Raw genomic sequence first — 144,179 nt, 5'->3', positions numbered from 1 at the left:
ATGTACTTGGTAGCCACTCGAGCCACTAACACTGAACAATCATATTTGAAATCTTTCTGCACAGAAGCTGTTGGTGGCAGGTTTTGTAGTGAGAGGTCGTCTGATGCCATCGTCTAATGGTTAGTCCAATGAATGGATTGGTTTGAATGCTGCTTAGTCTGGATCCTGGACTTAATTTTCATGTCAAAGCTATCAACCACAATTCTGTGAATTGCATCAGAAATAAACTGTTTCTTAACCTAAGTAAGTGTGCTGATTGATGCAAACCATGGAGGAAATGCTACCCAATCGTTATTTTCCTCTTAATAAAATACTTGAAATTTTCATTGATAGGTAATACATTATAAGCCAAAATAATTGTCATTGAGATTACACCTCTGATATAATTGTGGAATAAAATTGTACACATTAAATTCTGCTTTGGATAGCTGGGATCATTACCATACATTGTTCTCTACAGTGCTGGCTACGTCCAGGGCTCAAAACCATGAAATATATAAATAATTTGTAGTAAATCTATTAAGATTATTATAGCTTTGATTCATACCTGTACTTTGGCATTGACGAAAATTCACCGGACATTCTTGTGACAGCTTGTCCCATTGTTGCCTCTGTTGTTTCATCGCGCTGGGCCGCAATAAGCACATCCTGAATTACATGTAAGCGTTTGAAAAACACCTCCCGTGAGTAATTTGTGTAACTAGCAATAGTTGTGATTGTCAGGTCCAACAATACCTTTTTTAAGTTTTAATGCAAGTACAAACATTTACTAACAACATAATAATTTTCAAGAAATTATTATCATTATTTTACAATTTGCGAATACCTATACAGGTCCAACAATACTTCCACTTCCATGTCATCCTCAGCATACACAGGCACTTGCTTTGACTTGATTTCTCGTGGGAGCAGTTCACACTTCTTGGACAATTCAAGCTCCGTTTTCCAGATAAGCATAAAGGAATCGTGTTTTTGCCTTTTGTTTCTGCATTGCAATTGTTTCTTTGTGAGACATACAAATGCCCAATCAATTCAATTGCACGAATTCGTGAGTTTAGCACCACTGTAAGGCAAAATCACTGAAACACTGTGAGCAAAAGCTGACATTCTGGAATTTCGAAACTTAGCAGCAGCCGTGGTGCACAGGGCACTAGTTGGTATCTCTCATATCTTTGTCTCGTTTTTGCAAGGCCCTAAAGCTCCTTCCAAAGCACTGTTCCACATGGGACACATTGTTTTTACCTCATGATGGACAAGCGTGTTTAAAAAAGAAGCTAGTTCCAAAGGTGCAGTGTATTTCAGGACAGATGTAGTCGAATGGGAATAGTCTTTAACTTTCCAAAAGATCGTAAATCATACTGCTTCTTTCAAAAATTCCTGGAGGCAGGATGCTTGGAGATGATGTTAACAGCAGCTCTCCAGTTGTCTTGCGCCACGTTCTTAAGTAAACTTTGGTGGTTTGTGCCGTCGATGTCTTTTACTCTGAGCCCAGAAGAAAAGGTCAGATGCAATACATCTTATAAAGACTTGAGCTTTTCAAAGAAGCTTTGATCAATGCCAAGCTCGGCGATTTTTCCTCTTCTCTAGTGATAGTGTGGTCAATAAATGACAAAGGGCGCTTTACTCACCCTTTGAGCTTTTTTACAGTTACTGCATACAAACAGGTCGCTCGACAAAAACAGACAAGTTTCAAGTTCAAGTTTATAAAAGATTTAATCACATACACAGAGAAGATAAGGAATGCTCGCAGTTAGCTACAGCTATTTGAGGCGACTAGTGGTTTTGACGGATAACAAACTTGCATCAATTTCCGCAGCTTCTTCAATGAGGCCTGAGATGCAGACCAACTCTTTCCAAAGACATGTACTCTACCAGAAGGAATCTAAGGGCTACTACAAAGAAAGCAGTTATTTGCGATGCCTTTTTTCGGTGTTTCTTTCATACATGAAGTAATGATTTGGAGTAAGTTTGCATACATGAAAATATTTAGTGGCAGAATATACTCTTGGGAAATTTAATCCCTACCTGTTGACCTGTTCTGATTGGCTTTTTACTAAACAACAACTTAGCGCCAACTTGCTCACAGTTGAAGTGCACCTGCTCTCCAACTGATATTTGCAAAAAATGGGAAAGGAATTCACTGCCTGGACCAGCAGACATTCGTTGGGGAGGAGGGATTGCGTGACTAGCCAAAAGAGCTTCTACGAGGGAGGCTTGCCTTACCTGGCATTTCGGATAATCTTTTAGAACCAGACTGACCAGAAAAGCCTGGGGAACCCTGACTGACAATGCTTACCAGTCTTTAAAGGTAACTTTGAACTAGGCTTACCAGGAAAGGTTGGTAAAACTAGACTTACCAGGCTGTTTTTCTTGACGAGGTTTCTGTTGCCAGAGTACAGTACAAAGTGAGGAATGATTTATTAAGTTTGTTAAGAGCTAAGCACTTGTGGTTCATATCATGTGGAAAAGTGCCTAGGGGTTACACTAGCGGGAGACTTGTTAAAACCCTGTCCAATGGGGCTTGAAACGTAGGTGGGATTTCATTCTACAGTATGAATTCTTTTAAATTCCTCAGAACCTCTAAAGCCTCAATATGACTCCGAAAATGTGGATTTTATGAAAGCTGTGCTCACACCTTCCATGCATTTAACTATAATGTTATCGAGGTAGGGGTGGAGAAATAAATTTGAAGTGCATGTCAACTTACCTTCTGATAAGATCTTAAAATTTTCTTCCATTTGTGCATGTACAAAGATTTCGTTTGTTAAAATTATCACCGCTAGCATCTACCTGCCACTACTAATACTCTCTGCACTCTCTGCATTTTTGTGATTTGGCATTTCTTTGTAGGAGCTCTTCCTTGGTTGTTGAGATTCATGTCTATTAACGTTCAAACAAAGAAAAAACGGCTTAAGGTTAACATTTTATTTTCGAGGTAAAGTTACCTAACATTGAAAGCCCATTATAGTTAGTAAATGCAGAAAATCAATTTAAAAACTACAGCAAAACAAGCACTGAAAACGTTGAATTCCACTAACATGGTGAAATGTCTTCTCAGTGGATCTGTAGTCCTGGAGAGCCCTTCTATACCCTTCGCAAATTTAACTCAAAGTTGTAGCGTACGCTTCTTCCTTTTGAAAACAACACGTTTCTGACTTCCTGCCACACATCACACTGCTTTCTTTTGACCACTGTAGAATGCACTGTACATGAGTAATGAGAAAGTGGCCTGGACAGTAAAAATGAATTTCACGGCAAAGGCAGCCATCTTAACGAGTTTTAAAATTTTAAAAAGCTTGTTTTGAAGATTCATGATGAGCTTAACTCGACTCAGGATGTGGGTCCCTGCTGCTTAGGTAAATTTTTTTAACTAAATATCAGTATGAGTTGTAACAAGAACCACTCTAATAAAGCAGAACAGAAAGACCAAGCGAAAGAAAGGTGTAAATCCAGACACGTATGCTGGCTGATTTTCGTCATCAAGTTTTAAATGATGACAGATTCTTAAAAGACTTAATTGAATTTTTTTTTCGGGCAACAAGTATAAACTTTGTGATAATCGACAAATATCCAGAAGCAGGAACCAACAACAGAAATGACTAATTTTAGAAACTTCAAAAACATTTATCCGAGTACAATTAACAAGGTTAAGCATTACCCCATTATATATGGGGAAAATATGGCATAAAATATCCCATACGCAATTCATCAGTTGACTCCATAAATTTACTTTGTATGCGGCATCAAAATCCGACTTGTCTTTGCCTATTTTTTACTGGCATTTAAAAACAGAACTTTTCTAACTTTTATAATACTTATGTTACTCAATAACTGGAAAAATTGCACAGCATTTCACTTTAAATGAATGCAAAGAATCAGTGTCCCACACTGTTGGCTTTGTTAAGTTCCTTGCATCAAAAAAATTATCTTAAAGTTCATTCTAATTGAAAACAAATTCAGTGAGCTGTTACCTAGATACAGCGTTCTCTGACAAAGCCAGATTCTTCAATAACAAGCATTTCATGCCCAGGTTTAAATCTGCTTTCTGACAGACAAATTCAATCAATTTACCGAACGAATATAGGTTTGTCTATAAATCTTGTGCTCCAATTTTGACAGGGTTTTCTTTGGCTCCGGCAAGTCGATCTTCGTACTTTTACCAAATTCTATGATGACTGCATTGAACTGCATGTCATACCTTCTCTCTAACACCACATTGTTTGCTTTGAGGTCATTGGGTAAGTACCCTTTGAAGTGAATGTGCTGTAGTGCTTTAGCAACATTGTCCAAGACACTCATCCACTCGTCCATGCTCAGTTTTTTGTTTGAAGCAGCCCGCCACACCATTAAAGTGCCACTACGACGAAATTTGATGCATTTCTTTTAAGTATTTTTTAACGCCACATTATTTACTATGTTCAAAAAAGGTGTATTGCTCTAAATTTGACCGATATATGCTCAACCATGCTAAAATAGCTGGCCGAAAAACACGAATAATCTGTCGACCATTACTGTTTTTGTGACGGGTTGAACGCGTAGTCTTCCTTAGCGGACGAACAGACGATGAGAGAAGAAGATTAGCTCACATTCAAGATGGCGGTTCAACAAGAAAGTTTTTTTTGAAAACGAGACTGTGACGTAGGCATGCCACGAGGCTGTGACAGTGTCACGCAATAACAATATTGTAACATCCTCCCCATTTTTTTTTTTTTTAAACAAAATTTTCCTAATAACCTAGAAATGGCGAGTAATAAGTGGTAGGAAAAAAAATAACAACAACAACTTTGTACTATAGTGTTCACAGTCAATTGGCAGCAACATGAAATGCGCTGTCAAAGTCTCAATGTGTCTTGCAAAGAGAACAGTTCAAATCCTGACATAGTCGCTTAGCTTCGCTGGTTCTCTTATGATGCGTCCGGAACGGGTGCGCCTAGGGGAGGTTGTAGCGCCTTTCTCTCCTGTAGGGTGTGTCCTTGGACTGGTCTGCACATGCTCCTGCTCTGGACTGGCCTGCACAGCAGGGGCTTGAGATTGCTGGTGGGCTGACTGGTCACTTCCAACGTTTGTGTCAGGTCTGGGTTGTTCAGAGATGTCCGGCTGGACAGAGGGTTCAGCAGTCTTGACCAGGTGCTGTCTGTTGCGTCTGTAGGTGGTTCCAGCTGACTGAATTTCATAAGATCTCTCGTCAAGCCTTTTGGTCACTTCAGCTTTGTCCCATGATTTCTGACCAAGCACAAATGGTTTCATGCGAACAGTGTCACCTGCCTTCAGTACAGGCAGGTCATGAGCAGAGCCGTTGTAATATTTCGCCTGCCTCATTTGGTTTAGGCGTAGTTGCTCAGATTCATGAGAACTTACTGGATTCTTCGGCTCGAGCAAGGACTGTGTGGTTGGTAATAGGGTTCTGGTTCTTCTCCCCAGAAGTCTTTGGGCTGGGCTGCTGTCTACGCCTTGTGTGGGTACGTTTCTGATGTTAAGCAGGGCCAAGTACTGGTCTTCTCCTGACTTGGTAGTCTTGCATAGCATTCGCTTGGCAACTTTCACCGCTGACTCCACTTTGCCATTGGCTTTGCTGTGATGGGGTGAGGTTGTCGTGTGCTCGATGCCCTAGCTCTTGGTGAACTTCTTGAATTCATTGGAATCAAACTGGGGGCCGTTATCGCTAACCAACTGTTTAGGAATACCATATCTGGGGAGGTGAGCTTTTAGCTTCTTAATGACAGTCGAAGACTTGGAGTCGTACAGGCGGTCTAACTCCCAGAAGTTGGACCTGTAGCAGACTGTGATGAGATAGTCTCTGTTCTTGTAGGTGAACAGATCAGCAGCGATCTTCTCCCATGCTCTCTCGGGAATGTCATGGCTCATAAGTGTCTCCTTACAGTGGGTCTGCTCAAATTCTCTGCATGTTCCACAGGTTTGGATCCACTCCTTCAGCTCTTTGTTCATCCCGGGCCAGAATACATGTTCGCGTGCCCTTCGTAAGCATGACTCAACACCTTGGTGACCGCTGTGTATGTCCTTCTTAATTTCTGATCTCATGCTCTTGGGGATCACCAGTCTTTCTCCACGGAAGACCAAGCCATCGGTGACTGCTAATTCATCACGAATGCTGAAGTAAGGTGTAACGAGGGGAGATAGTGCTAGTTTGTCGTCAGGCCAGCCTTCTTGAATAGTCCGCTTCAGCTGTTGTAGAGCCGGATCATTGCTGGTGTGCTGGCAGATCTCACGAATTCTCTCATCAGACATGACTAGGTACGTGAGGGCGTTGATGGTTTCAAACTCGTCTTGCGCATCTTCACTGGCTTTGGGAACAAATGCCCTGCTAAGGGTGTCTGCTAGGAACATTTCTTTGCCATTGAGGTACTGTACTTTGATGTCGTAGGCTAGGGCCCGTACCAGCATCCCTTGAAGACGCTTGGGAGCTCTGTCAAGTGGTTTTTTTGTGATGGCCTCTAGGGGCTTGTGATCAGAATATACCGTGACAGGTCGTCCAAAGGTGTGTTGGTGCCACTTTTCCAGGGCGAACACAATGGCCAGCATTTCCTTCTTGATGGTAGCATATCTGGTCTCGGTGTCGCTTAGGGCTCTGCTGGCATATGCTAGTGGCTGTCCTTCTTGAAGGAGTGCCGCTCCTAGACCTTGCCCGCTAGCATCGCACTGTATAGATAATTCTTTGGTTGGGTCGAAGTAGGCCAGCACTGGTGCTTGCGTTAGTTGGTGCTTGAGTTCCTCAAAGGCTTTGTCATGAACAGAGTCCCAAGTCCATTCAGTGTCGGGACGAGTGAGGTCGTTGATAGGTCGCATTATTTCAGAGAGTTTGGGAACGAACTTTGATAAATAGTTCACAGTTCCTTTAAGCCTTTCGACACCTGCCTTGTTGGTTGGAGCGTCCATCTTCACGACAGCTTCTATCTTAGATGGGTCAGGTTTAAGGCCGGTGTTGCTGACGACATGGCCCATGAACGGAATTTCGTGCAAACCGAAGCGACACTTCTCTTTGTTCAGGGAGATTCCAATTTCGCAACAGCGTTGGAGGAAGAGGCGAACTCTGTCATCGTGTTCATCATCTGTGCGACCCCAGATGATTACATCGTCGGCTATGCAGCGGACGCCTTCTAGACCTTCCAGGGCTTGATGGAGCCTCTTCTGGAAGATTTCACTGCTTACTTTCAAGCCAAATGGGAGGCGGAGCCAGCGGTAACGCCCAAATGGAGTTGCAAAGGAGGTCAGCAGGCTCGACTCGTAGTCCAGTTCGCAGTGGAGGTAGCCTGACTTGAGGTCACATACTGAAAACTTGCAGGCTGAGGTGAGCTCTGGTAGGACATCTTCTAGGACTGGGAGCTTGTAGTGCTCACGCTTTAGCACCTCATTGAGTGGCCTGGGGTCTATGCAGATGCGAATGCCAGACTTCTTCTCAGCTACGGACATTTGACTGACCCAGTCAGTGGGCTCGTCTACTGGTACGATTATTGCCTCGTTTACGAGTCGCTGAAGTTCAGCTTTAACAACGTCCTTCCTAGCTTCCGGGAGGGTACGAGCACAACGCACGACCGGGATGGCTCCATCCTCAGTGGTCAAGTGTACCTTCTTGCCAGGAAGAGTGCCTGGTGTGTCCTTGAAGGCATCAGGAAACTGCTGAACATAGTAGTGATCAGCTGAGGAGACAGTGTTAACCACCTTGAAGTTGTCATAGTTTACTGTGATGAGACCCATTGCCTGCGCTGCATTGCCACTGAGCAGTGGGGTGAGATCCTTGTCAACCACGGCAAAGTCAACCTTGAACTTTTGCTTTGTAGCAGGGTTTCTGACGTACACTTTGCATTTACCGAGGGCTTTAACAGACGACTTGTTCCACATCTGAAGGTTGACAATCTCAGGGCGAATTTGGAGGTTTCCAAGGTAACGTTTGGGCAGAATGCAAACAGTTGCACCGCAGTCAACCTGAAGCTTCACAGGTTGTTGGTTAATCTCCATTTCGCAGTAGATCAGTTGGTGCTGGGGTTGTACAGAATTAACATCGTGACACAGCTCAGCTGTTATAGCGCTGATAGTTCCAGTGCTACTGTTCGATGAGTCAGAGGCGTAGTCATCCATCGCACCATGAACGCTTCGACGTTTACATTTCCTTGAAGCAGAGAAATGGTTCTTTCCACCACAGGATGTGCACAACTTTCCCCAGGCAGGGCAAGATTCCTTTCTCATAACATGAACTTGAGTGCAGAAATGGCACTTCTTCGTGACTGTGCGTGGGTCTTCTGTTTGGCGAGGTTTGCTCTTAGTGGGGTCCCTGTGCTTCACATGCTTCTTTTGTTTTGGAGTTTCCTTGACTTTGTTGATTTCTTCACTTTTCAAAGCTTTCATGTGAAGGGTTGCGGCTTCCCGAGCGCGGCAGATCTCGATAGCTTTCATGAGGGTTAAATCGTGCGTGGAGAGTAGTTCTTCCCGCGTTTTGTCATCCAAGATTCCAAGTAGCAAACGATCCATTATCAACAGTTCACGCATACAGTCACAAAACCCACAAGTTTTAGCCATGTTTCTGAGTACGGACATATACTCGTCGATCGACTCACCGGATTCCTGATTTCGTTGGTTAAATTGGAAACGCTCAAAGAACTCTTGGGTTTGTCCGAGAAAGTGTTGGTCAAACTTCTTAATAATATCGGCCATTTTGTTTCGGTCTTCACCATCGCCGAACTTCAGACCATTGAAAATCCGCATGGCTTCAATTCCAATACTATGGAGAAGCATCGCACACTTGTAATCTTCAGGTTGGTCGAGGAGGCCAGTGATTATGCAGTAGTTGTCCCATCGTTGTTTCCATATTTTCCAATTATCAGCACAATCGCCGTCAACTTCGAGAGGCTTTGGAGCAGAAACTTGAGGACGGCGAAAACGTGGCGCTTCGTTGGGCTCAGCACCGGGGGCCTCAGCAATGGGCGCCTCAGCACCGGGAGCTTCATTGTTGGGCATGTTTAGACGATTTTTTTAAAGCAGTGACTTACGAGTTGCGAAGGTCAGCGAAGGTCCACGTTCGACAGCAGAGATGCGTGGAGCAAACAGCGAGTTTTTAAAGGTTCGGAGGAGAATTGACGACAGCAGTAGTCACTGACGAAGTTGTTCTTTATCCCACCGCTGCCACCATGTGACGGGTTGAACGCGTAGTCTTCCTTAGCGGACGAACAGACGATGAGAGAAGAAGATTAGCTCACATTCAAGATGGCGGTTCAACAAGTAAGTTTTTATTGAAAACAAGACTATGACGTAGGCATGCCACGAGGCTGTGACAGTGTCACGCAATAACAATATTGTAACAGTTTTCACCAATTCAACCCCACGTTTCTACTGGTCTGCGGTTTAATGCATGACTCAACTTGTGACGTCAGGGACTCGTATGCATCAGAGCGATTAGGTGCAATTCTCGACCACGTTTAGGCATGTCTTCACGGTCTTCACCATCTTTGCGGGAAATATCTTCCTCAAGTTTGTCAGAAAGTGATGCAGAGTATAGTTTTGACGAACAAGTTGCTGAATCATGGGGAGTTGTACCGTACGACGATAGTCTGGAACTGCTAGCTACATCAGAAGAGGCAGCAGCATATGAAGCTAGCATGGCTCAAGAACCTGAATAAGGAGAACAGCCTAGAGCAAGATTCCATCGGGAAGTGGATATCAGTTCATGGTAAGAATTAACAAAACTGTATTTTAGTTCGAACTGAAAAGGTTCTCATATATTTAGAGCTGATTACGCGGGTTATTATTGCTGTAAATGATTCGTTTATTTCCATTCACTGCTGGGTAACTAGGGACATAGAACAATAACTTTTTCAATCACTGGCTCCCTATTTTCCTTGCACTCCAATAGGTTCTCTTTATGGCAGTATCCCTTATTGTTGTTCAATATCCGAACTGAGCATCCAACTCAAAATCTTTCATATTTGTTTCACTTGGTCAGGTGCACGTGTTCCAATTGCTCAGTTGATTTTGCATGTAAACTTTCCTATAAAGGACTCAGTAGGAACACATGGATAAGCTAAAACATCTTCATTGTTCGTTTTCTCAAGTTTTGACATCATCTCTTGCATAAGTTTGAATTGATGCTGAATGTTTTGTACTTGCTGTTTAAGTACATTCGTGTCTGGTGCCTTATCTAGTGTAAAATCTAGATTTTAGGAAAGATGGACTGTCTGGTATACGAGATGCTCCTGATTAAAAAGTACAGACCAAGCCTTAACATCCAATCAGACTCAATAAGTGCAACAGAATCGGAACACCTCTATAGCCCATCTACACTAGTCATAAACTGAGTGATGCACTTGGCGTAAAAGAACAAAAGCCCTCTCTGATTAATCAACACCGTGTGGTGTACAAATTTTCATGTCCTCTGTGCGATACAGAATACATAGGCTTCACAACGCGACACCTTTTTTAGAGAATTGAAGAACACCGTCGCAGTTCTTCATCCATTTGCAGACATCTTCACAAGGTCTTGATACCAGCCCTAGATCTCTTGACTTAGCCAAGAATTTTGCAGTTCTGAGGAAATGCCAAGGACAGATGGACGGTTTGGTATACGAGATGCTCCGGATTAAAAAGTACAGGCCAAGCCTTAACATGCAATCACACTCGATACGTGCTAAATTATTCACTTGACTTTGGTTTTCCTTTGCGTGAGGTCACTTGATGATTCACTGGCTTAGAACAATAGACTATTGTTTACGGTTTAGTTTCAGTTTTTTTACTTATGTAAATTTTCTTCATTTTCAGGACAATGATGACAGGATGTCATCGAAACGTCAAAATCTCTCTGTGTTAGTTTTTCTGATTAATATAAATTAATAAGAAGAGATGTAAAAAAATATAGAAGCAAAAAAAAAATACAGAGAGGAAATAAAAAATATGGCACAGAAATGCAATGGATGTATTATTGTATATTAAGGTTGTTTGAATATTGACTGGAAAGGCACGCCATTAAAGTGTGCTGCCCCGATTTTTGTTTATATAATGACTCCACTACTCCTTAAAGTCAACAAAGAAAAAAGACTCAAAGGGCGCTGAGAGCCAGCTCATTCTTGTAATGGACAATTTTCATTGTGCCTGTCATTGGTGGTCATGTGAACCAAAGGGGAAAGAAAAGAATGACTTTCATAATATTGTAATAAGGTACTGGTATCTTTTAATAAATGAGGATTATGATAGTATGAGTTTACTGTATTCAAGTAACAAAGTACAGGGGTGGGGAGGGGGAAGGTTAATGGACATGCTCTGTGGGAAAAATTGAAATTTTCTGAAAGTCAGAAATTGTATTTTGGGGTAATGGGATACCTTGCGTCATTATTCACATTATAGTACACTTTATACTAATTACGTGGCTGCCCATTCAGAGCCTATTTTTTGGCCCATCTCCCCTGCTTTGAAGGCCAACTTTTTTTTACATGCCGCTCCCCCCCCCCCCCCTTCAATTCCAGGAGCATTCCCATGCTTCATAAAAAAACTGGACAGTGTCTTAGGATTAAAAAGGTGGGGTGGAATGTTGTGTCGTTATTTTATAGAGCCATGATATAATGAACAAATTAATAAATAATATTATCTATGAATTAATTTGGGTAAGCTTTCTTTGATGAAAAAAGGCTTGAGTAGTGGCAATTAATGAGGAAACTGATTGGAAAAAAAGAAAAAGGAAAGGTGGAACAGATTCCTGTTACTCTATTTATTTTAAATACGTTTCATAATTATGAAAAGATAATAATACTAGAAGAAGCATATCGTCTTGATCTTAAAACACTGAAAAGTGGGTTGAAAAAGAAAAAAAACAAGCACACCTCAGAATTTTAAACCAACTTTGTGGTGTTCCATATGCCTTATGACACATTCTTTAATTTGCTGTTCATTGTTTGACATCATTTCTTTATTAGGTATTATCATTATTTTTTTAATGAATACATGAAGCAAAAGTTTGCCAGATTTCGTGGTAATATTATCATGTAACTAAACAAGGATCGATGCATGTGCATGTAATCAGGTCACAATAAATTAAGTTTAGGTGAATATTTTTGACCAGTCAATTAGAGCATGTTTTTTATTAATATGTAATAAAAATCAGTACTTGGGAAATGGAGAGTTTGATGCCTCCGTTCAATTCCTTGAGAATACAAAAATTTTCATAAAGAATTTTACATCTAGAGCAACCTTCAGGTAAAAGTTTCATTTATAGTTGCTGTTCAAGAGAATGTCTCTTGAATTTACAATTACTGTAAATTTGTTGTTGACTTCTTAGTCAGTGATAATTAATATTATTCGCGGAAAATGAAGCAGCCCTTCAGTGGTTTCAAGATTGGCACAAGGAAGTACAAGCTACATGTACCAAAGGAATGATGGCGTCAGAAAGAAACAGCATATCCTTGTCAGAGAAAACCATGTTCGACGTGCAATTGATGGTACTTGGATTTAGGAGCTACTGTAAGGTGTTGTTTACCCTGTATCCTGGCTGTGAAATGAAACCATCACGCACCAGCCAGGACCGACAAGAGCTGTTCTTTAAACGTCAAAGAGCACAAGAGGGTCAAAATGATAACCCTACAGAACTTTCGTACAGTAACAAATGAATAATTATATTAAGTTACTGTGAGTAATTATCACCTTTTTCCTTTTTGTGTAGCTACAAACATCAACGCAATAGGCAACATCTCTCAATAAGGAATGGAAATAGCTCATTCAAACTTAATTGGTAAGTACTCAGTAGCTTTAAAAACAGTCATTTATAAGCTTACGGGATCTAGTCCCCGGCCTGGTACTGAAGGTTCAGGTTTTAGGTTTCAGGTTGTACTTGTGTATATGTAACAGGTCAAATTTATTTTCAGGTTAAATGTATTTCAACCTAGGTAATTTTTTTTAACCTAGGTTAATACTTTCATTCTTTCTTTGATATTCTTTTTAAAATTTAAGTTGCCCGTGTGATTCAGTAAACCATGGATAATACACATATCCCACATCCCATTACTTGAACTTGTCCTCCTTTGTTTGCGGTATCTTTTATGCCAGTTCTCAATCTGGGAAACATGCACCCCATAGTCGTGAGCTCTCTTAAGATTAACAGTCTTATTTGTTTTCTGATCATGATCTTGTCTCAGCAAAGACAGCTGCTCATTTGTTGGCTTGAATTTTTTCTTCTTGGTCTGTTTTCAGACAGCTGCTGGACATGGGCATTTGGAATTGATCCATTTACATCACCACAAGGGCCTGTTTGTTGGCTAGTGTCAGTACTAGTGCAAGAGATCAATGGATTGGAGCTTGGCTCAGTAGAAACAGTTACCATCTCTTCTTGATTCAAAGCCAGAGGTTCCATTGATTGTCCATTGTCATTTGTGTAAGCATCCTGCATGTCTGGGTAGTCATCCACCTCTCTTTTGTTTTGATGGTTCTTTTTGATTTGGGCAAAGCGTTCTGCTTGAACCCTGTCAGGGTGTGAAACAGCGTTTAATTGAAGAATTTTTTCTTGTAGTATCTTGCACAGGAAAGACTTCGTTTTGCGAGATACATACTCAATGTCATAGATACGAAATAGGCAGTGTAATGTGGCTTTATTAAGCTTTAGGAAAGCGGATGGACCTGCAAGAGCCTTTGCTTTCAATATCAGATGTGAACGTGCATAACCATCTGTTTTGTCAGCCATTATGTCCTCAAGGATTTTCCTTTCAACATTTTTCTTGCCTGAATTTGTCTTTCCCTCAATTTTTTTTCCTGTGTGCAAGTTCTTTCTTTTTGTTTAGTTTTCTTTTTAGCATCCTGATATATTCTTTGCTTCTCATGTTCAAGTATCGTCGCAGAAACCTCGTTAACAGGAAATTTTTGTTTTGAGCCACTGCATCTGCTAAGATGAAACGAAAACAGAAAGAATCACTGAAGTGACTCATAATCATAACTGATTGACATTTTAAATTTCAGTAACCAACAAAAATCTTCCCTAATATGCAATATAATTAGGAGTCATAAGGGTAAATTATTAGTATCTTCCTGACAAATAATTAATTAGTATTTGATGATGATTGTTTTAATTTGTAAACAACAGTTTTTTGATATACATTTTATGTAACCATACATACCTGACACTTGGTTGTTTGTCCCTTGATTCACTGAAGGGTTTACATCTGCTTGAGTCGCTGCACCTGTTTGAAGACAAAGAGATAAGTAAACAAATCAGTAACCAATTCTATACATGACAGGCTTGCTTTATTGTACATAATTTTATGTATACCTGACACTTGGTTGTTGGTCCCTTGATTCACTAGCACTGAAGGGTTTACATCTGCTTGAGTCACTGCACTAACGCAATATGGAAGTAGGAAAAATAAAGTTCATTTTACCAAGGTATATTGCCTGTATTTTTTTCCTCTTTCAAGAACACACCATTTAAGGTGGCTGAACACAGTTTGCGCACTTAACAGATTCTGTAAGAGATGCTATTAAGCACGCGTTAGGGTTGTGGTACGCAAATACGTCGGTCAATAAAGTGATCCCTCAATTTCACATGAAATGGATAATAAAGTTAAGTTTTGATCCTAAATAACTAAGTTTCTCGTTTCTGGACTCTTTTTCTTTTCTTTCCGTGCAAAAAAAAAAAAAAAAAAAAAACATTCACCACAACCTTTCACATGCTTTTCATCTTTGCCATGAAACCCAAATAAAACCACGCATGCGCATTTGACCAAAAATTGCGACTGGTTGTTTTCGTGGAAATGAACTGTTTTCTAATAAACCGCTCATAAGAATTCCCTGAAATTAAAAATGAAAATAGTTCCCTAAAAGCGTAACTCGCCTACAAAGAGAAACCTAAATCTAACAAAGGGTATCTTCACAAAACATTAAAATGCAAAATCAATATTTGGAGATCTCTCTGTCAAAGTTACATGAAAATAGTGCAACTGTGTCAGTGTTTTGTGAGTTGTTCTGGATACAAAAAATGGAAAAAAATCTAGAGAGTACATTTTCTAAAGATAAAGGAGACCTACTATTTATGGACAATTAATAGTTCGCTGCGTTGTCATGGAAGCAGCACTTAGCTCAACAAGACGTACGAAAATACATTTTTTCTTAGTTGGTCTTACACCATACCAATTTTTGGCGTCCAGAAATAGATAGTTTCCAAATAACGTCTTTTAACACCTGTACACTAAAAAACTGTATTTGGCCACCTTAATAGTTTGAATCATGGTTGTTTGTCACTTACTTGTACAGCTCAAACAGACAAATTTGTAAGGCCTCTGCAGCAGCTGCAGAAATAAAAGTGGGTTCTTATAGAAGCATCTCCTGCCCTCTTTTCCCTGATACCTATCTCTTCCAGCTTCCCTTTCAACCACTGACACTCATCTTACACAACTCCCTTTGTACCGTCTAAGTACCAGATTTACACATTTTTTTCAATGTATCGGTTCCATCCCCTTCACAGAGGGCAAAGGATATTCGGAGCGTTTTGATTACCCTTGAACTATTGTGAAATTGTTAGTTAAGAATGACACTGTGTTCACGGCTGTCTCGAAAACGAAGACCTTTAAAACAAAGACCCCCAAAATTTCCAAGTATAAGTACAAAAAAAAAATAAAAATAAAAAATACATTATTTCATACCTCAAGTGAAATTTAATTCTTTCCTGTGCTCCTACCATGATTATCTGCCATCTTGAGCTGAGCAACCGCGTTTCTTGGAATACTGACCGGAAGTGTGTTTTCCGCTCCACTGGATGGGAAGCGCGTTTCCGAACCTCTCAGTTGCGCTGCTGGGTTTTATTTAATTACCAACTACAAAGAAACGAGTGTTAAATCCCTCCTTCTGGGAATTACAACCACGGGATCGTGAGAGCAAAAGAAATGAAGCCTAGGCTTTCTATTATGAAAGTCGCTGTAATGATTTTGAGGTTCTTCAATCCCGAGTATATCCATACATTTATCTCTATAGCAAACCAGCCGTGAACTGCTACTAAGCCATGGTTTGCTGGAAAAAATACGGGAAATGTATGGAAAGTTCAAAACACAACTGGACGCTTTCTGGCACAGCTTACATCCCTCCAATTTTTTTCCTAAAATCCTTTTTCTAGTACGAAAAGTTTCCAATTCATGAATATTTCAGAAGCGATGTTTTATGAAAATTATTTGAAGTCGGATTTCCATACAAACACTGTTATTTCAAGCCTGTTTGCCTACTCGTCAAAATGGCGTCGAAAACCGTGATAAGGCCTATTTTATAGGGAGGCTGATGAATTTTGTTAAAAATAGGAATCGACACTCGGGAGTGAAGAACTTCAAAATCATTACAGCAACTTCAATAGTAGAAAGCCTTGGCTTCATTTCTTTTGCTCTCACGATCGCGTGGTTGTAGTTCCGAGAAGGAGAGATTTAACACTCGTTTCTTTTGCTAGGTGGTTTATATTAAATAAAGACCCAGCAGCGCAACTGAGACGTTCGGGAAATGTGCTTCCGGTCCAGTTGAGCGGGAAACACACTTCCGGTCAGTTCCGGTCAGTGTTCCAAGAAACGCGGCTGCTCAGCTCAAGATGGCGGATAACCATGGTAGGACCACCAGAAGGAATTAAATTTCACTTGAGGTATGAAATAAGGTATTTTTTGCTATAATTTTATTTTTGTGTACTTATACTTGGAAATTTTGGGGGTCTTCGTTTTCGAGTTTTTGGGGTCTTAGGGTCTTCGTTTTAGGGGTCTTCGTTTTCGAGACACTCTGTGTTCACTGTCCATGCACTGACATGATATTAACATTACTGGACAGCTTTCTTTCTTTTTGTTTTGTTGCCGTTAAGTTGTCTTTCACATGAAAACATAGTGCAACAACTTCTGTTACAGAAATTTTGTTTCCAGAGGTGACCCACCTAAGTTGAAAAAAAAAAAAAAAAATGGAAATAGGAGGGTCTAAAGCAAAATGCCCTCTGTGGGAGTGTGGAGACTTTGGAACTACTCAGTTTACAAGCCAATTATGGATGCTTGTCTGTACACTGTATGTGCCAAAGTTAAGGTCACTATCACATGTAGCTGAACTCCACCAATAAAATACAGCAATACAAAGACAAATACAGTAAGAACCTAGAATTTTCGAGGTCAGGCTGAACAGGTTCTTATATTTTAGGGTAGTTTTTAACAAATCAGGCTGATTAGGTTCTTAATAGGTTCTTATTTTTCAGAGATTGTCATAGTGTAACCATTGGCAGAAATGTCTACTAATACAAAATGGTTTAGCACTAGTGAAACCTAGTGAAAATCCAAACAAAAAAATGTAAATCAAAGCAAACATATACACAATAACTTTTTGTAAGAATTTTCTCACAATTAAAATCCAGAATTTTGACCATCAAAATTGAAGTGATTGTGTTTGTATAAGAACCTATTTTTCTATGCCAGGCTGAACAGGTTCTTATATTTTGGGGTATTTAAATGCCAAATTTCAGCCTGTAGCTAGGTTCTTATATCACTATGTTCTTATGCACGGGTTTTTACTGTAAGTTATGAGAATTAATCAATTGGTATTAGATTAACATGTTACAAACTAGGAGAAGCCATTAAGCATCTACTGACTGGAAACATAACATTAGGAACAAATCACACTTTTGGGTCTATGTGATAGGATTTGCAGGGACATAAACAAATCGCATGAATTCATCCCTGACTATTTTCATACCACTCTGCAGTCCTCTCTGCAGGGTTTCTAGTTTTTCTCAATGATGACTTCATTTTGATTAAAATCCATGAGATAATTGTACAGGAAATGTGTTCCAAATCCCTGCACACAAGCACTTCTCAGTCTCTTCATGTTCTTTCTGTGATTTTTACTCTCCTGGTAACTAGTTTTTATTGTGTTGGCTTGTAGGCACAGATTAATATTGTGGTAGTCACAAAGTGGTGATTTGTGCGGGTTGGTAGATGACTGAAACCGGTCATCTAGAACATAACGCCTTGATGAGCCAGTGATTGGATGAACCCATCTGCCATTTTCTTCACAGTCATCAGTTTGGCAACTACTGTTAGTTCGAAACTCTGCAGGAACCAAACTTGGCACGCTGATACCCTGTTGGTATTTACAAAATTAGTCTGTTAATAATCCAAAAAGATGATATTAATAATATGGACTGCAAGATAGTGTGTCTTGCTAAATGTCTTCCAAGGGACCGATGTGTTACCCCTGTAAACTGAGGCATCACTAGACTACGAGTAGTCCCCCATTTTTCCTCAGGGATAGTAGGGGGAGCGAAATGCGAGCGCGCGTGAAAATCACCCCACGCGAGAAAAGGCGACACGCGGCGGGGTGAGAGAAAAATGAGGGACTACAGACAAAGCCCTAGCTTTTGAACTAATGCGTTGCTCTCACAACCCAAAACTCTGATTGGCTCTTCCATGGCAATCTGTCAACATCTGTCAAAAACGCGTCAGCCGCTATCAACACTCGACATAATCATAATTTGTGTCAAAATGACAGACAAACTTCAGGCATGTCTCGAAAAAATTCCAAACGTGACATCGCTTAAACCGGAACAGACGCAAGCAGTGGAGGCCCTGTTGGCGGGGAAGGATGTGCTCGCGATACTTCCAACCGGATTTGGAAAAAGTTTGATTTATCAAGTCTTTAGTATGGCGCAAACATCTGCGAACGCGAGCGTCCTGGTTATTTCACCACTCAAGAGCATTGTGGAAGAGCAGGCAAAAGAAATGAACTGCCTTGGTATTCCATCGGTTCACTTGAAACCTGACATTGAGGATTGTTTACACGATATTTCGGACGGACATTTTCGAATGATTTTGGCTTCAGCTGAAGACTGTTTATCCAGGAACTTCACGGAGATCCTGAAAGGAGCAGAACCCCATTCGAAACTAAACATTTCTTTGGTTGTTATCGACAACTCCTCATTAAATAAAAAATGTTGCCAAAACGATAAGCCTCGTGTTGAGAGGGAACCACTTGATATTTTAATTGTCTTTTCTAAAGCACTCCATTTCTTGAGCTGCAATTCAGCTTACGCTCGCGGCGGCATATTTTTTATAAACGTTGACTTGCCAAAAATAACGCATAATGTTTGGCACGTAATGTTTACAAATTTGTGATCGGCGCATTATAGAAACTTTGAAGAAAACTCTGGGGCTTTGAAGAAAGAGCACTTTAACGTTTGAATCAGCGAATTCTGCTAAAGAGAACCGGAGATATCGTTTTTTTTTTCAGTCCTTGCCGTGACACTACAAAGACAAATAACATTTCACAATGGACTGACGCCGGCGCGTGCTGAACCAAAACTTTTCCTTGCGAATGTTCAACTTCCACAACACTTTTTGGGGGCTTGGAAGAGAAGACTTCCCCGCAGAAATCGAAAAAGTCCGATAGCATTTCTTATTTTGGTGCTGCATTTTGCACAGACACGGGAAGAAAGAGAACTTGATTGCTCACATGTAATTCCAAGTTCGCACAACAGGTCAGCCAGGCCAAGCCACTTTTCTCAACGCCTGCTCGTTTAGGGATCTCAGAGAGATTCTCTGTAGAAACTCTTCGTTTAAAATCACCGTGATAAGTGTTGAAGTTACATCCACAAACACGACAAAAGTCACTGCAACTTGGCTTTTTTAAAGGTCTTCCAACTGACTTCTTCAGCGTTTCAGCCATTCATCAGTCCTTCGCGCGAAACAGCTGCGAAGAATTTGTGTCTGGGTTTTCTTTCACTTGCAATAAATATCCCCTGCAGTTTACCGATGACAAGGGCAATGACAGCTCAATGAGAGAAGGAATCCCATTGGATGCGCTTAATTGAGTTAGAACGTGATACGATCTTCACACTCCAAAATCAGTCGGCCGTGAAGGGTCAAAAGCTTGGGCTTTGTCTGTAGTCCCTCATTTTTCTCTCTCCCCGCCGCGTGTCGCCTTTTCTCGCGTGGGGTGATTTTCACGCGTGCTCGCGTTTCACTCGCCCTACTATCCCTGAGGGAAAAAGGGGGACTACTCGTAGTCTAAGGCATCACAGCCTCTTTTTTTAAAATACCTTTACTACAAAGCAGACGTAGCTACTCATGTAGCATAGTGATATATTGTGACAATACAGGATGTAACAAAGAAAAGGTACATTTCCAACTAGTACCTGTGTTGGCACCTTTCCATGTGTTGGTTCTTTAAAACAACCACTGTACTTGCCCCACAACAGTTTTGACACATCTTTGTTCTTGCAATCCACATGGCGGACAAATCCACATGGTGTGTCATAAATGAAAACTGGAGGTGGATTTCTCAGTGACAGGTACAAGTCTGCAGCATCTCACACAGATTCCTGGAGAGTGAGAAATTTTGAAGCCACAGTGACCTGAGGGCAACAGTAAAACAGGCATATAACAATTAATTCATCATTATACTCATTTTGGTATAGTTTTAAAGGGGCAGTGTAACCAATTTTTTGCGTCACTTTGAATAGCCAAAAAACATATTTGAATCGATGGAATCACCAAAATAATGGTTTGGGTTTGTTAACAATAACCCTAATAATGCACAGAAACTATTATTAGTTATCTCCACGTGGTAATGGCTAGGATGGAAATGGATTGCAACTTGAAAGAATTGGCCAATTTTTTCAAGTTCCTTCTGTGTATTGTGGAGAATTCCTCAAAAACTGCTCATACTTTGTTATTCCCCAGATAATTCCCTTCACTTGATATTTCCTTCCCCGTGCTCTAACAGCAATTTCATGTTAGGAAAAAGGTTCTTTGTCAAATATTTTCGCCATTTTGACAAAAGTATAGTAAAACCACCATGACAGTGCACAGGTTTGACTGCACAAGTTAACTGACTGGGGGGACTGGGACTGACCGCGGCAAGACGCGCTTTTTGAGCTCCAGCAATTATGGCGAGCTGAAGCAATTTTATATCCTATTGGCACTGCTCTTTTAAGTTGAGTGACTAGAAAGAGTTTTGGAAACTTTGTTTGCTATTTAATTTTGCTTTTGACAACCAATATGTTGCAGAAAAGCTCCAAAGAAAAAAAGAGAGCACGTGGGTCAAGCTCTACTGATGGCGGTGAAGATGTCGACTCAAAGATTCTTGAAAAATTGTCTGACATTCAAGACAGGATAGAAAGGGGATTCACAAAAATGGATGCCGACTTTGCAGCCTTAAAATCGGAGCTCCAACATGAAATTCGTGTGGTCAAAAAGGAGTTACGTGAAGTATCAACCTCGTTGGAAGCGGCTTGGGTAGAAGTGGAAATGTTGAAAGAAAAGAATACACTCCTTGACGGACAGTTACAGCAAACACTCCAGAAAAATTCTAATTTGAGCGAAGAAGTTAGGGTTCTTAAAGAGCGTGCAATTAGACAAGAGGATTATTCAAGGAGGGAAAACCTCCGCTTTTATAATATTCCCGAGGATCCAGAGGAAATGAATGAAGAGTGCTTTGCTAAAGTAAAGGAACTGATCAGCGAACTTGTTTCCGACGACATCCAGTTTCATGCAATCCATCGGATTGGGAAGTTTAAGCCTACCCTTCGAAATGCCTCCGCAGCATCATCAACCACACATGCAGAAGAGTTGCAATCTGCTCGTCCACGACCTGTAATAGCACGACTTGTTTCCCGTTTGGATGCTGAATGTGTGTGGAAGAAAAGGAGGAATCTATTGAAAACCCGCTTTTCATCGGTGTATATTGATAAAGATCTTTTTGCGGAGTCTGCAAAAGAACGTGGAAAACTTCAGGCAGCATACAGGAAAGCCAAAGAGGCTAACATTGAACGTGTATTTATCAAAGGTAACAAACTTATTGAAAATAGTAGCTCATACTCAGGGGACGCTTTGCCAGAGTACCTGTTTCCGGAAAATAATGGTAAGCCTTAATTTTTTTTTCTCCATAGAACATTTTCTCTCTCTTTTTTCTTCCCTTGGAATACGTATCTATTCTTGAATCCGTTTTATTAGTCATTTTGTAAAATTTATTTCAAACACGACACCATAGATTTGTATCAAAATTTGTTATTCTGCATGCCAATACAATCTTTAATAGGCAAAACAGCCAACTCGCCATAATTTGTTTTTCATTCACACCGATTATATCTCACACAGCAAGTTCCGAGTCCCTAGGGCCGCAATTGAAGGTAATAATCTAGCGACCTTTTATCACCATAATTAGTGTATATTGTAAGTATAGTTCTCGTTCTTTATGTGGCTTTACGATTTATTCACCTTTCCTGTTACTATGTATATTGTTTACTTCAATTTTTATTATTTTGGTCATGTTCATAACATTTTCTCCCATTATGGTCGATTGACACTCCTTCTCCCGCAATATGGGGCTCAATAATATTGACTTCAAATTACTATGTCTTAATGTTCGAGAGATTCGCTCCTTTGAAAAAAGAAAAGGTATGTTTAATTGGCTGCGTAAATCTGGTGCAGATATCTGTTTTCTCCAAGAAACGTACAGTACAAAAGAAGTGGAAATTATATGGAAAAAGCAATGGAAAGGCGACATGTTTTTTTCACACGGGAGTTCTCATAGCAAGGGCGTGCTCATTCTGGTAAGGGATAATCTGGACTTTAATCTAAAATCAGTTAAAGTGGATGAGCTTGGCCGCTATATTCTCTTAGAGGCTACAATACAGGACTCCGCTTTCTTACTACTTAATGTCTACGTACCAATGAGTGAGTCGGTAGATATTTGGTGCATAAGGAACCCTTTGGCAGCACGTTTCACATGGCGTCAAAAAACTCCAGTTATTCAGAGAAGATTAGATTTTTGGTTGGTAAGTGATACTCTTCAAGAGGATGTGGACTGTGTAAATATAATTCCATCAATCAAATCAGATCACTCTGCGATAACTTTGTCTTTTAGCGGTGTAGAGGATGGTATTCGGGGACCAAGTTTTTGGAAATTTAATTAGAGTCTTGTAAATGATCAAGATTATTGTGATCTCCTTGACGAGAATATGAAAGAATGACTCAAAGAATTCAAAGAAGTTGTTGATAAACGTGTCTTGTGGGATTTACTGAAGTATAAAATACGACAACTGACTATCAATTATAGCAAAACAAAAGCCAGAAATAGAAGAGCGAAAGAAAGCAAGTTAGAAAAAAAATTATGTGATTGCTCCGAAAAATGTGACACCGATCCAACCACGCAAAATATAGAATATAGAAGAATTGGAATGTGCAAAGACTGAGTATGACGAATTCTATGATTATGTAATTCAAGGAGCTATCATACGTTCTCGTGCAACTTGTTACGAAAAAGGAGAAAAAAAACAATAAGTATTTTTTGAATTTAGAAAAGTCAAATAAGAAAAGAAGTAGTGTGCGAAAAATCATTTTAAATGATGGAAAATTAACGACAAATCCGAAGACCATACTGACCGAATTGGAGTCATTTTATTCCAGTCTCTACAAAGATAACGGCGGTCATCCATTCGAGTCTTCCTTTTTTAATATAGAGGTTCCTAGTCTATCTGAAGAGTTACGGTCAGTTTGTGAAGGACAAATAACATATAACGAATGCTTCTCAGTCCTACAATCCTTTCAAAAAATCAAAACACGTGGAAACGATGGCTGGACAATTGAGTTTTATTTGGCCTTTTGGCCATTGTTTGGAAAGTACATTGTAGACAGTATAAATTATTCATACGAATTTGGCGAACTTTCAAACTCGCAAAAAGAAGCAATTATATCGCTAATTGAAAAGAAAGGGAAAGACAAAAGAATGATTAAGAACTGGCGACCAATATCTCTAATAAATGTTGATGCAAATAATCTCTAAGGTATTAGCAAAGCGTCTAGAAAAAGTATTGCCTGTTATAATTCATGCTGATCAGAATGCTTTTGTTAAAGGCAGATCTATTTTTGACGCAGTCAGAACAATTAATGATATGGTTGATTATACAAAACGTAATAATTTGTCCGGTTTTTTGGTAGCAATAGACTTTGAGAAAGCCTTTGATACACTAAATTTTAATTTCTTGATTAGAACACTGCACAAGTTTAATTTTGGCCCTTCTTTTATTCACTGGATTCGAGTTCTTTATAACAATGTGTCCAGTTGTGTAATGAATAACGGCTTCACTACTGCACCTTTTATGTTGGGTAGAGGGGTCAGGAAGGGAGACCCTCTCTCTCCATACCTGTTTATAATTGCACTTGAGATTCTGACTGAACGGATAAGAAGTGACAGCAAAATTCAGGGATTTAGAATTGGGGAAGAAATGGTTAAATTGTTTTTATTTGCCGACGATATGACTTGTTTTCTAAGAGACGGAGATTCATATATTACACTATTTCAAGTACTTGAATGCTTTGGAGATTGCTCTGGTTTGAAGGTTAATCACGGAAAAACAGAAATGTAAGCCCTTGGTAACAATACTATCCAAGATATGACTTTTGCAAAGCATAAGGTTTGTGAAGTTATCAAAATCCTTGGAGTAAATACGGTTAGGACTTGAAACAAAGGCATGCTTTGAATTTTACCGAAACATTGAAGGCTATAAAGAAATCAATAAACCTGTGGAAATGGAGAAGCCTGTCTTTATTAGGAAGAATTCAAATTGTCAAAACTTTCGCTATTCCCAAACTTATGTACAGGGCTTCTGTAATAGCACTCCCCAAGGGCTTAGTTAAGGAAGTGAACTCAATTTTGTACGGTTTCATCTGGAACGGGAAGGATAAAGTTAAACGCCAGGCTCTTGTATCAGAACTAAAGAAGGGAGGATTGAAAATGCTAGACATTGAGTCCATGATTAAGGCAAAGCGAGTAGCCTTTATAAAAAAATTTCTAGAGGAGTACCCAAGCCCCTGGAAAACTATTTTGAACAACTTGTTAGCACCAATCGGCGGATGTTTTGTCCTGCATTAAGATTCAGCTTAAGATTCAGTTGCCAGCATATTATAAAGAGTGTCTAGTACACCTCAAGAGGTTTTAAATGAAATAATTTGGAACAACAAATGTATTTGTTTAGACAAAAGATCTACATACAGGAAAGATTTAATTGACCTTGACTTTCTGAGAATAGGCGATTTAATGTCCGTTAATTGCTCCTTTTCACTAGATTTTCTCACACCCCTTACATCCCCAGAGCAAAGATTTTTCCTTATGAGTATTGTAAATTCAATCCCGTCTGAATGGCGTGCCCTTGCTAAAGCTTCCACTAATTTATCATCAAACGCTCCCATTCCGAGCACCCCGACAATCAAGACAGATAACGGAAATTCGACTGCGATTTCTGATGTCTCATCGAGGCAGATATATCAATTTTTCCTTGAGAGAAAACAGATCCCACCCACCGCTAAACAAAAGTTACAAGATAGGTATTCAGATACAATTGTTGATTGGGAAAAGGTTTACTCCTTAGCCTTTAATGCTACATTAGAATCAAAACTGAGGGAATTTCAATACAAAATACTATTTCGGCTAGGCCTAACTAACTCTCCATGTTGTACCTTTTGCCAAGAGGACATAGAGTCCATCGAGCATTTGCTTTTCTCTTGCAAAGTATCTTTTGAATTTTGGCAACACGTTTTGTCCTGGTTAAGGGATAATGGAATTCAAATCAATACACTAAAAGAGACAGATTTAATATTTGGAAAATTTGATGCCACAGATGACTTCACTCTAATCAATCACATGTTGCTAATGGGTAAATTCTATCTTCATTCCAATAGATGTCAAAAAATATCCGAACCTAATCTGCCAGTTTTTATCGCCAGGACTAAACATGTGTACAACATTGAGCTCTATATTGCAAGGGAGAATGATAACCTTTTGCAGCATCTTAAGAAATGGGAGAAATTAATTCATATTTTCCAATAATTAAATGTGACGATATTCAATGGAAGGTTTTTAAACAGTGACAGGATTTGTGTGAATGGATTCCAATACAAAATGTCCTTGTAATTGACTTCGTATTGTTGTTTGTTAATTTTTCTGTTGTAGTTTTATTTTATTTAATTAACTAGTGTTACGTGTTTTTCTTTCCTTTGTAATTGTTAAAACTGTATTCTTGAATATTTAATAATCAATAAAAATTGACAGAAAAAAAAACTAAGTTAACTGACAAAGCTGCCTTGGAACCTTGAATCCACTGCTGCCACAGGCACTAGATGGGACATGGATCCTCGCTGGCAGTTCATGGGCAAAGTAGTTAAGCAGTCACTCAATTTTTGCATCAATGCTTAATCGACCATACACTAAAGAGGTTTGCTGATATTTTCTTACCCCATGCCGGCAGACCAAGTGATAGAACCCTCCAGCATATCCATGCACATGGGTGAAGCCATGACATGGACAGTCTCCAACTTAGAGGGTAGCATACAATTGTTGCAATTCATTATGTAACGCTTGCTGAAAGTAAAAACAAATTAATGTCATTCATATACCCTTTTTAAATCTCTGAAAAAGGGACAAACATACAGTTATTCCATCACAATAAAGAACTGGTATCGTTCTGGCTTAAAGTACGCCCCCCCCCCCCCCCACCTATCTTTATTAATCCCCCCCTCAAATATTTTTGTTAATGAATATGCTTCTACATGTAAATTAATAGCATTAACTTTATAGTCATTGTATATACCTGAGACATGTTAGAAGTTACAAGTATGCTGCACTTTGTACACAGGTCCTTTAATTCACCTGCATTCATTTTGGAAATACTGTCCATGTTAATACCCAGATCACGGATTTGCACATGAAGAAGAGCAGGATCTCCTGTAAACAAATATTAAAAAGGATATTATAAAATAGTCCAGTCCATACCACAGTATTGCTTATGATATCTGCAACCCCTGTCGTGTGAGCTGCAATCATTGATTTTCCCCTTTTTTAATATGTTCTGTTTTATTTAGTTGACTTGCCTTACTTCTACAGTACAATAACATTTAATCTTAGAGTCGTTTTTCTACAAGCACAGAAAGGCTTAATTATCATTATCCCAAGATGTTTGTTATCTGCAGGTCAATATTATACATGCTGTACCTTTTGCCTTTTATCTTCTTTTTGCTGTCACCTAGGTATGCACTTTTCTTTTCCATCTCTGAATTGTAAATCACTGGTCCTGCCAACTTGGGGGCGATGATGGGTGGGACTGAATATGACTTAACTGAAAATGGCGTCAGTGTCCGGGTAAAACTTGTCCGTTCGACCCAGAACGACTTTAACACTTGTAGGAAGTCTTCCAATGTCGTGGGACCAACCTCATTTGCCCCAGTTGTCTCATCAACAATCTTCAAGTCAAATCACAATAAGCAGTGCATGCAGGAACTTCAATCCTAATCTTAATTAATCCTAATTAATCTCATAAAATAGACTAAAGATTACAAGTGAGTTTAGAGTGAGTTTTATGTTATATGCAACCCTACTCTATCATCATCAACATCAATGATGCTGGAGGTGTAAATTATCTGAGCCAAGAATTTTATAAATTGCAAAATTTTCTTCTGTAGTTTACTTATTAATAAAAGTATTTATCACGTCAGAATATCCTTATTTTCTCTACCCTAGTGGAACCCCCATGGGCACGTTGATCTAGCCAGAACACTGAAATTGTTTGTCCAGTAAGAGCCTATATTTGGATGATTGAGCAACTGCAACCACATCTTGGATTAATGGATTTTTCTAATTTTTTAATTTGATTTAACTTAATGTGTCTGCAAGTGCCCATGTTTTGACCTCTCAGTATGGCCATGCACCAACTCAGACTGAGAGCATGCTAACATGATATGCTAATTTATAAAGAAAATGGAAAACTACTTTTACAACGTATTGTAATTTTTATCGGCACATGACAAACTCCCCTCAAAAATGTAGCTCAAGGTGTTTAGTCGTTTATCTCTGAAGAAACCTTGATTATTAAAAACAAACAAGCACAGACATCCTTTCTGCTACAGCAATTCTTTTCATTGCCATCTCCAAAGTAGGTTTCACCAACAACACCACAAATCCCACATATAGTGTCATCAAGGTTTCTCTTGGTTATCATTTCAAAGTACTAGAAACCATTATAGAGAAGTTCAACGACGTACTCCCGCGACACAGATGCCTTCTGAAAAACACCAAATGTTACAGCTAAATTGAGCAAGGAGTTACATTGTATGTAACAAAATTATTTTATTAAGGGAAATTATAGAAACAAATCAACTGAGGGAATCAATAAAAATATGGAAAATTCAAAATAAGCTGCAATAACAAAATTATAGTAACTACGACAAATACATACTAATTACAAATATAAATGGCTGATATTACAGAAAATGTATATTTTATTACGTCATGTCTTGACATACCTTTGTAGCTTTCTGTAAAATATTTGCCAGTTTGCTTTCAATAGCAGTGGTCAGGGGCACACCCCTTTTAAATTGTTCCCTCAAATCAAGGAAAGTGTCTATAGAAACAAGGATTTTGTCACTGATGTTGATCAATCCTGAAATATAATGGAAATATACACAAATAGTTAAACAAGTCAGCCTGTAAATTACAAAAAAAAACATTAAGCCTTAGTCACTTAGTCATGGACTAGATAGCTAAAATACAAAGTGGAAAAGCTCATACAAGATGATGGAGGTCATGTAATTAAACCCAAACGTTTATCACATATTACCCCCCAACAAATTAAGTTTTACTGTTGTGATTGATTTAAAAAATATTAAATAATAATTAGTATTATTTAATTACTAGGAAAGAAAAAAAGAGAAGGAGGACTTATTAACTTCCTTCGCCTGGTGAAAACAGTGGGTTTAAAAGAATAAAGAAAGGGGATGCAAGGTAATTATTTGAGAATTGAGGCTTTATCGGAGTGTTAATGGTAATATTTAAAAAACACATATCAAACAATAATATTTTCAATGAGAAAAATAAGAGTCCTACCAAGGTCATATGGAAAAACTTGGTAAAGGCCTTTACACTTTCAACATTGTTTTACAGGAATCTTAATTGGCTCCAGAGGAACACAATTGGTAAGAAGATAGCCTGACTCTCCTTCCTTTAGTCCAGGGTGTGGACGCGAAGCCCCAAGTGTAGCACCACATAACACACAGAGTTCTTCTGTAGGGCTATAGCTTTTAGGCCAGCAATCTCCCCCAAGCTCCAAGGAGTTAAATTTACTGTCCATCTCTTGAATTCTAATTAAAATGTGACAAGGTATTTCATAAGGAAGTTCATGTTGTTAGTTTATCTTCACAGTAGAGGTGCGCATGTCAGACTCTGTTGATTTGGGGAGAGATGAATTGTTTTGATTAGCAAATGTTGAGCCAGGTTCATGTGGAGCAGGACTTTGTGATGGGTCATAAAAAGAAGTTGCAGAAGGCAATTCCAATAAACTCGGAGTGGATTGAGCCGAGGCATGTGACGATGAATAGTTCTGATGATCAAGAATGTTAACCGAAGGGATGTGATTAGGCAGCATTGGAGCTACACAGTTGCCAGAGGAAGAGAGAGCTGGTTTTGAGGAGGCCAGAAGATGAGGATCAGTGACAGGTACTGCAGACCTTATACCATGAGCAGCTTTTACAGCAAATGATAGACCTTGTTGATAACTCGGAGCTGGTGTACTGAGATTAGGTGCTGTTGGATCTTGGTGGCAAGAGGTGGAAATAGGTGGTGGACAATGGCCTGAAAGAGAATGAACATGAGATCCAGATGGGCCTGATGATGATGATGATGAAGACGACAATGAAGATGATAATAAAATGATGATGTTGAAGATGATGATGATGATGTGCCAGATGACTTGCCCAACACTCACAACAAAAAATGAACATGTAGACATATTTTCTTCTGTTTTGCTCCCTTTGTCTTGCCTACAAAGCCACCACAGTCTTTGGAACTGCAAAGAAAAATGCTGTCTCCTCTCTTGACATGACAGTACCCCATAGTATTTGAAGAAGAAGGTACTCCAAAAACGCAGAAGCTTTTTTCAGAGACTTGAAATACTGACTGAGATTCAATTGATGATTGAAGTTGACGAAGACTGGTCTTTGTGGGTTCGTCACAAGCATAATTATGTATCAGCTGCTCAGTTAGTTGATAGGTCTTAATGGGCCCAACAGCAGCAGTAGTCTTCTGGATGTGTTCACATGTAAATAGTTCTGGCTTAGAACTGTTCACAAAAGCCGAGCGCACACTTCTACATTTTTCAAAACTACACTGTTTGTGGGATGTTTGGTTATCCAAAGTAACAAAACATCTGCTATCCTTGAAATGGGTCTTAACAGAATAGAAACTGCACCCTTCTAGTGAAAATAAGAAAACACAATTTGGTGCATAAAGCTTGGGTTGTTTGGGCTGTGGCTGGTGCTTTCCTCCAAGGTAAAAATTGCAGGTTGTGCATCTTTCTGGTTTGTATCTGTTAAACACAGTGGCTTTGCAACCTGGACAACAGCTCTGCCCTCTTTTACTCTGAAAAAAAAAAAAATACGGAATCAATCAATTGTGTAGTTCTAGCATCCAGAAATTGCCAGATAAATTGAAAATTATTATAAAAATAAGCGTATAAAAATAGGCATTTGCTGATCGATTTAGACTGACAAAACTGGTCACAGTCAAACGTGAAAAAATATGAATGATTCCAGTGGAAATAAGACCTGCCTAAGGGTGATAATTGGGCTTAGCTTGTGAAGGTGATTTTTCCTGGCATACTCAACTTGTAAAGAGGTCTTTATGTTTTTTTCATGCTTTCACTTGCTTAATTAATCCCAGATAATCTCACAAAGATTTTCAAAACCACACACCATTTTGAACACAATAAAGAAAACAAATTTCTTGTGATGACATCCATGTATCTGTCCTCTGATAGATCATGGGAAACGAACAATCGTGACGTGCATAGCATCACATCATTGTATAAACTCTCAAAGACTGGTCACTGCTCTCGCCCAATCAGGGTGCGAGGATAGCTCAGTTCTGAAGAAACTATTATAACAAGAACGCAATTGTGCATGGAGCAAAAGTCACATTGAATTTCTGAAATGTATAAAAAAAGTGTGTGCTTTGCTCGAAGTTTTGCTCAAAGTTGTGTACATCGACATGATCATTGCATGGAATCTGTTTTTAAGCTTAAGCTTCAGTATCTCTCCTTATAGCATTAGCTTAAAATCTCCTATAAGCTTGAAAATTACCATTATGAATTGGTATACAAAAAAAAACCCGCCACGTATCTTTCCCTCAAAATGTATCATATCTATAAACAATGTAAAGGACTGATAGATGAGTTAATCGTTTGTCTCACGATTGAGTCACAAAGATGTGGATCGTGACGTTTCGACCGCTATACTGCTGGTCTTCATCAGGCGATGGTGTCGACTGATTGCGTGACAGTATAAGTAGCACCTTGGTTTGTGTTGATTGGTGCGTTTCGATCCTCTCTTAGGCTGTTGTTCATTGGAGGATTTTGATCCTCGTCATTCAGACTAGAAATTGTTCCCTCGGCCGTCCGCCTTGGTACCGATCGGCTGCTGTGTTGTTTGATCGTGGGCATCCACGCTTCCGGAATTTCAATTCCATTATCCCTATTGATGTTGTCAGGGTGAAGTCTAATGTGAATAGCCTCTTTAACCCTACGGGTGTACCAATGTGGGTCTCGGTCAATAAACTTTACCTCATCCCAGAGGGGATAGTGGCCCGTCGCATTGCTGTGTTCTGAAACGGCGGAGGATTGGGTTCGAGCAAGCCGTATGTCTCTATCGTGTTCCTTAATCCTTTCATGCATAGATCTTCTCGTCTCTCCAATATAGACCTTGCCACACTCACAGGGAATCTTGTAGACTACTCCGTCTTGTTTTGCAGGGTCGACAGTGTCCTTAGGTTGTACTAGGTGTGATCTAAGTGTTGTGTCAGATCTGAAAACTGTCCTTATGCCTTGCTGTTGTAGGCAACGGCGAAGAGCCTCTGATAACCCTTTGACGTATGGTAGCACCGCAGTAGATTTAATTTCAGGCGCAGGTTTTTTTGTGGCTGTTTGTTTCTTGTTTCTTGTTTGTAAAGGACTGTTTAGGTCTCACCATTGACATGTAATTTGCGGGAAACAGCCAACGGACGAACCTCGACAGAACCACCAGGACAAACACGACGTGACACTTCTTCAATGAAACGAATATTCCAACGGTAACTGTACTGACGCGAACGGACGAAACACGAGAAAACAACCAGGGAACGACGTACAACTTCTTCAATAAAAATTCTAACTGCAAACGATCACGTTGACATGTAATTTGCTCAACTAAGAGGAACAGCTACGGACGAACCTCTACAGAATCAGCCGGACGCGACATGACACTTTTCCAATGATCATTAATTGACGCCATGAGACGAACCCGAAAGGGGGATGGGGGAGGCAATCAACAGATGCTTTTGTAGGGAGGTGCGGGCGTTCGAACCCTGACCCTGTTTAAGACACAATTCTCTGATTTCCCTATCCCGTTTAAGACAGAATTCAAAATTTTCAGACCCTATCTAAGACATTTAGCCAAAATACCCTGTTTAAGACTATAATGAAATGAGAATACACTAGTTTCTTATTTTAAAGACTAATGCATTGGCAATCACAACCTACTTGAAATAATTGAAATATGCTTCCTTCTTCAAAAGACCAATAAACAGACATCTAAGCTTATGTTTAATAGTCCAGTAAAGTTAATGAATGACCCACCACAAATTGCAACAAAAGCTATGTAGGTCTCATTCCACTGGTAATACCATTGGGAATAACATACTAAAAGTCACCGAAAATCGGAGCATTGGAACAATGTTAATTTTACGGGAATTTGAATCGCTATTAAAATTCGAAAATCCACCATATTTAATTTATGCAGCGACAATACCGATCGAATGCCGACGTAGAAGTAGACTCTCTTATTCGAAAAAAATGGCAATATGCTAACAAAAATCGATTGGCAACAAATTAAATCAATTTAAGAGTAGTATAGGTGCTGAAGTAATAATGACGTAATAAACTATGATAATTTTAGTATGTTGCGTATTTCGAAAAGTTTAAAAACTCGCCGATAACAACTTCATTCCTGACTAATTTTTTAAGCGTAACCATAATAAAGTTTGAAAATATTTATGTTATTATTTTAATACTAAATATACGATGAATGTAAAAATGTAAAATAAATGGCAGACATGGAAGCGTGTTTGAAGAACACTTCAGTTAACTGTATGCGAACTAGCACACCTTCTAGTAGGCTCCTAGCAATTATAAACTGTTCTTGTAGAAACACAAATTCAATTACCAGACTAATGGACTTTAAAAGTACCTGAAGGGGCAAATAAACTCTTAATAATGTCACTCATCGTCAGAATCACAATTTCTCTCAGGAAGTTCTACATTGCAACACAGCAGACCTTTGCATTGCCCACACGCAGGGGAACAGCACAAACCAAACTTCACACAGCTGCAGCGTCTGGAACTGCAGTCGGTCTTGCAGTAGCAATTGATAGCTTCCAGAAGATAATCTGGTGCAGGTTGCAGGTCAGTTGTAACAGGCGACATCTTGTCATCTTTCAACCTCCACCCCCATTCTGTAGCGCACTTGTGTACTCCACGCCATTGCTGGACTTGGTGGTACACACGTAGACTATGGTACTTGGCTGCGGCTGATGTTGGTGGCAGTGTCCGCGGTTGCACACATGATGTGCTGGATGAAACTTTGCGGTGGAAATGCTGCACCCTAAGGGTATTTATCTTGTCACCAGGTCTGCCGTTGTACAAGCAGACCAGTGCGTTTTCCCCAGCAATGCTGATATCTTCTGGTGTGGCGTGCGGGTCCTGAAACACATTAGCTTGCTCTCGGAAGAAAGCATTCGATCTGAGTTTCTTTAAAGCCTCCGGCTTACCAATACCAAACACTCGAGAGGTGGTATCACATCCCAGCAATGCATGCGCGAATAGAAGATTGTCACAGATCTGATCACCTAGCACTCTTTGCACCTGATTAATGTTCCAGCACCGCGCCGCTCGTTGCGAGTTTGACTTTGGTTCCGGTCTGAAATACAGTTCACATTCTGTGTTCTTTGAATTACAACAAAGAAGTACGAGGAGATCTGTATCATCGCCAACTAAAACTGTGTCGTTCAATGCAGCTGACTCAATTGCTGTTTGTGCCACTAAAACATCTGCATCAGCTTCTGCATGGATGACTACGATGTTGTTCTGTTGTAAGTGACTTGAGAGTAGCGTTATGAACCTCTGCTTGTTGGTCTTGTTGGATAAGAAAACATCCTTCTTCATCGAACATATCATATCCCCAGTGAAACGCACTTCAGCAGCTACACCAGATTTGGCTCGTCTACTGTGAGTGCTGTCTTTTGTAGACGGTCCGTTTTGATAGCCATCAAACACTATGACAGGAGATCTATATTTGTCCGTCACATACTGAACATAGCGGCTACAGATTGCATCAAATTTCTCACCACTAGGCCACAGAATTCTGTGGAGAAGGGCACCTCCATCCAAAACGTACTGGGTAGATGTTGCTGGGCTAGGCATATCTGGTACTTGTTTCCATATGGCATCGGCGAGTGCAGCTTTGTTTGGGGAAAGTAAAACATTTGTCGTTTCAAAAAGTGCAGGTGGGTAGCTACAAAGTTCATGAGTGAAAACTTCGTCCAACAACTCTCCCTTAAGGGTCCCTGCAGAAACGAGACGCTGGAACAGAAGCATAGGATCAATAACCACAGTTTCCGTGCCTGTGTGCACTGCATCTTTCGCTTCAAGGGTCACAGCTTGATCTTTCTTCTTGAAAACATACTCTTGCACTTTCTGGCCAACCAGGCCATCCACGATCTTCTTTCCGACTTGACTGCCCTTGTCAGCGTTAACTGAACAACTTGCTATGACACCAGTATCAATGCTGCGCAGTCTGCTGTCATTTGCATCAAATGGTGTTTTGCATTGTAAGTATTCGAGGACTTTGCAGGTGTCTCTGGTGTCTCTCTCTTGACGAGCTGGGGATATGTCCTTGTGTTGATCACTTGTACAATAGCTGACTGATGTGTATTCCTGAAGAGCTTCGTTCACCTCTGCACACGCTGGAGTAGATAACAGCCACACGTGTCTCTGCTGTTCATCCATTCCTCTTCCCCTTGTCAAACCTCCAGCGCTCTTAATGCTTCTCATTAGGACTTGTTCGATTACCAGATCGGTAGACAGTCCAGCCCAATATCGTTCAGAACGGCGCACAACATGACGACCATTCACAAAATGCCGTTGCACTTCTGGTTGCTGCAATGGGAGTTTGGCAAGCCGCTGCAAGTAAACATAGATAGACTTGGTGTAGGAATTGTGTCCCGCGGCAGCAAGATAGGGTAACATATCACGCAATGTTTGAAGGTGTAACGTCCAATCTCCGATGCGTTCCAACCTGATAAAGTTACGTAAAACGTCAATCATGTCCATGTATTGTAGCCATAGTTGAGCTGTACGGAGATCTTTCATTGAGCCCTTTTCTTCACTCATTGCTAACTCCACGGCGCCTAGCACATCAGCTGAAGCCGCACTCTCTACAGTAATTCCACCGCTTGTCAAAGCATCATAGAGCTTTTGCACATCACCGAGATCAACTTTCGCATCCCCAGTTTCTGTTAGCTTGTTGGCTGCGTCGTCGAACGGCTAGCGAAACCTTCCAGAGGAGATCGATTGGAAATGACTGCGTCCCCTTCTGCTGCATGTCTTTCAGTACTTCGTATTTCAGAGCACCTAAACCATTACATGATTTGGGGTACTTGATCTTGATGTGTCCTACAGCTGCAACGTCCTCCTGAGTAACAGTTATACGTGGTACTGTTCGCCTAGCCTCCGTGCGAGGAGTAACTGTCGCTATCATTCCCATTCCATGAAACGTATTCAGACCATCAATGGTTCTTGTGTTGTGATCCACGTTGTCTGCTACATATTGCAGAAATTGGCCTGAATTTATGTTTGGTAACTCTGTTCCATGAGAGACAGCCGCGCATCGTTCAAATCGCTGCACCTCCTGATATGAACTGCAAAACCCATGCTGGTGTAGAGAGTCTATGAGAAATTTCGAGCCAAAGTGTCGATGCATTTGAACTCCCAATCCTATCTGCAGAGGAGCTATAAGAGCCCTTGGGCGTGTGCACTGCATTATAGCTTGGCCTATTGATGCTATCTTGGTATCAACGTTCTTACCAACTGCAAGTTTCCTTAGCAGCTGTTTTAATGATTCTGGTACGAATGACAATGCTGAATTGGTAGAAGACATTTCAGCAGACGTTGGATATTCCTCGGTTAATTGAACAACCGACTTCACTTCACTTTTAATCAATTTAGCAGCTGTTTCGATGATTCTCATTTTTTCATTAGCAAGGTTGCTGTCCTTGGGCTGATTATAAAAGTCCTGAAGGATACTGCAGGCTGTGTCTCGGAAGGTGACCACGTTACGCATTCCATTGATTTCAGTCATTATAATCCTATTCCCAAAGTGGTTTACAAGTTTCTCTTTCATGTACGTAAATCCGTAGGCATCATAATTTGTATCCGCAAGGAAGTCTTGCATTTTCGAGATAAGATCGTGTATGGTAGTTTGTTCATCATCATTGCTCTCCAACCACTCTGCTACTTTGTCGAAAGCAGCATCCCTTTCAGCCTGAGGTGGTCTACCTGACTTCTTTTGTTTCGGTGCGATTGCTGCTTTTGTCATAAACTGCTGTGGTAGCTCTCTAAAGGTTCTAAAGTTGCTGCTACACAGATGGTGGTAGACGGCACCTTCAGCTGGTAGATCGTTGACGTACTCAATGCGACCCTTCACAATAGTTGACCAGGCATCGTTGCGCTCAATGCAAATCTGAAGCACAGTCTTTTGAAATTCCGTGGTAACAACGGATAATAGCGAATGTGATTTTTCTTTTTTATCGTACTTATCACCATAACCACAGAATAAACAATGTGCCTTGTAATCGAATGGAGCAGATGTTGATCGACGAGCACAGGGATTGGAATCGTCAGGGTCAGTACTTGGCCTGAGTCTCTTAACCGCGCTGGATATGCCAGTCGGAGAACAAAAATTCTTCCTACATTTTATATGCACCACCTGGCCAGGTACAGTAGTAATGTTACAGTTTCTCAAAACATTTGCTTTTGCGATTCCTTCACAGCCCTTTTCTCGTAGTTTGGTAGTCGGCTCTTCGCCACTCAGTGTTCTTCCGCAAAACACGCATTCCTGATCCATTTAATTCTAGCATAAAAGTTTACAATGTATGTTAAAAGTAATTATAACATTATCTAACAACTGTCTAGGATTAACACATCACCACTTAAAATTGGCAAAAATGAAAGGAGAAGCTTGTTAAAATATCTAAAGAATAAGTGATCTATTGGTTAAGAACACGATAAACACATAAATTTAACTAAATACCAGCTAAAATTATTGTTTCGTTAAAGTACTTGTGATTTATTCAGGATCAACAATTGGATACTAATTATCATTGATGTACTGAGACATGTTCGTGTGGAATGTATTTAATGCAAATGAAAAAATGTGAACATAATGTAATTTTCACTCTGGACCGACCAAATACGCGAATTTTAAGATAGCGACCAAAATTGTCTGGTTTTTTCTGAAGTTTTTGGAGGGAAATGTTTTTAAAAAGAAAAAAATACATATTTATAGTACTGTGAGAACTAAACGAAATTGTTTCCTGGAAGACGTTTACTAAATATTTTGTATAATTTGTTCGTAGACGTCTGCACGTGGTCTTTACCAGTTCTATCATGTATAAGTTTATCATGTTAGTAATATTTTTTCACGCAAGTAACTTACCTTGACAAATAATTCCAACACGAGTTTCATAATATCAGGAAATTTATCTGCAATTATATCAAGTAATGGGCCCATTCCAAAACTCTCACCACGTAGCGGACAGCGTGATTGTCTCAGACATGTCCTTGTGCTGCATAACTGATCAGCGGTTTTTCTTTATTTCTTATTGTATTCAAATGCATTAATTAATGACAGTTTGGACTTTCGTACAATCTAAGACATTTCTAAGCCATTTAGTTTAAACTGAAGCTAGCTGCCTACTTTGAACTTTTTCTGTTGACAATCATGATACACTGAAAGGTATTGATCAAAAAAGTTCGCTGGTCGTTTTTCCTTCTAGCAAATAATTCGACAAATGTGACGTCATATTACGTCATAAGCCACGCAAATGAACATCCCTACATTGGCAGTGTTCCACATAATCCGATTGCTAATTTTTGTTCCCATAGCTTCAGCTGTAGGAGCTACAGATCTTCGTACTTTGTTAAACTTTGGCTGCGATATTAAATATGCATAAAATTTCAGATGAAATTATAGTGGTTGAAACATTGTCCAAAATGACATTGTTCCAATGCTTCGATTTACGGTGACTTTTAGTATGTTATTCCCCAATAAATTGGGAATAAAATGAAACATGTTTCGCTTTTGTTGCAATTTGTGGTGGGTTTGGCCATCAAATGTCACAGATTGACTGGACTATAAGCCATTAGGTCATGTAGCGATACCCTGTTTTAGACAGAAAGTGATGAAATAGATACCCCTTTCAAGACAAAACACCCTGGCATACTCTATCACTCACCCTCCGCCGGGACGGACGTCCCCGTTGTCAGCGGCGGGGAAAAGACCTAGCTGGGGCTAGGCAAGAAACAGCCAACCGAGCACCCCCCGACAAGGGTTTTGTCCATTTTCATGATAAGTCACACAACGTCACGCATGACAATAACGGCACCCAGTCACACAACATATTCTGTTAATCAATAAATTTGAATTATAACATTTGTAATTCAGATTTATGATTATTTGTTATCTCCATTACAGGTTAATTATATATATCACCAAAGTTTTATTAGGGTACTTCTTTCAAAATCATCTATGATTCAAGGTCTAACAAGAGGCTAAACACCAATGACTGAACCAAAAAAGCAACACAAAGATATATACAATAAGTTGTAAAATCGGTTGTATCAAAGTATATCAAGCCAGTGGTCTTGGAAATCAAATATTGTATTAAAGGGCATGAAAAAGGTATTGATGATAGGTGAGTTGGGGTTAAATTATGTGTTATTTTTGAAAATTGAAAATTGATGAATTGGGTGGATTTACGCCATGATTATGGGTGAATTGGGGGTTAGAAATGGTACAGTTTTGAAAAATGTTCCAGAACCAACAAGTGTTATACTACTGTTTTTGAATTTCAAGTTCAACCAAAAGCAATTCATTTTAACTCTTTCACTCCCATTATGGAAATGCATTGTTTTCTATCTTTTGGCTCTGTGGATCAAATCATGTGGTGTGACCATTCAATTGAAACCTATTTGACAGTATTTTCACATTATGCTTTTTATTTGAAATCTAGAATTTTGATGTGGGCTACTATTGGGAGTTAAAGCATTGACTCTTGTCTAATTAGCTTGCCTAATGCTGTGAACAATAACATAAGTAATGAATTTGACTAAAAAAAGTGAAATTCAGTCAACCTTTAATTTCCATAAGAAGTGTAGAAAGTCATTATTTCTGGAACACTGACCTATAAATTTGTTGCAAAGCATTTTGAACTGCAAACTGTCATTTGAAGGGGTGTCTGGAAAAAAGCCATAAGTGACTTCTGATAAATTGTTAGGTTCTCTTTCCAAATGGCCTTGTATTCGCTTGTAAAACAACAGGAGAATTTGACCTTACATCCAAAGTCACTTAGGGCCTTATTCCGTGCACCCCTTCATTTGGTCAGTTCATTGGGGAGCATTAGGCATTTGTAACAATCAATAGTTATCATATCAATTTATCAAAGTAGCTGTTAATGACTTGATTGGTAACCTGCAGGCTTCTCTGCAAGCATATTGATTGTTTGATTATTTTTTTTTGGGCTTACCTATTTCGGGGGAGCAGGGCCAAGCAGGGTTGACGCAGTGATGAGAGCACTCGCCTTCCACCAATGTGAGGACGGGATCGATTCCCGGACTCCATGCCATATGTGAGTTAAGTTTGTTGGCTCTCTACTTCGCTCTGAGAGGTTTTTCTCCGGGTACTCGAGATTTCTTCTCTCATCAAAAACGAACAGTTGATTTGATTTCCTTTAAGTCCATTTGATTTACAGTACCCCTAAGCAATTATTAAAGCACTTGTGCTCGGCTAAATAACCTTGAGACTTAAATAAAGTGATTATTATTATTATCATCACCATCATTATCATTAGTATGGCAATTCATTCATCTCTCCATTTTGTGGTAGTACAGTAAACCTAGATACATCAGTACCTATAACCATGACTTTGAAATTTAAATAAATGTTGAAACAATGTTCATTATTTGACATAAATTTCAGAGCGCCAAACTCGCTGTGTGCAGTAAGTTGAACGCTGCGAAAATTTTCCAAAAAAGTTTTGAGATCATTCAAAATCCTAAGTCTGTGCATCCTTGGCAAGCCCAATGAGAGCCTACGCCCACCTAGACTGCACTAGACCGTAGATACTACTTGACATTGATTTCAGAGTGCCAAACTCGCTGTGTACACTAAGTTGAACACTGCAAATTAAAAAAAATTTGGGCTCATTCCAAATCCTAAGTCTGTTAATAAAGTATTATAGCTTGTGTGCCTCTTCATACGAAAGGAAATACTAATAAGGTATTGGTATTATTATCAGTAAGCTTGAAATTATATTTTCAGTATACTTGAGTTGAGACAAACGTTATGAGCTTTCTAGAAGTATACCTTAAATATACAGTTGAACCTCCACTAACGGCCACCTCTCCACAACGGCCACCTCTCTACAACGGCCACTTTTTTTTGTCCCGGCGGACAGTCCATACATTACCTCTTATTTAAACCTCTCTACAACGGCCACCTCTCTACAACGGCAACGGCCACTAAAGTGCGTCCCCAACTGCCAAAATAACCTCTCGACAACGGCCAGTACAGCTCTTTTTTGTAAAAACAAAACCTTTTTTTATAAGTTGATGCAGTAATCGACATTTGTCTTCGGAATATTACGTTTCTGTATCCATTTTAATGATATACGTATTTTGATTGTGTTCCATTTATATGCTGCAGTAAGCATAAATTGTCTACAATAATACAGCGAATGTTGCGAACCTTGCTCGTTTCGTCTTGTTATGCAAAAATGGCTGACATTTTAATATTCTTTTGTCTGTATTCCAATTAGCCTCACTAGCCTCGTTCAAGGCAAAATATTCTTTTGATTTTTGAACTCAAGAACGAGGTTAGTAAAGCTAATTTGAATGCAAACAAAAGAATAATAAAATGTCAGCCATTTTTGCATAGGGTCTCTTATTTACGTTTTATTGTGTATTTTATCTTTATATATTATTTAAGATTAGATTGCCATTATAGGCTACAGTAAGCATGAACTTGGCACAATAAACATGTTGTACTTCCCGAAAAAAAAGGTGTCATATTACACCCCTACCTCCCCATAACGGCCACCTCTCCACAACGGCCACTTTCTTCTGTCCCCAAGGTGGCCGTTGTGGAGAGGTTCAACTGTACTTCTATTTTTTTGAAGTATGAATGCAGTACATTAGTCAAATATACTTCATTATGCTTTTTATGTTCAAGTATAAATAGGTATACTTCAAATATACTTTTTTAATTGGAAGTTCATATTAAGTATAATCGAAGTATACTTAAAGTATACTGATTTTCTGTAAGGGTTATTATAGTTTGTAATCTGGACAGGAAAGCCATTTGTTGATCTTCTGATAATGGCAAAATGACAATATTTTTCAGGAGGATCTAGTTTTATTTCATGTTTCGTGGCCCTTGATATAACAAGTTAAAGAATTTGTGCTAACGTTTTTATATTTTTGTTATAATTTCCCTTTAATTTTGTTTTGTTTTTGCTTTGTTTGGGAAGTCAGTATTATTTCTTAGGCGCTTAATTATTATAATTTAGTGAATGTTTTTCCCCTGTTATGACTAAAGGATTCTTATACGACTCATCCTTTTAAAGGGGAAGTATCATAGGGTTTTTGACCTCTTTAGTTAAAAATTATGAAATAAGACCTTCACTTTGCTACAAAATAATTCTAGAACAACGAGAGGAGAGAAATCAATCAGGAACAACTCGTACTCTGATCTAGGGCATTGTGGAAACAAAAATACGAAAACTTGGAAACAATTAGCCTAACATTTTTCAAGTTTCAGTCCATTCCGACCTACTCTGTCTCTGGCCAGGGGCACTAATGGACAATTTTATTCCACTGTGGTGATAATTTATAACAAAACTAGTCAATTCTTTTTTGTTTCTGTTTTCAGAAAAAACATTTTTGGGTTTTAAAATGACATCAAATTTTCGTGATACTTCCCCTTTAAGTGCTTATTAAGTACGTAAACCAATCAGATGACAAAGTGATAACGTATCACTTCTCCATACATGTATAATTAAGTGTTTGGAATGTGGTCTTGTACAATCAATATGCACACCACAATAGTCTGGTCGCAAGGGATTTGCTTTGCTGTCTTTGTAACACAGGTTGCCTTTTAAATCCTGGTAATAATGTTTTTACACGTTCTTGGTTGCACGTTAAGGTTAAATAAAAAGACAGCAGATTAGTTTTGTAGTAGTGGTCTTTGTCGTATGAACGAAGCAAATTTTGAGAAATACCCATTTGAAATTCCTGATGCGTAAAACCTTTGTGGTTATGATTGAGTTTCGCCGTCTATTTGTTTATGCCTTCGCTGCTTCGTTTTGTTTTGGAAATTCTCCTTAAAAACAGCCACAAACATTATTACCGTGATATGGAAGGGAACATGGGTTACAGAGACGACAAACAAAATCCCAACAGCTGTTGCTGTGCACGTGTGATAATATTATTTGCATACCTAACCTTCAAAACACCTCATTATGCATATATGAGAAAGTTATACGTCATCACTTTGGAATGTGAGAATGAGGTCATCTGATTGGTTCTTTTTGATCACGTGTTCTACATACGGCTTTCTGATTGGTCACCTAGTAAGGTTTCCGTACATCAAGATCAGTCTCAGTAATAAATAGTACCATCAGTGTGCTGCTCAGTAGCCTTTATTTGGATAATCCAACCTTCAGATTTCATCCACAGACTTAGAAGTTTGAATCACCACACGGAGTAAGTTACTGTACCACAGAAAACTTGCTTCTCATTAGCTTTCATTGTGTGGTCACACTAAGGAGTTTTATAATGAACTAGGTTGCAACTAGAAGCAACAGGGCTAAAAATGCTTCCCAGCCATACATGGAGCTATTGCGATGTCATCAAAGCATTGTGCACTGTTTTCATAAAAAATCCTATTTTTCGGGGGAAACCATCAGTGCTGATCGGTGGATATCTTCTCTCTCAAACCTATCTACTGTCAAATTTGCAGCTTTGCCTACTACAAAATAAAGCATTGTAAAATTTTAGCTTGTATAATGATCCTACTTATGTGCAACAATGCGTCTGTGCTTAAAGTATACTGTTATTTTATTACTGGTCTGAAATAAAAAAAAGGATCCATGCAGTAAAGGTAAATTCCTTTTCTTGCGTTACACCCTGAACGAATAGGAGGTAACGCGTTAGTGGATCTTTTTCAGCACAACCCCCGATCATGTTGTATTTAAAGGATTATTAATCTATAACAAGAGGCTGAAAGGGGGGATTTTATGCCAGCAAAAATGTAGAGGCTTGTGGCAGGTTTGCTACACAACATAAGTAGATGTATGGCGGAGCACAGGTAGTATAAACCTCACACTTCTTCGAACTGATGACAAATAGTCTTGAGTCCTGATGACAATTCAATTAAAGAAGTCTTAATGTCAGCAAGAATATCATCCTCTTCATTATATATTTCGCTTATTGAACATTGTGTCGATGCCAGCGGAATTGCGATGTCATTAGCGGGGATCTCATCTTCTTTGTTAATAGCACTTTCTACTATCGAACATTCTGGAGTAGCTAGTGGAATTCCAATGCCATGTTCAGCTCGCGATATCTCCAACAGGATACCCTCTTCCATATCTGACAACTTAAGGCTGGTGGTTCGACCAAATGTTTGTCCAGCAATTTTAGAGAGGAAGTCTTTGATTTTCTTAATGAAGACGTTGTACATGAAAATTCCAAGTTCTGCATCAGCCAAACTGCCATGTTCTTTCTCTTCTCTGATTTCGCCATAAGCATCAACCAAAACAGCCACAAAAATATTGATCAGGATGAATATCATAATCATCAAAAACAAAAACAAATACAGTGGACCCAGAAACGTATGTTTCTGATGTAACTCCTCGTTGTTGATTGATTTCCCAACTGACATGAGTAGCACCAACCGCAAAGACTTGAAAAATGAGGAAAAGTTTGCCAATTGGGCCCCAAAGCAAAGGTATCCAAAATGAGTGAACGCAACGACAGCGACAACAAACAGCAAGGAAAATGACAGAATTGGCTGGGCAGAGCTTTTGAGTGTTCCATACATTTGGCAAATGTGAGGGTTAAATCGAATTAGCCTCAGCAGCTTTAAGGTTATGATGAAAATTGCTGCTGAGAGCAGAAATGTTTCCACATCCAGCAAGTAACTTATTTGGTCAGAGCTAAAGGTGTCGTAAGGATTCTCCTGTATCTTCTTTACGTACAGACTGGTGTACTTTCCTTTGAGAAATGACACCACAACCACTGCCAGAGACACCACGAGGAGTAGCAACTCCAACCAATTCCAAAACTGACGGAAATATCTCTTTTGTCGAAAACACTTGACCATCTCAAGGATGAAAAATACGACAATTACAATGAGAAATAATAGTTGACACACTTCGTAAAAAGATTGGAAGTTTACATTTTGGGATGGATATAATGAAAGTGCCCTTACGTCTACCACGGTCACCGCCTGGCCAGTTGGTAATCTCTCATAGCTGTTTCTAATGTTACAGAACAGAGACGTGGATGGATCAAACAATGTAGACTCTATGAACACCACAGCAGTACGTTTATCCACCCAGTTGTTTTCTTGCAGTTCTCTTACAACTCTTGAGGCTGACTCACTGTTGTAGCCAAGGTCAGCTACATATCCACCTCCATCATATCTTTCGTTGAGCGCGTCATGTGATCGAGTGGCAATCTCTGAGGCAGACTGATACCTCCATGGCCTTAGACAGATGTCTCCAAGTGACTGGATGTGGCTGTAGTTTTTTGACGGAATCCATTTCGGAAGATAATATGGAGTTTTGTCTTCGCTTTCGCTTGAGTATACCTCAAGGCATTCGCGAAAAACGTCATTTACATGTATGTTCATGAAATCCTTTGGGCATTTCTTTGCTATAAAGACAAAAAGAAGACAGCGGATTAGGAGTGCGTAAATTGAATCGCCTCACTGACAACAATATTGCCTTTGGCTTTGTATCGCATCATGGTAGATACCAGAATTCCTTTCCAGGAGAGAAGGACCAAGTCTTTCATGTATAGTGTTTTAAAGAAATATCAATGAATACGCATTGTTAGCAGTCTTTCTTACATTCCACCATGAATATCTGGACTATAAAATTGAAGTATGTGTGCAAACATTCATATTAGGAGGCATCCAAGGAAACATTTTCTAATAGCATGTTATTACAATTACAATAACAATTTACAGCTATTTCAATTAACGTTGTCGGATCAAAGTATAAAGCTATAAGACAAGACCTCAAGATTCTGTGGACTTTTGCATGAATAAGTTCATCAAAATCAGCTATGCCTCGTCTGTCTAGTGAAAATATACGATGGCGAGCCATTTGGATGAAAGAAACGTTTGGATATTTAATTGGATGAGGTGGCAGCCTCTTTGAAGATGTCTTTAATCTTTAAGCTTTGATCCGACAACGTTAATTGAAATAGCTGTATATAGCACTGAAATCCAAAAGTTTAAAGGTGCCTTACAAAAGTACAACAGTAAACAATAAACAGTAAAATGCATTTTGCGTTTTACCATGTAGGTGAAAGGGGTTAGATCCCATAGTTTTCCTGTATTTTAAGCAAGAAATTGCTCAAGTTAAATCTCATTGTACGTGACATGCATCCCAATACCACCAAAAGGACAAAAGCAAGAGTTTTTTTTTACAATTGAAAAGGAGAGGGTAACTATTGCAAGAGTCAGCTAGGTGTTTTCACTTTCAATAAATGTGTTTGAGCTGCCGGTGAATGGTTTCAGGACAAGGACCATCGCAGTTATGTAGGTAACATAACGGTTGCAAAAAGACAATCCGAAAAATGCCATATATTGGAACTGCAGATGAAACATTCAGCTGAAATTTTTTCCAGCTCTGTTTTTGCAATTGCTTAAGTTGTATGCATAGCGGCGTTTGTGTTTCTGCGATTAAAATGTTTCACCTGCAGGTCAAATGTACATGTATGATGTTCCAAATATTTCACTGTCATCTATTCGTTCTCCCCATGTACACTCCTGTGAAATTATGAAATGACCAATACCCAGTTGGCTTGTTAGCTCAGTTGGTGGATCACTACACCTTTATCACAGAGGACAGGGTTTCTAATCCCATTCAAGTCTTTTTCTCAGGCCCTTTTCGCAACTGGTTGAATTGCGCATGTAACTGTCATGCCCTGCGTTGTATTGAAGTCGTAGCCAAAGACACTCCAAATTATTCCAGTGAGCCAATAAGGCAGGCCTTTTTTAAACAAATTTGGGCAATAAACTGATGAAAATGTATCTTGGCTTTTTAAAGCGTTTTTTTTTTTACCAGAAGCATCGATAAAGATAGCTTCATTACATATATCCATGGCAACAGCTAAATAGTTGTGAAGGGGCCAAGGCCATGACATTAGAGGTGTTGTTATAACGACCGTTCTATATGGCACCCTTAATTGGCTATTTAGGTAATCACTCTCCAAAATGTTTAAACAAGGAAGCCGTACATGTCCAATACCTTCGACCTGGTATGACCCGAAAAGGTCTTCTTTTGACACCAGACATGTATTTCATGTTCTCACGCTTTGAGAACGAGCCATAGTTCAAATGGGCAAAATAAGCCCATCTGTACGGGTGGAAAGATGGCTTTAGCCTGATGTTCATCCTGATACTATACACTAATACTATACACGAGTTTTTAGCTTAATTTCCATCCTAATACTATACTCTCGAGTTTTCGGCCTAATTTTTATCCTAATATGATACACCCTGGTTTCATCTTTATGCTATACACTCCGGTCTAATTTTCATTCTTATACTATACACTCTAATTTTTGTACTAATTTTCATCCTAATACTATACACCCTTGTTTCTGGCATAATTTGTATCTAAATACTACACACACTTGTTTTCGACCTAATTATCATCCTAATACTTTACAGTTTGTTTTTGGCCTAATTTTTATCCCAATACTATACACTGTAAGTTTTGGCGTAATTTCCACCCTTACACTATACGCTCTAGTTTTCGGGATTATTTTCGTCCTTATAGTATACAGTCTACATTGTGGCTAATTTTCATCGCAATTCTATACACTCTAGTTTTTGGCCTAATTGTTATCCCAATAGTATAACGACGAAAGTTAGGCCAAAAATTACAGTGTACAGTATTAGTATGAAAATTAGAATGCATAGTATTAGAATGAAAATGAGGTTAAAAACTAGAGTGGATAGTATTAGGAGGTAAATTAGGCCGAAAACTAGAGTGTTTAATATAAACTCTGCAATCCTACAATCTAGTTTTCGGCCTAATTTTCATTCTAGTCTTTTACACTCTACTTTTTCGCCTAATTGTCGTCCTAATAGTATGAACTCTAGTTGTTGGACTAATTTTCCTCCTAATACTGTACACTCTAGTTTTTGGCCTTATTGTCATTCCAAAATATTAAAACTCAATTTTTTGACTCTGCCTTTGACCTAATTTTCATCCTTACTTTACACTCTAGTTTTCCACCTAATTTTATCCAAATAGTATACACTTTATTGTTATGCCTTATTGTCATCCTAATAATATAAATTCTAGTTATCGGACTAATTTTCATTCTAATACTATACACTCTAGTTTTTGGCCTAATCTTCATCCTAATAGTATATATACACTCTAGGTTTAGGTCTAAATTTTCTCCGTAATATCATATTCTCTGCCTTATACTGTACACTCTGGTTTTTGGCCTAGTTTATATCCTAATACTTTATGCTCTAATTTTGGGCTTAATTTTCATCGTAATAGTATGCACTTGTTTTTGGCCTAGTTTTCATCCTAATACAATACACTCTAGTTTTCGACCTAATTCTTATCCTAATATTATACAGTTTGTCCTTTAGGCTAATTTTCATCATTGGCGTAATACTGATACTACCCTAACACTATGCCCTGTAAGTTTTGGCCTAGCTTTCATCCTAATACTATACACTTGGTTTTTTGGCCTAATTTTCGTCCTAACACTTAACACCGGAATTTTTGGCCCATTTTCATCCTTATACTATAAACTCTGGTGTTTGGCCTAGTTTTAATCCTAGTATTATACACTCTAGTTTTCGACCTAATTCTCATCCTAATACTATACAGTTTGTTTTTGGCCTTATTTTCATCCCTATACTTTACAGTGCAAGTTTTGGCGTAATTACCACCCTAATGCTATACATTTTCATCCTTCTACTATACACTCTAATTTCTGGACTAATTTTGCTTTTTGGCCTTATTCTCATCCTAATACTACACAGGTTTTGGTTGGGTCTAAATTTCACCCTAACAGGCCTTATCACGGTTCTCGACGCCATTTTGACGAGTAGGCAAACACGTCTTGAAATAACAGTGTTTGCCGGTGTGGAAATCCGATATCAAATAATTTTGATAAAACATTGCTTCTGAAAAATTTGTGAATTGGAAACTTCAGGCGCTATGCAAAGGATTTTATAGAAAATAACTGAGGAATGTAGCTGTGCTAGAAAGCATCTAGTTGCGTTTTGACGTTTCCATACATTTGTCTGTATAGCCGTGAACTGGTACATGTACTAAAAATAGTTCGCGGGAAAAAATACAGGGAAATGTATGGAAAGTTCAAAACACGACTGGACGCTTTCTGGCACAGCTACATCTCTCCAATTTTTTTTCTTAAAATCCTTTTCCTAGTACCATAATGTTCCAACCATTAATTTTTCAGAAGCGATGTTTTATGAAAATTATTTGACATCGGATTTCCATACAACCACTGTTATTTCGAGATGTGTTTGCCTACTCGTCAAAATGGCGTTGTAAACCGTGATAGGCCTATACTATACACTGTAAGTTTTAGTGTAGTTTTCACCCTAATGCTATACACTTTAGTTTTTGGCGTTATTTTGGTCTTTATAGTATACAGTCTAGTTTGCGGCTAATTTTCATGGTAATACTATACTCTCTTGTTTTTGGCGTAATTGTCAACCCAATATTATTAGGACTAAAAATAGGCCAAAAATCACAGTGTTTAGTATTAGGATGAAATTAGGCCGACAACTAGAGTGTCAGTATTAGGATTAAAATTAGGCGTTAAACCAAAGTGTATAGTATAGTTTGACGAAAATTACACCAAAAACTAGAGTGTATAGTATTAAGGTGACAATTGGTCCGAAAACCAGAGTTTATGTTATTCACTCTAGTTTTTTGCCTCATTGTCATTCTAATACTATACACTCTAACTTTGGGCCTTATTTTCATTCTAATATTATTCACTCTCCCTTTGACCAAATTTTCATCGTTATACTATAAACTCTAGTTTTTGGTCTAATTGTCATCCTAATAATATAAACTCTGGTTTTTGGCCTACATTTTATCCTAATACTATACATTCTAATTTTTGGCCTAATTATTTTTCTTCCTTATACTATACACTCAAGTGTTTGGCCCACTTTTCATCCTTGTACTGTACGCCCTGTTTTTTTGCTTAATTTTCATCCTAATACTATACACTCTGGTTTTTGGCCTAAGATTTATTCACTATGCACTATGTTTTATGTGTAATTTTCATCCAAATACTATAAACTATAGTTCTCTGGCTGACCTTCATCCTAATACTATACAAGCGAGGTATTAGCCTATTTTTGAGCCGAAGACTATCCACTCTAGTTTTTGACCTAATTTTCGTCCAAATACTATAAACTAGTTTTCGGCCCAATCTTCATCCTAATACTAAACTCGCAAGTTTTTGGACTAATCTTTATCCTTATACTATACACTCTAGTTTTTGGCGTAGTTGTCTTCCTAATAATATAAACTCTGGTGTTTGGCCTAGGTTTCATCCTAATACAATACACTCTATTTTTTCGGCCGGATTTCAATCCTAATACTAATCACCTTAGTTTTCGGCCTAAGTTTCATCCTAATGCTATTCAATTTTTATACTACACACTTTGGGTTTTGGTCTAGTTTTCATCCTAATACTGTACAGTGTAGTTTATGGCCTAATATTCATTCTAATACACTTCTGTCACTCGGCGGCCATGTTGAGTCTCAGGAGAATAAAAAGGTTTGTTTTTTCACGGCATGCCTCCCACTAAATTCGCGTCTGGGCGAGGCTTGCCGTGACAAAGGTCCATACTATTTACTCATGTTTTTGGCCTAATTATAATCGTTGTAATATTCACTCTGGCCTAATTTTCATTCTAATACTCTACCCTCTAGTTTTTGGCGGAATTTTCATACAATGCTATGCAAAAATGTTAGATAAATCAGATGCTTCTTAAGCCAATTGACCGAATCAAGTCACTCTGGTTGCCCAGATTTTAGAGCAGAGCCATGAGGTCGGGGTGTCGTATGTTCGTTTTCCGCTTGTGCTTCTCTAAAGGGGAACGTTTGAAGGACTGGGTGCAGAAAGGGAATGTCCGCATTTTTGGGCCAAATTGCTGAGGGAGAATTAAAGTATTTCTGTTCCGAAGTCAGCCTGCCAACGACACAAAAATTGTTAAGTGCATTAGAATTGGATGGCTTGTTTCATTTTTGTTCAAAATGGGTGAATTTTTAAAATTTGGCCTTAAGAAATGTTCACAAGCCCGTTTTGCAGTCGGCCCTTTATTCCAAATATGCTGCCGATTTATTACAGTTAAGAAGTGCTTGTGAATTCTTACCTTTCTTTAATCTTAACTGCCTTAATCGTGGCATCCCCATCAGAAAGTTTTTCTTGTTACTAATAAAGCCTTCTTTCTGTTCAAATGGCTGTCCATTGTACCACGTTACATTAAAGAAACTAGGAAGTAAGACGCCATTAACCCATTTCCAAAGAGAAGCTGTGTTATCCACCTGAATTAAATTATAAAAAAAGTGTTAATATAAATTTTAAATTTCCAGATAGTTTTAATTGTCAAAGCCCATGGGAAAAGAGGTGAGCATGTCCGATTTTCGACTAGAGCGTAGTTCCATTCCTATTCTTCAACGGTGCTTTGAAATGACACAATAATTGAATGTTCTATGAATGTATCCTGTCCTAAACAACAGGCTTTTGTTGGAATGACATTTGATATTATAAGAGCAACAACAGACCATTGTTAAGAAACAATACTTGTACATCTTAACTTAAGAGGATTTCGTGAATCTAGCCCCCCGTTTGTTTAGTGAAGATGGGTTTGTTAACCCACAGTATCTTGCAACCTGAAGCGAATTGGCTTTTTTATTTTTACAGTTATTCTGTAATTATTACATTGTGTTGTATTATTGTAAACAAACAGGCCTGGCGACCACGTAAAACCACCGATTGACAAGGCAAGCTTTTGTCCAGCAACAAAGTAATTGTGTGAATTATGCAACGATGATACCAAATCAGATGACAGACATGATTTGGAAACCTTTCTGAGAGGCAGTACTCGTTCTATAATTAGTTGAGATGAGATCGGTGAGGTATGCTGCTCACATTAGAAAAAGAGAAAAGAAGAGAAAATACCATTTCAATAAAGTTTACGAAAACATGTTAACGGGATAAATAAAACGTAACCCCCAAAAAATCACTGTTCATTTATGACAATTAAAATTACAAAACGATTTAGCTCTAAAGATTTGGCTTTATACCGGTTATACAGCGCTAACTAAGCAGACATCTAGCGACCCTTGCCTGTAGGAGCTAAATTTCAAATTTCATTCAAAGTATTTTTCCTTTCTCTTTTCTCGGATTTTCGTGACCTTCAACCAGTTTTTGTGTTTTGGTGCAAATAATCTATATTTTCGTCTCTTTTTAGATGCTAGTTATGGATCCACATATGCGTTCTATTCGTAAATAGATTGGACTGCATTAATTGGTTTAAATATTTAATGGCTTTGAATTATTTGAATTAAGTTCCGCTTACCTTATCAAAACGGTAAAAGATGCTACTCGTAGAATTGTTGAACTGGTACCGGGCAGGGTGTTGATCTCCATAGCATAAAACCATCAGTATGATCGTGAATACCAGAAATGATAGCACTTCTTTCACTACCTCGTGCATGTTCCATTTTTTGGAACTTTTGCTCTTCTCCTCAACAAGCTCGTCTGCTTGGAGACGTTTTTGTGATAACTTTTTCACTTTTTTGCTTTGGAAAAACGATGGACCTACAACAGGTTCCTGTTCTGGAGGTTTCTTTATGATAAGGGACAGCAATGCCGAAAAAGCGACTACTTGAACTGGCTGCGTGATGAGGATATCCTGGACTAAGGATACCAAACAGGACGTCAGCCACTGATTGGAGATATCTGGTCCCCAATACAAGCTATAAGCCACTACGATGGCGGCCCCGGTCAAGGAAATGAGCATACATAGGCACCAAGCAACGTAAACAAAGAAGGGTGGGAGAAATCCCGGAGTCTTTGACTTTCCGTGTCTTTCTCCAGGATCGTATACTTCTTTATGGGAAGTTTGTTTCGCGTTCCTGAAGAGAAAAACCACGAGCATGTTTGCTGGAATTGCTATCACACTGCTTTGTATTCCAATTTTGATTTGTGTCCAACTCATCACTAAAGGCCCAAATTTGAAGGTATCAGTCGGGGTTTTATCAAATTGGTAGAACATGGTGCTGACTAGCATCGCTGAGAAAAGAAAAGCAAGGCAGCACGATAAGCGTTGACAGCGGGTGAATGGGTTCTGTGGAGGTCTTGTAAATACTGAAAACCAGATATGTCCGTCGGCTAATTTTACTGCTGTTCTGGTATAAAAGAGAGGTTCGAATAAGGTAAGCCTGTCTTCTTTGGCAGCTTTAATTTCAAGCTCAATTGAACCACCTCTCGTGTCCAGGGACAGCCACGTGTTGGCAAAAAAATACCATACTTTTTTTGTTTCCTTTTCAGTTATAACAACGTGTTGGAGAAACCAGGATGGATTGGATCCAGTGTTGTCATGCCAAATGTTGATGTCTGTCAGGTTCCCCAAGGAAGATGCTAAAATTAAAGTAAAATTGTTTACACTAGCTCGGGTAAAGTTTTTCCTTCGCCCCCCAGGATCTGTCAACGGGATTACATCACTGCTTCCCTGATCTCCGTTTATGATTATTCTAACATTTGCAGTTGTTCCACAGCCTTTCCACATTCCTGTCTGTATGCTTAGATTGTAGGTGTAGCCCTCCGTGTTTAAATTGGTCAGGTAAACATTGGCCACAACCTGAAAACAAAGCACATCTAGATTGAGTTCTCGCAATAACGAACAGTACAAGAAAATTTTACATGAATGTTTGGCTAATTTGACGTGGTTGCGTTACACTAAGAGCCCATAGTCACCAGGGGAAGTTTTATTATCTGTTCATTTCAATATTGAAAGTGAACAGTAAAGACGTTATTTCGATGACCACTTTCCTATTCATTGCTGTTCCATTTATGTATAGAGGCATAGGTGGTTGAATACAGTTTTTTCTTGTAACCAAATGCCTCTAAGGTATCTGTACCATATATTTTTTGTATGCTTAACTCTTTTACATGATGCCATCGCTTTTGAAGAGCCATGGTTTTCACCCATTCACACTTAATGGGTCACAGTTATCCGATTTGATGCCAGTCGCCCGACTTTTTGGATGAGGAAAACAAAGGGAAATCGTCACAGTTTTAGGTCTTAATGGTTGCAATTCGATCTCGATTTGATAAAATCTAGTAAATTAGTTGGCTTGCACTTATTTCGCTGCAATTACGCCGTGGCCATCAATGGCTTTTTTTTTTAAGCGTGCGCGCGTTTGGGAAATTATTTAGAGGGTTATATAGTAAATAAACCCTTTCCGGCTTGCTGGTATATAACAACTGATAATGCCCTCGGCTTAAAGATTGGGCTGAAAATTTCACAGTTTCCCTCGAAGCGAACTGTACAGGCTCACAACTGATCCCAGGACCGGAAATAATTCCCAAAATTGACCGGAAATGATCCTCGAATTGGATCGCAAATGATCCCCGATCGCCTCACCGTAAATATAGAATGGAATGGACTCAAATTTGGACATTGGATATAAACTTAATATGAACAGTCGTTATATTTAAATTAACTATCTGCATGCAATGTAGCAGCTCAGTGCAACAGAACAATTTTTCAATCAACGATATACCAGCTGCCTGAAGGGGTTTATCTAGTAAATATTTCAATGTTCAAGGGCAAATAACTACTACTGTGGTATCTCCTTAGAAAGCCGTTGGCCGGTTTGACCCTTCATTCCATACTTACCTTTTTCATGTCCTTCTTGTCAGCCCGGCGAGCAAACACGAGTCCGATGAAGTACATTCCAAATATGATGCACACAGTTATAAGAACGACAAAACTTGCAGGGTCTGGATCTTTAAATCTTTCCCAAACTTTGTTGAAGTCGATAGGATTGGGAGCCACAAAAATACTGCCCCCAAATGCTGTAAGATGCGTACAGAGACATTGAAGTTCTCCTTTCACCATCGTCTGTCCAACCTTAAAAAAAATTGACAAAGTGTTCAGTGTTACTACAACGTGATCCTTGTAGGGAAGGAACGAGGTTTTTTTTCCACCAGTGAAAGATAAAGATTTGCTTAAACTGAAAATAACTAGCACATGAGAATAATGTGTTATTCAGTCAGTGACACAGGCATACTCGGAAAAAGGAAACCCGAGTGCTTCTATCAGGAGTCGAACCTAAGACCTTCCGATTACTAGTTCGGATGCTCTTTCACTGAGCTACAGGAGACTCGTGGGAGCTAAGGCCATTTAACTACGCTCATGGGACAAACATCCTGCATACTGCTAGGATTGGAATGTTAATGTGTGGCATATGCACATGTCATTTTACGGATGCATAGACACGGGTTCATCGAGTCATGGAAGCCACTCGTGCAGTTGAATTTTATTGGGTGAATTTATTAGCTATGTTATAAACAAATTTGGCAATTGCTGACAGCCGCTGCTGAATGACCTTGGATTTATCCATGTGATACATCAATTCTTCTCTTGGCTTCAAGAATTTTGTTAGTTAACATCGTTTTTTATTACAACCTGGATCATTGGATAATACAATTCCATAAGCTGATAAGCTTAGTGGCAATGGGATATTATACACTTTATGTATGGTCCCGAAGGAAACAGTTAGTTTTGTTTTCCCGAGAGTCCTGATCGTCGAGTGAAACATCAGGACTCGAGGGAAAACAAAACTAACTAGTTTCCCGAGGGCCCATACATTAAGTGCTTTGTTATATAGTTAGACTTTCCCTTCAACAATCACAGCAAGACAAACAAACAAACAACTGAAGGGCAACAACTGCGGAATTTTATCCCGGTCGGGATACATTTGTATTTGATCAGGGGCACGTAACCAAGAATCAACGAATCACAATGCTCGTTTTGTTGAGTGAAAGTCTAGGTATATAACAACAGCCATTGTACCATGCCCGAGCAACAGCGTCCATTCAGTCGTCTTCTGGTCTTTCTTGCAAAATGAAACCAGCAAGATCTATCAATAGTTCTTTTTTTATATATAGAACAATGGCCGTTTTTATGCTAGAGACGTTTAAGTCGTCTCGAGACGACTTTAACGTCTTTAGTTAAGTGCGTCGTTTAGACGCACTTAACAGACGACTTTAACGTCTCAGACGTTAAATGCGTCTAGTATAAAAACGAGACGCCCTTACTGGGACGCATTTAGCCCTGACTCGTCCACAGACGACCGGCACGAGTTAGAAATCGAGGCGTAGCGCTTAAACAACGTGGCGGCCAAGAAGAACTTGAAGGAATCTCGGGGCAGAAAGTGGAGTGAAGTTGAGCTTAGGTCTACTTTTATGCGCCCGTTTTTACACCAGACGGCTGTAACGTCTCAGGCGTTAAATGCTCTAGACGACTTTAACATCTCTAGCATAAAAACGGCCAATTATTATATTCAGTCTTCTTGTTGGCACTATGCGCCTCGTTGGATATCTATTATCTCATGTGTAACGCGCGCTCGTGGAATAGTTGTAAATTGGCCACTAGATTTTGGTGGATAAGCTTGTTTATGCTCGATGTTTTCCAGTTTATAGTTGTTAATGTAACGCTAAGGTTGGACCATTTAAATGGACGCTTCTGAGCAGCACTGGTCAACACAAATCAGACACTCTCTACCTCGGAGAGAAGTTTAAATATCTGTACGATGGCATTTCTTCGTATGGTAAACACGTTTATAGGGGAAAACTTTCACAACTTAAGGTTACTCCAAACCTTCGCGGGTGCCTTCCCGAAAAAAATTCGTACGCGCGTTGTTTTTTAGGAAACCACCACAATCTATATATCGATAAAAAGCTTATTAAATGCAGAATTCGATAAAATTATAAGCTATTTTGGTTATTCCTCTGCTAAGGCGAAGGAAGCCGGTAAACAGTAAAATGTCAGAGCGCCATTCCGTCGCATTAATGGGGTATCAAACGTGATCTCTGACGAAATGTAGCTGCACAATGTTAATCTCAAATCATCAATCTCTCAAAGGGTGTGAGCGTTTCCCCGTATTCCTATTGGTTTTCTTTTTAAAATATATCTGTCAAGTTCCAGTAAAAAAGAATTTGCAAACGTGTTGCTTTCCGAGGCCGTCAGGAGGGAAGTATTTGATTTAAAAAAAAAATGCCGACACCCTTTTGTTCCTCGTTGTTCAGTTAACTTTCGGGCCAAATTTCACGAAATTCCGTCAATTGTACATACCCTATTAATTCATTTGAAGAGGAGGCATCTTGCAGAAATCGTATTGCGAGTTTTCGCCTTCTAAAGATTTAGAAGCATGTCACGCCTTCTCGGAGAATTATGTCAACACCGGGCTCACACTGTGAGCCGCCAGCCAATAACATAGTAGAACCCCTGACGTTCAGAGTAAGCAAAATTGTGCTTCGCGGGAAAGTTATAGTTTTTCAGTCATGTTTTTCTCAGGTAGCTTCTGCGAGCACGTTTTCGGTATTACCTAGGGGAAAAAACGTTTAACAAAAAAGAAACGAAAAGAAAAGAAGATAAACCGACAAGCAAGCGCCAATGCAGCATCATAGGGAGGCACTAGGGCCGACATGAAAGCTATCGGGTAAGTTTTGTTTGTGTTCAGTAACATTGCAAGTCTTCGAATTGATGAGCGTATTTTGGTTTATAAACCAAGATGTGCAAGAATTCTAGAACCCCAAAGGCAATCTCCTACACTTAGCCAGGCTCGACGATGTAATAAATGAGGTTTAAAAGCATGGTTTTATTTTTTTCATTTGTTGAATATGTCGAGAGATACCACTTTTCAAACCGTTTTGCCGGGTTACACGTTAATGAGTGACGCATAATTTCATACGCGTTCCACAAGATAAAAACTCGCTTCTATTTTTCAATCAAAAATGAAGTTTTTATGAACCGTCTTTTATAGAATATTGAAACTACAATATATAAGGTTTTTAAATTTAATGAAAGTATATTTACAGTAATAACAACATAAGAGTTGCACAGTTTCAAGGTGAAATCAGTAAAAAGCACAAGTGCGCAGCGTGAATCGTGAACTTGTAAACAAAACCGGAAACGAAAGTTTATGCGAATATTTTTTAATAAAAAGCAAACGCGCATAATAATATCTCATTGCATCTCATAGCACATTTCAATAGCTTTATTTTGGTGCAAGAACGAGAATTTTACGATGATTCAAACCCGAGCTATAGATTTTTGAACATTTTGCATCTTAAGTATCACGTAACACCCATCAACAGAGAGGCCGTTACGCGCACTGGAGATGTAAGAAAAACTAAACGTGTAGCTACTTTCGGTAGTACGTTTTCAAATAGTTTATTAAATAACGTTTTAAAGTATGGTTTTCTTCCGTTCAATAGTTCAAAAGATGTGAATTTTCAAACTTTTGGTTACACGTTAATGACTGACGCATAATTTCCATGCGTGTAAAAAACTCGCTTGAATTTTTCAAATGAGAATGAAGTTCAAATCGACATTCTATTATACAAGATTGACAATAGAATATATAAGGCCTTCAATATCAATTAAACTAGATTTATAGCACTAGAAGGATAGGAGTTTCCCACTTTTCAAGTTGAATCAGTGAACAGAAGAAGTACGCCTGTGTCTTTTCACTTGTAGCATCGCGTTTTTGAGTTCTCTTTCGAGGAGCTCGTTTACAGCTTTCTCAGGAGCCTTCGTATGTGCAGTACACGAAACATTGCTCACTGGTCTAGGAAGATTCAAGATACTTAGCACCTTCTGTGCTGCAAAGTGATAAGAAATTGACTTGCCTATTTCCAAAACCACAGCACTCAAACTCGAGTGTGAACAAAAAATGCTAATGACTTGAAATGAAGCCGTTGCCGCGAAAAGGTCGCTGGGGAGTCCACGCCTTACAGAGATTATGTCACCTTGAAAACTTATTAACTTTTTTTACGAAAATACCTTTTTCTCAATGTTCTCGCGCGTGTTTTAAGATTTTAAATAATTTGTTTTTGAAAATGTAAGTTTAAGTAATTAACTTTAATTTGATCGAAAAATAAACATTCGGCAAAAAGTAGCCCCTCGAAGATTTGGAGTAACCTTAAGAGAGCGGCCTGATCGGCTAAGTATCAGGCGATATCCCCCCGATTTTGCAGGAAAATTGTTTTATTATTCAACACATTGATAAAAGCACAGTTTCATTGCATAAAATCTGGAGACGATCTTTATTTTGCCATTTTTTCTCCCACGCACGAAAGTTAGGTATATCGCGGGATATCTGTTGACTACGGACAACGGATATCAGTGCACCGTGACCATATTTGAGTAGTGTTACAATGTGTTGAATAATAAAGCCAGATTTATGTAGACTTCAATCTTAGCGTTTTTTGGTTTGAGTGGACTACTAAAAATTATCCCCGATTTCCTTAAATTCTTATTTTAGAGGAAACTTACCGTGCATCCATCATTCGTCCAGTCCTGTTTACTGTCAGACCAATATAGGCAATTCTTGATTGTCACTGACATTGTGTAGTTGACGTCAGTTTCATTGTCATATTCTGGTTTTAGTATTGTGGGAGGCGTGGTAGGGGGTTGCTTCACATCGATGCATGAACGTTTTTGACGGCCATGCCAATCTATGCTATCTCTACGACTTCGCTTGTTTCGTTTGTTTGAGTCACTCCTCAGGCGGATGCCAATAAAAATTTGGCCACCCCTCCCTGTGACACTTGCTGGCAATACAAACGTGTAAGAATTGTTAGTGCAGTTGGAGTAACCGTTGCCAGAGTTAGGGTAAGTACACGATAAAAGATGCGGAATTCTTGTTTTAAAAGTGTAGTTGTCCGGCTTTGGTCTTACTTCAGCGCTCACAAAGACATCAAAAACAGCGTTTCTATCTGGTCTTATTTTTACAATCGGGCCACCAAAACTGCTTTCAAGTACAATCTTGTGGTAGCGAATATCGTTGGGACCATTGTAAGGTTTCACAAAAAAGGGATCTTCGTCATTATTCTGAATAGGCTCCTTTAGTCCCTTCTCTGGAATGGACAGCTCAATGGGTTGACTAAGACCCGAGATGTTTAGGCGTGACCCATCTTCCTTCTTCAAATCCAGACTCAAGACGGACGATTTGATAAACGCGGAGTTCTTTGCCCAAACATAAGGGTTTTCTATGAAAGTCACCATCTGCGGAGAAGAAACCGTTAAAATATAATTAGCTTAGTTTTCGACGTCTTCCAGAGATAGTGAGATTGTTCGCTAAAACGTTTGCTTCACGAAGATTCAGAAAGACGGCTATTTTAACCGCGATTTTTTGTTTTACAATAGGCACAATGATAAGAGAAGATTGCCTGGCAAATGGCGTGAGCTAAGCAGAAAGAGATGAAATTCCATGCTTTTTGTTATACTTAGTGTTCGGGTGTCTATGGGTACCGACCATCCTTGGAGACCCGGAATAAGAGCCTGTTTATAAGGAGGTAGAGTAACCCTAATGCTAGGGTTACCCTAGCAAGAGTTTAAAGATAGCCCTGGTTTACAAGCAAAATTTTACAGGTAGGGTAAACTTATCACTCGGGTCAACAATGCTAAACAAAACCCGAAGAGGGCGAAAGCGCGGGCAATTATAGAAAATTGTAAAATTGGCCAGAAACCAGAAACATTTTCGGTTACTGTGAGTGAAAGAAGGTGAAAGTGGCGGTATTGAAAGCCAGGTCGTACTCGTTCCACCATTTTGACCGCTCTTTTCAACTTTTTTAAGGGTCTGAAATCAAGTAAAGAGTTGTCCCGGGTAGCGAGTTATTCCTTGCAGAGCGTTTACAAGGCAGGTAGGGTTACCGTGGCGGTAAGGTAACCTTAGCAAAAGCGACACAGTGCTGTACATAGCCTCCATGCAAGAACAAAGTGATAGGGCCTGCCTTTTGTGCACACTTATAATTATTATTATTATTATTATTATTATTATTATTATTATTATTATTATTATTATTATTATTATTATTATTATGCATGATAAACGTCTGCATGCTACACGCAATCATTCAATACTATGACGGGGCGCGTGAGCGTAACTCGTTCATTAAAGGGAAAACCCTTAATGTTAAGTAATTTATGTACATAAATAGAATATTTTTGGCTGTGGAAGTTACTGCTCTAAGAAAACGTAATAATAAAACTATTCAAAATATCTGATTATTCAAAATATTTCAGAAAAGTCAATTAATCTCTAAAGTCTACTGCCTGACTGACTACGGATACAGCAATGTTCACGTTTCAACTTTACAGTCAATTCACGTGACGCGTGACCAGTATTTCTGAGAATGAAATGAACATTCAAATTTTCTTTGCAATGTTCGACATGTGAATGGAATGTTGAACATTTCTCTAGAAATCTCTCCGAAAAAGAAACTTGGAAAACAATTATTCTTCAAATACTTAATGCTGTAATGTAAAGAAAGTTCATAGCTTCATACTGTCAACTAACTAGAGAAATTCTACGGGAACTCTGTAATCTCGTTGGCGATGTTCAAAACTGACATGTAAATTTCAAAATTTCGTTCAAATTTCAAAAATACCGGTCACGCGTGACGTGGATTGACTGTAAAAGTCTGAGCGATGTCAAGGGAACCAGGCAGCACGGCTTTCTTTATGTTGTGCACAACGTCCTTGCTCTTCCTTCCACCAACTCCATAATTTCCAACTCTCGAGACCATCCCCCTGAGACATCCATACTGATGTTATATTGCCGTACTTCATATACCTGAAACTGCTGTTTCAGTTCCGTAACGCGAATTTCAGGGTCTTCTACTCCGTTGTTTTCGCCCTGTTTGCGATTCATGCGAGCATCCACTCTGTTGGCTCTGACTTCTTGGTGCTCCACATATATGTCCGCCTCGTATACTGGCTTCGGTTTCACTGGCAAGTGCCACCGTAGCACTGTCTCTACCATTATTATTATTATTATTATTATTATTATTATTATTATTATTATTATTATTATTATTATTATTATTATTATTATCCTATGCCTAAGAGGATCGAGAACCCCGACAAGGAGGAACTTAGACGTTAAGGAGAGGGATCTCGAAATAGAGAACGGCCAAGCTGGACTTTCCTAGACTACAAAAGAAACTTTAATATGGGTTGCTTGATAGGTTTCTAAATTTTTCTCATTTAAGTGTATGATTGGAAACACTGTGACTGGGCATTTATTTAGAATATTCTTTTAATGAGGGTATATATATATATATATATATATATATATATAAATATATTTTTATCACATCAATGGAAATTGTTCTTTTATCTTCTGAACCAAACCCATACAAATTAGCTTTTATATATAAGGTGTTGATATTTTACAATTTTATGACAGCAAACTGTAAAATCATTCAGGTTTTAATAGAATCAAACTGTATCTTGTAGTTTTTATTTTTGTAAATATTAAAGTTATCATTATTATTATTAATTATTATTAATAATATTATTATAATTATTAATATTATTATCATTATCATTATCATTATTATTATTATTATTATTATTATTATTATTATTATTATTATTATTATTATTATTATTATTATTGTTATTCAATGTATAGATGTCCGATCCCGTTTAAGCCGGAACTCTATTAATTATATTGTCATTGTCATTAAAAAGTTACCTGGGTATCAACAGATGACAAATTCGTTTCTTGGCTTCCAAGTAAGACTTTGGTAGACGGAAAAGCCACTTTTCCTTCATCGATACTTCCAAGCAATTTCGAACCTCCTAGTTTAGACGGCGTTTGTCGGGCAAGTCGTATTATAATTGTTTCACTTTTATAATTACTTTGTCTCTCGCCAGTCTTGTGAATGGATAGCAGTGCGGTGCCAAGAGTGTCCACCAGTGATAAGGCCGTCTCCGTCAAGTTTTTACCCTGTCATTAAGTAAAATTAAAAAAGTAATATTTTGTGCAGATTGTGGAGACTTAGTTGGTAGCTCGTCAGGTTCTACCTTAAGAGGTGGAAGGCTCGAAACCTTTGCAGTATCTTTTGATAGAGACAGTTTTTCAAAATGACATCCTGAGGGAATAAGTGATAAGCTAGCTTCTTATCTGGAAAGAAATTGCCACTCTTCTTGCTATTGTATACTGCAGAAAATACACATGTGAAAAGCAAAGATCAGTAATCTGTTCAAAAAAGTATTTACCTGTTGATGATATATGTCGTTAGAGGCGTTGAGTATGTTTGATAATCCACGTAAAGTTGTTGTACCGACTTCGTCATGAACAACATCCCTGTAATCCTTAGCTTTTTGCTGAAGGAATGCAATGGTCTTGCCAAGCAAATCTGTAGCGTCCTCCTGAATTAAAATACGTGCACTGTATGATTAACAAGAAAGCGGACCGTAATAGTATGAAAATTATATAGCAAAACTGGTCTAAGGTAAAGCGAAGCATTCTGAATGACTTCCTAACAATCCCAGATAAGAAAAATGTTTTGTTAATCCTGGTGAATAAGTGAGATTTATTATTCTCAATCTCATTAATAATTCATCAAGAGAGAACAAAGAAAATCACTACCGTGATCGTGGTTTGGATATGTGATCCTAATTATCATCAAATTTTGCCAACTTTAGCCTTGAATTTCTCCAAGAATTATTGATAATTTGAGAAGCCATATCAAACACTCGAAAGTGTGTTTCATCAGATATCCAAACACCTCGAAGTCGTTTAAAAAAACTCGGCTGCGCCTCGTTTTTTCAACCTACTTCTCAGTGTTTGGATATCTGATGAAACACTCCTCCTCGTGTTTGATATATTACATCACTAGCCAGTGGCACAGGCATACTCGGAAAAAGGAAAATACGAGTTCTTCCAGCAGGAGTCAGACCTTTGACCTTCCAATTGCTAGTTCGGATGTTGAGCTGCAGGCGAGAGACTAATGAATTTGCGAATGTATAAGAAACACCTCTGCGTCTGGCTTTTCACGAAAGCAAGAACATTTTAATTTTTCTGCTCCTTACCAGAGTGTCTACAGGCATACTGGTCCTCTTGTCTGTTGCCAGCACGACAATTGTAGAAAGCTGAGTAGCTTCACTGATATTTGAAATCTGGGCTTCGGTCATTGAGCTCAAAACGGTATCCTTATCCTGAAATAAAAGCAAATGTATATACATATATCGGTTAGTTGGGATGTTACAAACGTTTAATAGTTAAATTATTTATAAAAAAAAAACTAAGCCATTCGGGCCAAATTTGCTGGAACTCAATGCGATTCTGATTGTTTCTCTTTCATTGTTAGAATATTTCAACAACTGACGTTTTCTGAATTTCTGAATCCGAAGATCACAAGGAAGAATATTGTCCCTATTATGTCTTCTGCCAATTCTGGAAATTCCTACTTCGAGCTTGTGGTCAAGTTATTTTTTATGCCCAGCATCAAGGAAAAGGTTACTTGGTGTAGCTGTAACACTTGAAAGGCACCATGTCATCGATCTTTTCTATGGCTTAAGAGAATAAAGACATACTGCATTCAAGAAATGCCGAAAAGTAATGACAAACCTTTGTTGATAGCTACTCTAGCAGCTTTGGATAACTAATATGGAGTGCTCGTTAAGTATATGTAATCGCATGAGGCCGAGTAGAATTCAGGATTAATTTTAACGCGTATTTTCAAAGTTAAAATGCAAGTAAAAATTAATCCTTTATTCTACGAGGACTCATTGCGATTACGTGTTTATAACGTAGAGGGCAAAATTTTCTTCAACTATCGAGGCACTTCGTAACATAGTCAGCCCCGACCTGGGGTAAAAAACAATCACCCCTAAACAAAACAAACAAACAGTTCACCCGTTTCTTAGCGTGCAAAACAGACAAAACGAGAAAAGGTGATTGTTATATACATAGAAAATGAAAGTTTAATTCCTGAGCAAACTAACGACAATTAAACCAAATATAAGGCATCAATAATTTTGATTCACCTGCACTGTGAAGTTTTCTACCGCTTGAAAATCACAAGATTATAGATCAATAAAAATACTAAACTGTGGGTCCAAAGAAGGAACCTGCAAAGTAATTTCTTCCACTGAATTAGACCTGCTTCTTCCTCCCATCAAAAGGGCACTGTTATTGTTTTGTTATCGTTCTTTAGAAGAAGCCGTGGTGAGGTGAAAGCGCTTGAATGATTTCAGTTCTTCAACCAAACAATCCGATCAAGTTTTTAGCTTTTGACACAAATAATCTCTTGCTGTTTCTTGTAAGATTCAAGAGTTCACCGTTAGGAATTTACTTTGTAGTTGTAGCACTTGATTTCCAGGTATTTTTGGCACAACAATCCGGCTTAAAAAATCCAACTCCAAAGAACTTGGATGAAGTCGTTGTCGTCGCGGCACAAAATGAAGAAACCAACAAAATGTAGAAATGGCCTGTTCAGCCAATCAGGAGCAAGTATTTTCGCCCCTCGACCAATCAGAAGTGAGTAATTTTGCCCTCGGTGAAAGGAAAATTAAGAAAAAATGCTCTCTGTTTTAGACGAATCAGCAATCCGTAATTTTGCCCTCTATGTTATAAAACGAATATATCAGTTGTATTTTTAAAAAGAAAACCCCTGAAATGATTATCAGTTTTTCGCCTTTTTTCTACAAACTACATAGAAAGAACTGCTTCCGCGTCCAATCAACCCATTTCAAGCATTTCAAGAAAGAAAAAAATCTCTTAAAAATATAAAGGAAGATCTTGACGAGAATTGTTGCAATTCGGCCGTAACAACTTTTGCTTTTTTCTGAGTAAATGTCTCGCTCTTTTTGTTTTCTTCAAGACGCAAATTGGATTTATTCTGACAATGCTATGCTGAAACTCAGTACCTACTTAAAAAATCGACGGTAGCTTTTTATGACCATAATATGTCTAATAGACCATAAAATGTTGTCATAAAATATTTAACACTCAGTTGGAACCACGAGCCGCAGGTGAGTGGTTTCACTGCCAAGAAAACTGCTGTCGAATTGTTTCTTTACAATAGCATGATAAAAAGGACGAGTGGAATTGGCTTTATTTGAGAAAGAGCGCACGCTACATCTTACGTCATATTTATTGTATGTGCTGTTATAGACAACAGCTACCAGCCAATCAGCGCGAGGGAATTTTGACAGTTTGACAGGTTCCTTTTACAGTGTGGTTCCGTGTTTAATGGCTTTTATTTCAAAGTCAAACGTAAGAATTTTTTCCCCAGATTCCAAATCACAACTAGCCTTTACAGCTGAATAGAGTTCGAAGATTCTGCTCAAAAGGTGGGGACGTGTCAAGGTACAGGTTAAAAAAGATAAAAACCTTGTCATCGTCAATAGAGCTCAGGGTCGAAATGGCCAGAGTAGCAGCTTTGCGAACGTTTCCTTGTTCGAGAAATTCGTCCATCTCATCCACTTTCTCACTGACGTTAATCTTCTTTGTTGAGGGTTCCACCTGCAATAGGAAAATAAAAGACCTCTAAGTAATGTTTAAAACACGAGCAGCAATGTTTTATCGGGATTTAAAACCAATAAACCGATAAAACACATGGTGTGAGTTTTTTGAACAACTTCAAAGACATTCCTGGAAAAGCGTGTGTCAAGAGAGTTCATAACGATGCTTTTCTTAACGTTGGAAATTAGCATACGAGAAAAACATTAAACACCGCATACTTATAAGGATGAGGTTTTATCGGTTTTAAAACCACTACGCGTGATGTTTTATCGACCATTTGATAGGTCAATGAGTTTATGAATTATTAATATTAATGAGTCTTTGAAGGATACTTAAATGGTGCAGACGAGAAGGCTAAACATTCTAAGTATCGTCATACAGACTAAGAACCAGAGTTATCATCGCTAACCGCTTTATAGAAAGCATCAGTCAACCCTGGTATTTTTTATAAGCCCAAGAGGGAAATATTTTACTTATCCCCGAAAGTCAGGCCAATAACGAGCGGCTTTCTGATGAAAAAATATTTTGCGTCTGGTGAGCAAAATTCCATGTCATTATTCATTTGAAAACACGACATTCTGCACGGCGTTAGATGATTTTACACCTGATAAAAGTAGATGGCAAACTCGGATACTTATTAAAGACTACGTTGTTAGACAGATACTATCAGTTTATGTATGAAATCCCTCATCAACTAAGTTGAGAAAACTAAACAATCGTTTTAGGTACCCCCCCCCCCCCCTCAGCACCCACCTTCCCCGACGCAGCACCACAGTTTTTTTTAGAAACTGAAAGATAACAGTGCTTGGCAAAAACATTACAAAAAAAACCCTTGTAAGACTCGGTCGTTAACAAGACAGAGAACTACGCTGTACTTTATTACACAATCGTACCTTCACGGTTAATTTGTCCATATGACTTGAGTGCCCGTCAGAAATCTCCACCTTTATAGTCACATTGTAATCTTCAGATATCTCTCCTTTAGGAAGCGTGGTCGAGATGTAATGTATACGAGTGTCTTCCACTATTATAACCAATATATTTGATGCAATGTAGCTAGAAAGAAAAAAATGTTAAAGGTGTTTTAAGTACTATGTAAAATATTCAACCACCAAAGCGAGTCTTTGTTAAAAATAACATCATGATAAGTTTTTGCATCATGGGAAACTCCGAGCTCCAGATTGGATTTGAACCCCCCAGGGTCGTGGGTTCAAATCCCATCTGGAGCGCGGATCTTTTCCGAGTTTCCCATGATGCAAAAACTTATCGTGGTGTTATATGTAAAATGTCGGTCAGAAATTGTGTTTTACGGAATAAACATGTACATTTATAGCCAAATGAAAAAAAATTAATCCTTTGTGATTCGTTGAACTCGAAAATAGAGTCAAATGATTATAATGATTTGTTTCCACCAAACATTCAGTTTAAAATCATTGTAACGTTCCTTTTTCTCTCAGTCAACAACAGTTGCTATTTATTGCGCCTTTCAAAAACGTGCGGACTCTGAAGTTCAAAATTAAATCAACCGTAACGTTTTCACTGCCGTCAATCAGTTCAGCAACCTCTGAGAAAAAAAACCCGCTTGGGTAATCGGGAACAAAGGGTCACGTTCACTCGCTGTGATTGGTAGATTTTAAACTCTTTGTCGCTGTAATATAATTTACAGCAGTACAACATGCAAATCATTAGTTGGGATTAAGTCTACGTTTACACGAACAGTTTCAAACAGACACTGTTTCATGACCTCGAAACCGCATCGAAAACGATACGGTGTCGAAGTAGTTAAGGTAATGGCGACTTCGTTCCAGGCACACGCGCTCCGGTTGGAATCTGGGAACGAATGACGATTGCAAATTTCGAGCCAAAATAGTAACCGCTTTCAAATCGATGTTTACAATAAAAAATGAAACTTTCGACAGCGTTTTTAAAACGCGTGTTGATCGTCGCCCTGTAACCAGAAGGCGTAAGCGCATTGAAGCAATGAGGTTACAAATGATTGACCCCGTCCGTATAAACACCACTTTAGTTCAGAGTTCGTATGCTATTGAAAGGCGCAGTAATTGTTTTGGTCGGCTTTTTCGATCTCACTAAATGCTGTTTCGTACCTGCAGCGGTTACCAATAACACGCGACCCTCTGCCTCCGCCTGAGTCGTATAAAGTTAATAAAGTTTTACCTTCTCTTAGCAGTAAAATTTTCAATTTCTTGGTTCTGTTGGCTTTGAATCTTGTAAATAATCTTTTGGCCTAATTTATACTAGAGACGAGTTATCCGTCTGAGACGAATTATCTGTCTTCCATCTATAAATCCGAATTCTTTGCGAAGTACGGAACGAATTTCGTCTTCGGCTGGTTGACAGAGGATAACTCGTCTAACACGGATAATTCGTCTCTAAATTTATGTGTAGACGGAAAACGAAGACGGTTTTTGACTTAGTTTTGATGAGGGAGACTTTCTTGTTCGCAAGGTTTCTTGGGATGCCTGTTGAAAGATGGTGTCGAAATCTAGCTCTATACGAAAGCAGTCGCGAAGTAAAGGAAGAAGTCGACATGGACAGACCAAGACACTAACGTCTTCGTTGAAATTTTATTTGATCCCCAATGTTACAAAAGGTGTTGATTAGTATTCATCCCGTGTGCATTTTCAAAATCACCAGCACTCAAAGAAAAGAAGCGATCGTGGAATCGGAAGCAGTTTCAGTTCAACATGCGTTCAACACTTTGTTGAACTAAATGTCAGGGGCGTTTGAACAGCTCAATCAACATTGTTGAAAACGTAAAAAATGTCGAAAGCTTGTTGAAAACGTGTTAAGTCAAATTAAAATCGGTTAAAACTTTCATTCAACATCCATACAACATTTCCTTTGTTCTCGAAAAATGCTGAGTGGTGTTAAAGCCGTTTGAACACTCCATTCAACATTTGCCCAACATCCTTGCAACGTTTGTTGAACGAATGTCGGTCAAATGTTGAAACCGTTCAAACGGGCCTTTATTCCTCCCTGGTGTAGAATTCTAATAATTTTCTTTGGTAAGGTTTGCCTCCCGAAGAAATCCATAAAATTCTCTATACGCATCCCGTTCTTCGCTCAACTGCATATTTTGCTATACTACCCAGGAATGTTTTCGCGTACAAATCTCGCGGGTGAAACTCCTTAGGAGAGGAAAATTTAAAAAATTAATTTTCACGTTCCTTCGTTTTCCAAAAGGAGGGCATGAATAGGATAACAAAAATACTTTCGACTTTAAGGTGAATTACGACCTTTTAATGATTGGACGAAAATCATTATTCACCCAATACAGAATATCTTTTTGTCACAATTACTCGTCATTATATAGCCGTATTGCCCAATCAAAATAGAATTTAGTCTGTAAGAATTTAAGATATTTCAAGGAGGATTCAAAAACATAACATAGCCACCTGTTCTATAATCAAACATACCTGAACAGATAAGTTAAGTTCACATTTTCTGCGTGCCAACCAGAACAGTCCACTGTAAAATTTGTTTCAAGTACAACTCCCTTTTGTGGTGTGACCTCGCATGTTTTCTTAGGAATCGACAGGGGTGCTATTGTTTTGACGGTTATCTCGTTGCTTGGAAACGTATCTTCCCCCACAGAGATGGAAGCGTTTATCTTGTAGGTTGAGTTCATATCTAGTGAGTACTTGTTTTCACTCAGCTGGCCCTTGAGAACTAGATGTGGATTGTCTAACTGATCGGTGAGTGTTCGATTTTCTAAGTCTGCGACTTCCTTCCAAGGATGTTCGGAATTTTCAGAGTCCTTTTTAAACAGGTACCAATGGTAGTAGGGAGTAAATTTTTTGCAAAGTTCCCCCGTGCAACTGGATTTTATGATCATTCGCTCTCTTGAGATGACTTTACCTCTACAATTATAATCGCAGCTGTAAAAACAGAACATGCATTAAAATAGAGAAGATAAAAAGGAGAGAATAAGTTGGTTTATACATTGTTCATAGGGAAAGCTATTAACTTAACTCCACAGGTCACTGGGATGATGTTGTCTCAGGTCAAAGGGCACCTTAAAATGAACAAAAGGGGGATTTTTTCGATACATTATATGAAAATAGGGGCTGCATTGCCTACCAGATGCTGTCTAAGTTAGATGATATCTCTGGTAGTAAATTGTAAGGGTGGGGGGGACCAGTACTTGTCTGTTTTGTTGCTTGAGTGCATTACTAGTTAACATTGTTCCAACGTTTCTCTGATTTAAATTGTAGGCTGCATGAAGCTTGATGGCTTTGAAGGAATGGATATGGCAAGGCTCTGAGGGTCAGTTATTAAAAGACAGTTTAGACGGCGTTTAACAAAACTACGTTCAAAGACAATTTCTTATCTTTACATTGTATGCTGCTGACAGTAACAAGAGGGCTCGCATATCAGACTAGAAAACTAATTATCTACTTAAAATAAACCACTTATAAACAGATTTGGAGTCCCACTGATTGCCTTAGGCCCCATAAGGTCTTACATGGTAAACATTTTCTGTCAAGCAGAACAGTTATGTCTCGTTGCTAGCTAAATTTGACCAAGCGTGTGGTCAAGATGGATGGAAATTGTCATTTTTTTTTTCTTTTTGCGTTTTTATTTGTCCACATCCATAAAAAACGTATAGAAAGGGACTTAGCCAATATCAAGCCGTTTTCAACTCACGGTTAGTCTATAACCCGTATATATTTTCACCTAGTGATCCCAACTGGCACTCACCTAATTTTAAAGATTACCCTTTGCCTTTGCTGAATAGTTAACCGATGATGGGTGTTTGAACTCCTCAATCCGTTTGAAACAACGAGCTTAAAGACGTAGGTTTGATTAGCCTCCATCTTATCAACATCCACGACCAGTGTATTTTTAATGGCACTAAGTCTTCCAGGTCCATTACCATAGCAACCCCCAGAAGCGCTCGACTGTCCAGTCGGTACATCAACAACCGGAAGCGAATCATTTTGTGCAAACATTTCATAGCTTCTTCTGCAGAACCAAGTAAAAATGAGAGGAAGTGTTTCCGGATCATAGGTTAGGGTACCATTCAGTGTAATATTTCCGTCTCCTTTAGTTGCGAAATGGACACCTGAGATGTTGGCGATAGGAACTTGAAGAAGTTTGATATAACCAAAATCATAACCTATGACCTTTTGCGAGGGAAGTTTTAAAATGTAGCTAACGTAGAAATAGCTGCTAGGGGAATTTCGTCGCCGAATTGATACATTGGGTTGAGTTCTGTTGAGTGGACGAGGAAGGAAATCCCTAAAGACCTTTGACTTTAAGGTAGCCTTAGTGATATGCCATGTTCCTTCTGCTAACGAGCTGCAAGCTGGATATTTCACCTTCGCTTTGAGTTCAATCAAATCCGGAGTGAAAAAAACTTTGGCTCCCTCAAGAGTCTTGCTTAGGTTGAGGTTAACGCTTTCTCGAGCGCACGAGTTGGTTGCTGAGGACAGGAAACAAAACAGCGGGCATGACCAAAGTTTGTACAATATTAACTAATAAGGATATAGGATGAAACACTCTTTCGAGTGTTTGGTATAGCTTTTCAAATCATTCACGATTCTTGGAGAAATTCAAAGAAAAAGTTCACCAAATTTTACGATTGTTAAAGGGCCCTAGTCAGCCACACCTTTGTTTTTGTTTATATGCGAGAGTTTGGCTATCATATTTTATTCGGAACATGTCGAAATGAACAAAATCACTGTGAAACTGCTAAAGATAATGAAACATACTTTCAGGAATACAACTTACAGTTAATCAATAAGATTTTGCTTCACCATGCAATATCAATAATTTCGATGGCATCGAAAATGGCGGAGGCTGACTAGGGTCACTCTAAACTATGACACTCTAAACCCCTTTACATTATGATTTCCTTTGTTTTAAGTTGATGAATTATTTTAAAAGGACTTTGAGAGTATACTGTTCAAACACCCGCTTAACGCTCACATTTCCAGAAGTCTAACTATTGAGTCCGTGGATGATGGAAAACTAAAAGTGTGACTACTCAAATTAAAACTGATGAGAAACACATACGGTAAAATGTCTTTCAAAAACTCATTAATAATTCATAAGTCCATTGACCTATCAAATGTAGTGGTTTCATATCCGATAAAACCTCCTCCTTATTAGTATGCGGTGTTTAATGTCTTTCTCGTATGTTAATCTCCAACGTTCACAAAAGCATCATTCTTGTGAATTCTCTTGACACACGCTTTCCAGGAATGTTTTTGAAGCCGTTCAAAAAACTCGCAGCACGTGTTTCACTGGATCTAAAACCACTCGGCGCGTTTAAAATCCCGATAAAATACTGCTGCGCGTGTTTTAAACATTACTTCCCGACAATTTTATAAGACAAAACCTTGAGTTTAGAAGTGAAAAGAGTATGCAAAAATAGTGTCCTGTCACCTGCATCCACCTCCTCGAGATAGTCTTTATCGAAAAGCGCTTTACTCTTTATGCCTGATTGTAGTGTTGCTAACAGTTGAGACTTCACCACGGCGTCCGTGCAGGAAACTCGTATATCCGCCATGGGGAAGATCTTGTAGGGCTCAGAGGAGCTTTTAGTTTGCGCCCTAGAAAAAAGATACTTGAATGTGATTCAGATCCTCGATGGTTCATTATGCCTATGTTAACCTCGGCCTTGAGTAATATATCAAACGCTACGAAAAGTGTTTCATCCTATTTCCAAACACAGATAGATAGATAGATAGATAGATAGATAGATAGATAGATAGATAGATAGATAGATAGATAGATAGATAGATAGATAGATAGATAGATAGATAGATAGATAGATAGATAGATAGATAGATAGATAGATACTTTATTATAAACACCATTGCAGCCATAAGCTGAATTACGGGATATTTACAAATTCTAATAATAACAAAGAGAAAATAAAAAAATTATCTACATCTTAAGGACATGGCTAAAAATATCATAACAAAGAGGAAAAGAGAAAATATCTACATATTATAGACATGGCTAAAAATAAAACTGTTCTTCAAACGCTCGGTCTTACATAGGGGGAGAGTGAAATCACTTTTGCGCCTCAGTGCATATTTACAACTCTTCCTTTGAGGGAGGAGGCTATGGAGACTGTTGGTGGGGTTACAGACGATCTCGTCAAACAGATCGATTGAAATCTTTTCTCTCCTCTCATGACGTTTCGGTAGGCCAACTGTTTCTAGTGCTACACTATATGACAGGTCAGGATAGATGATTCTGAATGCCCTTCTTTGGATCCGTTCCAAATCTACACCAATGTAGTTTGGTAGAGAACGATGGAATACAGGACTTGCGTATTCCAGGACGGGCCTAATACATGTCACATAGAATTGCACCAGTTCACTTGGTGCCACTCCGGATCTCCTGAGTTGACGTAAAAAGTAGAGACGAGAGGAACATTTTCTAATTAGTTCAGAGCTGTGCATGTTCCACTTTAGGTCGTGGCTAATGGTCACGCCTAGCAATTTGGCACTGGTGACTAATTCAAGGGGTTTGCCATTTAGGACTAGGGGTTCAAAATCGTGGTTGCTATTGGAGAAACCAATTCGAAGTTCTTTGCACTTGGCCTCATTCAATTGGAACCCATCGAGACTCGCTTGTCTCGAAAGGTCATCCACAGCTTCTTGGAGTTTGCTCTCACTACCCTTTGTAACTATTTCGGAACAAGATGTATCATCCACGTACTTCCACATGTCAACTGGTGTGTCCAATTCATTAATCATGACAAGAAATAACCAGGGGCCTAATTTTGTTCCCTGGGGGACACCGGATGGCACAGAGCGCCATTCAGAGTGACAATCCTGAGCAAGTTTAACTCTTTGTTTCCGCTCCATCAAGAAGTCAACGATCCAACCTTTGACTTGATTCGGAATATCATATGTTGTTAGTTTTTGAACAAGAACACTGTGATCGATAAGGTCAAAGGCCTTACGGAAATCAAGAAGGACTACTCTTGCCGTGGCACCATTTCCGTCGGTGTTAACAAGCCAATTATGCGACATACTGACCAAGGCATGTGTAGTAGACGATTTGGGAATAGTTCCAAATTGTCGAGGGTCAATTCTTTGTAACACAGCAGGTTTAACGTATATCTCAACAACGTGATCTTCAGCGAGTTTAGACAGGATGGACGTAAGGGAAATCGGACGGAGGTGCTTGTTAATGTCATTAATAGGCCTTTGTTTTGGGACCGGGACTACGTCAGCCTCTTTCCAAGAAGGCGGAAGGCGGGATTCGTGGAACGAGGAGTTGAGACTGGACCCGCCAGGAGATCAGCGTTTTCTTTTAATAACCATGCCGGGATACCGTCTGGCCCATGTGCCTTGGAGGGGTTGAGTGCAGATAGTTTCATAAAAGTTGAAAACTCCGATATCATATTTACGGCATGACTTTCGTTGTTGGCTTGTGGTGGGTCGAAAGGATTGTGGGTAAGAGGCTCAAAATCCTGCATTGGGGTCAGGAACGCTGAATTGATATAATTTGCCAGGACACCAGGTGAAAAACGTAGGTGTCGCAGTAATTTGCTGGTGTTGTCCCGCGTTTCTGAGGCAGGTGACATGCCACTGAGCTTTTTCACCTCTTTCCACCACACAGATGGCTTACACTCCCTCAAATGGCTAACCTTTGCTTCGTAATACTTTGCCCGGCAGATCTTACGCTCACGATTCACGCAATTTCTGAGCATTCGAAAGGTATCCATATTTCCTTTCGCAAGGGCACATTGGCGTCGTTTGATCAAGTTCTTGAGTTTATCATTCAACCACGGAGGCTCGCTTCGAAGAATAGTTTTGGATCGCGGGGGAGAAATAATGTCAAGGCCCGTCTTAACAATATTTTCAAATAGTGACACTTTCTCCGCGCAGGTCTCCACGGTGTCAAGGAGGCGTGGTACGTCAACATTTTCGAGGTAAATTTGCATTGCGTGTACCCACAAAGTGGGTAGGCGTGATGAGTTTTTTAAACCAACTTCGCGGTGTTTGAAAAGGGATGGAACATTCGTTTGAACGTGATAGAGCTTCTCAAACCATAATAACACTTGGAGAAATTCAAAGCAAAGCTCACCAAATTTTATTATAATAGGCCATTTCTGAGTTGCTGTGAACCTCACCATGAAAGCGAAGGTAAGTGCAAAACTTTTCATATGAAAATTATTTTTGTTTGCATATGAATAAAAACTAATTTTCATAACAAAAACTTTACACTTATTTTTCTTATTCTTTCTTTGATCATAACGTAAAGTCGTGCAAAAGGTAACATTTAAAATGGAAGACTTGAGAAGCAGGAGCATATATTTATGTAAATTTTATCTTTTGCGCGACTTCACGTAATCATAAATATTCACAGAACGTGAATAGCAGTGGAATAGACCGGGACAAACAAAATAAAATATCTTGTTTGGAAAAAGCGAAAAATGACGGAAACTTGACCAAGATTCAGCCTTCTTATCTAACACTGGTATCGGTTCTTGAACCTAAAGCTTGCGTGAATATCGAAAAGAATTCTTACTCTAACCGCTAATTATTTAACAGAAAAATCTGTCGGGGTATTTTAAAGATATCTCGATTTATGCAAAGTAGGAACTTTTTTATTCATTTGCCCTTTATTTTAACTGTTTTCAAACATAAATATCTTAAAATCGGAGACACCCATGAAGCTTAATATACATTTAAAATGTTTTGCTATGAGGAATGATCTTTTAAGAGAAATGACAAAGTGTCAAGTTTTATTTTGCCAGAGATATTGGTGAAAAATCCAGGAATAAACAAAATCACCCCGTAAAAATTCATTCATTATTTACTTGAAACGCTCTTACAGATTTTTTTCTAATTTCGCCTACAAGTTGTCTAGATTTAGTAGTTTAAATCGCTGTAGTTTCGTCATAAAGTGTCTGACTAGATTTCGAGATAATGGACAATGTTTAAAATGAGAGGCTTATGCGCTACCGTTGCTATGGTAACAGTTGTTGCTTGGAAATCGACGAAAAAATTAACTTTGAAATCATGATGTAGTATGAAGGAGATCGAAGTTTATCTTCTATGCGAGATTGCAATTTCAAAACTTCCACCCCACGTCCAAAAAAACTGCCGCGAGCCTCCTTAACGTGCTACAATGAACCCATGAATTTCTCACTGAGCGTTAATCCTACTAAGGAAATGGGGTGTCGCACGACGACGTCAGCGAAGAAAAAACTCCGACCTCGGCGGGAGTCGAGCAAGCTATCTCCGAGTTGGATCGTCCATTGCTCTACTGACCGAGTTACGAGCCAAGAAAGCAAGTCGTGGGTGATTATGGTGGTGATGTGTGGCATAATTTTTTTTGCAAAATCTTGACACTTTTAATCCTTGTTTCTCACAAAATGATCTGACATGCCACTTCCAAATTTTCAGAAAGTGCTTACTTTGCTAATTTATAGAGGCCATTTATTTGTAGTTGGTTTTGCCTTTTATGCTGTTTGCTAATGATGCTCAATATGTAAACAAAGATCGGCCCATAAAAATAGAATAAAATATGGTAACACAAATGTTTTTACCCAAATCGTTGCAATTCCACACTGATCAATCCATCAGATCCATTGAGCATCGTAAAAGCCTGCAAAAAAAAAAAAGAAAAAAAAAAAAGAAGCGATCTGTTAATAAAAGACCAGGAAAGATTTATTGCTCGACGTTTCGGGGTCATCGTGACTCCATTATCAAGAGACTAGTTAAAAAGCATGCAAATAAGGAAAGGTACAAGATAAGCATAAATTAGAATAAACGGCCTAAACAAACACCTTGGCGCGGATGGAATCCGTTTGCACGTTCAGTGTTGGCTTACGCATGCGAATGTACAGCATTTCTTTAACGAGACAATCAAATTTGCCGCTACATTTCGCGATGATGCGAAATTGCTCGATGAAGCGTTCAGGCATTTCACAATTGTTTTGGAGGTTGTAATGTTTGTAAATCGAAGATGACTTTCTAGTGTGCCCTTCTACGCGCAAGTGACCACGTGTATAACCCACATACCCTGCATCAATGTAGCGGTAAGTTTGATTGCTTCTTAAAGAAATGCTGTACATTCGCATGCGTAAACCAACACTGAACGTGCAAACGGATTCCATCCGCGCCAAGGTGTTTGTTTAGGCCGTTTATTCTAATTTATGTTTATCTTGTACCTTTCCTTATTTGCATGCTTTTTAACTAGTCTCTTGATAATGGAGTCACGATGACCCCGAAACGTCGAGCAATAAATCTTTCCTGGTTTTTTATATGCCCTTGCTTCAGCAAATCCCTCCTGATCAAGATCTGTTAATAGTACGGAATTAAAAATGAGAAAAATTTATGAACTTAAACCTTTCCCTACTGGAGAAAACCAAAAACACTGCGCTGTATCAAAGAATTTAGAGCATTTGAATACTTTGTCGGGAAACAATTTGATGCAACACATTGTTGTCAAAGGGAACGTTTTAATATCATTATTTACACCCACATTTTCACCACGCACAGGTTACCAAAAAATGTGAAGAGAAGCGAAAAACTAAAGAGAAAGTGGTGTTAGTTACAAAACATCATGTTGTACTCTCTTGGGATTATGGTGCAGCGAGACCATGTGCTCGGAAAGGACTGTTGCAAAGGTCGATTTACCGGACTTGTTTACTTCTCTAGTTTTCTCGCACGTAATTGATTTCCATGCAGATGTAGAGGAAAATATGTGAGGATTTTTCCTTTTGGTTTTATCGTTTGTCGGATTCTTGTATGTCTTCCCTTCTAAAATATTGTAAGTCTACTTCACAGTCAACCGCTTCTCTTCACATTGATTCACTTGATCGATTCCCGTGTCCTCGATTTCCTATATACCTTGTAAAGAATAGCAGCGTGTTTGGAGTAGTAAAACCTGCAAGTGGTAAGAAATTAAAGCCTTAGAGGAAACAATAGGGCTTATGCACGAAGCCTCCCTTATAACTGTGCTGTTACATATGGAAACTCTGAAAAGAGTATTTCGTTCAGGCACAAAATCTTGCAACATATCACTAAATATCCGCCGTGTTTGCTTAAAAGCTCAACACAGGTGCTTACGCGTTCTATAATTCATTGAAAATGAAATCAAACTGGAAATAAAACTGGCTTGCTGATGATCGCCAGGAGCAGCAAGGGTTAGCCAGGGGATCCAACATAAAAAGACTTGGAAACATGCTTGCTGTGTATAAATGTGTATAAGGAAATTCACTATTGGCTTTATGTTAATTTATCTACCTCGTATACCACATTGGCTTCCAATGTCTTGTACTGCTGAGATGTTGCGTTCAGAAGATCCAAGGTCAGTTTTTCATTTGCAATTATAAGCCACACGTTGAAATGGTACTCTGAAAAAGAAATTACCGAACGAATAAAAAGCACTTATAATAACGCCTTCTTTCCATATGATTTCCGAGATCGCTATATTCACTGCAAAAGTGCTCAAAAATCGTGTAACCACTATGCAAATACAACGCGAAATTAGTTCAGCAAAAAAGTTTTTCTTTTGTTCCTACTTCTAACTTGATAAGTAATTATCAGTCAATTATTGAACCATACTTTGATTATTGTAGTATTGTATGGGATGACATCAGTGACCGCCTCACTGACAAACTTCAAAATTTAACAAAATCGTGCTGCACGAGTAATCACAGGTGCCGATTACCTGATGCCAATAAATAAATTTTTAAGTAAACTCGACTGGTCCAATCTCAAAGAGAGGTGAAACAAACAAAAAGCTCTCATGATGTTTAAAATTAGGAATTGTATGACCCCAGCCTATATAGAAGACACCTTTCCGAGTATATCGGGAGATCGGTACATAATCTTAGGACTTCAAGGTGGAATCTAGCTATACCGGCAGTTAAAACAGACCACTACTGGAACAGCTTTGCTTACACTGGGGCGAAAACTTGGAATGCGTCACCAGACGATATGAAATGCAAAAAATCCTTGGGAGCTTTTAGAAGAAATAAGAATCCCTTGATCTCTCTATCGACTTTTAGTATAAAACTTTATTTGTAAGATTGTTTCTATTTTGCTTATAAATATTTAATATATTCATATGTAATTTACTAATGTAAACTTGTATATATTTTAAAAGCTTATTCGTAATGTTCACAACTTTTGGGAGAACAAAAGTGCAATGTATTAAAATGTTTAATCAAAGCTACCGTCTATCCATCCATCCATCCATCCATCCATCCATCAATCTTACCGTGCGCCCTTTTGTTCATTATATCGCTTGCAATGGAAACGAACCGGAGACACCAAAAATATCTGGTGTTATATTTAATGGGAACGGCCAAGACAAAAGCAGGGACATTTTTATATACGAAGATGAAAGATTTAATATTGATGATAACCAAACCTTTTATCCCTTGTTTTTGCTGAATAGTTAACCGATGATGGATGTGTGAACTCCTGAATCCGTTTGAAACGACGAGCTTAAAGACGTAGGTTTGGTTAGCCTCCATTTTATCTACATCCACAACAAGTGTATTTGTAATGTCACTAAGTCTTCCAGGTCCATAACCATAGCAACCCCCAGAAGCGCTTGACTGCCCAGTCGGTACATCAACAACCGGAAGTGAATCGTTTTGTGCAAACATTTCATAACTTCTTCTGCAGAACCAAGTAAAATTGAGAGGAAGTGTTTCCGGATCATAGGACAGGGTACCATCCAGCGTAATATCTCCGTCTCCTTTAGTTGCAGAGTGGACGCCTGAAATGATGGCGACAGGAACTTGAAGAAGTTTGATATAACCAAAATCATAACTTATGACCTTTTGCGAGGGAAGTTTTAAAATGTAGCTGACGTAGAAATAGCTGCGAAGAGAATTTGGTCGCCGCATGGTCATACAGGATTGAGTTGTATTGAGTGCAGCAGGAAGAAAGTCCTGGAAGAGTTTTGACTCTAAGGTCGCCTGAGTGATATGCCATGTTCCTTGTGCTGACGAGCTGCAAACTGAATGGCTCACTTCCGCTTTGAGTTCAATCAAATCCGGAGTAAAAAACACTTTTGCTTCCTGAAGAGTCTTGCTAAGGTTGAGGTTAACGATTGCTGGAGGACAGGAGTAATTTGCTGAGGACAGGAAACAAAATAATAGGCATGAACAAAGTTTGAACAATATTAATTAGTAATGATAAAAGGGAAATTTTTATCAGAATTATGTTCAACGCTAGTGCAATGCCAGTAGAAGTAATTGATATCAAACAGGAGGGAAAGTGGGTTGAATTCGAAGGGTTTGGAAATCAAATCGGATCAAACCCATCTCAAACCGTTAATATTTCTTTGAGAAATTCAAAGCCAAAATTGACGAGATTTAATGATAATTGAAAACACGTTTCTAAACCTCCTTGACGATAATGATTTCTTTTGTTTTCATGGCATAAATAATTAATGAGTTTTGGAAGAGACCTTTCAGTTTCGTTTTCCAGAAATCGTCGCTCAGTCTTAACTATTGAGTCCGGAGAAGATAGAATACCCAACGTCTGACTGTCCAAATGAAAGCTAAAGAGACTCACATTCACAAGATGCAGTCTCTCTCGAGTTTGGAAGTGGGAGGGTAATTTTAAACATAGTGAAAAAAATATCCCAAAGTGCTGTCCTGTCACCTGTATCCACCTCCTCGAGATAGTCTTTATCGAAAAGCGCTTTACTCTTTATGCCTGACTGTAGTGTTGATAACAGTTGAGACTTCACCACGGCGTTGGTGCAGGTAACTCGTATATCTGCCATGGGTAAGGTCTTGTAGGGCTCAGAGGAGCGTTTAGTTTGCGCCCTAGAAAAGAAAAAAAACTTTACTATTATTTAAATCCTTGGTGGCTCATTAGGTCCTTTCCTAAAACTTGGTTTCAAAAATGCCTTAAAGTAAGTGGGAACGATGATCTTGAGAATTTAGCTATTTTTAATAAATCTAAAAATTCTTCCCACACGCAACAGCTTAAAGTCGGACTGTACGCTGATTTGTTGAGATGTGTTATAACTGGACAGCCTAAACTAAACGAGCACGTCACTTTTGGTAATCAGTGTAAATATTAGCTTGATATGCTGAATATTGAGAGACATCAGCTTTCAAAAACTGCGAAATTTACAAAGAATATGAGGCTGGGTTGGTAAGAATACGTTTGGTAAAATCGAGACACTTATTACACTTGTTTCTCAAAAAATTATTTAACATGCCGCGCTCAAATTTTCAGAAAATGCTTGGTTTGGCAAGCTCGTTCAAATTATGGAGACCATTTGTTTGTAGTTGTTTTTCATTTTGGCTAATGTTTGCTAATGAGGCTAAACATGTAGACAACGATCGGCCTATAAAAATAAAATAAAATGTGATAATATAAATGTTTGTACCCAAATCGTTGCAATTTCACACTGATAAATCCAGAAGATCCATTGAGCATCGTAACAACCTGTAAAAAAAAATCAATTAATAGCATGCAATTGAAAACAAGAAAAATTTATGAACTTAAACCTTTCCCGATTGGGGACTTGTACAGTTCATCGGGAAACAATTTGATATAGTAATACGTTGTCTAAGGGAAGGTTTTAATATCATTATATATACCCACATTTTCATCACACTCAGGCTGCAAAAAGATATGAAAAGAAGCGAAAAACTAGAGAGAAATTGGTGAGAAAGCCTTAAGGGAAACAACAGGGCTTATAGAACAATGCTTCCTTAAACCTGCGCTGTTATATAAATGGAACAGAAAGGTATGGAAACTCTGAGAAAGTTGATAGAATAAGTTGCAAATGGATAAATGACATATAGCCTCGTATGCAAGCTAGTTTTACTTCAGTACCGAGAGTACGAAAATGTTTTATTGTTTAAACACAAAATATTTCAACATGTCACAAAATGCCCGCGGTGTTTGTTTACCCTTACAAACTCAATACAAGTGCTCACGCGTTCTACAATTCATTCAAAATGAAACCAAACTGGAAACAACACTGGCTCGCTGACGATCGCCAAGAGTAGCGAGGGCTAACCAGGGGATCCACCTTAAAGCATTGCAAACATGCTTGCTTTCTTCATTGGTGTAAATTACTCTTCAGTGGTTTACAAATGTTTATAAGCTGATTCACTATTGTATTTTAATTTATCTACCTCATATATCACATTGGCTTCCAATGTCTTGTACTGCTGCGATGTTGAGTTCAGAAGATCCAAGGTCAGTTTTTCATTTGCAATTATAAGCCACACGTTGAAATGGTACTCTGAAAAAAAAAATTACCGAACGAATAAAAGGCACTTGCAAAACGCTTGCTTTCCATGTGATTTCCAAGATCGCCCTATATTCACTGAAAAAAGGGCTAAAACATCGTGTAAGCACTATGCAAATACAACAAGAAATTATTTTGGCTATCGCAGTAATGGCAGTCGCTATATAGGGTCATACTAGGGCGTTTTTCCTATTGGCGAGACCGCGGCGACCCTGAGATCACATGCAGCTGTCGCAGTGATTTTTATCTTACCAACGGGCTTTTTAGCACTACCAGGATTAGGGTTACTCCTAGCAACGTTCGCGGCTCTTAAGTGGAGGCAACCAGACAATAGCCATTTTCTAGATCACTGCCAATTACACAAAATACCTTCGGGACACTTTCAAAGTCCTTTACTGTGTTTGTGAACCTAGTGTTGCAGTTACATTTATAACGAGACAAACGGCTCAACGGAAACGGGCACTTCTATCGTTAAATTTGTTCTCGTGATGTGAGGATATTGTGTCAAACCTCCGTTGATGTCTTTACGATTCTTTAAATTGGGTAAATGATTTGTTTTTATAAATATCATTTTTTCGGTCGAGTTAGCAGTGGACTACCAAGTAGTATAATGTAATCTAAAATGTTTATGACACTGACTTGTAAAACGTTCAAAAACCAAAACGTTTATAAAAACTTAACAAGACAAATAAGCAAACGCTTGTCTAACGGTTCACAGTTTGCGCGTGCTACAATCACGACGCGTAAGGAACGATCTCTTGCGGTAATCACGCTGCTTGTCGACAATGGTGGCTTGGTCAAAATCTATACTATGGCCAAACTGATTCGCGTATTGCACTATCTTTGAGTTGTTATCGCCAACACGGACGGCTCTTCTGTGTTCTTTGATCCTTGTTGCCAAGGTTCACCACTCAGCAAAACATTTGCACAAATGTGCACAGCTCTTACGCTTCTAGATAAGCTTGAAGTTTAAAAACTTACACTGAATGCTTGTCTCAGTGAGGTTGTACCTCGTACACTTGGACTTGCTTGAAGTGTTTTAAAACGTCTGCGAGCAATTCAGTTAAGCATAAAAAAAGCCGTCCTTGATCCCTTCCTTCGCTCGGCACCACACAGCAAAACATTTGCTCAAATGTGCACAACTATCACGCTTCTCGATCAGCTGGAACTTCAAAAGCGCTTGCATGCTTGTCTCAGAAAGGTTGTAACTTGTACATTTAAACGTTTCTTGAATTTGAGATGTCAGACTGTGTCCGAACTTCTTCGCTTTCGATTTTTCACTCAACTCCGTTTGCAAACAGCTGCGCGTGTCATGTGGTCATCAGACGTTTCACTCGCTTTGGTCGGAATTGGCCTCAACATCCGGTCGTTTTAATTTAAAAGAAATTTTTACTTAAAATAAAATTCAGTAAACTTCAACAGCAATATCCGCGGAAAATTTAATAAAACAGTTATTCCATTCGCGCTTGTTGGATATGAGATAAGTTATAGCCAACTCGGCGCTTCGCGCCTCGTTGGCTATTTACCATCTCATATCCAACGCACGCTCATGGAATAGTTGTTGAATATATATGAAGCTTCTGTCTGCTACGGATGACCAGAGTAATTACTTTTGTTTTGAACCTCTGGTCGAAAACTCTTTAAACACGAATTTTATTAATTTAATTAAATCTAACGCTACTTTTATCGCCCAACTAATATTCTAATGATCAGATGCGCCCGGCAACAAAGGTAAAAATTATTGAATAAATATCCTGAAAAAATGATAAAATATCTGAAATTTGAAGTCTTTCAAAAACACTTGAATTTGGTTAAACAATCCCCACCCCAAGCGAAAATAAACAATGATAATGAGTCACGCAGTAGACTTGCACCTTTCAAACGTTAAAGTTTCTCTAGACCTTGATAACCAGCAGCTGCATAGTTTTAAGGGATGTGACCGGGATGTGATCACTGTTCTGATGTTCGTTCTTTTGTTTTTTTCAACCATCCACTTCAGACGATTTAAATGGTGCAGGCCCCCCCGAGTCTCCATCTCGTTTGGCAAACTGTGTCGTGTAATATTAACCTCTCACTAGCTGAGGGCGAGGGCCGTACTGGGGAATATTGGCCTGATGTCGTGACAGTACGGACCGAGCGCACCGAGGTCCGTACAAAAACGACCGAGGGCCAATATTCCCCAGTACGGCTCGACCAAGGTAGGTTAGTAAGTATTCTATTATATGGCATCATTTCTTTGGCCGAACGGACACTTCCGGTTGTTTCATTCAAGTCAACTTCCGGCGTGATGTCAGCAATGTAAGGGATTTTTCCCGCTTTTGATGACGCGAGCATAACAGAAACCAAAAGAACGATTTATAACACGACTTCTAAAACACTTGTGTGGTTTATTTTATGCTCAAAAGATCAAGCATCTGATGACTTAAAAAAGGGAAAAAATCAAAAAAACAGGAAATCAGCGGAGTTTGAAAATGTAAAGTTTACAGAGTAAGAAAAACTGACTTCTTGTGAGAAGAAAGGTCGACAGTCAATCATCGTCGTCACTTTCAATGTACTAACTATGCTTTCAATAACAAGTCGACGCTTTTTTTTGCGGTCTGTACAAATTTCACATTTGCATAGTTGATCTGGAAGGTGCAGCCTCTGTTGGAGCCAATGTTAGCTCCTGCAAAGACCGGAGCGGCAGAAGATAGTAGTGGATCCACGCTAAACTTCATCATGGAATCTACGGCTGTGCTGGTTAATGCGTTTTCACTGGAAGAACACGAGGCCATTTGAAGGTCTTGAACACTTGAAACAGTCGATTGTTTACTACCGGAACGGGCCCTGCAGAGTGTTCACGACATTCTTTTTTTGATGAGTGGAGCTTGCCGACTTGTAGGACTGGAGACTTTCCGTGTTTTTGTGGCCACTGAGCTGAGCAACAAAGTTCTCGGGATTATCAGCATCGTGCAGCCTGGAGATACACGTTTTACGCACTGAGTGGTTGGTAATTTGTTTTCCCTCTCTTTGAAGACCAGCTTTTTGGGCTGCTGTGGACAAGAATTTCCCGATTTCATTCTTTCCGAGAGGCGACTTCATGTACCAAAAATTATCTTGCGAGCTTCTATTATGCCGTATTGCTAAATAAAATGGGGACTCTGGTTTGGTCATTTCTACTAGCCTGTGGCTTGTGAACGTTATGGAGAACTTCACTGGACATCGTTTTGTCTTGGTAGCGTAAAACTTGGGTTGAAAAGCCCTTCGGTGACCTTGTTCTTGACCATGACGGGTCTTTGCGCCTCGTTCGGCAAGCCTAAAAAGCATTTCTCCACCATCTTTATCTTCTTGGAGCTGAACATCTCCCCAGCGCAGCTTTCGGCTTTCGTCTCTCGCCCGAGCCACCAAACTGTTCGCTACAGCGAAACTGAATTGGAATCACCAAGTCCTCCTATCTCGAAGAGAGTATCTTCTTCATAGTCTTCGAGCGCCCAGGAAGCTTGCGGTTTGTTACCTTTACCGTGATCATGAACAAGCGACTTGCGTTTCGCAGAGAGAATTTTCCTCGACTTTTCAAAGTCCTTGTTCTTCAATATGCTAACTAAAGAACCTTTCTCACTTTAATATCTTTGGATACTTCGTTAAAAACCAGACATGGTATCTGGTTCGTATTCTTCTCCGTTTTTCTTACGGATATTCATGAAAAACTTGCAAAGGAGGTGGCCAAGTTCGGACGCAGGTAAGCTTTCGACATTTCCAATCATGCTAATCGTTTTCATGTAGCGGGAAAGAGTGTTCATGTCAGTCGTAGTCTTCTTTGTAGTGTTGGCACTTTTCTGGTTGCTAATAAAACCTTCTATTTCTTCCTTGCTCTCCCTTATGCGGTTTGCCTCGATGATCGTCTCATCGAAGTCTTCGTCTGGATAATAAAACTCACTTGGCGAGTGTTCGAATTCTTCGTTGTCTTCCATGTTGTCAGTAAGACTCACTCTTAGGAACATTTACTTTTTAAAATTATATTTTGCTTTTACCAAAGATTTTAACGCATTTGTTTTTTACTTTTTGTGTTTCGTGCGGTTTTGAATTTCCCGGGAGCGGAAAAAAAAAAGTAAACAAACGGACCGTTTCTATGGCAATGGTCCGGACTGTAAAATCCCGACCAAAAATTAGCCAATCAGAGCGAACCATTTGACCTAAGAATTGCTTGCCATATAATAAGTGTGTTTAAACGCTTCTCCTTTGACGCATTTTTTAATATAACGTGTCTCACAATTATCTGGTTCAAAGACCATTACTCCTATGAAGTGCCAATCAGTGAAAGAAAAACGTATCAGATGATTGATTGAGCTTTGTTCCATTGTGACTTCTTCGTGCACATTTTTTTTAAATCTAAATAACGCAAATCTGACACGCCATGTCTTCATTACACTTGTTCGATGATAATGAACGTAAAACAACTTACACGGTGCTCGTTATTATTGACATACACTCAAATTTGAATGTTAATGTTTGAAAACTCCAAAGCTACCTAACGGAAACTTTTCACGATCACCCCGATATTGCGGCAACTTTTATTTGTTGACGAAAATGAAGATCAATGTTTACATACTTACTTGAACAGATGACAGATGCATCTTTATCGTGACTGCAGTCACTAAGACCCCATCCATCGTGATAGCACATCGCTATAGAACTTTCATGACCCAGACAGTAGACATTTTCCAACCATATCCGCCCACTTCCTTGACCGAAGTGCGCTTTAATTGGAGCATCGGACGCATTAGAATAGTCAAGCGAACGACACACGACTTGCGCTTCGTTGATACTCCAGTTCACATCACAAACTGATCCCCAAGCTCCATTATAATATATCTCTACTCTCCCTTCTCCACTCCAGTTTCCTCCAACTAGGCGGACCGGTGCTGCGGAAAGATCGTTCGCGTTAAATTTAATGCTTATCCTCCAAGTCAATGTCTTAATGAATGTTTCGTAGATGGAATGAATCATGGAATGAAGTTATAAAAAGTAATTTAAGTAGTATTAAGCCTCATCTACACCAAAAAAATATGTTTAATTAAACCAGGTTTAACAAAATGAAAATTGGTAGCAGAAAGCTCAACCATTGGCTTTGACGTAGAATTCAAGTAAACTTTAACTTAAGCTTTCATTTGTGCTAAATTTGTAATCAACAAAAATCCGGAAGCAGCTTTGATGAAGGAAACAATTTTAAACTGTGTCTAACTAAACAGCTTTTAAACATGTTTAATCGTTGGTGTGAATGGGGCATTACACGGGGCGGAGAAGAGTCAAATTTGATGAAAATCCCCACTCAATTCACTCCAAAATTGCACAGTAAATTAAGTTTGTTGATAAAAGAACGTGATCGATTAATACAAATATCATTATGACCAACATTATCATTATGATTGGTATTATTTTAACGAGTATAGGTAGGTACCATACCTTTGGAAATAAACAGACACTAATATAACAAAGAAAACATGACCTGTGAATTTCCTACAAAAGATAGGAAATTCTTTTTTCCGAGTATGTCTGTGTCAGCTTCTAGAATAATACATCATTCTCATTCATTCACCAGGCTGGAAATATACTACCAATTCGGCAAAAAGATTTCTTTTTTCCGAGTATGTCTGTGTCACTTTCTAGAATAATACATCATTCTCATTCATTCACTAGGCTGGGAAAATACCATCACATTTCTTTCGTATACCACACGTTCGACATTCAAATCCTATAGCAGTGTGCAGGATGCTTGTCCCATGAACCGTAGCTCCCACGAGTCTCATGTAGCTCAGTAGTAGAGCATCTGAACTAGTAATCGAAAGGTCTTATGTTCGACTCCTGATAGGAGCACTCCGATTTCTTTTTTCCGAGTATGCCTGTGTCACTTTCTAGAATAAGACATCATTCTCAAATGATAGGTTGTTACAATTCGGACTTTTAAATGGCCCTTGATGGTGCTTCTTTCTACTACGGAAAACCAGAGTAATTACTTTTGTTTTGATTTTAAGGAAACCTCTAGTCGAAAACTCTTTAAACGCAAATTTAATTAATTTAATTCAATCTAATGCTACTTTTATTGCACAGCTAATGAACTAATGATCAGTTGCACACGGCAACAAAAGTAAAGTTACTGAATAAATATCCTTGAAAAACACAAGAAAATAAATGGATTTTGAAGTCTTTCAAAAACACTTGGATTTGATAAAGCAATGAGTCCGCCAGTAGACTTGAACCCTTCAAACGTTTTAGTCTCACTATACCCTGATAAGCTGCAGCTGCATAGTTTTAAGGGTTGTGATCACTGTTCTGTTGTTCGTTCTCTTGTTCTTTCAACCACCTATGTCACATGATTTAAATGGCGCGGGTCCCCACGGGTGTCCATCTCTTTTGGCAAACTGTGTCGTGTAATAAGTATGTTTAAACGATTCTCCCTTGGCACATTTTTTAATGTGACTTATCTCAAAATTATCTGGTTCAAAAACCATTAGTCCTATGGAGGGCCAATCAGTGAAAGAAAAACGTAAGAGGTGATTGATTGAGGATTAATCCATTGTAACTACTTCGTGCACATTTTTGAACGTAAATCTGACGCGCCATGTTTTCATTACAATTGTTCCATGACAATGAACCTAAAGTAAGGTACACGGTGCTCGTAGTTATTGACATACACCCAAATTTGCATGTTAATGTTTGAAAACTCCAAAGCTAGCTAAAAGAAAATTTTCACGTTCAACCCGATATTGCAGCAACTTTTATTTGTTGACAAAAATGAAGATCAATGTTTACATACCTATTGAACAGATGACAGATGCATCATTATCGTGACTGCAGTCATGATTACCCCATCCACTGTTCGAGCACATCGCTATAGAACTTTCATGACCCGAACAGTTGACATTGTCCAACCATATCTGCTCACTTCCTCGACCGAAGTGCGCTTTAATCGGAGCATCGGACGCATTAGAAAAGCCAAGCGAACGACAAACGACTTGCGCGTCGTTGATATCCCAGCCATCATCACAAACTGATCCCCAAATGCCATTGTGATATATCTCTACTCTCCCTTCACCACTCCAGCTTCCTCCAACGAGTCGGACCGGTCCTGAGGAAAGATTGTTCGCGTTTAATGAATGTTCCGTAGATATTTAATCATGGAATAAAGTTATAAAAAGTAATAAAAATAAAATTACACAGGGCAAAGGAGGGTCAATTTGTTGTTAATTCCGATTCAATACACTGCGAAATTGCACGGCAAATTGAGTTTGTTGATAAAAGAACGCGATCTGACAAGCCATATCTTCACCACAATTTTTAGATGATAATGAACTGAAAGTAAGGTAAACGCTGCTCGTTGTTATTGACATACACCCAAATTTGCATGTCCATGTCTGAAAACTCCAAAGCTAGGTAACGGAACATTTTCACGATCAACACGATATTGCAACAACTTGAATTTGATGACGAAAAAGAAGATTAGTGTTTACATGCTTACTTGGACAGATGACAGATACATCTTCATAGTGACGGCAGTCATGATTACCCCATCTATTGTTCAAGCATTTCGCTATAGAACTTTCATGACCCGAACAGTTGACATTTGCCAACCATATCTGCCCACTCCCTTGACCGAAGCGCACTGTAATTGGATTATATAACGGATTAGGATAGCCGAGCGAACGACACACGACTTGCGCGTCGTTGATATCCCAGCCATCATCACAAACTGTCCCCCAAGTGCCATTGTAATATATCTCTACTCTCCCTTCTCCACTCCAGCTTCCTCCAACTAGTCGGACCGGTGCTGAGGAAAGATCGTTCGCGTTTAATGAATGTTCCGTAAATATTTAATCATGGAATAAAGTTATAAAAAGTAATAAAAATGAAATTACATAGGGCAAAGCAGGGTCAATTTGTTGTTAATTCCGATTCAATACACTGCGAAATTGCACGGCAAATTGAGTTTGTTGATAAAAGAACGCGATCGATTAATTCAAATGTCATTATGATGAAAAACATTATCATTATGGTTATTATCATTTTTATGAGTACAGGCAAGTACCTTACGTTTTGAAATAAACAGACATTAATATTAAAAAGAAAACTCGGATGAATACAGAAACTTTGGAGCTTTTTAACGAAATTATTTTTCTAAACATTATTACAAGTGTATTAGCTGAATCGTACAGAACGGGTTTATATTCTCCTTTACGTCATTAATCATCTCGAAATAAACTGTAGCAATCAAATACACAAGAGAAAATGCCTTAACAAGGTGCATTTTTAGGCAAGAAATTGTGTTCCTAATGAGTGCCTTAAAACAAAACCCTAGCAAGTTCCTTTCATTCATCATATCCTGAGATAACCTGCTTAGCCCGTCTAGTAACGTCAGTTTCATTGCAAATAGCAAGAAAAAGCATTGAATGTCGTTGATAGGCAAACCTTTTATCCTTTGCTGAATAGTTAACCGATGATGGATGTTTAAACTCCTCAATCCGTTTGAAACGACGAGCCTAAAGACGTAGGTTTGATTAGCCTCCATCTTATCTACATCCACAACAAGTGTATTTTTAATGGCACTAAGTCTTCCAGGTCCATAACCATAGCAACCCCCAGAAGAGCTTGACTGTCCAATCGGTACATCAACAACCGTAAGCGATTCGTTTTGTGCAAACATTTCATAGCTTCGTCTGCAGAACCAAGTAAAATTGAGAGGAAGTGTTTCCGGATCATAGGACAGGGTACCATTCAGCGTAATATCTCCGTCTCCTTTAGTTGCAAAGTGGACACCTGAAATGACAGCGACGGGAACTTGAAGAAGTTTGATATAACCAAAGTCATACCCTATGACCTTTTGCGAGGGAAGTTTTAAAACGTAACTAACGTAGAAATAGCTGCGAAGAGAATTTGGTCGCCGCATGGTCATACAGGGTTGAGTTGTATTGAGTGCAGCAGGAAGAAAGTCCCCGAAGACCTTTGACTTTGAGGTCGCCTGAGTGATATGCCATGTTCCTTCTGCTGACGAGCTGCAAACTGAATGGTTGACTTCCGCTTTGAGTTCAATCAAATCTGGAGTAAAAAATACTTTTGCTTCCTGAAGAGTCTTGCTAAGATTGAGATTAACGATTGCTGGAGGGCAGGTGTCATTTTCTGAGGACAGGAAACAAAATGATAGAAATAAACGAAGTTTGAACAGTATTAATGAGAAATGATAAAAGGGAATTTTTTATCAGAGCTGTGTTCTACACGAGTGAAATGCCAATAGAAGTAATAAATCAAACAGGAAGAAAAGTGGGTTGAATTGGAAGGGTTTGGAAATCGGATTAAACCCTCTCAAACGGCTAACATTTCTTTGGGAAATTCAAAGCCAAAGTTGACCAGATTTTATGTTAATGAAAACACGTTTCCAAACCTCCTCGACGGTAAAGACTTCTTTCCTTTTCATTACATAAATAATTAATGAGTTTGGGGATACACCTTTCAGTTCTGTTTTTGAGAATCAAATCGAGTCTCAGTCTTAACTATTGAGACACATTAACACGATGCAGTTTATCTCCCGAGTTTGGAAGTGGCAGGGTAATTTTAAACATAGTGAAAAGAATATGCCAAAGTGCTATCTTGTCACCTGTATCCACCTCCTCGAGATAGTCTTTATCGAAAAGCGCTTTACTCTTTATGCCTGACTGTAGTGTTGACAACAGTTGAGACTTCACCGCGGTGTCGGTACAGGAAACTCGTATATCCGCCATGGTTAAGGTCTTGTAGGGTTCAGAGGAGCTTTTAGTTTGCGCCCTAGAAAAAAAAGACTATGATTCAAATCCTTGGTGGCTCATAAGGGCCTTTGCTAAATCTCGGTTTGAGAAATGCCTTAAAGAGGGTGGGAACGGTGATCTTGAGAATTGAGCTATTTTTAATTTATCTTTAAATTCCTCCCACACACCGAAGGTCGAACCGTACGCTAATAGCCCCATTTCGATATATTAAAATTCAGTCTCAAACAATAGGGAGTTTAAGAAACGATGACGGCAACGGTAACGAGAACGTCATTTGAAAATATAACTTCTCGTTTTTGTAACTCTTTCGCAATCATTTAAATTTGTTTAACTTGGAAAATGCTGGCGAACTGTCCAGGAACTAAATTAGTATGAACGACGTCAAAGTAAGGAAAAATAAAGAAGATTTTGCGTGATACGCTCCCGTTCTCGAGAAAACCTAAAATTTGGTCATTTCACGTTGTTGTTTTGCAGAGGACGGTAAAGAAATGTACCAAAATGTAAAATGCACGTGCAGAGCGATTGTTTTTGCTCATTAAGCTCATTGTTTTGTGGCGTTGTCATTGCCGTTGCCGTCCACGTTTCTTAAACTCCCTAATAACATCTTTGAGGCTCCGGGGAATAAATTGTAGAGTTTATATGGATTTATTCCCCGGAGCCTCGCAGTCATGTTTGTTGTTTCAGGCTGAATTTTGATGTATCGAAAGCTGCCTATTTGTTGAGATATGACATAACTGGACACCCTAAACAAAACGAGCACGTCACTTTTGGTAATCATTGTAAATTATTTTGGTAAAATCTTGACACTTATGACTTATCATGCCGCGCTCAAATTTTCAGAAAATGCTTAGTTTGGCCAGCTCTTTCACTTTATGGAGACCATTTATTTGTAGCTGTTTTTAGTTTATGCTAATTTTTGCTAATTAGGCTAAACATATAAACAAAGATCGGCCTATAAAAACAAAATAAAATAAAATGTGATACATAAATGTTTGTACCCAAATCGTTGCAATTTCACATTGATAAATCCAGAAGATCGGTTGAACATCGTAAAGACCTGTAAGAAAATGGTCAATTGATAGCATGCTATTAATTGTTAAAAGCAAGAAGAGTTTTATGAACTTAAACCTTTCCCGATTAGAGACTTGTATAGTTCATCGGGAAACAATTTGATTTAGCACTACGTTGTCCAAGCGAAGGTTTTAATATCATTATTTGTACCCACATTTTTACCACACCCAGGCTGCAAAAAGATATGAAGAGAAGCGAAAAACTAAAGAGAAAGTGGTGAGAAAGCCTTAAGAAAACAATAGGGCTTATAGTATAATGCTTCCTTAAACCTGTGCTGTCGCATAAATGGAAAAGAAAGGTATGGAAACTCTGAGAAAGCTGATAGAATTAGTTGCAAATGGATAAATGATATATAGCCTCGTATGCAAGCTAGTTTTACTTCAGTACCGAGAGTACGAAAATGTTTTATTGTTTATACACAATCTTTCAGCATGTCACAAAATGCCCGCGGTGTTTGTTTACCCTTCAAAACTCAATACAAGTGCTCACGCGTTCTACAATTCATTCAAAATGAAACCAAACTGGAAATAACACTGGCTCGCTGAAGATCACCAAGAGTAGCGAGGGCTAACCAGGCGATCCACCTTAAAGCATAGCAAACAAGCTTGCTTTCTTCATTGGTGTAAATTACTCTTCAGTGGTTTACAAATGTTTATAAGCTGATTCACTATTGTATTTTAATATACCTACCTCATATATCACATTGGCTTCCAATGTCTTGTACTTCTGCGATGTTGAGTTTAGAAGATCCAAGGTCAGTTTTTCATTTGCAATTATAAGCCACACGTTGAAATGGTACTCTGAAAAAAAAAATTACCGAACGAATAAAAGCCACTTGCAAAATGCCTTCTCTCCATATGATTCCCAAGATCGTGCTATATACACTGAAAAAAGGGCTAAAACATCGTGTAAGCACTATGCAAATATAACACGAAATTATTTTGGCTATCGCAGTAAGGGCAGTCGCCATATAAGGTCATACAAGGGCGTTTTTCCTATTGGCGAGTCCGTGGCGATCCTGAAATCACATGCAGCTATCGCAGTGATTTTTATCTTACCAACGGGCTTTTTAGCACTACCAGGATTAGGTTTACTCCGAGCAACGTTCGCGGCTCTTAAGTGGAGGCAACCAGACAATAGCCATTTCTTTTACTGTGTTTGTGACCCTAGTGTTGCAGTCACATTTATAACGAGACAAACGGCTCAACGGAAACGGGTACTTCTATCGTTAAATTTGTTCTCGTGATGTGAAGATATTGTGTCAAACCTCCGTTGATGTCTTTCCGATTCTTTAAAATGGTTAAATAATTTTTTTTATAAATACCATTTTTTCGGTCGAGTTAGCAGCGGACTACCAAGTAGTATAATGTAATCTGAAATGGGTATGACACTGCCTTGTAAAACGTTAAAAAACCAAACGTTTATAAAAACTTAACAAGACATTTCGGCCAAAAATCTTCGCCCTTCGTCGGTTTAAAAAATGACAAATAAGCAAACGCTTATCTAACGGTTCACAGTTTGCGCGTGCTACAATCACGACGCGTAAGGAACGATCACCGCGCGAGAGAACAAATTAGTGTGAGCTATAAATTCCCGGAACATCAATATGCTCATTGACCGCATTTCGGTCTCGCAGAGAATGCCAGGCCTCAAGGAAAAGTCTCTTGCGTTAATCACGCGCCTTGTCGACAATGGTGGCTCGGTCAAAATCTATACTATGGCCAAACTGATTCGCTTGTTGCGCTGTCTTTGAGTCGTTATCGCCAACACGGACTGCTCTTCTGTGTTCTTTGATCCTTGTTGCCAAGACTCTGTCGCTCGGCACCACTCAGTAAAACATTTGCACAAATGTGCACAGCTCTTACGCTTCTCGATAAGCTTGAAGTTTAAAAACTTGCACTGAATGCTTGTCTCAGTGAGGTTGTGCTTCGTACACTTGGACTTGCCTGAAGTGTTTTAAACGTCTGCGAGCAATTCGTTTCAGCATAAAAAAGCCGTCCTTGATCCCTTCCTTCGCTCGGCACCACACAGCAAAACATTTGCTCAAATGTGCACAACTATTACGCTTCTCGATCAGCTGGAACTTCAAAAGCACTTGAATGCTTGTCTCAGAAATGTTGTAACTTGTACATTTAAACGTTTCTTGAATTTCAGGTGTCAGACTGTGTCCAATCTTCTTCGCTTTCGACTGTTTTCACTCAACTCCGTTTGCAAAGAGCTGCGCGTGTCATGTGGTCATCAGACGTTTCACCCGCTTTGGTCGGAATTGGCCTCAACATCCGCGGTCGTTTTAATTTGAAAGAAATTTTTATTAAAAAAAAAATTCAGTAAACTTCAACAGCAATATCCAAACGCGGAAAATTTAATAAAACAATTATTCCATTCGCCCTTGTTGGATATGAGATGATATGAGAGTTATAGCCAACTCATATCCAACGCGCGCTCATGAAATAGTTGTTAAATATAAATGAAGGTGCTTCTGTCTGCTACGGATGACCAGAGTAATTACTTTTGTTTTGAACCTCTGGTCGAAAACTCTTAAAACACGAATTTAATTAACTTAATTAAATCTGACGCTACTTTTATTGCCCAACTAATATTCTCATGATCAGATGCGCCCGGCAACAAAGGTAAAAATTATTGAATGAATATCCTGAAAAAATAATAAAATATCTGAAATTTGAAGTCTTTCAAAAAACACTTAAACTTGGTTAAACAATCCCTACCCCAAACGAAAATAAACAATGATAATGAGTTACCCAGTAGACTTGTACCTTTCAAACGTTTAAGTTTCTCTAGACCCTGATAACCAGCAGCTGCATAGTTTTAAGGGATGTGATCACTGTTCTGTTGCTCGTTCTTTTGTTCTTTCAACCATCCATTTCAGACGATTTAAATGGTGCAGCCCCCCGAGTCTCCATCTCGTTTGGCAAACTGAGTCGTGTAATATTAACCTCTTACTAACTGAGCGCGAGGGCCGTACTGGGGAATATGGGCCTGAGGTCGTGACAGTACGGACCGAGCGCACCGAGGTCCGTACAAAAACGACCGAGGGCCAATATTCCCCAGTACGGCTAGACCAAGGTAGGTTAGTAAGTAGTTTATTATATGGCATCATTTCTTTGGCCGAACGGACACTTCCGGTTGTTTCATTCAAGTCAACTTCCGGCGAGATGTCTGCGATGTGAGGGATTTTTCACGCTTTTGATGACGCGAGCATCACAGAAACGAAAAGAACGATTTATAACACGAGTTCTAAAACACTTGAGTGGTTTATTTTATGCTAAAAAGATCAAGCATCTGATGACTTAAAAAAGGAAAAAAAAATCACAAAACAGGAAATCAGCGGAGTTTGAAAATGTAAAGTTTACAGAGTAAGAAAAGCTGACTTTTTGTGAGAAGAAAGGTCGACAGTCAATCATCGTCGTCACTTTCAATCTACCAACTATGCTTTCAATAACAAGTCTACGCTTTTTTTCGGTCTGTACAAATTTCACATTTGCATGGTTGATCTGGAAGGTGCAGCCTCTGTTGGAGCCAATGTTAGCTCTTGCAAAGACCGGAGCGGCAGAGGATAGTAGTGGATCCACACTAGACTTCATCATGAAATCTGCGGGGTGCTGGTTAATGCGTTTTCACTGGAAGAACACGAGGCCATTTGAAGGTCTTGAACACTCGAAACAGTTGATTCTTCACTACCGGAACGGGCCCTGCAGAGTGTTAACGACATTCTTTTTTGATGAGTGGAGCTTGCCGACTTGTAGGACTGGAGACTTTCCGTGTTTTTGTGGCCACTGAGCTGAGCAACAAAGTTCTCGGGATTATCAGCATCGAGCAGCCTGGAGATACACGTTTTACGCACTGAGTGGTTGGTAATTTGTTTCCCCTCTTTTTGAAGACAAGCTTTTTGGGCTGCTGTGGACAAGAATTTCCCGATTTCATTCTTTCCGAGAGGCGACTTCATGTACCAAAAATTATCTTGCGAGCTTCTATTATGCCGCACTGCTAAATAAAATGGGGACTCAGGTTTGTTCATTTCTATTGGTCTGTGGGTCTTGAGTGTTATGGAGAACTTTATTGGACATCGTTTTGTCTTGGTAGCGCAATCCTTGGGTTGAAAAGCCCTTCGGTAACCTTGTTCTTGACCATGACAGGTTTCGTGCCTCGTTCTGCAAGCCAAACAAGCATTTCTCCACCATCTTTATCTTCTTGGAGCTGAACATCTCCTCAGCGCAGCCTTCGGCTTTTGTCTCTCGCCCGAAAACAGAAGGGAAGAGACAAGAGCCACCAAACTGTTCGCTGCAGCGAAACTGGATCGGAATTACCAAATTCTCCTGTCTCAAAGAGAGTATCTTCTTCATAGTCTTCGAGTGCCGTGGCAGCTTGCGGTTTGTTACCTTTACCGTGATCATGAACAAGCGACTTGCGTTTCGCAGAGAGAACCTTCCTCGACTTTTCAAAGTCCTTGTCCTTCAATATGCTAACTGAAGAACCTTTCTCACTTTAATATCTTTGGATTCTTCGTTGAAAACCAGATATGGTATCTGCTTCGTATTGTTCTGTGTTTTTCTTACGGATATTCATGAAAAACTTGCAAAGGAGGTGGTCAAGTTCGGACGCAGGTAAGCTTTCGACATTTCCAATCATGCTAATCGTTTTCTTGTAGCGGGAAAGAGTGTTCATGTCAGTCGTAGTCTTCTTTGTAGTGTTGGCACTTTTCTGGTTGCTAATAAAACCTTCTATTTCTTCCTTGCTCTCCCTTATACGGTTTGCCTCTATGCTCGTCTCATCGAAGTCTTCGTCTGGATAATAAAACTCACTTGGCGAGTGTTCGAATTCTTCGTTGTCTTCCATGTTGTCAGTGAGACTCAATCTTAGGAACATTTACTTTTTAAAATTATATTTTGCTTTTACCAAAGATTTTAACGCATTTGTTTTTTAATTTTTGTGTTTCATGCGGTTTTGAATCTCCTGGGAGCGAAAAAAAATATAATAAACAAACGGACCGTTTCTATGGCAATGGTCCGGACTGTAAAATCCCGACCAAAAATTAGCCAAAGAGAACTAATCATTTGACCTAAGATATAATGAGTGTGTTTAAACGCTTCTCCTTGACACATTTTTTAATATAACGTGTCTCACAATTATCTGGTTCAAAGACCATTACTCCTATGAAGTGCCAATCAGTGAAAGAAAAACGTATCAGATGATTGATTGAGGTTTGTTCCATTGTGACTTCTTTGCGCACATTTTTTTTTTTTGATATAAATAACGCAAATCTGACACGCCATGTCTTCATTTCAATTGTTCGATGATAATGAACGTAAAAGAAGGTACACGGTGCTCGTTGTTATTGACATACAACCAAATTTGAATGTTTATGTTTGAATACTCCAAAGCTACCTATCAGAAACTTTTCACGATCACCCCGATATTGCGCCAACTTTTATTTGTTGACGAAAATGAAGATCAATGTTTACATACTTACTTGAACAGATGACAGATGCATCTTCATCGTGACCGCAGTTATTAATACCCCATCCACGGTGAGAGCACATCGCTATAGAACTTTCATGACCCAGACAGTTGACATCGTCTAACCATATCCGCCCACTTCCTTGACCGAAGCGCGCTTCTTTTGGAGCATCGGACGCATTAGAATAGTCAAGCGAACGACACACGACTTGCGCGTCGTTGATATCCCAGTCATCATCACAAACTGTTCCCCAAGCGCCATTGTAATATATCTCTACTCTCCCTTCGCCACTCCAGTTTCCCCCAACTAGTCGGACCGGTGCTGAGGAAAGATTATTCGCGTTAAATTTAATGCTTATCTTGCAAGTCAATGTCTTAATGAAGTTCTGTTGATATTTTATCATAAAATGAAGTTATAAAAAGTAATATAAGCAATATTACACATGGCGCAGAAGAGTCAAAATTGATGTAAATTCCGACTCAATTCACTGCGAAACTTCACGGTTAATTGACTTTGTTGATAAAAGAACGTGATCAATTAATACAAACATCATTAGAACCAGCATTATCATTATGATTATTTTTTTTTTCGAGTACAGGCAGGTACCATACCTTTGGAAATAAACAGACATTTATATAAGAAAGAAAAAGCCAATGATAAATAAAATAATAAGAAGTCTGATAAATAAAGAAACTTTGGAGGTTTTTGTTACAATTACTTTTTCTGATATATATCTGGATTTATGAAAACATTGCCCTCAGAAATTGGGCACATTTTGAGACTCTCTAGGCCGAAGGGATATGCTAGTCATTGACAAGATTTCAATCAGGGTTCATCACAAGAAAGCAAGGTCAAAGAATAGCATGTGAGGGAAAAGGTGGCTTTTCTTTGGAATGAGATATGGCCCCGATATCTGCATGAAATGCGGAAACAAGACCTGTGAATTTCCTACAAATGATAGGCTGTTAGAACTCGGAATTTTAAATGGCCCTTGAAGGTGTTTCTCTCTGCTACGGATGACCAGTGTAATTAGTTTTGTTTTGATTTTAAGAAAACCTCTGGTCGAAAATTATTGAAACACAAATTTAATTAGTTTAATTCAATCTAACGCTACTTTTATTGCACGGCTAATAATGTAATGATCAGTTACACCTGGCAAGAAAAGTAAAATTGCTGAATAAACATCCTTTAAAAAAATAAGTAAATAAATGGATTTCGAAGTCTTTCAGAAAACACTTGGATTTGGTTAAGCGATCCCCACCCAAAAGGAAAATAAACAATGATAATGAGTCGCCCAGTAGACTTGCACCTTTCAAAAGTTTTAGTTTCTCTAGACCCTAATAACTTGCAGCTACATAGTTTTAAGGGTTGTGATCACTGTTCTGTTGATTGGTCTTTTGTTCCTTCAACCACCCATGTCAGACGATTTAAATGGTGCAGGCCCCCCCGAGTGTCCATCTCTTTTGGCAAACTGTGTTGTGTAACTGAATATGTATGTTTAAACGCTTCTCCCTTGACACATTTTTTTAATATGACTTGACTCACAGTTATCTGGTTCAAAAACCGTTACTCCTATGTAGGACCAATCAGTAAAAGAAAAACGTATCAGGTGATTAATTGAGGTTTGTTCCATTGTGACTACTTCGTGCACATTTTTTTTATTTAAAAACGCAAATCTGTCACGCCATGTCTTCATTACAATTGTTGGATGAGAATGAACTTATTGACACATACTCAAATTTAAATGTTAATGTTTGAAAAGTCCAAAGCTAGCTAAAGGAAATTTTTTACTGTCAACCCGATATTGCAGCAATTTTGATTTGTTGACGAAAATGAAAATCAATGTTTACATACTTATTGAACAGATGACAGATGCATCTTTATCGTGACCGCAGCTATGATTATCCCATCCACTGTGCAAGCACATCGCTATAGAACTTTCATGACCCAAACAGTTGATACCGCCTAACCATATCTGCCCATTTCCTTCACCAAAGTGCGCATCTTTTAGAGCATCAGACGCATTAGAATAGCCAAGCGAACGACACACGACTTGCGCGTCGTTGATATCCCAGTCATCATCACAAACTGATCCCCAAATGCCATTGTAATATATCTCTACTCTCCCTTCTCCACTCCAGCTTCCTCCAACTAGTCGGACCGGCCCTGAGGAAAAATCGTTCGCGTTAAATTTAATGCTTATCCTGCAAGTCAATGTCTAAATGAATGTTCCGTAGATATTTCATCATGGAATGAAGTTATAAGGAAAAGAACTGTAAAATTTGATTCGAATCCCGACTCAATTCACTGCCAAATTTCAAGGTAAATTTAGTTTTTTAATAAAAGAACGTGATCGATTCATACAAATATCATTATGACCAACATTATCATTATTATTATCATTTTCACGAGTACAGGCAGGCACCTTGCATTTGGAAATAAACAGGAATTAATACAAAAAAGAAAAATCCAATGACTAGTAGAAATAATGAGAAGGCGGATGAATATAGAAACTTTGGAGATTTTTAACAAATTATTTTTTCTTATATATACCTGGTTTTATGAAAACATTACCCCAAGAAATTGGACACATTTTGAAGCTTTCTAACCTGGACAAATATGCTAGTCATTAACAAGACTATAACTAGGGTTCACCACAGAAAATCAAGGTCAAAGAATAGGATGTTTGGGAAAACGTGGCTTTTGTTTGGAATAAACAAGAAACATGACCTGTGAATTTCCTACAAATGATAGGTTGTTACAACTCGGACTTTTAAATGGCCCTTGAAGGTGCTTCTGTCTACCACGGATCACCAGAGTAATTACTTTTGTTTTGATTTTAAGAAAACGTCTCGTCAAAAACTCTTTAAACACAAATTTAATTAATTTAATTCAATCTAACGCTACTTTTATTGCACAACTAATATTCTAATAATCAGTTGCGCCCGGCAAAAAAAGTAAAATTACTGAATATACTTAAAAAAATGAGAAAATAACTGGATTTTGAAGTCTTTCAAAAAAAAAAAAAAGCACTTGGATTTGGTCACACAATCCCCACCGCAAACGATAATAAAAAATGATAATGAGTCGCCCACTAGACTTGCACATTTCAAACGTTTTAGTCTCACTAGACCTTAATAACCTGGAGCTGCATAGTTTTAAGGGTTGTGATCACTCTTCTGTTGTTCGCTCTCTAGTTCTTTCAACCAACCATGTCAGACGATTTAAATGGTACAGGTCCCCCCCGAGTGTCCATCTGTTTTGGCAAACTGTGTCGTGTAATATGTATGTTTAAACATTTGTCCCTTAGCACATTTTTTAGTATGACTTGCCCCACAATTATCTGGTTCAAAGACCATTACTCCTGTAAAGGGCCAATCAGTGAAAGAAAAACATATCAGATGATTGATTGAGGTTTGATCCATTGTGACTTTACTTCGTGCACAGTTTTTTAATCTAAATAACACAAATCTGACACGCCATGTCTTCACCACAATTTTTCGATGATAATGAACTCAAAGTAAGGTAAACGGTGCTCGTTGTTATTGGCATACACCCAAATTTGGATGTTAATGTCTGAAAACTTCAAAGCTAGGTAACAGAAAATTTTCACGATCAACACGATATTGCAGCAACTTGAATTTTTCGACGAGAAAGAAGATCAATGTTTACATACTTACTTGAACAGATGACAGATGCATCTTTAGCGTGACTGCAGTCATGATTACCCCATCCATTGTTCGAGCACATCGCTATAGAACTTTCATGACCCAAACAGTTGACATTGTCTAACCACATCCGCCCACTTCCTTGACCGAAGCGCGCTTCTTTTGGAGCATCGGACGCATTAGAATACCCAAGCGAACGACACACGATTTGCGCGTCGTTGATATCCCAGTCATCATCACAAACTGTTCCCCAAATGCCATTGTAATATATCTCTACTCTCCCTTCTCCACTCCAGCTTCCTCCAACTAGTCGGACCGGTGCTGAGGAAAAATCGTTCACGTTAAATTTAACGCTTATCCTGCAAGTCAATGTCTTAATGAATGTTCCGTAGAGATTTCATCATGGAATAAAGTTATAAAAAGGAATATTAACAATATTACACAGGGTTACAGGACGGTCAAATTTGATGAGAATCCCGACTCAATTGACTGCGAAATTGCCCTCAAATCGAGATTGCTGATAAAAGAACGTGATCGATTAATACAAATATCATTATGACCAACATTATCAGTATGATTATTATCATTTTTACGATTACAGGCAGGCACCTTGCGTTTGGAAATAAACAGGAATTAATATAAAAAAGAAACATCCAATGACTGGTAGAAATAATGAGAAGTCGGATGAATATAGAAACTTTGGAGGTTTTTTAAAAAATTATTTTTTTCTTAAATATACCTGGATTTATGAAAATATTACCCCAAGAAATTGGGCACATTTGAAAGCTTTCTAGGCTAAAGGAATATGCTAGTCATTAACAAGACTATAATTAGCGTTCACCACAGGAAATCAAGGTCAAACAATAGCATATGAGGGAAAAGGTGGCTTTTTTTTGGAATTAGACACGGCACTTACATTTGCGTGAAATAGGGAAACGTGACCTTTAAAATTTTCTACAAATGATAGGCTGTCAGAACTCGGACTTTTAAATGGCCCTTGAAGGTGCTTCTCTCTGCTACGGATGACCAGTGTAATTACTTTTGTTTTGATTTTAAGAAAACCTCTGGTCGAAAATTATTGAAACACAAATTTAATTAGTTTAATTCAATCTAGCGCTACTTTTATTGCACGGCTAATAATCTAATAATCAGTTAAACCTGGCAAGAAAAGTAAAATTACTGAATAAACACCCTTAAAAAAATAAGTAAATAAATGGATTTCGAAGTCTTTCAGAAAACACTTGGATTTGGTTAAGCGATCCCCACCCAAAAGGAAAATAAACAATGATAATGAGTCGCCCAGTAGACTTGCACCTTTCAAAAGTTTTAGTTTCTCTAGACCCTAATAACTTGCAGCTACATAGTTTTAAGGGTTGTGATCACTGTTCTGTTGATTGGTCTTTTGTTCTTTCAACCACCCATGTCAGACGATTTAAATGGTGCAGGTCCCCCCGAGAGTCCATCTCTTTTGGCAGACTGTGTCGTGTAATATGTATGTTTAAACGCTTCTCCCTTGACACATTTTTTAATATGACTTGACTCACAATTATCTGGTTCAAAAACCGTTACTCCTATGTAGGACCAATCAGTAAAAGAAAAACGTATCAGGTTATTACTTGAGGTTTGTTCCATTGTGACTACTTTGTGCACATTTTTTTTTATTTAAAAGCGCAAATCTGTCACGCCATGTCTTCATTACAATTGTTGGATGATAATGAACTTAAAGTAAGGTACACGATGCTCGTTGTTATTGACACATACCCAAATTTAAATGTTAATGTTTGAAAAGTCCAAAGCTAGCTAAAGGAAATTTTTTACTGTCAACCCGATATTGCAGCAACTTTGATTTGTTGACGAAAATGAAAATCAATGTTTACATACTTATTGAACAGATGACAGATGCATCTTTATCGTGACCGCAGCTATGATTATCCCATCCACTGTGCAAGCACATCGCTATAGAACTTTCATGACCCGAGCAGTTGACATCGCCCAACCATATCTGCCCATTTCCTTCACCAAAGTGCGCATCTTTTAGAGCATCGGACGCATTAGAATAGCCAAGCGAGCGACACACGACTTGCGCGTCGTTGATATCCCAGTCATCATCACAAACTGATCCCCAAATGCCATTGTAATATATCTCTACTCTCCCTTCTCCACTCCAGTTTCCTCCAACTAGTCGGACCGGTCCTGAGGAAAAATCGTTCGCGTTAAATTTAATGCTTATCCTGCAAGTCAATGTCTAAATGAATGTTCCGTAGATATTTCATCATGGAATGAAGTTATAGGGAAAAGAAAGTGTAAAATTTGATTAGAATCCCGACTCAATTCACTGCCAAATTTCAAGGTAAATTTAGTTTGTTAATAAAAGAACGTGATCGATTAATACAAATATCATTATGACCAACATTATCATTATTATTATTATCATTTTCACGAGTACAGGCAGGTACCTTGCATTTGGAAATAAACAGGAATTAATACAAAAAAGAAAAATCCAATGACTAGTAGAAATAATGAGAAGGCGGATGAATATAGAAACTTTGGAGATTTTTAACAAAATTATTTTTTCTTATATATACCTGGTTTTATGAAAACATTACCCCAAGAAATGGGGCACATTTTGAAACTTTCTAGGCTGAAGGAATATGCTAGTCATTAACAAGACTATAACTAGGGTTCACCACAGAAAATCAAGGTCAAAGAATAGGATGTTAGGGAAAAAGTGGCTTTTGTTTGAAATAAGACATAAAACTGCCATCTGCATGAAATGCAGAAACATGACTTGTGAATTTCCTAAAAATGATAGGTTGTTACAACTCGGAATTTTAAACGGCCCTTGAAGGTGCTTCTGTCTACTACGGATCACCACAGTAATTACTTTTGTTTTGATTTTAAGAAAACGTCTGGGCAAAAACTCTTAAAACACAAATTTAATTAATTTAATTCAATCTAACGCTACTTTTATTGCACAACTAATATTCTAATGATCAGTTGCTCCCGGCAACAAAAGTAAAATTACTGAATAATATACTTAAAAAAATGAGAAAATAACTGGATTTTGAAGTCTTTCAAAAAAAAAAAAAAAAAGGTACTTGGATTTGGTCACACAATCCCCACCCCAAACGAAAACAAACAACGATAATGTGTCCCCCAGTAGACTTGCACCTTTCAAACGTTTTAGTCACACTAGACCCTGATAACCTGCAGCTACATAGTTTTAAGGGTTGTGATCACTGTTCTGTTGTTCGTTCTGTTGTTCTTTCAACCACCCATGTCAGACGATTTAAATGGTGCAGGTCCCCCCGAGTGTCCATCTCTTTTGGCAGACTGTGTCGTGTAATATGTATGTTTAAACATTTGTCCCTTAGCACATTTTTTAGTATGAACTTGTCTCACAATAGGCCTTATCACGGTTTTCGACGCCATTTTGACGAGTAGGCAAACAGGCTCGAAATAACAGTGTTTGTATGGAAATCAGATGTTAAATAATTTTCATAAAACATCTTTTCTGACAAATTCATGAATTGGAAACTTTTGGCACTAGGAGAAGGATTTTAAGAAAAAATTTGGAGGGATGTAGCTGTGCCAGAAAGCGTCCAGTCGTGTTTTGAACTTTCCATACATTTCCCTGTATTTTTTTCCCGCGAGCTATTTTTAGAGCAGTTCACGGCTGGTTCGCTAACGGACAAATGTATGGAAAGTTCACAACATGACTGGACGCTTTCTGGCACAGCTATATCCCCCCAACTTTGTTCTTAAAATCCTTTTCCTATTGCCAAAAGGTTCCAATTCATGAATTTTTCAGAAGCGATGTTTTATGAAAATTATTTGACATCGGATTTCCATCAGTACAAACACTGTTATTTCGAGCCTGTTTGCCTACTTGTCAAAATGGCGTCGAAAATCGTGATAAGGCCTATTATCTGGTTCAAAGACCATTACTCCTATGAAGGGCCAATCTGTGAAAGAAAAACGTATCAGATGATTGGTTGAGGTTTGATCCATTGTGACTTTACTTCGTGCACAGTTTTTTAATCTAAATAACGCAAATCCGACACGCCATGTCTTCACCACAATTTTTCGATGATAATGAACTCAAAGTAAGGTAAACGGTGCTAGTTGTTATTGCCATGCACTCAAATTTGCATTTTAATGTCTGAAAACTCCAAAGCTAGGTAACGGAATATTTTCACGATCAACACGATATTGCAGCAACTTGAATTTGTTGACGAAAATGAAGATCAATGTTTACATACTTGAACAGATGACCGATGCATCTTCACCGTGATTGCAGTCATGATTACCCCATCCATTGTTCAAGCACATCGCTATAGAACTTTCATGACCCGAACAGTTGACATTGTCCAACCATATCTTCCCACTTCCTTGACCGAAGCGCGCTTTAATTAGAGCACCTAACGCATTAGGATAGCCAAGCGAACGACACACGACTTGCGCGTCGTTGATATCCCAGTCATCATCACAAACTGTTCCCCAAGCGCCATTGTAATATATCTCTACTCTCCCTTCTCCACTCCAGCTTCCTCCAACTAGTCGGACCGGTGCTGAGGAAAGATCGTTCACGTTAAATTTAACGCTTATCCTACAAGTCAATGTCTTAATGAATGTTCCGTAGATATTTCATCATGGAATAAAGTTAAAAAAAGGAATATTAACAATATTACACAGGGTCACAGAAGAGTCAAATTTGATGAAAATCCCGACTCAATTGACTGCGAAATTGCCCTCAAATTGAGTTTGTTGATAAAAGAACGTGAACCTTCAAAATTTTCTACAAATGATAGGCTGTCAGAACTCGGACTTTTAAATGGCTCTTGAAGGTGCTTCTGTCTGCTACGGATGACCAGAGTAATTACTTTTGTTTTGATTTAAAGAAAACGTCTGGTCGAAAACTCTTTAAACAGATACTTAATTTAATTAAATCTAACGCTTCTTTTATTGCACAAGTAATATTCCAATGATCAGTTGTGCCCTGCAACAAAAGTAAAATCGCTGAATAATATCTTCAAAAATGAGAAAATAACTGGATTTTTAAGTCTTTCAAAAAAAAAAAAAAAAAAACACACTTGGATTTGATTAAACAATACCCACTTCAAACGAAAATAAACAATGATAATAAGTCATTCAGTAGACTTTTACCTTTCAAAAGGTTTAATCTCACTACTAGACCCTGGTAACCTGCAGATTCATAGTTTTAAGGCTTGTGGTCGCTGTTCTGTTGTTCGTTCTCTTGCTTTTCAACTACCGATGTCAGACGATTTAAATGGTGCAGGTCCCCCCGAGTGTCCATCTCTTTTGGCAGACTGTGTCGTGTAATATGTATGTTTGAACATTTGTCCCTTGGCACATTTTTTGGTATTTATGACTTGTCTCACAATTATCTGGTTCAAAGACTATTACTCCTATGAAGGGCCAATCAGTAAAAGAAAAACCTTGAGATGATTGATTGGGGTTTGATTCATTGTTACCTTACTTCGTCCGCCCTTTTTTTTTTAATTTATGAGCGCCAATCTGACATGCTATGTCTTCATTACAATTGTTCGATGATAATGAACTCAAGGTAAGATACACGGCGCTCGTTGTTATTAACATACACCCAAATTTGCATGTTAATGTTTGAAAACTCCAAAGCTAGCTAACGGAAATTTTTCGCGATAAACACGTTATTACAGCAACTTGAATTGACTGCCGAAAATGAAGATCAATGTTTACATACTTATTGAACAGATCACCGATGCATCTTTGCCGTGACTGCAGTTATGATTTTCCCATCCACTGTGCAAGCACATCGCTATAGAACTCTCATGACCCAGACAGTTGACATCATCCAACCATATCTGCCCACTTCCTTGACCGAAGTGCGCAGAAATTGGAGCATGGGACGCATTAAAATAGCCAAGAGAACGACACACGACTTGCGCGTCGTTGATATCCCAGTCATCATCACAAACTGATCCCCAAGTGCCATTGTGATATATCTCTACTCTCCCTTCTCCACTCCAGCTTCCTCCAACTAGTCGGACCGGTCCTGAGGAAAGATCATTCGCGTTAAAGTTAATGCTTATCCTGCAAGACAATGTCTTAATAAATGTTTCGTAGATATTTCATCATGGAATAAAGTTATAAAAAGTAGTGTAAACAACATTACACATAGCGTAGAATAGTCAAATTTGATGTGAATCCCGACAGAATTTACTGCGAATTTGCACGGCAAATTGAGATTGCTGATAAAAGAAGGTGATTGATTAATACAAATATCATTATGACCAACATTATCATTATGATTAGTATCATTTTTACGAGTACAGGCAGGTAGTATACGTTTGGAAATTAACAGAAATTATGTCAAAAAAGGAAAATCTTATGAGTAGGAGAAGTAATGAGAAATTGGATGAATATAGAATGATTTGAGCTTATTAAGAGAATGATTTTTCTAACGTATACCTGGATTTATGAAAACATTGTCCCCAAAAATTGGGCGCATTTTGAGACTTTCTTGGCTAAGGGAATATGCTAGTCATTAAATAAACTTCAATAAGGGTTCATCACAAGAAAGCGAGGTCAAAGAATAGCATGTGAGAAAGAAAAGTGGCTTTTCTTTGAAATTAGACATGACACTGACATCTACATGAAATGTGGAGACATGACCTGTGAATTTCCTGCAAATGATAGGTTGTTAGAACTTGGACTTTTAAATTGCCGTTGAAGGCGCTTCCGTCTGCTACGGATGACCAGTGTAATTACTTTTGTTTTTGATTTCCTCTAGTCGAAAACTCTTTAAACACAAGTTTAATTAATGTAAATTAATCTAACGCTATTTTTATTGTGCCACTAATATTCTAGTCATTTGTTGCGCCCAGCAACAAAAGTAAAATTTCTGAATAAATATCATTAAAAAAATGAGAAAATAACTGGATTTTGAAGTCTTTCAAAAAGCACTTCGATTTGGTGAGGCCATCGCCAACCCAAACGAAAATATGCAATGATAATGAGTCACCCAGTGGACTTGCACCTCTCAAAAGTTTTAGTCTCACAAGACCCTGTTAACATGCAGATGCATAGTTTTAAGGGTTGTGACCACTGTTCTGCTGCCCATTCTCTTGTTCTTTCGACCACCCATGTCAGACGATTTAAATGGTGCAGGTCCCTCATAGTCTCCATCTCTTTGAGCAAACTGTGTCGTGTAATACGCATATTTAAAAGCCTCTCCCGTGACACATGTTTTAATGTGACTAGTGGTCTCACAAATATTTGGATCAAAGACCATTACTCCTATGAACGGTCAATATAGTGAAAGGAAAACGTAACAGATGATTAATTGAGGTTTGATCCATTGTAACTTTACATTGTACACATTTTGTATCTAAGAAAGCAAATCTGACACGCCATGTCTTCATTACAATTGTTCCATGACAATGAACTGAAACTAAGGTACACGATGCTTGTTATTGACATACACCCAAATTTGCATGTTAATAATAGAAAACTCCAAAGCTAGCTAACGGAAAATTTTCACGATCAACACGATATTACAGTAACTTGAATTAGTTGGCAAGAATGAAGATCAATGTTTACATACTTATTGAACAGATAACCGATGCATCTTCATCGTGATCGCAGTCATTAATACCCCAACCACGGTGAGAGCACATCGCTATAGAACTTTCATGACCCAGACAGTTGACATCGTCTAACCATATCTGTCCGCTTCCTTGACCGTAGTGCGCAGAAACTGGAGCATCGGACGCATTAAAATAGCCAAGCGAACGACATACGACTTGTGCGTCGGTTATATTCCATTTATCATCACAAACTGTTCCCCAAGTGCCATTATGATATATCTCTACTCTCCCTTCTCCACTCCAGCTTCCTCCAACTAGTCGGACCGGTCCTGAGGAAAAATCGTTCGCGTTAAATTTAATGCTTTTCCTGCAAGACATTTTTTTTTGTTAATGTTCCGTAGATATTTCATTATGGAATAAAGTTATAAAAAGTAATATAATTAACATTACACATAGCGCAGAAGAGTCAAATTTGATGTGAATCCCGACTGAATTCACTGCTAAATTGCCAGCAAATTGAGTTTGTTGATAAGAAAAAGTGATCGATTTATACAAATATCATTACGATTAACATTATCATTATGATTATTATCATTTTTACGCGTACAGGCAGGTATCTTACGTTTTTGAAATAAACAGATATTAATATAAAAAAAGAAAAATCAAATGATTGGTGAAAATAATGAGAAGTCGGATGAATATAGAAACTTCGGACCTTGTTAACAGAGTCATTTTTCTAATATATACCTGGATTTATTAAAACATTGCCTTCGAAATTGGGCACATTTTAAGACTTTCTAGGCTGAAGGAATATGCTATTATCTGGTTCAAAGACCATTGCTCCTAGGAATGGCCAATCAGTGAAAGGAAAACCTTGAGATGATTGATTGAGGTTTGATCCATTGTGACTTGACTTCCCTGCACAATTTTTTTAATCTAAATAACGCATATCTGACACGCCATGTCTTCACCATAATTTTTCGATGATAATGAACTCAAAGTAAGGTAAACGCTGCTCGTTGTTATTGACATACACCCAAATTTGGATGTCCATGTCTGAAAACTCCAAAGCTAGGTAACGGAAAATTTTCACGATCAACACGGTATTGCAGCAACGGTATTGAACTTGTTGACAAAAAAAGAAGATCAGTGTTTACATACTTACTCGAACAGATGACAGATGCATCTTCATCGTGACTACAGTCATGATTACCCCATCCATTGCTAAAGCACTTCGCTATAGAACTTTCATGACCCGAACAGTTGACATTGTCCAACCATATCTTCCTGCTCCCTTGACCGAAGCGCGCTTTAATTAGAGCATCTAACGCATTAGGATAGCCAAGCGAACGGCACACGACTTGCGCGTCGTTTATATCCCAGTCATCACCACAAACTGTTCCCCAAGCGCCATTGTAATGTATCTCTACTCTCCCTTCTCCACTCCAGCTTCCTCCAACGAGTCGGACCGGTCCTGAGGAAAGATCGTTCGCGTCAAATTTAATGCTTATCCTGCAAGTCAATGTCTAGATGAATGTTCCGTAGATATTTCATCATCGAACGAAGTTAAAAAAAAGTAATATAAGCAATATTACACATGGCGCAGAAGAGTCAAATCTGATGAAAATCCCCACTCAATTCACTGCAAATTGAGTTTGTTGATAAAAGAACGTGATCGATTTATACCAATAACATTATGACCAACATTACCATTATGATACATTATCGCTTTTACGCGTACAGGCAGGTACCTACGTTTTGAAATAAACAGATATTATACATAAAAAAGAAAAATAAAATGATTGGTGGAAATAATGAGAAGTGGGATGAATATAGAAACTTCGGACCTTTTTAACAGAATCACTTTTCTAATATATACCTGGATTTATTAAAACATTGCCTTCGAAATTGGGCACATTTTAAGACTTTCTAGGCTGAAAGAATATGCTAGTCATTAAAAAGACTACAGTAAGGGTTATCACAAGGAAGCGAGGTCAAAGAATAGCATGTGGGGGACAAATGTGGCATTTCTTTGGAATTAGACCAGAGATGAGACTGACATCTGCAAGAAATGCGGAAACGTGACCTATGAATTTTCTAAAAAAGATGTGTTGTTCGAACTCGCACTTCTGAGGGTTCTTCTGTCTGCTACGGATGACCAGAGTACTTAATTTTTTTGGGATTTGAAGAAAACGTCTGGTCAAAAACTCTTTAAACACAAATTTAATTAATTAAATTCAATGTAACGCTACTTTTATTGCACAGCTAATATTATTATGGTCAGTTGGGCCTGGCAACAAAAGTAAAATTACTGAATAGTATCCTTAAAAAATGAGAAAATACCTGGATTTTGAAGTCTTAAAAAGACAAAAACAAAAACAAAAACAAAAAACAATTGGATTTGATTAAACAATCCCCACCCCAAACGAATATATAAAACAATGATAATGAGTCACCCAATAGACTTGGACCTTTGAAAAGTTTTAGTTTCTCTAGACCCTGTTCTGTTGTTCGTTCTCTTGTTCTTTCGACCACCCATGTCAGACGATTTAAATGGTGCAGGTCCCCCCGAGTTTCCATCTCGTTTGGCAAACTATGTCGTGTGATAGGCATATTTAAAAGCTTCTCCCTTGGCACATTTTTTAATGTGACTTGTCTCACAATTATCTGGTTCAAAGTCCATTGCTTCTAGGAGGGGCCAATCAGTGAAAGAAAAACCTTGAGATGAGTGATTGAGGTTTGATTCATTGTTACTTTACTACGTGCACCTTTTTTAAAAGCGCAAATCTGACGCGGCATGTCTTCATTACAATTGTTCGATGATAATGAACTCAAGGTAAGATACACGGCGCTCGTTGTTATTAACATACACCCAAATTTTCATGTTCATATTTGAAAACTCCGGGTTCGGACAAAGCGTGGGGTAGGCCATGGCCTACCGGTGGTTAATTTCATAAAAAAAGTCCCAAACAAATATGTTTGGTCCCGAATACCGTCAAATTCTTATTTTGATCCCATTCAGACACATAATTTAAAAATATTTTTTTGATGCCAAATGCTGTGTCCCTTCTCCGTACTGTGTATTGGGTGTGTTTACTTTACCGAACAGAAACGAGATGCAAGCAGGTTCACAATGTCAACCATTTTATTTGCCTCTCTTAAACAATACCGTGAAGTACAGTCGATCTCTCGTTGTATTTTTTATCTTTATTGTCCAAATAGATTTATCAGCTTAAATCATTTTAAATAATTTGAACACACTAAAAAAAAAATCACGCGTCTCCTCTGCTTTTCTAATTACGGCGTTTACATGCACAGAATAAAATATGAACTAGCCAGTTCAGGCCCCGAGATGACGGAGAGAGCTAAATGCTCAATTTCGCTTTTTAAATATTTCTCACTCCATTTTTTCCCGCTACCCACCATGTGAGAGTCTAGAATAAGCAAAATATGAACATGCCATGTGATTTGAAGAGAAAGATATCAAAAGGCTTTTGATTTAGAGCTTCTTTTAAAGGCTCCTTAAAAGGAACAGGACCCGGGGATTAACGCAGAACCTCTTACCACTCTCTATTTCAGCTGCCAAATAAGTCGCCCATCATAGCTAGTGGGTTTCGTATCCTCCTCCAGGAAATATCTCCCACGGCTGTCAGTAATAATAACAATTTAAATTATCTCATCTGTGTAATATTTTCAGCAAAGTTAAACCTTTAAGACCCAGCTCCGAATATTTATGCTCGCATCTTTACAACGAATAGGACCTGGGTACGAATAACAATCCAAAAAATATCATTCGACATGTTTTTGGATAAATTGGGATCGTCAGATGCAATTCTTTAACAGTATGATGCGGAAATATCGAGAAATTTCAATATGGATGACTTTTCGTCGATGTGAAGCCTATTTTTGCTGGAATACCGTCCAAACGACAAGGTTATTATTGATCCGTGATTGTTATGACCTGTGCTGTAGCAAGGAAGACTGGGCTGTTTGTACGTAGTTCCGATGCACTTTACCCACAAACCACTGAAATCCGTACATATTGGGGTGCTGAATGTGAACAACATTATAATATTTTGGAGTCTGAAGAGAGCACCATTATGATTTTCCGCCAGTAGCCGGGCAAAAGAGCTCTGGCATCCTGCGTGAACACTTAATTTAGAAAACCAAGAAGCTATATACACACAACGCTTAACCAGCCCCACAGGAAATGATGTTGGACCTTCATGGACCCTCAGCATCGGGAGAGGAGGGTCCATCGGTGGGGACAATCAAAAGGCAATGTTTCCATTGCAGCCGTTTGGACTGTCTCGAAACAGTCGGAAACGTTACTTGGCAAAAATGAAGTCAGAAATCCACGATAGCCATGTTTCGGGTGTTATTGTAATATATTAACCCAGAATACGTTTCAACACTCTGTACTGCGCAATCTCTGGACTGGAATATTTCGTCGAGACAGGTCGAAAACAAATTGAGAATATATGTATGAGCAAAATGGCATTTCGGGCCAAACTGTCACTTGATAGGAAGGTGCTGTGTATCACATTATTTGATGACTGTGTATTTTTCGTGCAATCGCTAGATAATTAAGGCCCGGCTAAACGATCCAACATTATGCTGGATTGTTTTTGACACTCAAAACGTTGGGCGGCTAAACGATCAAACAATTTTGTGTCAAACATCAAACAAATTGAGCCTATAGAACGCTTTGTGTGTATTACCGCTAAAATTAGGACGTGAGGTGCAGACATTTCACTTGTGATTGGTTCCTTTAACCAGCTCGCATGTTCTGTTGGAGAGAGATGGCTAAATAATCAAACGTTCGTTTGTGAAACCAAAATGTTGCATGAAAATGTTTCATCTAGATCAAACGTGGGAAGCCATTTAAGAGAGAATGTCCGTGAAGACCGCGTGATATCAGTAAAATGTGGCACATGCTTCAAAAATTCAAAATCTTCATATTTCGCTCAGAGATACCCTATGATAAGCCAACAAACGTGATATATTTTTTTTGTTCAAAGCTGGTTGTATTTTCAAGAAAATTCTCAAAAACTGTAACGGGCGCCGACCGTCATAAAATGGCGGAAATTAGTGCGTCGAGTAACAACACAAGAAATTCGCTCGTGCAAAGTGCAAAAGGAAGCACGGGTTTTTTAAATTGGTATATTTGTGCAAGAGACACTGGCAAATAATTCAAGTCTAAAACCAGGATTGTTTACTTAACTGGAAATGCACGGCACGAGTTTGAAAATCACCAATATTTCATTGTTTAAAAATCTCATTTTGGAGCAGTTTTTCAATAAACATTTTTCCCATGCGGTATAACTCAGAAGCGCTTGAGATTATGGTTGTGATTAGTGGAAATGGTCTTCTTTTCAAGGATATAAAAATTAGTCTGGGGCTTTTAACTTCTGCACGGAAAAAACACGCTCTATGTCGAGAAAAATCACGAACTCCACTTGTCAACAAACACAAATAATCGAATTAGTCTCTGTTATCGAAGCCAGTATTCCAAGCAAATCTTAGTGCGTAGCACCGTATTTGATTTGAAAGTTAACATTACAAGTTTACCTTGCAAAACTTGTGTCTGTAGATTGCTTTTCATCGCCACTCTCCCTTCAAAATTGTTATATTCCCTTCGACCATGTTTACCAAAGCACAAGTAATCAACAACCATACGTATGACTCCTGCATGAAACATTACAGTTCCTGACAGATTCAACCATATTTGAGTCTCCACGCAGCTATAGCAAATAAAGTAACTCAATTTGACGATTAAGAACAATGAGCCAATTATCTATAGTCGCAAAAGAAGAAATTTTGCAGCCCGAAGACGACACAAGAGGAATCGTCTGTACTGAATGAGACGATCATGTTTGTCACGCAATGAGACCGAGCGCGCAGGACACCCAGCAAAACTAACAACCAGATTATATCTTTTTTCCGTGGCAGTTTGTCTGCGTCTACAGACTTCAAGCTTAAAATCTCCTAGCTGACATGGTACTAAATCTGTTACCAGCTTTTTATCTTTTAGGATGGGATTTTTTGGTACAATTTTTTTACAAGCAGATGCTTTGTACATCTTGCACGTGCAGCGGACAGAATAGTGTCCCCTGGTGTCAAACGGGGCACACCATCTCCAGCTTAATAGCCCGGCCTTGCCTGACTTTATCGACGAGACTAAAACAACAAAAGAGAACCGCCGATTTGAAGGCTGTGACTATTACTTCTTTACGATAGCAAAGTTCGCGCGTTTTGTAAGCTTCGCTCAAATAAATCAATCATTTATTAATATTATCTTTTATATTATTCAGATGTACACTACCCGCGTTTAGCGAAAGCTATTCATGGCGGGTAGTGTAACACGGGCCGGTGATGTAAGTGGTGTTAAGAAAGAAAGAAAATAGAAAAAGAAACCCTTTTCTGAGTTTTTCGGTTGCTACTCAAAACTTTTTCCCCTTGGCCACTGTCTATTATTCGGCTTTATCCTGCAATATATCTATCACCTGAAGGTTAGCCTAACACTGGTATAAATCCCACCAATGCTTTTAGCACTCAGCTTGTAAGGCCAATAAAGAACATACTTAAAGCAAAAAGCAGATAAGAACCCGGAAAACGAATCTTATTTCTGGCAGATGCAGCCTAGACAAAGTGACTGAATCTTTTTCATATAAGGGTGTTTGCGATGAACTAACTTGTCAGTGACATGCTAAAAGACAAACAAATGTCAGAGGCTTTAGAAGGACAACATTTTCAATGCCCTTTGTAACATGAGCTAGGCTCGAGCTACACAGTTCCACATGGCCGATGAATCCGGATTAATAGCAATTTACAGTCACGGCATATTCCTACCCAAAGCAACGATAACTGTGCTCCTGAACATAAAATAACGAAAGGTTTCTAAATAATTATGATGAATATAATATTAAGCGCCACAGGGTTCGAACCACGGCCGCACCCATACTCAGGGTCAGAAATTTTCAGAGAAGAAGGTTAGACCCTCAAATGGTTCGGATGGACACGTTGAAATCTTTATGGCGGCCCTGTCTCCAATTTGGAGATGTAAAATAACCACTGTAATGAGCCCTGGAAATGACCATTCTCATTACCAGCGATTAGTCTGAAGGACTTCTGAGGGAATATAATGAGACTACAAAATTGAATAACTGTCAGAGTTCAGTTTATTTGAGAGAACTTAACGGAGTTCTTCACAGATTAGTAGCTACGGCTATAGATAGTATCCATAATAATAATAATAATAATAATAATGATGATGATGATGATGATGATGACGACGATAACAAAAAGCATAAGCATTGCGTTTATAGTTGGGAGTCCAGGAAAATACGCATGTTGGTTTCATTCACGGAAAAAAGTTAAGTTCGTGATAAACATTTTAATTAAATTATCGCACACCAAAAACAGGCTGATTATTAAATCGGCGAGCTTCTTGTTGCAAGTATATGTTAATTTTTTTTTCGACTTACGGCTTTTCGCTCAGTTTGAAAATAAGACACAACTTTTATATTTCATATTGACCTTCCCCTATCATGAATTAGCAAAACTACGTTGCCTTACGGGAAAATTTGTACCTGTTGGCTCCGGTACGTGTTAGATAGTCTTCGAAAGCGCCTTGTTAATACCGCGGTCAGCCTTGCGTGATTTCCCTTAAATTTGGCGTAGCTCGATAAGGTATCGTTGGGAACCTCTCCACCACCCAATGCCCAAAGAGGAGGGATGAACTGGACCGATGGTCATGCCCGAAATGTCACAAGGTGTAGTGAAAATTGAAGCCCGTGCCAAAATGAAGTTGATCTCCGACTCAACATCACTTACGCCGACAGACTGTGTGTGTGCTGACATGCTTTTTCCACCTGAAAGCAACGGGAGGACAGGCCCGTAGCAAGGCTAAAACAACTGAGGGGGCTTGGCAAAATGGTGAAACAAAACTACTCTTCCTTCCCCCCCCCCCCCTTCCACTGTTACTCAAAAACAGACTGATTTGGGAGTTTAAGATGTAACGAGAACATCAAAAAACCCCGGTAGATTTAGTAAGTAAAACAATAACTTTACACCTGGATCACACTCTTAGGTTTTTGTGTTTACAGCTTTTACGACTTCAGATTGGTTGACTTCAATCCATTTTGATTCTTATTTCCGATTCACATTGGCATGCGGGGGGGGGGGGGGGGGGGGGTTAACGTTCTTGGTATAAAGCGATGTGTTTCGGTACGATGTGACCAACACAAAAAATGAGCCCAGTTGGAAAGTTACATCCACATAAAGAATTGAGTTATGGCCATCAATATCGTTGCAGCAGAAGTTAGCAATGTCATCCAACTGCTCATCTGTGAATAAGATCACCTTTGAAGATTCGTCATCCAAAGAGTAGGCTCCAATAAATTTCTCCCCTTCTTGAGACTCCTCTTTCATTTTTTCTGTGATCTGGAAAATAGGATCTTTCTCTACCTTCCGCGGCTTACACTCGCTCTTCAGGTACTTCATTTGCCTCTAATTTTGCGGTAGCTGACCCACAGACTTACAGTGCTGAAGTCCACCCACTTCGTCTTCTATTTGCTGAACGACTCTTTTCAATCCGGCCCTGTTTTGTCCACAGTGGTCTTCATCTTTGACACAGTGCTCTTGTATGTCCTCAGATACGGGATCGCACAGCCCGACTTTGCACTTCCATGAGGATTCAGATGTATTCTGTGGTCTGGAGCTCCTTCGAAGTAATAACGCACAAACACCAATTTGTGGTGACTCCCTTCAGGACGAACCACGTTAACGATGGTCTTTCGTAGTGACGCATCGCTCTTGTTAACAAATGTTCTGCGAAAGACGCTATGCCCCCCTTCCGCGTAGTCAGCCTGTTTTGTTATCTTCGCAACAAAGTCGTTCTTTCCAGTGGTTTTTAACTGATACTTCTTCACGGCTGTTTTACTTTGATTCCAGGAGCCGAGATCATCTGAAAGTATGTCTTCTGGCTCCTGCAGTTTGTCGAGATCCACCAGGAAGCAAACATTGTTTTCTACACGGACTGGATTGGTTGAAGCGATTAACTTGGGGTGATACTTCTCTGCATTCAATATAAATGGTAGAACGCTGTTGTTACTGAAGTCACCTTGGATCTTCACAGGTATTACGGGCAGGACTCTATTTTCTTTGTAATAATCAGGAGTCGTGCCCTCCGGTTCTGCAACAAAACTTGCCTCAGAAAAGTCCAAGTGATGAGCAAACCTGTAGAATAAGTCAACCAACCTAATTTTAAACATTTTCTAATGCGAATTATACACCTACCATTTGGGGAATTTCACTCCATTTTCATAGAGAGAGTCTGGAACTAGTTCAAAATTGGCGCATGGCCTGGAACTGGTAGAAAATTGTCAAATGGAACACAAATTTCCGTTCGGATATTCCGGTTGGGAATCTTGGACTACCTCTGGAGACGTTCCGTTTATTTCGGAAATTTTCCGATGGGGCAAACCAAAATCGCCTTATCATTTACATTCCAACCAAAATTTCCGGATTTTTTAGGTAAATGGTAAACACTCTGTATATATACCGAGTAAACCTTTAAAGCCGCGGCGTTTTGTCGACAGAGAATTTCAATTCTCAGGCTTCACGGTTCTTGAAAATGGAGTTCTCGCCGTCATGCAGTTGAAAGATTATCAGTGATGTGATCTGTTTAAACTACTTGGATCTCGTATTTTAATAATCAGTCTCATTTACGGTTAGTTTCTGCAAAATTGATTAGACATTTCACTTGGTCGAAAAGCTGGGGTTATTTTAGCGCAACTCTCGGATTAATTCTTGGTTTTGCAAATGACGTCAAAAAAAAAAACTGAAATTCCCAACTAAACACAATTTTGGGTTTTTATCTTCATCACATAAAAGACAACATAGATTTCAATCGGCTTGCTTGTTTTCAGCAGGATAGCATTCTTTGTTTTGAAAATAGAGCAGTTTGAATTTTAGATTTTTGCGCAGCGCGTGACAGAAGGATTGCTGCTCTAAACAAGTCACGTCCATGAAAAAATGGATTTGCCTCGTGTATCAGCTAACATATAATAGAAGCGTCTATGTCAGTGCGTGAAAGATCAGCAGAGAGCAGAATGGCTTTGAAATGGCCAAGGTAAACTCCAGATGTTCTTGCTGGTTTCCGGCTGCCATGTTGGTGGTATTACAGTGCTCCACCAACATGGCGTCCCGTACTAAACTCTGTAATTTTCCGTGGTACATTCTCTCGAATAACTCGATTATGAGATATCGCACAGCCCTGTGGCTTTCACACATTGTTTATGTAGGACTCTTCTACAACATATCAATTTGTTGTGAACATATGAATTTGTGTGCGATGTGTGAGGTGAAAACCACCAATAGTGTTTCAGTGGAATATGAAATGCTATCCGAACAAAAGAAGATTTTTGTCACGTGCGCAGCAACAAAGTTATTTCAGCATTTACATTGAAAAATTCCTGCCCTTGAATCGAGTGGAACTAACCTTAAAAATTATCACCGGGAACTCGTTGTAATTTACAATTTAGAGTGTAACCTTCGGATTATTTTTCTGTTTGAAGCTAGCGTGTTGAATGAAATTTAATACATACCATAGCGGACTGTCTTCGCGCCAAAACAATGCGGTGAGGGTAAAAGGAGGAATGAGTTTGCGGAATGGAATGTGGAATGACTTGCGGAATGGCATAATTATGCAAAATACGAGTTGCGGAATGACATAATTATGCGAGATACGATTTATGCATAATGACTCACAGAAATACATTAAACTGAAAAAGCGCGCCTTTTTTTGGGCGCCAATTTGCAAATACAGTCTTTTTGTAACCATTTGAACCGAAGAATGCATCACAAAAACCCAAACAATGGTATCTTCGAATTCAAACTTTTTTCCTTCGATTCTCACCGCATAGCCGTTGATGCAACATAGCAGCTCGTGGACTTTTATCGTTCGCGAGTGAACACAAGATTTGTAATACATTTGCATTTAAGAGGCTTGTTTATTTACGTAATTCCACACGAGTCGTCCGCCATTACGGGAGATGTATACAACTCAATCGAAGGCTGGTTAAACTTGACATGTTTCAAGCTTTCACAGCGCCTCGCAGGAAAAAGACGTGAGTAAAGAGCCGCCTCTGTTTATTTGTGAAACGATTTATGTCACTTGTCGAGGATTTATCTGGTTATGACGAATGTGTTGTGGTTCGGTCATGCTCATTTCCGTTGTTTTACGTTTTACGTTAATCAATTTATCATACACAGCCAAACACACACACGCAAAAAATAAATAAATAAATGAAAACGAAAATAAAAATTTAACCGCAATCTATACCGCAGAACTCTTTCCCCGTATTTTGACGTGTAGATTTCGGTTTTTTATTTTCGAAGGAAGGATCTTGATGTAACAAATTTTCAACTCCAACATTTTATAAGAAACTATATCTAAGCAATTCAATTATTTATCCATCCACAACTGTCACACTAACCCACTTCCAAAAACGACGATCGCGAGCATTTACATCAAGATCCTTCCTTTGGCTGTGTATGATAAATTGATTAATGTGTGAAAGCTTGAAACATGTCAAGTTTAACCAGCCTTCGATTGAGTTGTATACATCTCCCGTAATGGCGGACGTCTCGTGGAATGGAAACCAGGTTACGTAAATAAACAAACCTCTTTAATGCAAATGTATTACAAATCTTGTGTTCACTCGCTAGCGATAAAAGTTCACGAGCTGCTATGTTGCATCAACGGCTATGCGATGAGAATCGAAGGAAAAATGTTTGAATTCGAAGATACCATCGTTTGGGTTTTTGTGATGCATTTTTCGGTTGAATGGTTACAAAAAGGCTGTATTTGCAAATTGGCGCCCAAAAAAAGGCGCACTTTTTCAGTTTAATGTATTTCTGTGAGTCATTATGCATAAATCGTATCTCGCATAATTATGTCATTCCGCAATTCTTATTTTGCATAATTATGCCATTCCGCACGTCATTCCACATTCCATTCCGCAAACTCATTCCGTCTTTTACCCTCACCGAAAACAATGAAGCGAAGCGAAAATCCGAAAACATTTGCCGCATACATAAGCTTATTAACATGTAACTTTTGCAGAAACAAATTCTATAAAATAGGTACAGTTTGTCACGTTATGCCTTGTACAGTACATGATACAGAAAATTAAATCAGGTAAGCATACGTATCCATGTATATCACGAATTGACAGATTTTTAATTGAGAGGAACTCACAGCGTTTTCCCATAGATGCCGCGGTCCTTCTTTGAAGGAGATTCTAAATCTTCCATCAATAATGAAATCTCTTCAACACTAAGATAAAGAGAGACATAAAATGTTAACAGGTACCAATGTGTTCACTGAAATGCGCCGCAAGACGACAGCTAGCAATTCGAAATTCTGAGCAAACCTCCGGACCGCCCGTTTGGTTTCCAATCTATTTTTGCAGCACTACACGTGTGGATTTTACAAATCGCAAGCGATCATTATTAAGCTGTTTAGACAACGAGATGTCTGGCTAAACTGACACCAGAAGATTAAAAGTGGCCAAGTCGAAAATCAAACATTACGTATTTTATGTGCTGGTACAAACAGTTCAGAAAGCTAGGCCTGAGGAGCAATATTATAATGGCGACGGACTTGAGGTTAGATGCTTTACGCATTTATATTTAAGGTGTTTTTTATGCAGACCGAAAAAAAATGAAAATGAATAGCAAAACATTCCACGTACCTTTTGTCTGAATCCTCCTCCCAATCCATGTTACTGATGTTATTAAACGACGACAAAACGTATGGCACCAACGAGGGACTATGATAACACAGCTGGCCTCACGGCGAAGTGTAGCGAAGTTGGCCAGCGGAATGCTTGCAAAGAAACGTTTGCGCGGGAACTCAGCTATAACGGAACCCCCATCCCCTACTCCTACTAATAAGTAACGAAAAACTATATAATCGCCCCCTGGGGATCAAAATAAGAATTTGACGGTATTCGGGGCCAAACATATTTGTTTGGGATTTTTTTTTATGAAATTAACCACCGGTAGGCCATGGCCTACCCCATGTTTTGTCCGAACCCGAAAAATTCCAAAGCTAGCTAACGGAAAATTTTCACGATCAACACGATAGTGCAGCAACTTGAATTAGTTGACGAAAATGAAGATCAATGTTTACATACTTGAACAGATGACAGATGCATCTTCATTGTGACCGCAGTCATTAATACCCCATCCACTGTGCAAGCACATCGCTATAGAACTTTCATGACCCGAACAGTTGACATCGTCTAACCATATCTGCCCACTTCCTCGACCGAAGTGTGCATACTTTGGGGCATCGGACGCATTAGAATAGCCAAGAGAACGACACACGACTTGCGCGTCGTTGATATCCCACTTATCATCACAAACTGATCCCCAAGTGCCATTGTGATATATCTCTACTCTCCCTTCTCCACTCCAGCTTCCTCCAACTAGTCGGACCGGTGCTGAGGAAAGATCGTTTGCGTCAAATGAATGTTCCGTAGATATTTCATCATGGAATAAAGTTATAAAAAAGTAATATGAATAACATAACACAGGGCACAGAAGGGTCCATTTGTTGTGAATTCCGATTCAATACACTGCGAAATTGCACGGCAAATTGAGTTTGTTGAAAAAAGAACGCGATCGATTAATTCAAATGTCATTATGATCAACATTACCATTATGGTTATTATCATTTGTAGGAGTACAGGCATGTACCTTACGTTTTGAAATAAACAGACAATATAAAAAAAGAAAACTCTGATGAATACAGAATTTTTGGAGCTTTTTAACAAATTATTTTTCTAAAAATTAATACAAATGTATTAGCTGAATTGTAGAGAATGGGTTGATATTCTCCTTTACGTCATTAATCATCTCGAAATAAATTACAGAAATCAAATACACAAGAGAAAATGCCTTAACAAGGTGCATTTTTAGACAAAAAATCGTGTTCTTAATGAGTGCCTTAAAACCAAACCCTAGCAAGTTCCTTTCATTCATCATATCCTGATAAACAAAACAACAACAAAAAGAGCACTTGAAATAAATACTTTTCTTCGTATGATTTCTAAGATCGCTACAGTCATTGAAAGAAGTATACAAAGACGGCGTAAGTCCTATGCAAATACAACATGCAATAAGTTTAGCCCGGGGATCGTTGTGATTGCACTCGCCGTATTAGTGCATTTTTCCTATCCAAGAGATCGTAGCGATTTTGAGACACCAAGAAGAATGTCATACAGTGAAGCTTATCCTCCCCAGCAATCAAATAAAAACGGGTCATTTTGTTCCACACTATTTGGTCAGAAACAGGAGAGAAAAAACAAACGCAATTAACATAGATACAGGTTTATATTTTAAAAATATATATACATTGGATTCAGTGTGCAGCAGCCAAAGTAGCTGAGCGGTCGAGTTGGCCGCTGCTTAGTGCTTATAAAGAAAGGATATTTCAGAGAATCGTTTAATTTAAACTAATAACATTGTAAGTAGAAAGTGGTAAAAGCTAGAGGCAAAATACAACAAAGTATACCCTGCACAGATTAGAAATCATTTCGCTTACATATGAGTGGTCAAAGATTGCTGGGATTTTAAAAGCTCGAACCAGATTGTTGGAATTTTGAAAGCTCGAACCAGATAACAGGGTATGGAGTTTGACTTCAAGAGGTTAGAGTTCAAATAGATACAGATTCTTGACATGGTATTTGCTATTAAAAGAAATATTTCTCATTCTCATTATGTAGTCTAACCTTTTGGTCTTTCGCAGATGTAGCTTAAGTTAAATGCGCAGATGAAATCATTCCAAGCATAATCCGTTTTCAGTTCCACACAGTCTTCGTTGCCCTTGTCGTCGTTAGGTTCACCTTTAATCCAATTATTGTACAAAGAACGATTATATGGTGTGCCATCGCTCCAAACAAACACATTTTCGCTAAGACGGTCATTCAATCCGATCCAGTACTTAACGCTTTCATTTGAAATGCTTTTAATGAAGTCCATTTCGGCATTGTCGGCCACACTTAGAAGGTCTCCTCCATGTTGGAGGCACAGTTTCCTCGCATCTTCCCAGTTGAGATCTCGATGACCCAAATGAGAGCTGCCCCCGATCCTGTAACAGGAGTTCTTATAGCCATACCAGCAAACTGGACAACCTAAAACTTCAGACACAAATGTGTATTACCTTTCTCGAAACACACATGATGTAGTATTTCTAAGTTAGGGGTTGGACCTAAGAACTTAGTGCGTATTACGTCTTAAATTGATTGCAATTGACGAGCCTGGCTCTTCGTTATTTTTTGTTTAATCAGAATGAAAAAGGGTTTTATTAAATTATAGTTTATTTACTGCAAGCTCAAACCTATAAATATTACAAAGTATTTATGAGCTACTGTCATTGTTGCACTGTAATGGACTTAAATAGGAAACATGATTCCGGTACAAAAGGGGCCTGAATAGCGTAGACAACTGACAAACAACGTGCATCTTTTTCTACGACTCTTAATGTTAACATTGTCTTAGTTTTCGGAATAAACCCTATAAACCGAATTAGAAACTGATGTCTTATATTGCTGTGGTGATGTCATAAAATTTGAGGCAAATTTTTGAGAGGATGCTCGAGTCAACAACGTGCCACGACTGAACGCCGTCTAAATTTGCATTTCACACCCACGAAGGTGTGGGAGGAAGATAGGAGTTGCCCAATTGTAGCGAAACGTCTTGTTTAATTAATTGTGTTTTTTTTGTAGTTTTATTAGATCATTTGTTGAATATCTTGTCAAGTATTTTATAGTAGCTTTTTTTTTAACTATTTATCCAATGTTTTTGAAAGGATTCAGACGAGAGCTTTGCTTGTAGTTTTACTAGCCTTGTCTAATGAGACTGCCTTAAAAAGGCCGGTCTTCCAACACGTACTTAATGACATTGTTTGTAACGTAGACCATGCTCACTTATTGACGCCAAGAACTAATTCTATCACTGTAAGGCTGAGAAGCAACATTAGGTACCTACAATCAAAGACAAAAGGGCTTGGGACAAATCTTACAAAGTATGCTATAAACTGCCAATTTAGGGTGACCTAACTAAAGAAGCCATGTTATCTGTTCACAACGCATTTAACATCCCCACACCCTCCCCCCATACAATGTTGAAGTCATACGAGGCATTTTTCTTACACGGACTCAACATTGTTCGGGGGTGGGGGTCGGTGATCAGATATTTTACGTCCTCGCGGACCGTGTTTCTGTAATTTGTCCCAACCTTTTGTTTGGAACCGAACGTTTTAAGAATTATTTCATTATGCTTTGTGTAGATATCTTTTCTATGTAAACTGCTCATTCTTAATTTAATGGTCCTGGCTGAATATCTTACTGGAACAACCTTTTGCAGGAGTCATGGTTTAGCGAACACTGATACACTATCTTCATCACAGACGATTTTATGGCAATGCAATCACTTTTATATAAGAAATTCGATTTACCTGGGCAGCAATCATTATTGCATTCTTCTGATTCAAAGGCAGGTCCCAGTTCCGCGCAATCTTTTCCTGAATAGCTCGGAGAGGGATTGGTGCAAGAACGGGAGCGAACGCGAGACCCACCTCCACAGGTTTGGGAACATTGAAGCCAAGAACTCCATTCTGAATAACCGCCATCTACAATTCCTGTGCAAGATAAAGCAAATCCACAAGACGGAATCGAAACCACATATTTCTGTCTTGAGAGAAAGAACTACGGAAGTAAAGTAAAGTAAAGTAAAGTAAAGTAAAGTAAAGTCAAGTCAAGTCAAGTCAAGTCAAGTCAAGTCAAGTCAAGTCAAGTCAAGTCAAGTCAAGTCAAGTCAAGTCAAGTCAAGTCAAGTCAAGTCAAGTCAAGTCAAGTCAAGTCAAGTCAAGTCAAGTCAAGTCAAGTCAAGTCAAGTGAAGTGAAGTGAAGTGAAGTGAAGTGAAGTGAAGTGAAGTGAAGTGAAGTGAAGTGAAGTGAAGTGAAGTGAAGTGAAGTGAAGTGAAGTGAAGTGAAGTGAAGTGAAGTGAAGTGAAGTGAAGTGAAGTGAAGTGAAGTACAGTAAAATAGAGTAGAGTAGAGTAGAGTAGAGTAAAGTAAAAGTAAAGTAAATTTTTGTATACACAGTTAGATTATTTTAAAGCTAGAAGCTTGTGGGGCCGTGAAATCAAACAAATATGTTAAAAGCACAGAAACTCGTTAAAAATCCTAACGGGTAGGGAGGATTACCAGTTGGCTATTTACAAAGCCTGGCCGAGGATTTGAACAGGTGACTACCCCGAAAAAAATCCAAGCTGTTTGCTGAAAGGGAACTTGAACCTGGAACTTGAACCTGGGACGTCCAGATTACTACTCCGCGCCTCTAACCACTCGACCACGCCGCCTCCCAGTATATAGGGCACCCAACGAGAGTTGTCTAATGTGTTCTCAGATCGTTTTGTGGCCTTTTAAAGACATATTTGTGTAAGATTGGTATGTTGGGATGCTTAAGCTGAAAATTTCAGTTGCAGAAAGTCTTAGGAAACAAAATGTCATTCAACGAATCTACTTGCTCTTGATGATTTTATGAAACTGCTACCTGACCTCATATTTCGCATTTTTAACAGTGTATTTACCCCTTTGAGAACGAAAGGAATCTGTCTTCAACTGAAACGAAATTTTGAGCTTTCATTTTGCCGAATAAAACTGTAGGTATTCTTTACAATTAAACCCAAAGATCTGAGGCGATGAAGGCCTTACGAAGAGATATTCAGCAAAATAAACCGTAAGGAGCCCCTAAGAAATATAAACGACCGGAATGGCTGTCGCACAACCTATACTCCAGAAGGAAATTTATCCATAAGATTAAATGAAATCACCAAATAATCTGAAACGCAGAATTTAAATTTGAATCAGAATTTGCTGAATTTGTTTAATCTACGTTTTTGCTGCATTGTGGGTAGTTATAAGAGCCGCGATGTAACTACAAATTAAGCACTATTGCGCAATTTTCAGTTACTTTTCAGTCTATTGAAAACAAACTAATGACGATCAGCTTCTTTTGTCAATGTATTTCAATTAATTCAATAATTTATTTAGGCCTATAGCAAGGGCTACTCCAGGCTGGTCATTGTCTTCGAAAGCAGTCTACAAACAGCGATCAGTACTCGCTTTTACATAATTTTTTTTTACAAAATGACATTTAAATCGATGCAAAACTGCACTGAAGTTTTGAATTACACTTGCTTTAAGTTTTTTTTTGGATAACAGCATTGGAAAATAAATTTAAACTTAACCAATGAGTTGATCAAAATTTAGAATTTTTTTTAAAAAAAAATGAACATTGTTCTGTGAACTACTAAGGTTTTGTATCACCGCAGTCATTTTCTACTAGTTTTAAATTTCTTTTTTGCTTAGTTTCAACTCAGTGGTTCCCGAACTTTGTAGATGAAAAGAAGAAACCCAAGATGGCCTGCATCTGGATATGAAGACGTTATTCTGCCTGCGCGGACATTCTAAAAATACAAGCGGACGCGAGCGGGTTAGGTGCCATTTTATGGAAAATATGTATCTGGAAATTGCTTCTTTTGGCATGTCAATGTTTATGGATTTCAAAGTTACCTCAGCAACCCCATTTTGACAAATAGGTTTCTCAGAAGTTTGAATTTCCCCTTTCAAAAGTTTTTGAATCTTAGAACACCGTAGTGCTTTTCTATTCGCTCTAATGACCTTTTACTTTGTCGACGGTTATAAAATATCAAGAAATCCAAGACAACAAATCCAAGATTCCTCCGTTTGCAAATTAATACGTAATGTCACCTCAAGCTTATGTTTAAACAGAAAATTCTGGTATAAAAGGGGTCCGGATTGGCCTTTCTCACTATCAGTTGTCAATCAACCATCAAATTTTAAACAACTGACAAACACGTGTCTTCTTCTACGACCCTTACTAACAAAATTGGCTTAGTTTTCGGAATAAAACCTGATATATATATAATATTGCATGTGGTGATATGAAATTTCGAGGCATATTTTTTTCAGAGGACGGGACGTTATTGCTTTTTCGGCAATAGTGCATATTTGTACCTGTGCACCCATAAAGCTCCACCCTCATTGAAATGTGATCATGCCAAGCTGCTGGTCGAAATCGGATGTAACGCGCATTGATTGGTGGGTTAAGATCATGGAAAACGACAGTTTCCCGGTCTGAATTTCCAGCAAACTCCTGAAAATAAAAGTAATTAAGAGATTACCAGACTACATATTCTAACATACCAAGTCTAGTGTTTGTCATGAACCAGACATTTAGTTTATTCAACAGTTTTGTTATTTTTCCAGTGTTGAACATGTTTCAATTTGAACTATTTTTTATTTGACCTAGAAACAGTAAAAACGTTTGATCTTATAAACTGAATTTATGGCAACCTTCTGTTGCCTTTGTCAAGTTTGAAACATTTTGCATCATGTACGGTTCATATTTGTCGCCTGTCCCCAGAGCATGCTGATTTAGGTAAATAAACCTGTTGGAAATATATATGTTCGTTAAAAGAGTTGTGGTCTTGGAATAAGGGCACAGAACATTGACGAAAATTTAGTTTTTAAAATCAAACATTTTTACTGTTTTTAGATCAGATTCAAAAAAGTTTTAATTGAAACATCTTTTTTAATGTTTCCTAAATTCAATATATATAGCTTTAAACTCCTCATGTAATAGTTGAAACAAATATATTTTTCATATATTTACATTTATTTATTAATCCTTCACGGGCATATTACGATCTCACAATATGACCAGCTCCCAGTTGGCTTGATAGCTCACTTGGTAGAGCACTGCATCGCAATCGCAGAGGTCATGGGTTCGAATCCCTTTCAAGCCTGAATTTTCTCAAGCTTTCTTTCGCAACTGCTTAAGTTGCGTAGCAACTGCGAGGATCTTTCTTCAATTTGAAAAGGCACATTGAATTCGCAGTATAATATTGACGTTATGATACTAAAATTCGTTATGATAATACTTTACATTTCTTGCACAGTTTGATTTATGTTATAACCTGCTGGTAAATGTGATACTGGTATTAGGGCGCTTTACATTTGTCACAATCGGCCGGCCAGATAGGTCAGTTTGTATCAATTTGAAGGATAAGTTTTATCCTGGTTCTTTGAATTCCTTCTAAATAGCACGCACCATTTTCGGAGTCCTTATCTTTCAATATTTCCCAGTATCATCCCTTCAAAATGACGCATTTGATTTACAAATTGGCCGGTGTGGCCGGCCAGTTCTGGCAAATGGAATATATTCTTAGTTTCAGCCATTTTTTTTTCGGTCGACTTTTAGTAATATAAGTCCCAATGTACCAAAAAGAGCTCACCTTGTCCGTGGTTTGTCCTTGTTCCTTATAGTACTTGAAGTTCGCAGTATCGTTACTGTACTGTAGCTTGTACCTAGTTACCCACTGTTGGTGAGGTCCCCAGGGCCACAGGCCATCATAATTTCTTCCTTGCGTTGCTACTCGTGTTACTTTGGTCTGCTGATTCCCAAGATCAATCTGCAGCCATTGTTTGTCATCGTTTGTACCAGCTGCCCAAGACCCCGCCTTGACAGATGTTTCTTGAAAGTTCAGTCTTCCCTGGCTGGCAGCGTGATCGGCCGACAACCGGTTATATTCTGAGGAGGCGCTGATTTGTGAGTCGGGAATCGCACCGCTTTCCATACCAAGAGCTTTCATAACCTCTGAAACCGCAAAAAAGCACTAGGATTTACTGATCACCGGTTCATAGCAAGAAAATCTGATCGGTTTTATCAAAAAGTAAAGTTGTTTGCTATAATCATCATTTGCCATTGTTCTGCTCGATTCAGTTTAATGGTTTATAACTCCTTCTTACTTGTTTAAAAGGTGAAACATGCTATGAAATAAATTCACACTACTCTGGTAATATATTTTTGCACGGACTTGGTAATTGTTATTCCATGACTTTTGGTCGGGTGGGGGGGGGGGGGGGTACTTCCGTTTATATGCTATATAGGTATTGCGGCTTCCTAGCCTTTAACACATTTAATCTTGTAAATAGTTTAGTACGACTATTGTAATAGTAGGAATATCATGTATCATCTTTAATGTATTTATGTTGTATTTTTTGGTTAATGGCAAAATAAATGAATTGAAATTAAGGTTGGGAGAACCGTAACAGCACATCTCCATCAAAAATTTCGAGGATTACAATCCCCCTTCCCGATCGTTTTGCAGTATTGGTCATTGGTTTTGGTCCATAAATTTGCAGAAAGCATACACGTGTGAACAAGATAACTTACAGTTTTTACTTAAAGACGGTGTCTACTATTGTTACTGCGCATAACTTCCGCGCATCTCGAGATACTCGGGTTTCCTATGGGTAGTGCTCACTAATACAGGGATATTCTTGCGTGGTTTAAAACTATGTAGAGAAAGCAAAACTTAGGAAGTGCTCTTGGTATCCCAAAAGAAAACTGGGGGGTAACCATGCATTTTTCAGAGATAATTAAGCTTCAATTTAGGAAAAACTGTCATACATTAACCAATATTTCGGCGCTTTTCAGGAATATTGTTGCTTAATTATCTCTGAAATATGCGCGGTTACCCCCAATTTTCTTTTTGGATTCCAACAGCCCTTCTGTATTAGTAGGCACCGTCCTTAAAAAAAACCAAACTGTTGATTCACAATTCAAAGTTTACCTCGATTCTTCACGGCAAGTATCTGTTGTGCACTTAGCGCAACATCATAAACCATCATTTTAGCGATCGCTCCTTTGAAGTACCTGCTGTCACCAATCTTCACCCCCATTCTAACTGCTGAATCATTTGTCGCGATCCGAATTCCCGTCTCTATATTTTTCGTCTTGTTGAACACTCCGTCAACGTATATGGAGTTGACTCCAGTGGAGCTGTCGTACGTTGCAGCAACATGGACCCACTTTCCTACTTCAAGAGGCTGATCGGTCCGGAGATAATCCAAACGGGCATATGAGCCAGATTTAGTAATTCGATGAAAAAACTTGCCATTGCCTTCTATCCAGATATGAACTCCAAAATGATAGCCACCTTTTTTGTAGTTAAATAGCGGTCCGTCTTGGCCTCCAGGTTTAACCCAGCACATCAGGGTGATCGATTTCTTAACATCCAGGGTGTCGTTGCTGTTAGGAAACTCGATGTAACTATTGTTATTTCCAGAGAATTCATAGGCTCCTTGTGCGGCGCCGTGGGGCCCTGTTGTTAACACTACATTGCTCGCACGCCCCTTAAGCCATGGCAACCTCCGTACGTCGTTGGTTGTGAAATTGCCATTGAGAGGGTAAAAGGCGACTGGTTCTGGCACAGCTAATGAAAATGGTTCAAACATAAGTAGCGTATAGTGAATCATGGAAATACGTACAGTTGAAAGAAAGAACGTCTCTTACAAACTAATCTCTCAAAAAAAGGAAACGCGGCGCGTTTTCATTCATTGAAGCCATGTGAAATTACTCCAAAAAATATGGTCTCGTTTTGCAGTTATTTTTAAACAAGGAAAGGAAAAAACAGAGCCGACCCTCTATATAAATACTCAGTAAATCAGTCGACCTCGTCGCTTGATGAAGACTAGCAATACTGACAGTCGAAACGTCGCGATCTACAACTTAAGAGACTACATCGTGAGACAAACAATTATTTTATTTATTATTGTATTTTACCAAGGCGACCAATGATCGCTTTCACGATATTTATTTTCTCTACGTTTCTACATAATAGACCTTATCACGGTTTTCGACGCCATTTTGACGAGTAAACAAACGCGTGTTGAAATAACAGTGTTTGTATGGAAATCCGATGTCAAATAATTTTCATAAAACATCGCTTCTAAAAAATTCGTGTTTTGAACTTTCCATACATTTCCCTGTATTTTTCCTGCGAACTATTTTTAGTAGCAGTTCACGGCTGGTTCGCTATGCAGACAAATGTATGGAAAGTTCAAAACACGACTGGACGCTTTCTGGCACATTCCTCCAGTTTTTTTTTCTTAAAATCCTTTTCCTAGTGTCAAAAGTTTTAAATTCATGAATTTTTCAGAAGCGATGTTTTATGAAAATTATTTGACACCGGAAAACGGCGTCGAAAACCGTGATAAGGCCTATTATTAAAACACTGTAAATTCTAATATTTTCATCATTGTGTACACCATTTTAAGAGAATATAACAAAATAGAAAGTCCCTTATTTCAATTTATTATTTTGGGTTTCAGGTTGAGTTTTTGACCGATAAAAATGCACTTGTTTGTTTGTACTATTGTTTTAATATTTTGAATATTATTTTCAAATGCTTTCAGTCAAATTCTCGTCGCTAAGAAATGCTTCTCTTCTTTTGGAAGTCTGACAATTGTAATTTGGGAGCGAAAAACAGTCGCAAAACAATCGAAAGTAAAGCGATATTTCCGTCCTACGAACTATTTTAAAACGTTTTCTCCGAGTGGGTCAAGCCCACTTTACTTTTAACGTATCTGAAGGGCTCAGTTAAACTAGAAATGTTTTGATCTTTTACGCGATTTAACGCACTGGCGACATTTTCTTGTCGTTCATGCTTATGTCATTATGTTTCTGGTGCGTCATTATGTAATGTTGTTCAAACTTGTGACACAAAACATCGAATTAAAATTTTATTTGCATTTGCGTGACTTCGCCCTTAAGTCGTTATGACGCTTGTGTGAACCAGGCTTTAAAAACGGCGTTGTTTCAACCTTTACACCATTCCTCAAAAAGTGTCACAAAAACTAGTCGTGTTCATGTGTGTTGGCTGTTGTGTTTGATCAGGCTGGATCAGAGCACACATTTGTTATGAGATCAACACATCACCTGGAGATAAAGAGGCCGTCAATTCAATGCTAAAACTTGACGTGATCGTTGGCTGATTAATGCAGGGTTCTTATAATAATGATCAACAACAATTTCTTTCGAATTGTTTTCCGTGACGCAATCATAGAAATTTACCCGGAGTAAAATCGATTGCACGTACAAAATTAGATGTGTTAACTTGCCAAAAACACCCAACTAACATTTTAATATACATAATAATTGATAACTTCGGTTTCAAAGACTGTCATGCACCTCTTGATCGTTGGCTGATTTATGTGGTGTTCTACTGATCAAGAACAATTTTTTTTCATTGTTTTCGTTGACGCAATTATAGAAATTTTACCCGAGGTAAAATCGGTTGCACGTATAAAACTAGATGTCTTAACCAGTTGCCAAAAACACCCAACTAATTTTTTATTTAATTTTACTGTCATACACATCCAACCATTAGCCAAGACGCCGCCAGCTGGCAAACTTATCCATGTTTTTAATTTTTCAACTATGTTGCTTATATTTTTTTGGACCGGTCACTCTTTTTAAGAATCCATCTCCTTATTAACGAACAAAGTTTCACAGTCCCGTTTGAATCCGTTCTTGGCCGAGCAATTGTTATCCTGGCCGCTTACAAGAAGTTTGACAGCAAAGTAATATTAAAAAGGTGACGCGCATTTAAAAAATGATAATTTGTAAAAGAGCTTCTTAAAATGCATTTTGGTTTCAATTAACTCGACATCAAATACACAAACATAAGCCTTAATGTTAACAAGGATTCTCAGCACTGAACATTTGGGGAAGGCAACAATGCATGCAATTTCTGGTTTATCTCTACAAACCAATAAGAATTTAAAAACAACGCATTGAAATATATTTTTATTAAGAAGAAATATTATAATAGGGAAGGCCTTTTAAATGGCAGCAAAACACGGCACGTAATATACACACTTCGGCTAGTTTAAAAGCGGTTTAAAAGTCTTTGCTCTGAAATTAAGCATTTGTCAAGAACAATGAGCCCGGCAGACAAAAAAAGAAAAGAAAAGAAAATAGTTCAGCGAAGTATCCACACCAAACTAGGAACGAGTACCGTTCGAATGACAACAAACATTTCAATAATTTTGTGTAACTGGGGCTATATGGTCGTAAATTACAGTACTGGCCCTCGTTGTTCAAAGAGCGGATAACGCTATCCAGTGGATAAAATTTACTCCAATCAGTACGTTTTATCCGCTGGATAAAGGTATCCGCTCTTTGAACAACTGTGCTCACCTGTACATGTTGCCTCTCCTTTTGAAATTCGACAAAACAAGATAATCGACAAACACAGCACAATCCAAGAATTGGCCATCATAAAATAGAGAAGGGTATAAACTGTACTTCAGAGACCTTGAGTTCTCCAACTGCTGTTGGAGAACTTTAGCCAGGGTGAACTCTCACGCGCAGAAAATCGTGCCCAATGAAAGCACAAACGGCGATACGCATCTAAGTACCTTAATTATGCAATAGACATGCGTCTTTTCCGCAAATTTAGGTCGGTCTAATATAATGAAATTAACAAAATAGCTAATTATTCTGAATGATTGGCTTGCGGTTTTTTCAAAGCTGATCATGGAAGTCATCAGCGTCAAATGTAGATAATTTCATTAGCCTTTATGGCCAAAATTATCCTGAATGATTTGTTTGTAGCGTTATTTTAATGCCTAAGGCATTTGCTCAACAAGTCGCCCCCATGTTGACTGTTCGGGTTATGTTATTCGTGTCGTCATTTGCATAAAATCGACATCTGGTGATAAAGTTGTCAATTCGCAGTGAAACTCCGACATTTTTCTTGTTTGATCTACGGAAAGCGATGCTCACGAGATCGATAAAAAAAATTTTCGATGGTTTAACGTCACGTATTCCTTGAATTTACAAAGGTATTAAAATTTATACCATGCCCGAGGAATAGTGGACATTGAATCGTCTTCTTGTCGTTCTTGCGAGCAAAATCAGCAAGATTTAGCGCACAAAATGGCACATATGGGATAACCAACGTCCAACACGTCCTCTTGAAAGAATTTTAATTACCTGGCAGAAGTTTTAATGTGCATCATAATGAATAACTTCGGTTTCTGCATTCTTTTGCCCTGGAGAAAACAAATTTTTGTCGAGGCAACTTACTACGGGAAATGCTATCATCTGAAGCAAATAAAACAGCAAAAACAACCGAAGCGATTAATATGTAACTTCTCCTTACATTACCAATACAATATCAACCAGAAATGTGATGAAAGTAAAGAAAATTATCAACCAGGCGATACTGTTTGATGTAACGTCAAATTCTGTGAACCAACTTTTAATGAAATGTATGGCAGTAGGTCAGGAGAATTAACATTCAGATCATGGGAGTGAAAGGGTTAACTGAAAATAATTCGGCAACCCGCCCGTGTCAAGACGATGTCAAAGTTCGAAGTAAGATTCTGAGTATTTTTTTGAATTCACGATTTTTGCTAAGTTCAGTTCAGTTTTAACCGCCGTTAGCATTGCATTGTAATTTTAAAACTATTTCATTTCCTTCCATGCAGAAACAGTTGTCATAACCAAGAACCTTAGCCAGTGTATTAGTATAGGATACGTATATATTAAAATTCTTGATCTTGGCTTCATACAAGCCAACCCGAGGTAACTTTTACCTTGGATTACTTTCGGGTGAATCCCAAGGTAAATCGTTTTTCTCTGGGCCTGAAATTGTGTAGCGTGATTACGGCTAATGACATATCTTCATTAGCCTTGGTTACAAACGACTAATTTATTTTATTTTTCGTATCAGTTGCCTATTGAAGGAGTTTCGTGCTTCTCACGAAAGCTTGTGCTGAATCCATGCTTTTGAACGGCCACTCCTCAGTGCAAACAACTATCTCCCTTTGGCATCTACCTTTTCAAAACTCCCAAGAAAACTGAAATTCCATGGAGGCCAAACCATGTGCAGACATTGCCATGGTCACTTACAAGAAATTTAGCGGTATTAGCACTGTAAAAGATGACACAAGTCGAGAAACGTTTTTGCAAAAATTATACCCTCAAAATGCATTTTCGTGTAAACAACCTATAGCGCCAAAAACACATGTGGAAAACCAATGTCCAATATTACGATACTCAATACCGAAAACACGCATGGCTGAGGTATCTTTCGAAAACAATAAGTATTTGTAAATAAACAATTAAAAAAACGGATTCAAATATATTTTTATTACGGAGAAATTATACAAAGGAAGGACTTTTAAGCAGTAACAGAACACAGCGCGTATCTCAGGTCGTTTCAAAGCAGTACAATTGTTTGTGCCTTTTAATTAATCTCATTGCTAAGAACCTTGGACCTGGCACCCGGGGATTAGCATGGGAAGTAAACAGTCTCCAAACCCTACTCTTTAGTACACGTACTGCTTACCTGTGCATGCTGCCTCTCCTCTTGAAATATAACAAACCAAGATATACGACAAATACGCAACAGTCCAAGAAATGTCCATCATGAAAGGGAAAATTCGATAACTACGTTTTCGTGATCACGAGTTCACGGTGAGCTGTAAAACCTGCTGCTGCTAGAAGGCTTTGCGGTAAGATCTGATAACCGCCTCTGCACGCAAAATCGACTCCGTCGAAAGAGTAACGAAACCTACCTAAGTAACTTAAATTTGGCATTAGTATGTGTCTTTGTTTATCAACTTAGGTCGGTGGAAGAATTATTGACATTTGTGTCACGTGATTTTCTTCACCGCGTGCTTTTCTAAAAATTTAGGGTTTCCAATTTTGTGTAATTCAGATGTGGAAAGATTAAACGAGTACTATGGTTGTTAAAGGAGTCTTCGATTTGGTCTTGTTTCGATACGTTTTATGAAAATCAGTCTCAAACAATGAAATTGTCGCCAGAAACAAACAAACAAAAAAAACTTGTTAAAGCTTAAATTATTCTTAGTAATTGGTTATCGGGTATTACAAAGTTGGCAGATACTCGTCAGAGATAAATCAATTCCAAAAATAAAGCTTTTGTATGCTAAAATTAACCACAACAACTGGTGTTTTATTCAGAGTTATACATGTAGTTGCCGTGCAATATCTATCCTCGCCATTTGTATTCTAGTCACAAGCTAGCTGGTTGTCTGAATCCAACCTAAGAAACTGAGTTATTCAACGATCACTGTTTGACGCTCTGTAGGTGATGTGACCTGCAACGTGTTGCAGTTATCGAGGTGTTAAGTTCACAAGGAAAACCAAAAATTTGAAATAAACTCACGCGATATTCCTAGAATGGCAGAGGCGCCTTTTTCACGGAAAACAAAAGTGACAAACTCAAGTTGGCATTTGTGAACTTCTCAACAACAGGTTGACAAAGTGTTGGCGACAAATAGAATTTGCCTCTATTCTCACCAACTTTACTCGGTTGGCAAACACATACTTGACATGTCAAAGGCTGTCAAACGCGAGCTGTTCAGTTTTAACCAATCAAATGTCGCGCTCACATCACTTTATTTTACATAATTTGTGACGAACTGTGTAAGATGGCAGCTGAAGGCGAGAAAGCAGTTGCGTTCAAGTTCATCCATGAAATCCAAAACTTTTTCGCCCAACTTTTCCATTATACGTTTTGCCGATCCCCTCTGATATACAGTAACAGGCAGAAAGCTGGAATTCTTCTTGCATGCTATTGCGACACGATACTTTCAACAACAACAACAACAATACTTTATTCTACCCCATTATAATTACAATAGAAAATATAAATATATACATAGAATAGATGAAAGGGGTGCTGGCTGCCCGAAATAACCTAGAAGTTAAAAATGCCAGGCAGCCAGCTGTAAGAAAAGATATTTAAATGTTAAGGTCAGGGACACAAGAACAAACACATAAATACACACAAAAATAAAGTTAAACAGAGTTAAGTAAAGTACCAGTATATTAAAATGACCATAATTCTTGCGTTGCTATTTTTGCTATTTTTGCTATTCTTGACTTTGTTAGGTTTGTGAAGCTTTGACGTGTTTAGAGTTTTCCAAATCGAGTTTATCAACTTGTGTTTGCCTTGTAAAGGCGCCTGAAAGGACCCTAGTCAGCCTCCTCCATTTTCGATGCCATCGAAATTATTGATATTGTATGGTGAAGCGCAATCTTATTGCTTAAGTGTAAGTTGTGTTCCTGAAAGTATGTTTCATTATCTTTAGTAGTTTCACAGTGATTTCGTTCATTTCGACATGCTCCGAGTAAAATATAATAGCCAAACTCTCGCATATAAACAAAAACAAAGGTGTGGCTGACTAGGGCCCTTTAAGAAGCAAATTCTGCTACGAGCCTACGTTTTTAATACAAAGGGTTTGGATCTCGTCGCTGTCAGAGCCATGTAAATTGCCGACGCCGCGATTTAAAACATGACTGTTCTCACTCGGCCAAAAAATGACAAAAAACTTGCGCTCAGGCTACAAAATAACCAGAAAAAAATTTCTCGCCCACTTTTTGTTCGTCATACTTGGACCTGTGCCGTGGGGAATCATTCTAGTAGGTTTTATTTGGGTTTTTGTCGTTCAGGTCTCCAAATTTGGACCCAATTTCAAAAGGCTTTTGCATTCAAAATGGAAACTCGTTCAGTTGTAAGGCAATTTTCTACATACGTCGTTCTATAAAATTCATTGCTAAATTACAGAAGTCCATTTTAGAAAAGTTATTGTTTTGTTTTGTTCGACAGGGTATATCCAAAATACTTGAGTTAATTGTGCTTCTCTCTATATGAAAAAAATAAATGCCAGCTGATACCTTTGAAGTTTCCTTGCGTTTGCAGTGTTAAGCCCCGTTCTAGAAAACACCACGATACCCCGCCGTTTTAGATCAGGAGTCGCAAAATCACCTTCGCGTGGCAGACCCAGCTTTAGACCCGTATCGATTTTGTGAGGGAGTAGCCCCCCCCCCCCCCCCGCCCCCGGGTTTGTGCCATGGTCCCTTGGATGGTAAGTGATCACAGTGCTCTCGTGTATCAGTGATGTTCCCACAAATGTGCCGCTAATTTCACCTGCAACGGACTGTAGCAAGTGAAATTATGTTACGCGGAGATGTTAGCCTTTCTGGCTACCCTATAATTCGTGTTGAAATTAAGGTCATGTATGTATGAGCAACTCATGGAGGATAACGAGCGAAATTTAGTCCCTAGCTCTGGCTTGCGAACACAACCGCCTCTCATAACTGCTAGCTAGGGGCGGCCGTGAACAAGCGCTAAAAAAATGACTAAGAAAATAGAAATTTCCAGGCAAAATAATTCAAGTGTGAAAAAGTTATTTGGAAAGCACTATCATACGCGGACGTTTTGACGATCACGAAACAAATTTAAGATACATCACTAAACAACGACAATCCACGCTAAGATTTTCAGATCGTGATTGTGCCACCCTCAGAGAACAAGGGGCAGATGATTGGGTCAGCAGAAGGCAAAACGGGTAAGTTTACAAGAACGAACGAGCAAGCCCCTAGGATGCTACTCTTCACCGACCTGTTCCAAAACCCACTGAAATCCTTGTCTGTGATTGGCCACAAAATCAGAGTCCAGCTTTCGTCACTTCTCATTGATGGCTTGCGTGTGACGTCATTGCGGCCATGTTGGTGGACAGAAACAATAGGATTCTTCTCCTCTGGGCGTTAACTGTCATTTTAATTAATTTCAATTTCTTTTGTTTTGTCCACCACTGAACATGGCGGCAATGCAAACCAGCTACACGAGAGTGTTGACCAGCAAACTATGTTGATCGCCTGTTTGCCTTTTCTTGTCCGGCTCGTACTGGAGACTTCTCTTGCGCGGTATACCAAGCGGGTGGGCGACCGGCTGCAAACAGCCCCGGACATATATACATTACATCCTACTAAAATAAAAAAAAAATCTACTATTCTTTCGGCGCTTGTTTTATGTCAATTTGCTTGGGCGGGGAATCCGGTATTTTTTCGATCAAATATTAACTATCCGAGCGCAATTAATACCGTTTCCATTGTTGAAGTGTATGTGGCTCCGCTTTTGTTGACAAAAGGAGAAAACTGAAAGAAACATAACTGGTGAGTGTGCTGAAATATTTGCGGATGTTTATTTTACTTGCACCTGTGCTATTGTTATTCATTGCCAATAAATGTACTAATGCAAACATTTATACATTGGTGAGACAGGAAGGAGACAAGGTGACCGATTTCGTGAACATCTTAGAGACGTTGAAAGTAATGACAAGGATAGATCCAAGCCAGTCGCTCGACTGGCAATCTGTGGCATTTAAAAAAAATTTAATCTTCAAAATCAACACTGTTATTCCCACAAAATCAACGAACGATTTGCATTGGACTAACTTATTCTTGAGAATGATGTATTATTCAGTAAGTGACACAGCCACACTTGGAAAAAATCCGAGTGCTCCTATCAGGAGTCAAACCTAAGACCTTCCGATTACTAGTTGGGATGCTCTACCACTGAGCTACAGGAGACTCGTGGGAGCTAAGGCCATTAAACTAGGTTCATGGGACAAATATCCTGCATACTGCTAGGATTGGAATGTCACGTGTGGCATATACGTAATGGAATAAATGCGATGCAATATTTTAAGCCTGGTAAATAAATGAGAATGATGTATTATTCAGTAAGTGACACAGGCATACTAAACTTGCTCTTGTTTTTCACGTTACCAGGCTCTTACCAATAGCGTAGCGCCACTGCTCACTTTATAAACACAAACAACCCACAATTCCTTGATTCTCTCTGACGAAGGGCTGACGCTCGAAACGTCAGCATTCGAATCTCTTTACGATGGCCAATTTACCTTTAGGTATCAACTCTGTTAATAAACCAAGCATTCGTTTCTACTCCCCACCGACGCAGCATCGCAGTTTCTTCGGAAACTAACCTCCTTATCCAAAAAAAAAGTACATTAGGTTTTCGATAGAATCATACCTTGATCTAAGGTTAAAGGGTCGGTCGGTTATTAAAAGACAGTTTAGATGGTGTTTAACAAAACCACGTTCTAAGTCATTTTCAATTTTGCCAACAGTCATATCTAATCATTGTCTGTTGCTGACAGTAACAAGAAGGCTTCCATCCCAGACTAGCAAAATATTTATCTACTTAGAATAGACCACTTATAAACAGATTAGGAGGCCCACTGACTGTCTTAAGCCGCGGCCTAAGTTAGACTCCGTTTAAATAACTGGCCCAAAAACTTCAATAATGTATCGAGTCTTGCTTTTCTTTTGAACTGCGTTACCTTTTTCTACTGCCTTTAATGCCTACTGTCATCCACTCCATTGTTCGAGTCGTCTCGACAAGGTTCAACTGAGAAGAGTTTGAATACTTTAATGTTTCGTCCGTTCTTCCCTCTTTCGTTCCGTTCACAAGGAAGCGAAGTGTAAAATGCAAATTTTAGGCAGCAAAAGGTGTTGAACATCCCTTGGCGTCACGTGTAAATCCCGTCGGGGCTATGCGAATGACATATTTGCAATTCAACGAGTACGTGGAATGTTATTCGCGAGGGAAAACCTCTCCAATTTAAAAATGAGCCGGTTATTGAAAGGCCTTGACGATATGTGATATATTCTTCTCGTGCGAGTTCTCACATATTTCCTCGCTTCAGAACAATAACCACAATAATTACTCAATTGCGACGTACACCAAACTCTTTGCTAGGCTGGGGGTATATAGCTGTACAGGTATGTGTGGCACCAAACGGGTATGGTTTTTGACTCGTTTTGGTCTGAAAACGGGTATAGATTGTAATGATTTTGGTCATGATGTCTGAAATTGGGTATGTATTTTAGAGGATAGGTCTGAACAAATGAGGATAAAGTAAAGTAAAGTAGAGTAGAGTAGAGTAGAGTAGAGTAAAATAGAGTAGAGTAGAGTAGAGTAGAGTAGAGTAGAGTAGAGTAGAGTAGAGTAGAGTAGAATAGCGTAGAGTAGAGTAGAGTAGAGTAGAGTAGAGTAGAGTAGAGTAGAGTAAAGTAGAGTAGAATAGAGTAGAGTAGAGTAGAGTAGAGTAGAGTAGAGTAGAGTAGAATAGAGTAGAGTAGAGTAGAGTAGAGTAGAATAGAGTAGAGTAGAGTAGAGTAGAGTAGAGTAGAGTAGAATAGAGTAGAGTAGAGTAGAGCAGAGCAGAGCAGAGCAGAGCAGAGCAGAGCAGAGCAGAGCAAAACAAAGTAAGGTAATGTAAAGTAAGGTAAGGTAAGGTAAGGTAAGGTAAGGTAAGGTAAGGTAAGGTAGGGTAAGGTAAGGTAAGGTAAAGTAAGGTTAGGTAAAGTAAGGTAAGGTAAGGTAAGGTAAGGTAAGGTAAGGTAAGGTAAGGTAAGGTAAGGTAAAGTAAGGTAAGGTAAGGTAAGGTAAGGTAAGGTAAGGTAAGGTAAGGTAAGGTAAAGTAAGGTAAGGTAAGGTAAGGTAAGGTAAGGTAAGGTAAGGTAAAGTAAGGTAAGGTAAGGTAAGGTAAGGTAAGGTAAGGTAAGGTAACGTAAGGTAAGGTAAGGTAAGGTAAGGTAAGGTAAGGTAAGGTAAGGTAAGGTAAGGTAAAGTAAGGTAAAGTAAGGTAAATTAAGGTAAGGTAAGGTAAGGTAAGGTAAGGTAAAGTAAGGTAAGGTAAGGTAAGGTAAGGTAAGGTAAGGTAAGGTAAGGTAAGGTAAGGTAAAGTAACGTAAAGTAAGGTAAGGTAAAGTAAGGTAAGGTAAGGTAAGGTAAAGTAAGGTAAAGTAAGGTAAGGTAAGGTAAGGTAAGGTAAGGTAAGGAAGGTAAGGTAAAGTAAGGTAAGGTAAGGTAAGGTAAGGTAAGGTAGGGTAAGGTAAGGTAAAGTAAGGTAAAGTAAGGTAAGGTAAGGTAAGGTAAGGTAAGGTACGGTAAGGTAAGGTAAGGTAAGGTAAAGTAAGGTAAGGTAAGGTAAGGGAAAGTAAGGTAAGGTAAGGTAAGGTAAGGTAAGGTAAGGTAAGGTAAGGTAAGGTAAGGTAAAGTAAGGTAAAGTAAGGTAAAGTAAGGTAAGGTAAGGAAAGGTAAGGTAAGGTAAGGTAAAGTAAGGTAAGGTAAGGTAAGGTAAGGTAAGGTAAGGTAAGGTAAGGTAAGGTAAGGTAAGGTAAGGTAAGGTAAAGTAAGGTAAAGTACGGTAAGGTAAGGTAAGGTAAGGTAAGGTAAGGTAAGGTAAGGTAAGGTAAGGCAAGGCAAGGCAAGGTAAGGTAAGGTAAGGTAAGGTAAGGTAAAGTAAGGTAAGGTAAGGTAAGGTAAGGTAAGGTAAGGTAAGGTAAGGTAAGGTAAGGTAAGGTA

The 144,179-nt window shown here is 38.7% G+C and overlaps 1 protein-coding gene, 2 long non-coding RNA genes and 1 other non-coding gene across 15 annotated transcripts; 2 read left to right on the top strand and 2 right to left on the bottom strand.

The window, feature by feature from the left end:
* The first annotated feature begins 11,771 nt into the window (after positions 1-11,771).
* On the top strand, positions 11,772-13,665 carry LOC146453882 (uncharacterized). The gene is made up of 3 exons (XR_014859376.1): positions 11,772-12,591; positions 12,656-12,724; positions 13,183-13,665. It is a non-coding gene; the product is annotated as an uncharacterized LOC146453882 (long non-coding RNA).
* A 138-nt stretch (positions 13,666-13,803) lies between these two features.
* Positions 13,804-14,320, bottom strand: LOC146453881 (uncharacterized). The gene is made up of 2 exons (XR_014859377.1): positions 14,252-14,320; positions 13,804-14,099 (listed from the first exon to the last, which is right to left on the bottom strand). It is a non-coding gene; the product is annotated as an uncharacterized LOC146453881 (long non-coding RNA).
* Positions 14,321-43,010: 28,690 nt separating this feature from the next.
* LOC146453879 (uncharacterized) lies at positions 43,011-137,530 on the bottom strand. 12 transcript variants are annotated; one of them, XM_085096063.1, is made up of 41 exons: positions 137,322-137,530; positions 131,754-132,395; positions 130,413-130,774; positions 129,133-129,271; positions 126,546-126,728; positions 124,819-125,226; positions 123,220-123,528; positions 111,180-111,488; positions 110,032-110,343; positions 108,169-108,480; positions 106,688-106,996; positions 104,307-104,618; positions 102,438-102,746; positions 100,612-100,923; positions 98,770-99,078; positions 93,972-94,081; positions 93,209-93,267; positions 92,063-92,229; positions 90,880-91,587; positions 89,933-90,241; positions 89,231-89,542; positions 87,030-87,338; positions 82,322-82,431; positions 81,565-81,623; positions 80,826-80,992; positions 79,579-80,292; positions 78,447-78,568; positions 76,745-76,803; positions 72,613-72,779; positions 70,924-71,647; positions 69,639-70,100; positions 67,095-67,257; positions 66,070-66,201; positions 63,765-63,890; positions 62,949-63,101; positions 62,422-62,676; positions 59,214-59,945; positions 54,549-54,782; positions 52,224-53,507; positions 51,015-51,186; positions 43,011-45,265 (listed from the first exon to the last, which is right to left on the bottom strand). In XM_085096063.1, exons 1-41 carry the CDS (start codon positions 137,401-137,403, stop codon positions 43,707-43,709), a joined length of 13,977 nt encoding a protein of 4,658 aa, XP_084952189.1. In that variant the 5' UTR covers positions 137,404-137,530; the 3' UTR covers positions 43,011-43,706. The 12 variants fall into 12 exon arrangements, with proteins under 12 accessions (XP_084952189.1, XP_084952188.1, XP_084952190.1 ...); XM_085096062.1 differs by lacking the exon at positions 137,322-137,530 and adding an exon at positions 135,164-135,479; XM_085096064.1 differs by lacking the exon at positions 137,322-137,530 and adding an exon at positions 135,164-135,479 and having other exon boundaries at positions 78,447-78,556.
* Trnac-gca (transfer RNA cysteine (anticodon GCA)) lies at positions 129,851-129,923 on the top strand. The gene has a single exon. It is a non-coding gene; the product is annotated as a tRNA-Cys (tRNA).
* Positions 137,531-144,179: the final 6,649 nt, after the last annotated feature.

This window comes from Pavona decussata, unplaced genomic scaffold (genome assembly GCF_977016875.1).
Source record: "Pavona decussata unplaced genomic scaffold, jaPavDecu1.1 SCAFFOLD_321, whole genome shotgun sequence".
In the NCBI taxonomy this organism is placed as follows: domain Eukaryota; kingdom Metazoa; phylum Cnidaria; class Anthozoa; order Scleractinia; family Agariciidae; genus Pavona; species Pavona decussata.
The sequence above is the reverse complement of the archived record's forward strand: the minus strand, read 5'-3'. Positions and strand labels throughout refer to the sequence as shown.

Excerpts from the sequence above, each read along its gene's own strand:
- LOC146453879 (XM_085096063.1), bottom strand. The coding sequence starts at position 137,403 with ATGATGGACATTTCTTGGACTGTTGCGTATTTGTCGTATATCTTGGTT. Across the intron at positions 125,227-126,545 it reads CAATAATGATTGCTGCCCAG|TTTTAGGTTGTCCAGTTTGC; the intron begins GTAAATCGAATT and ends TTGTGTCTGAAG. Across the intron at positions 45,266-51,014 it reads GCAGTTAAGATTAAAGAAAG|CAAAGAAATGCCCAAAGGAT; the intron begins GTAAGAATTCAC and ends TTGTCTTTATAG.